We start from the raw sequence: 144,179 nt of genomic DNA on the forward strand, positions 1-144,179 counted from the left end.
TTCCGACTGAAATGTATTTCCCTAACACAGACTTCAAATCCACTTAGCGTATGGAAATCGTGATTGCGAATTAATACAAGTCGGGAGTATTTTTGTTCCGATTGTAATGTGTTTCCCTAACACAGACTTAAAATCCATTGAGCTTGGGGAAATTGGTATTGCAGATACATGTAAGTCAGGGGTAATTTTGTTCCGACTGAAATGTGTTTCCCTAACACAGACTTCAAATCTACGGAGCGCTGGAAATCGGCATTGCGAATTTATTCAAGTCGGAGATATTTTTGTTCCGATTGAAATGTGTTTCCCTAACAAAGACTTCAAAACCAAGATTTCTGGGGAAATCGGCTCTGCAAATGAATGCAAATTGCGAGTACTTTTGTCCTCGCTTGCCTTTGTGCAGACTGGAATATGTCTGTCCCAACACGATCTTCTAAACTTAGGAACCTGGGGAAATCGTGCAGACACTACAAGCGAATGAACTTTCCAGTTTCAAGCAAATTTGCGGTTCGAGAAGTACGTACACTTGAGAGATGTAAACTTGAGAGGGAAATGTAAAATAAAATAATCGTTTGATAATTTTTTTTTGTCTTTGTTAGAGAGATTTTCACCCTTAGGCTGGTTCATCAAACGTTTGATAATTCTTCCGTACATATATTTTGTTCTAAGCATCATACCAAACGTAAAAGGTCTGTCATTAAATTTACTTGTAACGAAGAACAATCTATCACAATGCATGAATTGACTTTACATGGCATTTGTTCAATCTTTCTACTCAGAAAGCAAATATATTGAATTCAATTGAATTTGGAAACTGTTTCATTCAATCAAGAATTTAATCAATACAAACGAATGATTGCTAAGCTGAAGTAGTCTCACGTTAACCTTGCGGATATATCATAGATATAACCCACCCATTTTTTTCAGATGGGGCATAAAAAGATGATATAAAAGGATTTCTAGGAACTTCTTTTTCTTTTTCTTGTTTTCTTGTCGGTATTGTTCATTATAAAAAAAAATGTCCCCGAAACTGTCACTGTAAAAAATAACAATAAGCCATCGATTAGTTTATAGTTTACTGTTTACAATTTTTCCAGAAGAGCAATTCTTTCACAAGTATATATATGTGTGACCATTGTATTCAGTAAATAACTATACGAAAGTCAATCATTTGTGTTTTGCTTTTGCACGTATGAACCAGCGACGAATAATATATGAATCTGGTGACAAATAGGACTTAAATTCGAATAAGAATAGTCCGGTAATGATCTTATACATTGTATTCAATAGATATTTCACGTCACTAACATTAATTTATACATTTCATTGAACAATATTCTAAAATAGGAAAAAAGCCACTTGTCCAAAAAAGTTACTCCTGTACTCGCGTCGATGTCTCAGACCGAAGGTGGTGAAAAAGTGATACACGTCCCTTTCCTACCAACTCATACGATACGCTGAACGATGACGAACGACGAATAACGAAACTAGAGAGAATCGCAAGGTCGTAGGGTTGATATTTTCTGAGAAAAGAACGAATTATTGATTTTTCGGTCTAACAGACCTATGCGCGAGTATAGGAGTGTTAATGAACGGTGCCCCGTCGCGTCTAAAACGGACATCGTTCAGCACTTTGTAGACGCCGGAAACGGCTGTTCCGGCATCTACAACATTTTGGCACTATTGGACAACAATCAGAGCATCGAAAGAAAGCCCGGTTCCGGACGACCGATGATCCTGAGCGACAAGAAGATCCAAGCTCTGAAGAGGAAGATCGAGAGAAAAATGGCTACATCGCTGCGGGCGCTTGGCCGGGTGATGGACGACGAGACCCATCTCACCCTGGCAACGACTGGCAGGGCACTTCGTATTTTACTTCCCCCACGAAGGAAGTGAGCTCCGAAGTGAAGTTTATTTCACACACCTAGTTCCTCAAGAAGGTGCTGCTGTGACTGACAATCAGCGAGAAGGGGATGTCAAAGCCGCTCTTCTTTAGCTCCGGACTGGTCGTAAACGGGGAAATTTATAATACAAAGTGCCTGTCGGAAGTTGCGTCGTTCATCAAGAAATACCATAAGAGCGAAGACGCGTTGTTCCGGCCGGATCTGGCGTCGGCCCAATACTCGAATCGACGTTAGAGGAGATGGAATGGCTGAATATCGATGTGGTACCCAAGTCGGTGAACGCGCCCAACGTTCCCCAGCTGCGTCCCATCGAGAATTTCTGGGAAAATCTGAAGCGTAAGATCTACTCCAACAATTTTGTCGCGAAAACTGAGAGAGGATTGATAAATAAAACGAAGAAAGAACTCAAAAACATGCCTACACGCATGTTTTCGTCCGCCATGACGAATGTTCCGGTTAACTGCCGGAAGGCCACTCGCAAGTGCGTAGAATTTTTGACGTAGAACTACGTCTTTCATTAAGGGTGCCAAATCAGAAAACAGGTCACGTTTTTATGAAATAAAGTTAACGTTAATAACTATTTTTTGCCGCGAACGGATTTTGGTGATTTACATACCAAATGAATCAGGAATTCCCTAAGATTTGTTTGATATGCTATAAATTACAATCCCATGGTGTATAAATAGTTAAAATTCATGAAAACTATAAGCGTTTCCATTTTCCCATACATTTGTTCTATCCTTTTTTGTGCATTCCCGAACAGAGCTGTCAATAACGAGCAACGAAGGGGAAATCGTAAGACTTAAAGTATCCGTGAACAAAGGAAAAGAAGAAGAACGAAGGGGAATATTTGCCTAGAGTATAAACAGTGGATCCGCTGAGGCAAATTTTCATTCTCCGTGAGACACCGACTGAACAACATCGTTGCTGGGCGAGCTGGACGGTGAAGAGTTTTCCTAGGACCTTTTTGAAGGTTAGAAACGAATGAACTAAAGAACTTTAAAGTCTCACATGTCTTAGTTTCGGATTGAGCTGTGGACGCGACCAAATTACTGACTCGCTGATATCTCTAGCACTGCAATAATTGCATCATACTGACGCCATTGCATTATGGTTCTGAGCTACACAATTGTGTGGGGAATCATCAAGCTAGGCTATTGTCAGCTCATCAAGAAAATAAATGTTATGGAATTTTGTCAGTGATTTGTTTTCGCATGGCGGTAGGAAAACTCTCTCCACAAAGGATGACAGCTAAGCTGATCTAGACTGACAATATTAACAAAAAGGACTGCTGTTGAGAAGAGGGCAAAACGAAGATAAGTGTGTGCATATTTAATTGCTTCAAACCATCGATATATGGATATTTTTGTGTGTGTACGTGCGTGTGTTTTAAGGTATTGCGCTGTTGCGGGTGAACATGTCGATCCGAACGTGGCGACAAGGAGGGGAGATATCGGGAGGGAAGTATTTGCGCTAGGGTATTAGTAATGAATCTCTGCTTAGGCAAATATTCAGCCTTTTTCCAAGCAGTTGACGTTGTTTGTTTTCCGTCATCTTAAAGGCTTCGTTGGTGCCATTGACATTGTATCAATGCATTGAACTGACGCTATGGTAAAGCAGGTGTTAAGGTTGTGTACCAAAAAAATATTTGAGAATACCAAGTTATTCATTAAGTTATAATAAGTTATAAATTTATTCAATTCGTTATAATAAGTTATAAATTTATTTGGGTTGGCGTGCCAGTTGAAAAACTCCCTCCAACTAGGATTGCATTTGCGCTAATCTTGATCATGATGAAGCAGTGCTACTCTTCCCGAAGTTGTTGAGATTAACAGGAAGAGTTTATTTCGTTTATTTAGTCACCAGGAAAGTAAATGTCGTTCTGGAATTTTGTATGTGATTTGGTTTCGCTTACCAGTAGCAAAACTTTCTCCACTAAGGATGATAACTGCGCTTATCTCGAGCATGTATTGTTCTAAGAGGACAAGAATGAATCATCAAACAATAATCGTCAAATGATTCTACAAGAAAAAAAAAATTCAGGGCGAACAAACTGGTAGAATGGTTATTTCTAAAATTTCGTAGCATTATAAAATAATATTCGCAGTTAGCGACAAGCGACTTGAATTAAACTTCAGCGTAGTTCTACGTCAACAATGCGGTCGTGTCTTGGACACAACCTCTTATAATTTTTTTGCAAGTAAGTTAATATAATTACCTTCCATGGGCAATTTATCAAACTCAAGTTTTATTTATCACCATCCGACGAAAGTCAATTTTTTTATGTAAACGTTATTCCAAAATTGCTTGCATATTTTTAGTGTTTTAAGTGATGATTCAACTCTCTGAGAGCAGAAGGCAGAAGGCAGAATTTTCGAATTTACGAATTTAGAAATATTCTATGGTGATTCATCAGGCAGCCTTATAGCAGTAGCTATTATTAAGATGAATAGTTGTCGGCACAGCAAAACTTCAATCCAATGGTTTTAGTTTGTGAATATTTCTTAATTTTAGAAGTCGAGATTGGAGAATTTACTTAAGTCTTGTGCTAAACCGAACATTTCACATTCCGAAATGCTCATGTCTAAGACTCAGCCATTTCATGCCAAACCGATATAGTGGTTCTCAGAAGTTCGTCAAAACTGGTAATTTTGTTCTTTGTCGCAAAACATTAGACCCTTCTTCTCTTGAATGGCGTTAACGTTCCCTGTGGAACTTTTGCCGTCTCAACGTATGCATTAATTAGCGTCATTACTTAGTTGAGATTTCTTAAGCCAAATAACACGCCTTGAATGTATTCCGAGGGGCAAGCTCTTGAATACGCGTGACCACAGTGCAAGTCGAAGGAAATTTCTTTGACGAAAAATCCTCCGGCCAGAACGGGAATCGAACCCGAACACCCGGCATGACAATGTGAGACGCTAACCACTCGGCCACGGGTGCACATTAGACCCGTATTTTTCAAATTTTTTTATCAAGGTGCCCATTTCCATTTGAACCACCGTTTTTTCCATTTTTTCCCAATAATTACTTTTTTAAAAATTCATAACTTTTGAACCACTGAACCGATTTAGATGATCGACATATCAAATTAAAACCAATGAGCTAGTCTTTTATTGAATTTTGCGAAAAAATGAGTTTTGTTTTCGTAATTTTCGATTATATTCGTTTTTTATTGTTGCCATGGCTTCGAACTAGAGGGCGTTTTTATATTTTTCATGGAAGCTGAGGATTTTTTACTTAACATATCGCGATTTCAGCGATACTTTTTTTCGTTTTTGTGATATGATTTTTCAAAATTAACCGATGGTCCGAAACAAAAATTTCCCCGTTTTTACCACTACAAAAATTCATAACTTTTGAACTACTGGATCGATTTAGATGATCGACATATGACATTAAAGCTTGTGAGTTTTAAAAAATATTATTTTTGCAAAAAATTTGGATTTTCGTTTTTGTAATTATTGATTGAGTTTGTTTTTCATTGTTTTCTCGATTAAAGATAGAGGGCGCTATATTTTTTATATTTTTCTGGAAAGTTATAAACCTCAACCTTTACATAATGTATCCGAAAATTGGAGAGGTGATTTTTTTTTCATTTTTGGGTTAATATTTTGCAAATTTAACATGTTTGAAGTGTCTCTGATATCAAGATATGTTATGTTAAAATCAGATTTCCAGAAAAAAGCCATGGAAACAATAAAAGAAAAACTACAATCGCTAATTACGAAAACCAGGTCCATTTGTTTTCGCAAGTGAAATATTTTTCAATTGAAGGCTTACTCATTGGCTTCAATTTGATATGTCGATCATCTTAATCGGTGAATCACTCAAAAGTTCTGAATTTAAAAAAAATCGTTTTTGGGAAAAAGTGGAAAAAATTGATATTCGGACCACTCTAAAATGGAAATGAGCACTCTAATAAAAAATAAAAAATGCAAGTCAAATTACCACTTTTGACGAAAATTTGAGAACCACTATATCGGTTTGGCATGGAATGGCTGAGACTGCTAATCGATATTGGTTTGAACAAAAGGCCAATGAAAAAATAAGAGACGACTATTCATAACCATTAGTGAATTTCTATTTATTTTGTTTTATTCGTTTTGGTATCACTTTCTTTCACTATAGTGTATGATGCATATGAAAATTTGAGTATTCATTGAAACTACTCTGGCTTAAATCGGAGCTCTTCTAAACAAGTCTGGATCCAGCATCTCCAGGATTCCTCCATGTCTGGAAGAAGTGTTTGAACGGGGCTGTTTCGCCATTTTGGATAATCCGTTCGACCGGTGTCCAGGCTGGGTACTTCTTAGTCTTGATAAATTCCTGTGCCTTCATCAGGGATTCTGTTTTCTCCTGCTTGGTAGCACCCTTACCAATCCAGACGTACAGTCCAGAGCCGGTGTCTAGGATGAAGGAATCATCCTGCTTAAGCATATCTTGCTTCAGTGGCTTTGTGCCGATTTGCTCAACCGTCAACTTTCCTCCCTTGGAATCGGACACTTTGTACAAAGCAACACGGTCGGCATCGGCTCTCTCAAAGGCAGCATCCTCCTTCGCTGCGGAAGGCTCTGGAACCAGGCTCGGTGATCCCGATCCAAGCTTCTTGAAGAATTCCTCCTGATCGGTCAGCGAAGAAAATTCATCGACGATGTGAACCGTGGCCCGCCCGTTGTGATCCTGATCACGAATTTCGTTGGCAACGTTGATCGCCTTCAGTTTCTCCACCCGATTTGCCTTTGGTCCGACGTAAACGAAAACATCCCGATCGGCGTCCAGAATATAGCAATCGCCCTTGTTCATAGCCGAAACTGACAGTTCAACCTGACGAAGGCGAATATTCTTGGCTCCCTTGACCTGGAACAGTCGGGTTGGTTTGGCGGCGTTGGTTTCAACGTGTTTAAATCCACTGGCGACTCCACCCTCCAGATAGCGGACGCCACCCTTGAAGTACTTCAGGAATAGATCCGATTCGGAGCCTTCGACTTCGCGATGCTGCACGGGCAGTCCGTTCAGCAGGTCGTCCAGCTGCACGCTGAGAATAGCTGCGGATCCCGCCTCGTCCTGGGTTGTTTTCAGTCCCAGCCAGAAGTGGACATCGTGGGATTTCTTCTTGTTTTTGTCTTCGTTGGTCTGGAATGGAACGCGTTTTGTTAGGTTTTTGAATAGACACGAAAGGTGATGGATGTAACATACATTGAGGATGATGTACGAGTCGCCGGTGTAGAACTTTCCGTACTCGGCCTTCGGTACTGCAACAGGCTGGAAGTTCTCCACGCGCCATATCTCCAGTCCTTTGGTTTGACCAGCGTTGTTGAATGCTGGAATGTTAAGTTTGCGACCGGATCCGCTGGGGACAGTAGCGGCTAGAGCGATGCCAACGATGGTGGCGAACGCCGTTAGGCGAATCATGCTTGGTTGCATTTTCTTCTGCTGAAAATAATCAGACCTGTAACTTGTTTTTCCTAAAAATAGTAAAGCAGTATAGAATAGCAAAATGCAGAATGAACACTAATATGATAAAAATGTGGAAAAAGGGAAAACATACTAATATATCTAATGCGATATATTCTAAATAAACTTATAACTATTCTAAATAAACAGCAGCAAAACAAATTGACGTTTCTATGAAGCGAATTCTGTATAAGCAATAGTAATGCTTGTCAAAAACAGGATCTATAGCAGCTATACTCATCCATGTGGCTCAACAAGTTTTTTCTCGTTAGTCCATCTGGCGTTACTTTATTTGAGACTATTTTGTATGTGTTACATATAATGAAAACCTCAGAAATCATTACCTGTTTTTGATACAGGACTATGTCTGTCAGTAATGGTGCTATGTCAGAAAACAGGGCATGTTTTTTTTTTAAATAGAAATAGCTAATACAGCGTATGTTCTACGAGAAAATAACGGATAACGGATATCCGGTCAGCTTCGAGGCCGGGTAGCCGGATATTTGGCTCTTCATTAGTGAATACAAAATCTAGAGAAATGACAGGTGTACATGAAGCAAATAAAGTGTTATATTCTAGAAAAAAATGAACACATTACGTATATGATTTTTTTGTGCAGTATAAATAGCCTTTTTAATAGTGTATCAAGTTTTCTCCAAGGAATTTAGAACAGTTTTTTTCTGATAAGGGTTTTATTTTATTTTAATAGATTTTTGAAATTGTATCGAAATAATTCTTATACTGGGTAAGAATAAGAATTGCATGTTTCAAAAACAGTGATCAATTATTTTCATTGAGATCAAAAAAATTTAGAACTGTCTACAGGGATAGTAATCTGAGAGGGGGTGCACTTACCTCCTTACAAATAGCAATTATTACGACTGGTTTCACTACTTTGACGACATAACTGTTAGGCTTCTTGGAGAAGTGTGTTGGGCTTTTATATGTTCGAGGTTATTGCGCATGTTCTTGCACCAAAGAAGTATTTGGACAAAAACAAGACTGCACAAAGAACACCGAACTTCATTTTCATTTTAGGGTGCTCCGAAATATCGACTTTTTCCCCTTTTTTCCAAAAATGACTTTTTTTACAACTAACATGTGAACTACTGAAACGATTTTGATAGTCGTTATATAAAATAAGCTTTCTGAAAAAATAACGTCTCTCTGATTTTTGGACAAGTTATGGATTTTTGAAAAAAAGTCATTTTTGGAAAAAGGGGAAAAATTTCATTTTTTGGACCACCCTAAAACGGAAATGGTCACCCTAATATAAAAATAGAAAAATACGGGTCTAATGTTTTGCGGTAAAGAACAAAATTACCACTTTTCACGAAAATTTGAGAACCAGTATATCGATTTGCGTGGAACGGCTGTATAGATATCTCAAACAGTAGTAGGGGAGGTGGGGGTAAAACGGACATGATAAGAAGAACTTCAATTATATCTTTGGAAACTCATGTTTCCCGAAACTTTGATGCAGTTTCTTGCAATTCAATATACTGTTTTTCTACCTGATTGGCCAAATATTTTACAAAAGATTGTTTTTCAATGTTTTTTACTGAAATGAAAACAGACCGAAAAGAGCAATTTTTTTTATCGATGCGGTTAATATGGACAGGTTTGTAATAAATGAAGTGTAGAGGTTTATCGATCGCGAGAGGAATGATTTTATTCAACCAAGGTAAACTCATCCCGAAAGTACGTTAAATGATGGAAAAATCCTAGAAGTGATATCGTGCTTTTCAGCAGTATAAACGGAGAGACCCTCAACTATTTTGCTTTTGGTTCTAGTCAGCTTATAAATAGTCCACATTTGGCGATTTGGTTTCCATTTATAGACGCAGGGCATTTGTTAGGAATAGATTGAACAGACTTTTTACAGTCCATCTCACTCTAACTGGCAACTGTCTGTTTTACCTCACCAGTACAATTATTTCAATAATTTAAATTTTTCACTGAAAAATGAATTTACTTTTCCGTATATACCTAATATCGCTTCTCTGTTAACTCACGATGGGCGAACAAGGCGAATTGAATTTTGATATTAATCCAATTAAAATGCTCAATATCGGAGCAGCTGAAATTACATCCACAAGCGGAATCATGCATGATTTTCGGTTTTTGTTGCCCTTTTCCACTTTTGATCAGTATTCATTGCCATAGGGTGGCTTAAATATTATAGAATAACATGTAGAAGGTATTCTCATTAACAGAAATCTGAAATTCAAAATGTAACTATACAAATCAACCACCTGTCCATATTACCCCCACTGTCTGTATTACCCGAGGTTCCCCTATAATTCGCGTCGATTTTCATGTCGTATTTTTGTACCTGCATCTGTACAGGGGTGTAAATTTGAAATTTTGAGAATGAGTCCGTTATGTTTGGGGAGATGTTTGACCCTAAAACTGACCCTAAAACGTTTTTCATCGCTCAAAAATTGCTTTGAAGGAATACTAATTGAAAGAGTCAAAAGCGAATATACTTTTATATTTTTTTGCTAGAAGAGTAATGTGTAATGATAATGATGTTATTAATTATGGAGGCTTTCTCAGAATTTCCTCAGTTCATTCATCACTAACCTTAAAAAAAGGCTAATTTGGAAAACGAATATATTACGCGGTTTTGAGAAAGACAATTCGGAAAGTCTCGCTATCGATGCCATCTGGTCGCTAGCAGGATGACTGATAAATCGTGAACGACCTATTGGTGATTTTTTCCGATCGTTCAACTAATTTTCGTGAATTCGAGCATTGTTTTCGACATAAAAGTGTCGTCAAAATGCAGAGCATTTCGAGACGAATGTAAAGAAGGATATTTTTGTTGCCGTTTTCTGTTGCCGTTGCTGAGTGTTCTTTTGAGCGTTGTTTTTGGGAGCATCAGAAATGTAATTTCGCTAAGAGATACTGAAAAACTACTACTATTATCGCTCTGGACAGCGAGCAATCAACAGTCCATGTTAATTCTGTGTTAATTTGAAAAAGTGTTAATTTGAAAATCTGATCAGAATGTCATTTTATTGTGGAAGCATTCATTCATCTATTGTCAGTGCTTACAATTGGTTATGCTAAAGAGTTTCATTCTTGAAATTTTATAATGTTTGTTCCTCACCGGTTAGGATTTTATAGTCCTACGTTAAAAATACGGGCGAGTCTTGGACATCGCCATTCTCTATTAATTTTGGCGGTCCGCGATTCCATGATAAAAACGTGTTTGTGGCCCCTCCGGGAAAACAGGTTGAGTACCGCTGTTCTATAGCCCTATATTTTGCCTTTATAGCAATATATCTGCCCTAAAGAAGCATATGAAGTACAAACGATGAGTCCGGCGATTCAAAAATTTGCGTTCGAAAAAAAAATACATAACGGAGATGAGGAATCGCAAGCATTGCGTGACGAAAATGTTTTACAAATGAGGGGCTGGGAATGAAAGGTGTGTAAGTGACATCATCGATTTCTCTACATCGACTCTCTATTTTGGTCATAACTTAGCTGCAAACATATGCCCAGCTGTATTTGAGAATGTAGAAGATATATTAGATCAGAGCCTCATCTATCGGATTCTATAACAAACTCAAATTGGAACGTTTGTGCAGTTGAGTTATTAAACAAAGAAAAAGTTGATGATGAGAAATCGATCAAGTCACTTACACCCCTTGCATTCTAAGCCCCTCAAATACAAAACAACTCTCATAACCATTAGTCCTTAATTTCGAGAACATGATTTGAAAGAAAGGCAGATTAAGTGGTAGCAATATAATCCGGTTTTTTTTGCATCGTGCCTCTACCGGGGATGATAAGTGAATAAATTTTGTAAATTAGAAGCACAAAAATTATGGGTAGACCCCGGTGTACCATGAGTCTTGAATCCATATTAAAGCCATGTGAAACGAGTCATTATGGACTCTACCAACAACAACAGACTGATTCATCGTTGCGATCGCAAATGATTAGAAACCAAAATATTTAGATAACACAAAAACATTTTTCTTCATGACAATGCTTTATCGAATACGGACTAATTGGTGCTCGACACCTTGTAAGTATTCAGTTAGGAAATTCTACCAGACTTGGCTACTTCCAATCATCACTTGTTTGCATCGAATGATTTACAGAGCGTTTTTCTGAAAGAATTTCGTTTTATACTTGTACACCTGGTACTTGTAGATCCCTGGTTCCTAAATAATATTTAATATTTAATGTTGAAGGATACTCGATCGGGTATTGAACTCAAAGGGTCCAATGCCAATTCGTATGATTAGCCCTGACGCAGTCAACCACCCGCTCAATAAACAGTGTTCAGACTGATAAATTGCAACAATGTTATGATGACAACCATCCTTGGGCTGTTCCTTGTTTTGTTAATAAAACACGTAGTCATTCTTTCATTTCAGACTATTCACGATGTTGATTTATATTGTCACACTGAATAAAAAAAATCAATACTGAAGCTCTACGATATAAAATACGAATATGATACGTCTATAACGCGATCTCGTTATCACCATTTAGAATTATTTTTAAATTTGTGTTTATATATTTTACTAGCGACCTTCTTCACTCGACAGAAGAGGTCAGGAACTGCGCGATTAGCGGCTTCGTAAATTCCGGATCGTGTACGTATTTCTTAGTACGTCATTTTGTTTCAGTTACATAATCCACTTAGTATCACATAGCCACATTTCGGTGATATAATTTTCGTATATGTCGATCATCGCTGATCAAAAGGGGGTCTTTCCTAATTAGTCACCACACCCGACAAACGGTTTTTTTCGCACAACCTTGTTTACAAAATACCCAATGGATACAAACTCACCGTCGAATCTAGGTTTATGTGCTTCACTGAGTACAACCACACTACAACCGTTCCGATCAACTTCTCCTTCCAGACTGCGATCGGACGAAGTCAATTTATAGTAATTAACTGTCTGGTCTTGTTTTCAAAACAAAAGTAATATAAACGAAGGTGTTCAACACAAATGTAAGAGTAGCGACTCATACACGAGTGAAGAACGCGAGAAAAATAAATAAAATCAAGACAATGTGTGTTTCGATCGCCGGTCCGGTCGAACATGAATCATTTCGGATTGATACTGAGTAGTGCCGCTGTGCTGTTATTTCACTAAAACTCCGATCGATGTGAGATGAATGGGTCATTGATAACCTAGTGATCGTGAAGTGAAGCTGCTCCAATAGGGTATGCCACCTTGTCATTTTTACCCTATGATGTCAAATTACATATTCATTTGTATTCATAGTCAGGAATTTCGCGATTCATTATTGTTAGAACATTATATGCTATATTTTCAAATGTATGTTCAACGAATGAGTTGTTGGATCTATCGATAATAAGTGTCAGTTTTTATTGTGCTAATGAAACGTACACAAGCGCCGATTCATTCGACTTATAATTGATATACACTCCTCAAGCGAAAGTTCATAGAAAATGACGACTGTAGGAAATGTAGCCGCTTTTGTGTGTTCTCAAACATTAACCGCTGCACTATTTACCACTGTTGCATATTCGGTTCTTGACATTTCCCGAGAATTGAAAAGCAATACTTGCTGTTCTACAGATATTAGAGTTTTCCCGGTAATTGTCTGTAGGTGATAACCGATGGAGTGTTGTGAATATGTATTAAATATAGATGCTGTGCTTTTTCTGTGAAACCATTTTTTTTGTATTATACTCAGAAAAATGTCAGATAATGTTCTTGTTTTCTGATTAAATGATACCAGATACAAAACGAACAGAATGAGTTGATGAGTTCTGACGGAATGGCCATGACTATTTTTTGATCCGTTACGAAAAGAGCGCGAATATGAATGTAGCTCATCTCTTACCCATGCACTCAAGCTGTTTAACCGAATAACTGTAAGTTATCCTGGATTATTTTTTGTTGTCTGTATTACAGCTGGTTCGTCACTTTACTCCCACCTTTGGAAGAATGTCGGGAGTGAGAATTTAACTCGTGATATTTAGCGTGAGAGGTATGGATGTTACCACTACGCCAGATCGCCTCCACTATCCTAGTTTATCAATAAACATTTACACTCTGTCCAACTTCTAAAAGGCCACCCTGAGTATCTTCCAAAGTGACTCATGTAATTAGAGTTACGAGTCAATGTTTTGATACCTTATTTGGTACTTCAAGTAGCATTTATTGAACACCAACTAAGTTTGGAAGAATCGGACAGTGTATTGTAATTTGAATATACTTGTTTTTTGCTACCCAGTTGCTTTAAAACCATTTTGAATTTCACACTCTCCCAAAATCAACGATTTTCAGTTGCCAATAATCTGTTACCTTACAGGTTTGGTCTTTTTTTTTAAATACGGCTGTATATATAGTTTACAATGTTTTGCAGAAGAGATTCCTCAATATTATACATGCCTTAAAAATCGTAGTCTTGAGCTCATGTTTGTCATCACTCTCTCGACGTGATTCCTGGGAACCAAACCCCTCCCGAGGATTTTCATTGGGTTCAATTTCAGGAAATATACAACTTGGTTACCTTGTCGGTATGAATACTTTTTCCACGATATTTATCTAGAGAAATCAAAACTGAGCTCAGTACCCGTTTGCTTGTTGACAAAGCCATTTAGCCAGAAATGAACATAATCGCTGAAGATAACTTTGTAATGGAAATCATTTAATAATTATTAACCGTTGCTAGTTCATGTACTTGACCATGATGAAAATGTTGATTTTGACTAACGTTTCGACATTGACAGATCATTAAAATGGTAAAGGGTTCGTCCACACGAAACATCAAAATGTTAAGTCACTAATGGCTGAGTTGGGTTTGTAGAAATATAATTTATTCAATTGGTTTTTAGTGAGAATGAGTAATGGTGGGTAATGGTGGGTAATGGTGGATAATGGTGGTAATGGTTAAGAACTCCGAATGTTTAGACTATCGAGCAACAGTTGTCTCGCACGGGTATCTGTAATATAACTTTGGAGCAGTTAAAATTCGTACATATAAAACGAAAGAGATGCATTCGTGATTCCTGGTTGCAAATTTAAATTTTGCACCTCCCACAGCCTTCAGAATCCTTGCTCAGTGTATATTGCTGAATTGTCAGCAATTCCCAGGGCGCTGGACAGCGTCGCCTCAAGACCTGTTGAACACTATTACATTGTAACGGATAATCTTAGCTCTGTCGAAGCTATCCGTTCAGTGAGGCTGGAAAAGCACTCGCCGTACTTCCTTGAGAGAATACGAGAAATTTTGAGTGCTTTATACAGACGCTGTTATGTCATTACCTTTGTCTGGGTCCCTTCACATTGCTCAATTCCGGGTAATGAGAGGGCTGACTCATTAGCAAAGGTGGGTGCGATTGAAGGCGACATTTATCAGCGTCAAATCGCCTTCAATGAATTTTACTCTTTAGTCCGTAAAAATACCACTGTCCGTTGAGGAATGAAAAGGTAATTTTATTTTATAATTTTTACTTTCTGAGTGTTTATTCAACCCAATGCGAATTTTAACTGAACTGACAACACCTAATACTATAATAGCAATCACTTTTTCTAATATGTCTTCACTGTTCCAATTTTTCTCTTCGTATAAACTTTCCTTGGGTGAAAATGAACACAACAAAACAAACAGCTTAAAAAACAGCTCATTTATTAAGTCATTTTAACACAACTGCTACCATATACAATTTTACACTTACACTTGTGCTAAATTTTTCACATCGGTCATTGATACGAAATATCATGAAGCAACCAACATTGAAGTTCTAAATATAAATTTCATTTGTTGGAATTGCCCGTATCACTCACCTTACTTGCAATATAAAAATGCCCTCGACTTCCATATATTTGCAATGCCGATTTCCCCCGGGCACCTTGGTTTTGATGTTTTAGTTAGGTAACACATTTTGGTAGGATCTAAAGTTCCCCCTACTTTCATGTATTTGCAATGTCGATTTCTCCCAGGCAGCTTGGTTTCGATGTCTCTGTTAGGGAATACATTTCGGTAGGAACAAAATTTCCCCCTACTTTCATGAATTTGCAATGCCGATTTCAATCAGGCAGCTTGGTTTTGATGTCTCTGTTAAGGAACCGCCGTATGTATCGTCAATTTCGACCAATTAGAAGTGGGTATTTCCGTTAGGATAGGGGTTGAGATTTTTCAATTGTTCGATAGTTAGTTTCATGACATATATTATTTTCTTCAATATAAAAAATTGTTATCAAGTGCCGAAATCGATTGACGCAAAAATTCCATAAATCCATCATGAAATGACTGAGCTATAAGCGTTTGAAATTGGACAATTTTTATGATGTGCTCGATTTTAGATTTCCAATTTATACCCCAATATGTTCCCGAAAGACCATAAATACCATAAACCATAAACATACCATAAACCACCATAAACTTCCACCAAAATGCGATGACTTTCCGCTGGTTTTTTATTCATATTGAAGTAATGAAGTAACACTCCCCGCAAAAACAATCTAGTTGGTACGAAATACGACATATTCGAAGTAGCAAAAAACTATGTTGTTTACGCTTCAACTTTTTGACATATACTGACGCAATGACAGTAGCTTTCCAACGGCTGCCTGGAAGTTTAATTCACAGGAAAAATAATCAATGTACGCCATCTGTTGTAAAACCGAAGAAATTTACCGGTACACCTAATATAAAAAGGCAATAAATTAGAAACATTTTTTTAATATCTCGAGAATGGATGCATTTAGAAGGAGATTGATGAAGAGCTTTTTTGTTTTAAATCACATCAGAATTTAGAATTTGTGGCTAAAATGATTGTGACAATCAAAAAATCGAAGTTTAGAAAATTCATAAAAATTTGTTGTTCCACAAAGTTCGTCAAAAATAGTTTTACCATTTTGTATTCAATTTTAAAATTTTCTTTTAAAGTTCTTATTCATTGTCTTTTTTTAAATTTCTATTTTATCTTTTCATATAAAAAAGAAGTGCCATACAAATGCAACACAAATGTCTGCATTACTAGAGAATTAACTAAGCAAAAGTAACCAAATTTGGCATGTGGAGGTTTTAAGGTGCAATAAATGTTTTTACGGTGGTTAGACACTCCACTCACGTGGCCACACGCAAATTTCTGCATAACTCGAAAACTAATCAAGCAAATGTAACCGAATTTGGCATGTGAAGGTTCTAGGGGGCACGAAACGTTTCTATGGTAGATAGACACTTCTCCCTTCTCTCTGAAGGGAAGGGGGGCTGCCATACAAATGAAGCATACATTTCTGCATAACTCAAGAACTAATCAAGCAAACGGAACCAAATTTGGAATGTGGGGTTTTAGGGGCAAGAAACATTTCTTGGGGGGCATTTCTTAAGGGGGGCTGTCATAGAAATGAAACATTAATTTCTGCATAACTCGAGAATTAATCAAGCAAATGGAACCAAGTTTGGCATATGGAGGTTTTAGGGAGCAATAAATGTTTAATGGTGGTTTTGACACTATTTTCTCCTCTCTAAAGAGGAGGAGTGGAGGGTGCTGAACAACTTGAGAACTAATCAAACAAATGGAATTAAATTTAGCATATAGCGGCTTAGAGATCGATAAACGTTTCTATGGTGGCTCGACACTCCTCCCTCCTTTCTAAGGGAAGGCTACCATACATTTTTTTTTATTCTTTATTTATGAGACTTTCAGCCTCCTGGGCTGGTTCGTCTCAGAGGCTACCATACAAATGAAACACAAATTTCTACATAACTCGAAAGCTAATCAATCAAATGGAGCCAAATTTGGCATGTGAAGGTTTTTGAATATGAGAAACGTTTCTATGATGATATGACACCCCTCCCTCCTTTGAAATGGAGAGGAGGACCCGTAAAAATAATACACATATTTCAACCAAACATGACAATTGATTTTTTTAATGTGATAAAACGCACTCCTATAGCTTCTTCTATCTATATGAATAAAAATGGATCACCGAATGTGTTGATAAGAGCAAAACTCGAGAAAGGAATTGTCCGATTTAGGGCTGTCTTTATTCTATCATATTTTCTGTATCAAAAATTTATTCCATGTATTGGAGAAACATGTTATTTGTAAGTGGTTGAGAAATCTTGAACGAGAATTGGGTCTGAAAATAATAAATAATCTGATATTATCTTACATATAAAATTTTCGTGTCACGATGTTCGTGATCAAACTTCTCCGAAACGGCTCGACCGATTTTAAAGATATTTTACTCAAAAAACTTGATAGGCATGAGAATAGGTCGTAAACTATATATGATACCGCTAGGATACCTATTACTTTATATTTGATACCGATTAGGGTGGTCCCATGCAAATAAAATCTGAATAACTTTGTTTTCGTATTTTTTTTGCATAAATTTGGCTTGAAAAAAAACTTATAATCATATATAACCAATTTTCACCCTCATCTCCTTTTTTTATCGCGATATATGTATTTTTATATAAACAATACCAAATAATTGATTCGTCGTTCGTTTTTTGAACAGGACGAATTTATTTACGTTGTTTAATGCCAGATGGCACTTCGTCCTCTTCATTGAACTTCACCCTACACATACGCAAGTAATCTCAATTCGACTACAACTAGGAATATCGCCGGCGAGCTGGAAGCCTTTGAATGAGCACAATGAATTATTGAAATTATTCTAATCACACCCATGCTCGGAATGCAAAATAACAGTCACGCTATTGTCGTCAATCCTGATAAAAATCCGATTGAAGAGCACGTGTGTAGATCCAATGCGCCACAGTTACTTAAATTATTAGGAACATCATTACTAATTTTGAATTAATATTTTAATATTATGTGGTTGGAGGAGACGAAACAAACAAAAGAGTGCCCTCGATGGATTCTTATGTGTGTCGTTTGATGAATTGGCGCAGTCAGGACAACGTCATTCTAGGATGTTTTGAGCTGTGTCAATAATCTATGGTCAACATATTCGCAAAGGTAGAGAGCGAACGACTGCGATTCCTATGAGACAATCAACAGAAGCGGTTCGAGGAATGATAGCGAGACGCTATCATGAGTAACAGCTACACAGCCTTTGTTCAAACGACAGCACGTGTCTTCAAACAAAAGAAATGCGGTCTTTAATAGGCTCTATTACAAAATTACACGTATTTCGTCCAGCATGTTGCTGGATGTATACAAGATTTATAGAAGCATCGTTAAGTTCGGACTGTCTTCTAAGTATTTAAACAACATCGAGTAATGATTTCCATCCAAATTTAAGCAATTTAAAATTATTTTCGTGTCTGCTAATCTGATACAGATAAATTGCTCCACGAATACGGATTACTTATTTTGAAGTTTATTTTGCGCCGAGGCAAGGTTGCTACATTTCATAGCACGAATGATCAGATTTCTGAATGCAAAAGACGAATCCTGAGATCCGATCGATCCGGTTCATTTCTCTGTACATAATAGATCTCATCTCCATCTCCACATCACACTCAGGTTCGGGAAGTTCCCACGGTCCAATGCAATACACGGTCAAATCTTCACGTATCTGCTCGACATCCACGTGGAATCTATCCTTCATCGATCATAATCAATTAATTTTATAGATCGTTGAAACATTTGAACACACATGTATTGCAATACATGTATGTACATGTATTGCAATACATTAGTTATTTTTTATTCAACAGTCAAAATATTCACTAGAAGTAATTTATATGGCAGAACAACGTTTGCCGGGTCAGCTAGTTATATTATATTAGGCTGTCAAAAAAGTCCTGCGGTATTTTTTTTGAATTTTAATTTGTTCAAATTAGTAAATTAGTTACAATCATCTGTTTTGAGTCAAATATACGCCGTTTTGTTCGATGGCTTGTTCCCAACGAGATGCCAACTTCATAATACCCCTGTTATAGAAGCTCGCTTCCTTATTGGCAAAAAACTCGGATTTTCAATTTTCACAGGCCTCTTTTGTGGCTAACTTCTGACTACCTAGCTCGTGGACAAAAACAGGTGGTAGTCACTTGGTGCAAAGTCCGGACTATACGGCGGATGCAAAAGAACCTCCCATCCGAGCTCCCGGAGCTTCTGGCGCGTCACCAAAGAAGTGTGTGGCCTGGCGTTGTCCTGATAGAAGACAATGCGGCCTCTGTTTATCAAAGATGGCCTCTTCTTCATGAATGCTACCTTCAAGCGGTCCAGTTGTTGGCAGTACAGGTCCGAATTGAGCGTTTGGCCATAGGGAAGCAGCTCATAATAGATTATTCCTTGACAATCCCACCAAACACACAGCAGAACCTTCCTGGCCGTTAATGAGGGCTTCGACTACGACCGTTTGCGCTTCACGTTGTCGTAAGTGACCCACTTTTCATCGCCAGTCACCATCCGCTTCAGAAACGGGTCAATTTTGTTGCGATTCAGCAGCGATTCACATGCGTCGATAAGGTCAAAAATGTTTTTTTGCGTCAACGTGTGTGGCACCCATACATCGAGCTTCTTTGTGAATCCAAGCTTCTTCAAATGGTTAATAACGGTTTGATGACTTATCCCCAGCTCTTGGCCGATGCTACGGCTGCTACTATGCAGGTCTTTCTCGGCTAATTCAGCGATTTTGTCGCAATTTTCGACGACAGGCCTTCCGGAGCGTGGCGCATCTTCGACGACCTCTACACCAGAACGAAAACGTTGAAACCATCGTTGTGCGGTGGAAATGGAAACTGTATCGGGTCCATAAACTGCACAAATTTTATTGGCAGCTTGAGATGCATTTTTGCCTTTGTCATAGTAGTACTCCATATTTGCGACACTATAACTCACGAACGACTTAACCAAACAAAACACTGTCAAGGACTATATTATAGCGCGCAAAAATACCTTTCCAACAACCTATAGTATGACTCAATACAATGAATACAACTAGAACTACGCGCTTACAACGACACCTCGCGGAAATACCGCAGGACTTTTTTGACAGCCTAATATATACAGCCATTCCATGCCAAACCGATAAAGTGGTACTCAGGTTTTCGTCAAAAGTGGTAGTTTCGTTGTTTATTGCAAACTATTAGACCAGTTTTTTTTATTTTTTTGTTAGGGTGCACATTTTCATTTTAGGGTTATCCGAACCCTAATTTTTTTTTTCCAAAAATGACATTTTTCAAAAATTTATAACTTGTGAACTGCTGAACCGATTTAGACGGTCGATATATCAAATTAAAGCTCATAAGCTATTCATTCTTGGAAAAATGGTGCGCTCGCAATAAATTTAGGTTTTTGGATTTGTCATTATTGAATGTATTTGTTTTTTATGGTTTTCATGGTCTCGGGACTAAGGGCGCTATATTTTTTTATATTTTTTATGGAAATTTTTTATGGAATTTTTCACATAACACATCTCGAAACCAGGGAGGCTGTTTTTTTCGTTTTTGAGTTTAGATTTTTAAAAGTTACCCGATGGTTCAACAAATAATTTTTCCCTTTTTTCCCAAAAATGACTTTTTTCAAAAAAAAAATTGCTTTGGAACACCTGGACCGATTCAGATGATCGACATATCAAATTAAAGCCTACAGCGCTCTTGCAGCGAGCCGGATTGCGGCTGTTGAACTGATTCGACATAACGGGATCGCCATCGCGTGACTGTCGCAAACGGGATTCATCATCACGTGGCTCCGTAAGCTATTCTTGCGCTATTGTGTTGTCTCCGTAGCGCGTAGCCTCTGTCTCTCCCTGATTAGGGCAGTAGAGCGCATTATTGGAACAACTTTTATATTAAGGTACACATATTTATTATTAATATTACTATTCAATTATTTGTTCATTGTTTAATATTATTATCATAATTTTTTTTTTGCTATCTTTTTTTGAGATTATTGTTAAAATCAATAATAAATTAGAAATAAGACAGAAATTTTTGTAAAATGGAGAATAGTGGAGGATCTCCAGAGATGGAGATCTCCGATAATGAATCTTATACAAGATCTGGGAAAAAACATAAACGAGTCCCTCATAAGGAAGATAATTCTTCTGGGGACGAATCCGCTCATCCTACCAAGCCCCCCTCTAAGAAAATTGCAAGCCTCCCTTCTCAACCCACTGTTACTTCCACTCCCCATCTCCCATCATCGATTTCGCTTCCCCCTTCTGATGCTTCCGATCCAACCCAATCCTCGTCCTCGTCCCCATCCTCATCCTCGTCCTCGTCCTCGTCTTCCCCCTCTGTTGTCTCCGCTCCACGTGTCAGAGTTTATCCAGAAGATGCACCTGGAACTGGCCCGTGGGTTGTTTTCCTCCGGCCAAAACCGAAAGGAAAAAACCTTAACGTGATTCAGATCATGAAAGATCTGGCCAGATACACTTCTGTATCTGAAATTCGCAGGGTTAGACCGACCAAATTGCGAGTTGTCGTGAATGACCGGAAACCCGCAAACGAGATTGTTGCTGATCAACATTTCACTCTCGAATATCGAACATTTATACCCTCCCATAACGTAGAAATTGAGGGGGTGATAACTGAAACGGGTCTGACGAGCGAACAAATAAAAGCAGAAGGAAAAGGCAAGTTCAAGAAGCTCCCCTCAATGGAAGTGAAAATCTTGGACTGTCGTCAACTCGGGAAACTTTCCCATGATGGGGACCAAACTAAATTTACGCCGTCCGACTCGTTTCGAGTCACCTTTGCTGGTGCCGCCTTCCCTGACTACGTTATGGTGGACAAATTGGGACTACCTGTGCGACTCTTCGTGCCAAAGCCCATGACTTGCAACAAATGCAAGTCAGTTGGTCACACTTCGGATTATTGTGCCAACAAGGAGCGCTGTGCCACTTGCGGAGAGCAACATGAGGGGAAATCCTGCAGTGCGACTGAGCATAAATGTCCATATTGCGGGGGATCCCCACACGAGCTCTCAGTTTGTGAAACTTACAAGAGTCGCTGGGAGAAACAGAAGCGCTCTTTAAAGGAACGCTCGAAGCGCACATTTGCGGAAATTTTAAAGGGCGCTTCGCCACTGACCCAACAACAAGAACAACCAATCTCAACACACAATACCTTTTCCACGTTGCCAGTTGATGAAATGGAAGCGGACACAGCTAGCGGGGGCACACCGTTTATTTTCAAAGGGAATCCCCGGCGCAAAAATGTGACCACTCCCAAAGTTCAAGAACAAGTCCCCACGGTTATATCCTCTGTTAGCTTGCCTAAAAAATCGAGTGCAGCGGACAAATCAGGTTCCTCCTGGCTTCCGTGGGAATATTTCATCTTCGAACGACCCAGCATTCGAGGGGACATCAAAAACCCCAACTGTCCCTATTTTTCCGTCCAGTTCAACTTCCCAATCGGGATTTATAAAGTTGTCTGACCTTTTGGATCAAATCTTCAAGTGTTTTAATGTTTCCGACTCCATCAGAACCATTGTCATCTCAATGCTTCCAGTATTAAAGACAATTTTGCAACAATTGATGCAAACATGGCCCCTCCTTGCAATGATTATCTCTCTTGATGTCTAATTCAAATAGAGAGGTCGAAGATATCACTGTTTTACAGTGGAATTGTCGTAGTCTTATCCCTAAATTGGATACATTCAAATTTTTAATTCATAACTTCAATTGTGATGTTTTTGCTCTGTCCGAAACTTGGCTTTCTTCGCGAGATGATATCTCTTTCCACGATTTTAATATTATACGCTTGGACCGTGATGATAGATACGGAGGGGTGCTTTTGGGGATCAATAAGTGCCACTCATTTTTTAGAATTGACCTTCCACCTATTGGAGGGATCGAAGCTGTTGCTTGTCATGCAAACATCAGAGGCAAAGACCTCTGTATTTTCAGCTTGTATTGGCCTCCGAGAGCTGCGGTTAGCCGCAAGCAACTTGTTGACATGTGCTCACTCCTTCCTGAGCCACGATTGATCTTGGGAGATTTCAACTCTCACGGAACTGCCTGGGGGGAACAGTACGACGACAATCGTTCATTGTTGATATATGACCTTTGTAACAGCTTCAATATGACCGTTTTAAACACTGGGGAAACAACACGTGTACCTAAACCTCCTGCTAACCCAAGTGCTCTTGACCTCTCGCTTTGCTCGAATTCACTATCGTTAGATTGCAAGTGGAATGTAATCCAGTAGTGATCACTTGCCAATCAAAATTTCCATCACCATTGGGTCGAATTCTTCTGAATCTATAAACATGGCATATGACCTCACAAGACACATTGACTGGAAAAAATATGCGGACGCGATTGCTCTAGCCATCAATTCCAGAGATGGTTTACCTCCATTGGAGGAGTATAACTTCCTTTCTCGTTTGATCTATGACAGCGCGGTTCGCGCTCAAACGAAACCCATCCCAGGCTCCACTATTCGTCGAAGGCCTCCCAATCTATGGTGGGATAGCCAGTGTTCCAAGCTTTATGTAGAAAAATCGAATGCATTTAAAGTTTTTCGGAAACGTGGAACCATTGAGAATTTTCAAACGTATTTGGACCTTGAAAATCAATTTAAAAACTTGATCAAAGGGAAAAAACGTGCTTATTGGCGAAATTTCGTGGGAGGTTTATCACGAGAAACGTCAATGAAAAAATTATGGAAAGTGGCTCGAAACATGAGAAATCGCTCTTCATCCAATGAAAGCGAGGAATATTCACATCGATGGATTTTTAATTTTGCACGAAAGGTTTGTCCCGATTCCGCTCCCGTGCAAAGAATTATTCGAGATATACCACAAGATAGGTGCGATCTTGATTACGAGTTTTCGATGGTAGAATTCTCTCTTGCTCTCCTTTCATGTAACAATTCTGCTCCGGGATCGGATAGAATTAAGTTCAACTTGCTGAAAAATCTCCCTGATGTGGCGAAACATCGCTTGTTGAATTTATTCAATCGGTTTCTGGAGAATAATATTGTTCCAGATGATTGGAGACAAGTACGAGTTATAGCTATTCAAAAACCCGGAAAACCCGCGTCCGACTTCAATTCGTACCGCCCAATAGCAATGCTGTCTTGTATACGGAAATTGTTGGAGAAAATGATCTTGTTTCGCCTTGATCGATGGGTTGAAACGAATGGCCTACTCTCAGATACACAATATGGGTTCCGCAGGGGCAAGGGGACGAATGATTGTCTTGCGTTGCTTTCTTCAGAAATTCAAATGGCTTACGCCGAAAAAAAACAAATGGCTTCAGTATTCTTGGACATAAAGGGGGCCTTCGATTCTGTTTCAATAGAGGTTTTGTCGGACAAATTACACTCTCGGGGTCTGCCGCCTCTATTGAATAATATGTTATAGAACTTGTTTTGTGAGAAACATTTGAACTTTTCTCACGGAGATTCGGCAGTAAGTCGGGTCTCTTACATGGGCCTCCCCCAGGGCTCATGTTTAAGCCCCCTTTTGTACAACTTCTATGTAAGCGACATCGACAATTGCCTTACACAAAATTGCAGCCTAAGACAACTTGCAGATGATGGAGTGGTGTCTGTCGTAGGACCAAACGAATCCGACCTGCAAGGACCCTTACAAGATACTTTGAACAATTTTTCAACCTGGGCCATTGGGCTAGGGATCGAATTCTCCACGGAGAAAACAGGGATGGTGGTTTTTTCTAGGAAGCATAGACCAGCAAAACCAAAGCTTCAACTTTTGGGTAAACCGATCACTCATGCTATGTCATTCAAGTATCTTGGGGTCTGGTTCGACTCCAAATGTACTTGGGGGGCTCATATTAGGTATCTGAGTAAAAAATGCCAACAAAGAATAAACTTTCTCCGTACAATTACCGCCACCTGGTGGGGAGCCCATCCAGAAGATCTTATTATGTTGTATCGAACAACTATTCTCTCAGTGATGGAGTATGGCAGTTTCTGTTTTCAATCAGCTGCCAAAACACACCTCATTAAACTCGAGCGAATTCAGTATCTTTGTCTCCGTATCGCGTTGGGATGTATGCCCTTAACGCATACCATGAGTCTCGAGGTTTTGGCAGGCCTACTCCCACTGAAAGATCGCTTCAAATTATTATCTCTTCGGTTCTTCATCCGGTGTAAGGTCATGAAACCATTGGTGATCGGAAATTTTGAGCAGCTGATCGAGCTAAATTTTCACTCCGGATTCATGAGTTCATATCATGAATTCATCTCCATGCAGGTTGATCCTTCTTCGTATATTCCCAACCGTGTTTGTTTCCCTGACTACATCAATTCCTCTGTGCATTTTGATCTGTCCATGAAGCAAGATATCCATGGATATTCAGATTACCAACGATCGAGGATCGCTCCAACGATCTTCGATGAAAAGTATGGGGGTATCAATTGTGATAATATGTACTTTACTGATGGGTCCACTATAAACGAGTCCACAGGATTTGGAGTGTTCAACGAATTTTTTAGCACCTCACACAGTCTTCAGAATCCTTGTTCAGTGTATATTGCTGAATTGGCAGCAATTCATTGGGCGCTGGACAGCGTCGCCTCACGACCTGTTGAACACTATTACATTGTAACGGATAGTCTTAGCTCTGTCGAAGCTATCCGTTCAGTGAGGCCGGAAAAGCACTCGCCGTACTTCCTTGAGAGAATACGAGAAATTTTGAGTGCTTTATCCAGACGTTGTTATGTCATTACCTTTGTCTGGGTCCCTTCACATTGCTCCATTCCGGGTAATGAGAGGGCTGACTCATTAGCAAAGGTAGGTGCAATTGAAGGCGATATTTATCAGCGTCAAATCGCCTTCAATGAATTTTATTCTTTAGTCCGCAAAAATACCATAGTTAACTGGCAACGCAAATGGAACGAAGATGAGTTGGGCCGGTGGCTCCACTCGATTATCCCTAAGGTTAGCCTCAAACCGTGGTTCAAAAGTCTAGACTTGAGTCGAGACTTTATTCGCACCTTCTCCCGACTCATGTCCAATCACTGTTCGTTAGATGCACTACTCTTTCGTTTCAATCTTGCCAGCAGCAATCTCTGCGTTTGTGGCCAAGGTTATCACGACATCGAGCACATTGTTTGGTCGTGCGAGGTGTATCTGGTCGCCAGATCGAATTTAGAAAACTCCCTTCGGGCCCGAGGAAGACAGCCCAATGTGCCGGTGAGAGATGTGTTGGCTCGGTTAGACCTTGATTACATGTCCCATATATATGTTTTCCTTAAAGCTATAGATCTTCGTGTGTGATTGTCCCTACATCCTTATACCCTCCTTTCCTTCCTTTGCGGGTAATTCGTCCCCTTGCTATAAATAGTAGAATAAGTTGAAATGTAAATACACTATATATATACGAATAGATTTATGAAATGAGTGTTCATCAACATTGTTACAATTTCCTTATATCCCATCCTTCTCCTAAAAATATGTCACCCTCCTAAACTCGAGTACACCGCGAGTAATCGGTTTTCCACCTTACTAACCATAGATGTAAGAAAATTGTTTATATATATAGTTTCAAAATTATATTTACTTAAGTAACTGAGCCTGTAAAAATAAACGAATTGATAAAAAAATATAATCAATAATAACGAAAACATTATTAAAAATTACAAAAACGAATTTCTATTCAGAGTATAATTTCAACAAGACTAGCTTATTGGCTTTAATTTGATATGTCGATCATCTGAATCGGTGCAGTAGATCAAAAGTTATGATTTTTTGTAGTGGAAAAAATGGGAAATAAATGATTTTTTGGACCATCGGTTATTTTTGAAAAACAATAACTCAAAAACGAAAAAACGCCTCTCTGGTTTCGAGATATGTTATGTAAAAAATTCCTAGCTTTCCGAAAAAAATATAAAATAATATAGTGTATAAACTTGAATTAAAATTTTGTGCAACTCTGGTATTTTTTCAAAAAAATATCAGCTAATTGGCTTTAATTTGATATATCGATCATTCAAATCGGTTATGAATTTTTGAAAAGAGTCATTTTTTTGAAAAAAGTAGAAAAATTTGATTTTTCGGACCACCCTAAAATGGAAATGGTCACCCTAGCAAAAAAATAAAAAAATACGGGTCTAATGGTTTGCGACAAAGAACAAAATTTCCACTTCCCACGAAAATCTGAGAACCACTTGCTTGTTTTCAAGAAATTTACATGCTTTCTGAAAATAGTTTGTCGTATAGGATGCATTGTATCCCCCTGTTGCGCCCGTCCTTATGCGTCACACAAATTCAACAATGATACACAACATTTTAAGACTGCTCGAATTCTACCAAGGACACATCGAAGTTCCCTCCCCCAGTTTGAAATATTTCACCCCTCCGGAACTCCACCGAAACAGCTCGCATCTTATGTCCTTTCGTAGATTTGCACCCCTCACGCGAGAAAAATCGCCTGCTCTCTCGCATCACCACCGGACGGGGAAAATTTAACGAAAGAGAGTTTTCCAAACCCGGTGAGCGTCTCACCATGGTGAGATGCTCTACTCACACCAGGCGAGAGTTTTCGCCCGGTTTTCAACTGTCTCTCAACTCCGTCACTGCGAGTGTGTTTGGTCATGTGGGAAAATTTCAACCCCTTTCGGCTCGAACTTTTGATGTTGTTTCCAGCTGCCGCCGGAAGGGTGCGCTTGAATGTTGTATGAAGAAAGGCAAAGGGAGAGCCAAAAGAAGAGAGAGCGAGTCTCATTTTATGAGAGCGGGCGAAGTGATAGCTCATAGGTTTTTTTTTCTTCTGATGGGAAAGCATTGCGTGTGTTCTGTTTGTTGTGTGTATGGCGTGGCAGTGGGACGAAGAAAAAGGATGCTAGAAATTTATGCTGCCGCGCGAGAGAAGAGATTAGTCGGAGCTGGATGTTTCATAACATTGGGTCGTCCTGGAGGATCGTGTGAGCGAGCGTTCCAAGCAGTAAGCGCAGTAATCAGACAGCAGTGTGTGCTAGTGTTGAAAGGTGGTAGCACTGGGTAGAGTGTGTGTTCCGCGTAACAGATCCCGGTTTGGTGGGAAGGATTTCTGCGCTTTTTTTTTCCGAGGGTTGAATTAAAGGTGGAGGAAAGTGTCAGCAATATCATCGAATGATTTCGTTGGTTTTTTTTTGTGGTGGAAAGTTGCGTGTGAATTGGAGCGTGATTAGGAATTTTGTGAAAATTAATTAAACAGGGTTAATTGGAGGCTTACGCCCACCTTACTGTGGTTTTTGTGGTGACAGGACGATTTCCGTAGTCGCGACGAAAGGTGTGTCGTACTAAGTGTGAGTTGGAAGAGTTCTGCGGTTTGGGGGCCCATTGTGGGTCATAGGGCAATTCTTGTCCCGTTGCGAGCGATGAAATTTCTGGCTGTATGAATGGGCGTGATTTTTTCCGGAACTGAAGAGTAACCATAAACATGCAAATTTGAAATCGTGCCGTCGTAGATGAGAAAGGATTCGCCACGGAAACGGACGACGGCCAGCACCCTAAACGGTACGGCATTTCCCCCCTGCTTGAGGAAGAAGTGGGCAGAGCAGAATAAAATACCAACCAAACACAGGTTCGTAGTTATTACATTCTTTAAATACTCGTAGTGTTTTGCTTTCCCTTTTCCATTAAGTCATGAATTATTTATAACGTAACATTACGATTCCGCATTTTTTCCCGAGAGTTTCCCTGTTGGCTTCGGTCTCGGTGCGTGGTCACTTTTCTGCCCTCCCAAATGGTATGGGATGGATTGGTTTCGCCGATGAACCACAGAGAAGACACCTGTCGAGGAAGGGGGAATGGGAGGCAGCTGGGAGGTGTGAGACGGATGTCGGTTCCTACTCTCGAAAGTGTTTACTTAGGTCTGGATCTCAGGCTTACGACTCACGAAACAAGATTCAGCAAGGGCCTATTTGAATGGAAATGTTGAGTGAGGTTCCGAATAATGGTCCCAATGACTTCACTTTCGTAAGATTTGCCGCTTGTGGATCCCTCCGTTACCATCCTACCCACCCACTTCTCAACCCTCCGCCCAGCAAAAAAATGCTTCAGAAAAAAATGAATAAATAAAAAAAGCACACTCGAGAGGGCAATTCGTGGCGAAATTGAAGGCCACACCATGAACTCTCCAAATTGGTGAATATATCAGAGCCTGTCACCCGGGAAGAATTCAAAGCGACGTTAAATTGTCCACCTCCTCTATCTTCTCGGGCCCCAGCAGCGGTTCCCAAATTTTCGGGTGAGGATGGCCTCCTTTTTTTCCGGTCGAATGGCGCTGTGCGGAGTGCGGTGGAGCTAAAGTGAGGAAAATCGTTTTCCATGTCACGCCCTACAATTTGAATTCTCCCAGGCTTCACCGTCTGAGGCGTTTGGCAGTTTCGTCCGTCTTCTGTGTTCGGGAACAGTCTGAGGAGATACACGCAACATTGCTGATTTGTGGGGGGTTAAGGGATGAGGTGCTCTCTGGGTGTGTGTGTGGGTATGTGCGGTGGAGAAGAATGCTGTCGGATTTGGTCCGTGGGCTTCAAAGCGACGACATTGATATTGAGATTTGCGGAAATTTTATTGACTGATTTTGTCCTGGAAGATACTTTCCAGCTCTGTCTCTCCGTCCTCCGGTATCTCTCTTTCTCTCCTGCCGCGCTCCAAGTGGGGGGCTGGGTGGCAGCTTGGGAACCATGAGAGGCACGGGAGGAGGGGGTTTGATCTTTTGCGAGTGATGAATGAATGGGACGTGACTGCTGAAATCCGTAGGAAAACGAACGAACGCCTGGCATTGCTGGTTGGGTAGCTCGCGGCACCCGGCAGAGGATTCTTGGAAAATTTATCAGCGATGACGTCTGGAGGGGACGTAGGATCGAGGGTCTTCGTTGACGTTGTTGGTAAACATCTCCGGATTCCGGGGATGGGGAGCGGGTATAGAGGGATTGCAAAAAATACCGGAAACATGCCGCTTTGAATCAATATACATAGGAATAAATAAATTCGATTTATGGTTTCGGAATAAATTTTCAGTTACTGTGCTGAAATGAAGCCATCATGTGGGATTGGAAGAAGGCTCGAGACAAAGGGATCCGCTGCTGGCAGCAGAAGCGACAATCGGCACTTTGTGCCCTGACGGCGTGTCTGACAGGAGGAGTGAAAATTAAATTTTATATTGATAAATTGGCTGTCATGACACGGCATGTGGGAGTCGGCGGAGTTTTTTCGCCTTCTTCTTTTCTTGGATTGGCTGAGTGAGAGGGAGAGAGTGGGGTGGAAATTGAGGTGCCTGACTGACACGTGAGGGTGGGAAGAAGATCAAATTACAGCGTGCGATGGTGAATTGTTGAATGCAAGTGCCTACACGAAATGTTTTGTATCATCGAGATGTATTATGGGCCGTATAAAGATTCTATGACTGGGCACTTTTGTGTTGACATTGAATGGAAATTTTTGGAATATATAATATTGTGGATGAGATCGACTGTTTCTCTGTTGAATTTTATATCGTTAAGAATACTAACCCTGTAATAATAATGTTTGAGATATTCTTGCAACGGATTTGTTTTCATGAATTACGAGCAAAAGCGGTATTTTTTGTTCAGAAAATACATTAAAACGGATTTATAAGTTAGTTGCATTATTAGTTCGTTTTGATAAGTCAACCAAATGAAACATAAATGCATGTTATGGACAACATCAATCTGGCTTATTTAAATATTCCTATTTCAGTATTCCTATACACCAATTTATTTACCTGGTATAGCCATAAGTTTTGTCAATCGTTTGATAATGATAATTCGAGAACACAATGAACAGGATGAAAAGCTAATCTTTTTGTTGAAGCCTTAAAATATCTAAAATTAACATTTTTGGACTAATTGTTCGAAATTGTGCCCTCTTCTTCACGCAGAATCGTAAACACTTGGGTCAATCGTCAATTGTGGCAAATTATTTGCGGAGATGAAGTCTTGTAGGTTTGCCATGTTTTTAGGCCTTTTTAGGAGTTTTTTTTGTATCGTTCCAATCGTATTTGTTTCAATCCGGGCATCAATAAATGATGCACACAAATCATCTGTACGCAACAAGCTGTTTAGTTTTAGTTACCTCTCCATTTCGGTTCATCACTAGAAATAGAATCGGTTGGTTTTATTGTTTATCAAATTTTGCCGAACAGATTTCTCGACACTTTGTGATGGCTCCTAAATTGCTGCCTTGTGCTTATCTATAGTAACATACAGCTTCTTCTTGGCGTGAATCTTCCGATCCGCCAAATATGTTCTACAGGTTTCGAGTCCAGGGAAACGAGTTATTGTGGTCATTTTTGGTTGGTTTCATGACTGGTATGTACAGCTATATTGTTCTCCTGGAACGCAAATTGTTTCATGGCGTTGGAAAGGTACAGAAAAGTCCTCCAGAGGCCGAATGTAGTGGATGCGGAAATTATCTTTACATTTTCCAGTAGCACAAAATCCTGTCCGTATTATACATGAAACTCACCAAAGTTCCGAGTGGAGAAATATTGTTTCTTCTTCCGTGGAACATGCCAGTATCTGATGAATCCATTAGAACCATCGGGGTCGTCACTGAAGATAACCTAAAAAAGTTCAAAATAACAGAAATACTACATGGGCTGAAAAATCCCGGGATTTTTCAAAAGATGGCGCCACTAAAAATGAGCAACAGATTTCGAGAGATTCATCTGTCACTAGCTGATGTGTGACGTTTCATGACATATCGTTAACTATAGTTGTTTAAGTGTCACTACCTGAGCATTCGTATAAAAAAGGTAAAAAGAAGAATATCGTATTTTGATCGAACATTGTTTTTTTTTTGACGAAATGTTATTCCACTTCTGCTCGTTCGAGAACAACAGTTTATCGGTAGTTTAGTGAATTGAAAATGGTCCGTACAATCACCGCAGATGCACCTCGCTCTGGAAGGCCAAAGGAGGCTACGAAACGTAAAACAAGTGCATCGACTCGTTTTGAACGATCGTAAAGTGAAGTTATGTGAGCTAGCTGAGGCCATTAGCATTTCAAAAGAACGGAGTGGGATACATTTTGCACGACATTTTGGATATGAAAAAGCTATCCGCTCGATGGGTGCCGCGTTTGCTGACCGTCGACCAAAAATAGCGGCGCGTTGATGATTCAACAGCCCGTTTGGCGTAGTTGAAGCGTAATCGAGTGGACTTCTTTCGACGTTTTGTGACAAAGGATGAAACGTGGATCCGTTACTACACTCCTGAGTCCAATAGGCAGTCTGCAGAGTGGCACTGAGGCATATTTCGAAGTCTTAGATGTTTCTTACTACAGAAAGGGAATCGAAATGTTGGAAACTCGTTATTCCCAGTGTATTGCCCTCAAAGGAAACTATGTTGAGGGACAATTACAGCTTTGCCCAAAAAACGATTGGTTTCATTATAATTCCGGGACTTTTCAGCCCATGTAGTACTTCATGACTTGTAGAATTTGGAAAACAGATAAACAAATGAAACAGATAAATTGTGTTAAACAAAGTGGAGTTTAACCCATTTGTCGCCTCGTCACCAAATTAAATTGGATTTTTAACAGGAATTTGATTGAATAGGCACATAAGTATAACTTTAGGATATGTAGAAAAATCATAGAATCATAACCATATTAATGTATTATTGTACTATACTTTTTATCAATTTATACTAAGGAAGGTTTGTAGTGCAGTTTTTTCTTGCGAAATCCATATTATATGCCATTGGCATTTTTTATTGTTGTCAGCTTGTCTTAAAATTTGAAAAAAGTATTGTTGGATTATGTAAAAGTTGTCTACAAACTATGTTTGATCTTCATTAAATAATTCATCCACATATTGGGCCCCGCAAGAAACTCAGAATCGTCGCGTTGGGCGCTGAACGTGTTATGTCGCAAATATTCTCTCTTCGTTATTCCCCTTCGTTGTTTCCATTCTGCCGGCTGCATAAGTTGCTCGTTATTGACAGCACGGTTAGGTAAGCACACAGATGGACAGAAAAAATGTACACTACTGGACAAAATGAAGTACGCACACGTGAAATTTTCAAACGTTCTTAATTTTGGAAGAATATAAGGTAGATGGACATTCAAAGTGTTCTGACAAAAGTCAGTACTGGAGGTGTACTTTCAAAATATGTTGGATACAGCGACATGAGAATGATATATAAACCTAAAAAGAGCATTAATTGGGAAATTGTTATTTTTCTGGTGGACAAAACAAAGTACGCATTACAGTAATTCAACATAAAAATTGATTCTTCTTCCCATGGGTTTTTGTTTGGTCGCCTTGAGCTTCAATCACGGGTTGCACGCGTCGAGACATACTTTCAACGAAGTTTCTGATATGTTTTGAGTTGATATTCATCCAGGCTTTTTCCAATGATTTAAACAGTTTATCGCGGTTGGTGACATCTCGTTTGTCGACATTTTGATCCAAAAAGAAAACAAAATTTGTCCACCAATTCTGCACATAGTCGTTTTCTGTAACATCTATTTCCTTCCGGAGGAATCTCATTTCTACGATGCAACATGCGTTCTCTAGCTCTTGAAATTGCTTTCAATACTATTGTACATTAATTATTGTTAGATTGTAAAAGTTTGTGGGATCTGGACGTTTGGTTGTGTTTTCATTTATGCCAAGGAATGCATCTTCACTGATTTCAATAATAGCACTGAGCAAAATGAAAAAAAAAATGATGTAATGAATTCGATACTCAAAAGATCTTTAGCTTTCGGTACTTCATGACAAAAATCTGTACCATAGAGAACCGAAAAACTCTATATCAGATATCGAAAAGACTTAGTCTCAGAGTGTTCCAAATAAATCTGTACGAAAAACGATGATAAAATTTTCCATTTCGAATGAGTATTATTTAACTCTTTGCGGTCGTTTGTCTGTTCTCAGCTACCACAGCAAGGAATCATACTAATCTTATACTTTATTCAGCCATGTATCAATTTAGACTTTTTCTTAACGAATGTTAATGCCTGGTGAACCTGAACACGAGTTAATATGGTGCTTCTATGAATAATGGATAACGGTACTAAGTTTGATTAGCGAGGAAACATAAGAGGATAGTCACGATGCTGAATAGCTACGATACATCGGATACAACAGTTATAGTAAAAAGGATGAAACGAGGCGGCACCGTCTATGTTAGTAATCCAAATTTTATTTTAAACTATGATATGAAGAAGGGGATAGTTTTAAAAAGTGTGCGAAAGTTGGTGGAATGTCTTGTAGGTTCATTGCCTTTATTCGAGAGGCTTTCAGCCGTAGGCTGGTTCGTAAGACTTGAGTTTATTATTGTGTGATAAACACGAAGGAGAATTATGAAATATATTTGTTATATAAAAACACATTGTTCAGTAAAGATATTTTTCTGATGAGGATTTTCTATCACAATGATGAGATTTTTGTGGTGTGTTTCTTCAGGAATGATAATCTGAGAGACTTCAATACAAAACGTGCTCTATGGCTTGATGGAGAAATGTGTATGGCTTCTGATATCGTTTGATAAAATAACAAGAATTATAAGTTTTAAACTCTCCTGTGTATTTGAGGTAATTTATTATTTTGCTGGATAAGAAGCATTTGGACTAAGACGAGATTGCACATATAGTCAGCGACGGATTCAGGAAAAACAAAACAGCTAACGAAATCGATGGTTTAGTGAAAACACTTCGAATCGCACTCAAGATCCTTACATTTGGTGGCCACTCTAAGGAGTATCGCCAATTAACAAGATTTGCTAGAATTAATAATAATTGAATTCAAACAGTAATCAAACATTATTTTTAATTGTGTATGAATGATGTTAATGGGCTATTTTGTTATGGTTTCTCTTGTGTTAATGAGAAATTATTTATTTTTTCTAATATACGGTACCCGGCTGGATAGTAGGTCATTTCTATTGACATCCTCTGAAGCCGTGTGTTGAAATTTGTGATAAGGCTTATGATTTTTGAAATGATTTTGTTATTATCTCATAGTCAAAGTGTTTCGTTTCGCATCCGAAAGGACTCTCGCTTTCAGTATGAAGTTTTATATGTATTATTTCAACAAAGAGTATTGTCGCGGACCGTTTCCAAAAATAAAAATCTAGAAGAGTGGTGTCCAAAACACGACCGAATCGTTAATTATTGCCGGTGAGAACAAACACAAAAATTTGAAAATGAACTCTCAGTTTATATATTCTGTAGCACTGACAAGCGTCGATGGACGAATGCTTGCTCTGTGTAAGTGGCGATTATGATTCGCAAAGCAATGAGAAGTTAATTTGGTCAAATTGCATAAATATGTACTGTTGATTGCTCGCTGTCTAGAGCAACATTGAAATACTGAGCTTATTACAACATTACATCTCATACGCTCGCAAAAAAAAACCATTTCCCGAAGTAATAATCACAAAACTATGCTTTAACAGTACCTTACACAGAATGGCAACAGAAAATCTGCATTGAATCAATTGTTTGTCACCACCAGCAATTGGCGACAGCAATTGCTGCGGAACAAAATATCAACTTCAGTTTTCTACCGAAGAGCACAGCTCTTACCGCTGGAAAATACCTTTGTCACATTTGGCTTGAAATGTACTCCAGTTTAACACCTTTTTGGAGCAGAAGTCATGCAAATTCACTAAAATTGAATGATCGATCAGAAAAGTCACCAATAAGTGATTCACGATTCACTAGCCATCCAACTAGCGATCATATGGAAGCAAGGCTTTGCAGATGGCTTGTCTCAAGGACGAGAGTGTAGTTCCAAATTCCCCGTTTTCAAGGCTAGATACAAATAAATCAAGAAAGTTTTCAATAATTCAAATCATCATCATAATCCTTATAAGTCCGACGCATTCCTAAATTAACAAAAGCTTTCTTCCGATAAGAAAAAAATATGAAAATAAACTGGCATTTTGTTACTTAGGATATTATTTTAGAATGCATCGAAATTTAAAAAATGGTGACCCTTAAAAGGACCGATGGTTTGTGTGATTTTGTAGAAGCAACTAAACCAGCTAAAGATGGTTGATTCATGATTTATTCTTGTTCTCGTGAGAACAATACACAAGATTAGTGTCTATGCACGTAGCGCACTCTGTTCACATCTTTGTGATTTCTTTCATTCACAACACACTATCAACCATTTTACTCTTAGACTTTGCGTCGGGAAAAATACTCGTGTGTGAATGTTGGCTGCACGCTGGGTGTAGCAGGACTATAATCAAATTAGAGTTGAAATTAGTTTATGTGCACCCAGTCTATATTTCGCTTCTGCGCGTCAGGGCAAGCTCTGCTCTATGCTTGCTCCGTGGATACTCTGAAAATGCATTTTGAGTTGAACATGTTTGCACGATAGGAAAATAGAAAATGAATGAAATGATATGAAACAGAAAAACAATGAGCATGCTTCGAATACAATTACAAAATTTCCATTGTTTGCATATAAGCTGCTCGAATAAATTTAGGTGTCAGCTTCAGAGTGGAAGGAATGAATAAAGAATGGATACAAAATATATTGAATGAGAATAGATATTTTTTTCATTGATCGTAAAGAGAGCAGAAATATTTCAAGCCAGTGTGAGTAAGCTACGAAAGTGCTCCCGTGGCCGAGTGTTTCCCGTCACATATTATCATGCCGTTCGGGTTCGATGTCCGTTCAGACCGGAAGATTTGTCGTCAAACAAAGTTCTTCCAACCTGCTCTGTTACTGGTATTCTGGAACTTGTCTCTCAGAATATATTCAAGGCGTGTTATTTGGCATAGAAATCTCAACTAAGTTCGAATACTGCGTTGAGATGGCGAAGTTCCTCTAAAAACGTTAGTGCCATTGAAGAAGGAGAAGAAGATAAGAGAGATTTCGAGAGAAACATGTACATTGAGAAAGGATCGCTACTATCACGCGCCATTTTAGGTTGCAGTTTCACTGGTTCAGATTAATCCCGGAGAGTAATTGCGAGTCACAATTCTTTCAAAATGAGGATTCAGCCGTTTTTGTCAACCAAAACGTTCCAAAGCGTTTTATAATGTAACAGATGATCTAATGTCATCATTGAAATTTGTAATGTTTTTAAAAACGCAACTATTTTACTCTGAAAAACTTCACGTGCGAATAAAAAGACAACTGAGGGCCTGATTCTCGAATACACTTCACGGTGGAAACGAAATAAACGGCACGCCATTGAACTACGTTTTACGAGTTAGTGAAGTGTCGAAGATAATGATGAGTTTTCAGGCAGAATGAGCCCTTTTCAAATGAAAAATCATTAATGAAAATTAACTTCTTCGTATCAAACTGGTATTCAATGTGAGTGGAAAACTTTGTTTTCTTCATGTGATATAATAATCTCACACAAAAATTTCATCTGAAGATAATTTGATGTTATAATGATAAATTTAGTGGGAAACTAATCTCGCATCCAGATGTCGACACCGTACCGTTGTCATCGCGAATGCGTTTCATTCCGTTTCCACCGTGAAGTGTATTCGTAGTGTATTCGAGAATCAGGCCCTGAATTTATAATGCATTGTTTGCAGTAAACATGTTGCGATGATATATTATTTTCTCTATAACTTGATTATATATGAGCTTGAAGTGAAGCAAGATAGAATTATTATGAGCGTTCGTAACACAACAAGTAAGAACTAGCCGTCAGAATATGATGATCGGAGACATTGCTCGACATAAAGCACAATTATTGCCTGAGCTTCATCTGAAGATGAATCAATATTTTTTGCAACTGCTGCATTCGTACGACAAATGTGCCTTCACTCGGAATCATCGACTCTGAACGTCTCGATTTTTCCCAAAGATTTATGCAACGACAAGTTTATTTGCCCCCCGAGCAATATATAAACATCATCAAAATTTATGATCATACCGACCGTTTGTTAATTATTGTAATTGTTGCGTTCCCATCTCACCTCTCAGTACCCCTCGGATCCTAGAAACCTATCCTCAACTATCCGGACCGTATGTTCGATTTTAGAAATTGAAAAAAAAACACAGATGAAAAAGAGAAACGATAATCTCCGGTGGAAATTCTTCCACCAGAAGTTCTACTGCTGCTGACTGGAAGGGACCATAAAAAAAGTGTGTTTTGGTGATAAAAACGTGCTCTTCCGGACGATATTCCTTTCGTCGATTGCGAGTCTAAATAATGACTGCCACTACCGCCATTTGAATCTTCGGGAAGGAAGCAAACGGGCCAAGGGAAAAATGGCATAGGAAAATAAATTATAAATGAATGATTATTCTCACGAAGAGATAAAGCGAACTGAGTTCGCCGTAACTGCCCTCGCCCGGTTCGCCCATCCGACCCGACCGACCGTCCGTGTCCGTGTTGAATCGAATTTATGGACACAAAAGACAGCCCATAGATCTAAGGACCGTTGTTGCGTACGGAACATACGGTTCAGGCGAGCGGACCGGAGCGGGGCAAATTGATGAACTTTAATTACGATGATTGCTTTTCGAAGGATCTCCTGCATATTCCTGCCCGGGGCGGGGAGGGATTTTGACGAGCTTGTTGGTCCTTTTTTTCATTGGCAGACAACATTCGGAAGGTCCCCGGGATGCTGCTGCTGCTGCCGGGATATGTTTGCGCTGCTTCGTCCGTAAGTTTGATTTGGGAAAGAAGTTGCCAATTAGGATAGCGGAGTGGAAACTTCCTGCGCTTGATGAGGGGATTTTCACGAGCAATGAAATTAGTCATTGAAGTTTCTTCGTGAGTGCCTCCGAGAGCAATATAAACTCTGCGATTGAAGATTCAGGAGATCGTAAAAAGTCCGAAAGTGTCTCCAGTAATCTTCAGGTCTTTTTGGGGAAAGAAAGGTTTGTGAAATGAAAATGGACTTTATTCTAAGGAATTGCTCAAAGCGATTCAATCCTAAATAAGTACACCGGCAAATGGCAAATCTCCTCGAAAGACATCTGCGTTAATCCTCTTTACTGGCGATGAAAGTTGAGTTTGTAGTAAATGTTATGGAAATTCTGTCGAAGGAACGGTGCTCGGAGTTTTTAATTGTTTGTATTTAACCTTAACCATTTGATGGTGAGTTTCTGTTTCCTTTTGGACTTTGTTCAATTGTCCAAAAAGGTTCAAAAATAGTTCTTATTGTGCAGTCTCCCATAAAAGTAAACGCTTAAGCTGATGCTGCATCAAAGCCGGGAAACGTGAAATGATAAATCAAGTAATGCATTCCGACGGGAATCTCTGCCAGTCGCTGCTCAATCATCATCTACCTGGGCTCTCGAGAGCTGCCCTTGCATCATTCACCCCGGCTGGCATCCCATCTGGTAAAAAATCCCCTCCATTACTCATCGCAACCATTCCTCCTACAATTGCGCCGATCGATGGCGGCGGCTGAGGAAATAGAAAAAGCAAACTCCAACTCATCAAAGTTAAAGTCTTTAATGAGATTGCAACAACCGCACCACCTCTAATTTATTTTTCTTCCCTATTTTGCTTAACTTTAAGCAGAAAAAAGGATATCCATAAAACAAAGGAGATTTACGACCAAAAATAACAGGTGTTCCCGCACCCACACCGGCTAGCCTATTTACGCAGTCAAAAATCGAACAGCGAATGAATTTTTAAGCGCTAGAACACAAGGCCAGGCGAAAACTCTCCGATGAAAGGAGGAAAAAATAAGTAATTAGCTTAGTCCTGCCGAGCGCGGTGTACCTGAGCTCGGGTGCGAAAAGCAAAAACAAAGAAAGTGGAGAAACACAGCGAGGATCTAGTTTTTTTTGTTTCTTGATCATTTTTCATTTTGCTTTCTTGAAACTCTTACGTTCTCTCCAGGACCAGGGCTGGAACGAGCACGCAAGCAGTTAATATACACGTTTCCCGGCAGGATAACACATCTGACTTATCGCACCTGATAGTCGAAGTGAACGAACGATCAGAAGAAGAAGAATAAGAATGTGAACTCCTGGCGTGTGACCTGTGAACGCTGAAGAAGGCGATGGAGTCAAATTGCGATGGTTAAAAAATTCCGAGAAATGCTGTAAAACTTCTTGGTGAAAGATTGCTCTCCGTTGATAGTTGGACGAGTAGGAGAAGAATTTGTTTCCGATACTGTGTGCTACTCGGGTTCGTAATGGGATTGTATTTACTGTTCGAGGTGATCGGGAGATTTCGATAGTGACGGAAGATTAGCTCTAATAACACTTAGCTGTTGAAATGAAATATGATTCTAGGGTCAGTGTCAATTGTTTCCCGACATTTTGAGATTTGAAGGTCATACTATTGAAGGTGAAGCAATTTTTTGATCTGTGACAAGGAAACTAGAAATAATTTACTTTCATTCAATGTGGCAAATTCCCCCTGAAACTGGGAGGATGTTTGAAGTGCTGTAATTTGTATGCTTGATGAATATATTAAATCACAGAGATAATACAAAAAAATAAAAATAAATAAAAATACACAATGATATCTTGGCTATGGTGATTTTCAACGCAACTGGTAAAATTGAATGAAAAGAAAAACTATTGAAAAACAGGTGCTGAACCAATATGTTGGAAATTTTACGGGTAGTTTCATTTTTTGTTACCAGTAAAATTTTTCTGTCAAAAAGTTGCACCAAAAACGTCACTATGTAAGATTGTGTATATAACAAATAATTCCCCATCATTACGATAGAGGGCTTCCATCGGTATCAGTTGTATTTTGTGCGAGAAAATGGAAGCCTTCGAGTGAACATGCCGTCATTTGTGGTTATTTTTTATTTTCGTGTTTAATTTAAAAAAAATCTGGGGCTGAAGCGCATCGAATGGTTAATGATACCACTATCGGTGGAACAACGTGTTGCGAATGGTGTCTACGCTCCAAAAGTGGAAATTCACGCATCATCCCTATCCGTATTCGTAACAGTATCATTACAAGTACTGTCCGCTACGGACCTTCCGTTGTCCGATCACGGATCCTCGTCTTGACGCGACGGTATCGGGGGAGAATTCCCGGCGGTGGGACAGCGACTGATGCTGTATCAACTAGTTGGTGAGGCGGGGAATTCCCAACGGTGGGGCAGCCACTCAGACTGCAACGGTGAGCGGTGAAACGGTAGAAAACTTTACTTAAACTCTTTGAGCCTTGACAAAGGCTTTTGTTCGGGGTCGGCTCAACACTGCAGAGAAAGACTCGTGACACTATAACAATTCACTATTTATTTCGACTGGTTTATACAGAGTTTGGAATGGGAATGAATGTTTTGCGGCAAGTGTACCCGTATTTATATCACTCGTTGGGTAGCGGTTGCTACTGTCAAACTGATGTGATGTGATGCTGCTGATCTCGGCTTGTTGACTCCACCCATATTGCGTTGGACGCAACATACCGGCCACCAATGGGATCTTGATTCCATTCAGGAACCTTAGCTGGAGGAACGTGTGGGGAGCTGTCGGTCGGTGTCTTCTTCCATGGTATGGGTTTGGTTAGCTGTAGCTGGCTCGTTGCAGGGGAGAATGCAGACCTTCACAACAGGCCTGTCGAATACTGCACCAGATGATGTCTTGACTTTCACGACGCGTACTATACCATCGGTGCCAGGATGCGTCGAGATGATGCGTCCCACAATCCATTTTAGTGGGGGCAAATTGTCGTCTTTCAACAGAACTAGCTGACCAGCTAAGACATTCGGTTGACGAATGAAATGCTTTGTACGCTGCTGGAGTTGCTGGAGATAATCAGTGGACCAGAGCTTCCAGAATAGTTGTAACTTTCTCTGCATCGCTTGCCATAAGGATAATCGGTTTACTGGAACTTCGGCCAGGTCGGGCTCCGGGATTGATTGGAGTGCTGATCCGACCAGAAAGTGTCCAGGAGTGAGGACTGCCAAGTCATTGGGGTCTTCAGACAGGGCAGTCAGAGGTCGGGAATTGAGACAACTCTCAATTTGGGTCAAAACCGTTTGCATTGCTTCGGCGGTAAGAGCTTCTAAGCCGACAACTCTTCGTAGATGGTGCTTCAATGATTTTACCGCCGCCTCCCACAGACCTCCAAACGTGGGAGCGCGAGCCGGGATGAAATTAAATTGTATACCGATTTCGACGCATAGTGAAGTTACTGTGTGCTGATGTTGTTGATCGTTGAACTGCCTGAGAAGAGTTTTCAACTCCTTCTCGGCTCCGGTGAAGTTGGTAGCGTTGTCACAGAATATGGTTCGTGGTCTTCCACGTCGAGCCACGAACCGCTTCAACGCTGCGATGAATCCTTCGGTGGTGAGGTCGCTGACCATCTCGATGTGGATTGCTTTTGTTGTCATGCAAACGAACAGTGCAATGTACGATTTAATCAAGGGACCTGCTCTGCTTCTTCTGCCTTGGGGCTTCAAATGGATTGGACCACAAAAATCGACGCCGGTGTTGAGAAATGCACGGGATTGTGTCACCCGTACACTCGGAAGCTGACCCATCAGCTGTTGTTGTAGTTCAGGTTTGGTGCGGAAGCATTGTATGCACGTTCGTACAACCTTCTTCGTACAACCTTCCAGGTTACGGAGATTGAGCGGCCAAAAACGCTCTCGGATGTGTGCCATCATCAATCGAGGGCCAGCGTGGAGTAACTGCTTGTGTGCGGATGCGATCAAGAGCGCGGTGAAAGGATGGTCAGCTGGTAGGACGACTGGATGTTTCTTCTCGAAGGTGTGAAGTGAGTGGCTCAACCGGCCACCGACGCGGAGTATTCCATCCTGAAAAAACGGGTTCAATCTTCGGAGGGATGACCGCTTGAGATCAGCGCTTCTGCCAGCGCAAATTGAGCTTATTTCACTACTGAATTTTTCTCTTTTGGACAACTTGAACGAGGCCCATGAGAGCTTGGTGAAATTCTTCAGCAGTTATGTAACGTGTTGAGTTCAGTGGCTTCCCCTGATTCTTCGATTTGCATTGCTGTACGAATCGGCGACACCATGCTGCGATTCGCACCAGCTTGGTGAGAGATGAGTACCGTTGGAATAACGATTGATTGTCGATTATTTGGTGGGCAATCGCTGCTGTCTTCTTGACGGGTTTTTCCTCGAGGATGTCAGTTGACACTGTATGGCGAGGAATGTGCATGCTCGGCCACTCATCTGCTTCGGATGTTAGCCAAGGTGGACCTTTCCACCACAAGGCTGTGTGGATCAAATCGCTGGAACTGATGCCTCTGGAGATTATGTCTGCTGGGTTCTCCAGTCCGGGAACGTGATTCCAGGGATGACCTTCGGTGAGACGCTGTACCTCTGCGATGCGGTTGGATACAAACGTCTGGTACTTGGATGGGGAACTTTTTTACCAGTGGAGTGTGATCATAGAATCAGACCAAAAGAAAGCATTAGCGTTTATGTTTAGAGCGAGAACTGTCTGATAATAAAGTTGACTGAGAAGGACTGCTGAACAGAGTTCCAGTCGTGGAATTGTTAACGATTTCACTGGAGCGACTCGAGATTTCGCTATGAGCAAGCGGACGGTAACTCTGCCATCCACTCCTATACTTCTTACAAAAATGCATGCACCGTATGCATATTCCGATGCGTCACAAAATCCGTGTAACTGGATGTTAATCCGTGAACCTGGAGCCTTGACCAGACGAGGCACGGAAAAGTCATTCAAGTTTGTTAAATCGAGACGATATGCTTCCCATGTCGATATCAAATTATCAGGGAGCGTTTCGTCCCAGGAGAGGTTGTCTTTCCATAATTTCTGGACGAATATTTTTGCCTTCACAACAATTGGACCCAGAATCCCGAGTGGATCGAAAAGTCTGGCCATCTCCGATACTACAATTCGTTTTGTGATTGGGCGGTTGTGGGTGAATTCAGGAACTTTAAAACGAAATGTATCAGAGGCAGGATGCCACAGTAAACCAAGTGTACTAATAGAGTCGTTGAGTGTGTCATCAATTTCCAAAATTGATCGCTCATCTTTCATATCAGGGGGGATGCGTGATAAGATTTCAGAGGAATTTGATGCCCATTTCCGGAGCTCAAACCCTGCACTACTACAAATCTTTTGTAGTTGTGTGTAAATTTCAAACGCTTCCTCAAAGGTGTCTGCGCCGCTATGCAGATCATCTACGTAAAAATCCTTGCCTAATTTCGCAGCAGGATCGTTACACTCTTTGGAGTGTAAAACAGATAGCTGTTTGAGACAGCGGGTTGCCAAATACGGGGCACTAGCAGTGCCATATGTAACCGTCGTGAGTTCGAACTGTCGAATATCGGGTTCAGATTCATTCTGCCAATATATACGTTGGAGTGGTCTGTCATCAGGGTGTATCCAAATTTGCCGGTACATCTTGGCGATGTCCGCAACCAGGGCAATTTCATGTAATCGGATGCGTGTAATAATAGCGACTAGTGAATCTTGAATCGTTGGACCAACCATCAGACAATCGTTCAATGAAATTCCCGTTGATGACTTGCTTGATCCGTCGAAAACAACCCGACATTTAGTGGTAGTGCTAGTCGGTTTTATTACTGCGTGGTGTGGAAGGTAAAACGTGGGAGAACAAAGTATGTTTTCGGTGTTGTTGATTGGAATCATGTGCCCCAGCTCCATGTATTCCCGCATGAAAATGGAGTATTGCTCTTGTAGCGTGGGATTTTTAGCCAAACGTCGCTTCATCCAACAGAAACGGCGAATGGCGGTTGATGAAGAGTCGCCAAGTTGACTTATCATCGGTTCTTTCTTCGGCAATCGGACAATGAATCGACCTGATTCATCCCTAGTGGTGGTTTCACTAAATAGTTTCTCGCAAGCTAATTCTTCTTTGGACAGATTTCGAAATTCAGTACAGCTCTCTGTCTCCCAAAATTTTGTTAGCTGTTTATCCAGCGATTCGGTAACACAAAGTAGGGCAATATTGCATGGTTCGGTGGATGAAACTTGATCTGCAACAGCACCACTCACAATCCAGCCGAATACTGTACGCTGTAGAACGGGTTGAGTACCGATGGTAAGATCGCTGCTGGAAATTCGTCCATCACATAATAGATGGAAGAAGAGTTGAGCACCGATAACCATGTCAACTTTCTGAGGTGAAGCAAAACCTGGATCCGCAAGAACCAGATCCGAAGGAATATTCAACTGTGAGATATCGATTGGTCTAACAGGAAGATCATTCGTAATTTTCGGTAGTATGCTGAACGTTAATGTGTGGGAGTATGTAGAGTCGACTGAGCTGAATGTGGCTTCTGTGCAGTGAACACTTTTCACTGTAGAACCACCCATGCCTACGATGGTGGACGATTTCCGATTGCGTTTCAATCCGAGTAGTTGCACAATGTTTTCCGTGATGAAATTCGCTTCGGAACAAGAATCCAACAATGTACGAACAAATGCTGCTTTTCCTGAAGGCCCATAAACCTTCACGATTGCGGTGGAGAGAAGTACGGTGGAACAGGTGTTATCAATTGATTGGGCGGCAGTGAGAGCGTTGGTAGCTACGTGTGGTGGGGCAGTGGACTTGGGGTGCATCGAGGATGTTCCGTGTGAATTATTCTGAATTGGTGAGGACAGTTTCGTGAATGTAAGCGTCGGAGAGCGAGTTGGAGTATCATTCCCGTTAGATTTAGTCGTGGTCTGATGTCTTGTCGAGGTCGTGTTCATAGTCGTTTGAGGGTACTGATCGTTTGGTGGGGGAGAGTGTAAAAGAGTGTGGTGTCGGCCATTACATTTTCGGCAACATTTCGATGAGCAGTCGCGGCTCATGTGACTGGAACCGAGACAATTCCAGCAGAGATTGTTCCTACGAACGATGTCTTGTTTCTGTCCTAGAGTCATATGTCTGAAGTTGTCACAGTCATATATTCGATGTACATTGTTGCATACCATACAATTAGTCGTCATAATAGTCGTGGGGGGTGTTGAATGTGATACAGATGCGGTGTGGGCGAGTGAATATCGTGCTGTTTCTTTCGGATTGGAGTTAGTGATTCCATTATTTAATGATAATAATATTCGAGCTTGTTCTTGTAGAAAATTTATAATTTCGTGGTAGGTTGGAATCTTACCTTTCTCTTTGCTTGTCAACCTTTCCCATTCTCTTAAAGTGTTTTTATCCAGGCGACTACATATCATATGTACTAAAAGAGAACTCCACGATTCAGTTGGTTCACCTAAAGTCGTGAGAATCTTTACATGTCGTTCAAATTGATCGACTAATTTTAATATTGCGTTAGATGTCTCCTTCCTTATAGCTTCGATAGAGAAAAGAGAAGCGATATGATTGCTGATTAATAAGCGTTTGTTATCAAATCGACTTATCAACAGCTCCCAAGCAATGGTGTAATTATCATCACTAATACTGATCGTATCGAGTAATTTCTTTACAGGATCTTTAAGCGCAGCTAGTAAATAGTGGAATTTATCGATTCGTTTTAGAAATTTATTATCATGGATGAGACTATCGTATGCATCACGGAACGGAATCCAATTATTAATATTTCCATCGAACGTTGGCAAATCGATCTTCGGTAATCGAACAATAGTTGAAGTAGTATGTGTAGATTCTAATGGGGCAGATATACGATTATCTATTCCTTGTGCTAACAAAAAGGCACGCAGCTTATAGTATTTCTCTTCCATTTCCTCTCGTTCTTCGTTGTAATCAATTTCGGCGTTATCATCCAGTGATACTTCCACTGAGATTGATGTATTCACATAGCGTTCATACAATTGGTCAAGTTTCATTAGACGGGATTCGATTTGGTCACGATCAGTTTCTGCATCGTACCCGTTTTTAAACTTTTCAATCGCCAAAATTGAAGTTTTAGTAACACTCAACAATTTTATGTTTTCTCTAAGTTGAGACATGGTGTACCCTCAGGGACGCTATATGCCTTTACCAAAAAATAATTCACTTCTAAATTCGATGAATTTACAATCTGTCCAATTCCTCACTCCTGCTCCCAACAAATTCCAAAAAAACTCCTTACGTTAAAATATAATTGGAAAGGACTCACCAAATATCTATGCTGGCACACCCAAGCCACGCCACTTGTTTCGGAACGATGAATCTGCGGTGTAGAAGTGTTGAATTATTCTGCGGGCGCTGCTGCGGCTATTTCACTGATTTTATTTTCTTTTGATTTTTTTGTAATTTGTCAATTGGGATACGTTTTATTGTTCGTCACTGTATATTTTATATCACTTTCTTTGTTAACTATTGTTTTAACAATGTATTGTTCGTGTCACTTATTGTCCTTTTGTTCACTATTCTTTGTTATATTGTTCTTTGTCGTATTGTTCATTTTTCCTATTGTTCACTACACAATTGCCAAGCGAGTCTCTCTACTGCAGGTGAGCGTCATCCGGTTCGAAGGACCATAAGATGTCCGCTACGGACCTTCCGTTGTCCGATCACGGATCCTCGTCTTGACGCGACGGTATCGGGGGAGAATTCCCGGCGGTGGGACAGCGACTGATGCTGTATCAACTAGTTGGTGAGGCGGGGAATTCCCAACGGTGGGGCAGCCACTCAGACTGCAACGGTGAGCGGTGAAACGGTAGAAAACTTTACTTAAACTCTTTGAGCCTTGACAAAGGCTTTTGTTCGGGGTCGGCTCAACACTGCAGAGAAAGACTCGTGACACTATAACAATTCACTATTTATTTCGACTGGTTTATACAGAGTTTGGAATGGGAATGAATGTTTTGCGGCAAGTGTACCCGTATTTATATCACTCGTTGGGTAGCGGTTGCTACTGTCAAACTGATGTGATGTGATGCTGCTGATCTCGGCTTGTTGACTCCACCCATATTGCGTTGGACGCAACAAGTACCATCCCGGAAATGTGAAAAGGTTTGGAGATGTATAATTAGAGTCACTACTTCCCAAAGATCCAAGTCAAACGCAACACGAACTAGAGAATCATTAGGCGTAACTTGACAACTCATTTCGAATCGGTTTCGATCTTTGGGAGTAATCTGAAGACACTACAACTGGGTACCATACGAATTGAGGCCGAACGGGGTTTATTTGGTCGCGAATAACTGCTCCAACATCTACAACAGAAGTAATTCCAGCATCGGATTGTTACTGGAGATGGATTCATTCTGACGACCCGAAGCGTGGGTCATCAACCAAAATCAAGCTCATGTTGTGTTTTTAGTGTGGTCAACTTAGCGTTGTAACCATCAACTATTGAAACCAGATACAACCGTCAAAGGAGCTCGCTACCGAACACTTCTTACTTTCGACATAAACTGGCGCACTAAAACGACCGCGATATTCGCAAGGACACGATAAGGTGATTTTTCTGCCCGACAACGCTCGGCAAATGTTGCCCGAGTCGTTAAAACTGTCCTGAAAACACCCTCAATGAGACGTTCTACATCATCCTGCCATTACAATGTTGGTGATTGACGAGAGAATCGACGAAAGCATCCAACTTTTTTCAGCATGTGAAAAAAGCTTCTTCAATCAATGTTTTAGTCTCGCATCATACGATACCACTCAGTGAGTGAACGAATCCGAACATGTGGTAGACAAGTTCATTCGGTCTCGTAAGTAGAAAGAACAGCAGCTCTGTCGACCAATGATTCGCTCTCCATCGATCGGATTTGTGTGAGGATGAGACAGAGAAGGATCGCCAAGCGATAATTTTCCGTGATTGCACTCATTTGAACAATTATCATACCGACAGCAAGAGTTTTAGGGGCCAATGCAGCAATTGTCTGCATACCGTACAAATATTTATAAGCAGGGGACAAAGCGGCGTTTTTTATTCGATCAGTTGTTTTGAATGTCTCCTACTTATTCTTAAAATTTATCAGATGTAATACATATTTTAGATTAATGTGGGTTAATTGTATATGCGATAAAAGATGTTATGTTTTGTAAATGCTTGTGGTACAGTAGTTTGTTTTCGAAGAATAGCAGCATTAAAGGAAATTGGAAAACCGCCAGCAGGTAACTTTTAACGACAAAAACAAACAGGACCGCACTGCTAACGTAAAGAAGAAAACATAGAAAAAAGGAGGTCTGGTGCATGTGATCTGATATGAAATTGATAGCAAGATTTTTTTCTGTTATTCGGATGGTCAATATTTACCAGTTTTCGCATGGAGTATAGCGTTTCACCAATCGATGGAAAATGAATACGATACAGTAATCTTCCGAATATACATATTTCAGTTTTTGTGGAATGTTTTTATTTAAAAATACAGTTATTCGAGAAAAGAAATGAAGTTCTAATGTAAATCCGAAAGAACATTTCACGCAATCAAATAACATTACGTTTCAGATTGTGTTCATTACTTCTCCCAACAAAACGTTTTTGACCTGTTTTTAACCCTAATATACTCGCGCAAATGGTCTCCCAGACCAACAATCAATAATTTGGTTTTGAGGAGGGTGAATTAAACGATTTTAAAAACTGAGAGAAGGCGAAGAACACATATTAATAGAGTATCACGTTTTCTGCAAGGAATATTGAACAGATTTTCTTCTGTTAAGAACTTAATAACAACAAAGGTTACAATGATTTATTTTTGAGGAGGATGAATTAAATGACTTTAAAAACTGAGTGAAGGTGAAGAACACATGTTTTCTGGAGTTTCTTCATTCAATTATATCTTTTTCTTTAAATAAATACCAATATCGCCTTAAAATACACGATAGCAATATAACAGGGACACGTACAGTCTGTGATGAGTTGTGTTCATAGTACACGCGGATTGCTGGACAGGGTTGTTGGCATTGTTTTACATTTTAACTAGTTTTATTTTGTTTCGATTTTCGAGCTTTATCAGATTCTTTTGATGAATTCTGAGTTGAACTGAATGCAAAGGCGTCTTGGCTTCCTTCATTAAAAAGTCCTCCACGAAGCCGCTGTTGTTTACCGATGCTGCATTGTACATTGATTCAATGCGATGAGATATTCCTAAAAGTCGTCCAACGTTAATTTCTTCAATAGAACAGTGAGGGGCAAAAGATCGCATTGTACTTTTTGGAACACATCAGCATAAAAATCTTGCAATACGGTGTAACTTTAACATATTATTACACCAGCAGCTCGCACGTATAAACAAGATACATTTCATGACAATTGCGGATATAAGTGACATAAGGATAATAAGTGATAAATCTTTGAATCCGCTTGGATAGTCATTTGATTTATTGGATGCTCAAAAGATGTCTATTTAGCATCTTCATATGTTACGATATTATCGCAGAATATATTTAATAATTTTTTTTCTTGCAAAATAATAATTTCGGTTTAAAAACAAATTCATGAGTAACGATGTGCATTAGAGTGCCAGTGAGAATGGTCATCTCAAATTTACGAATGGGACTTCCTGAAAAATATTGATTACTTCGAAAAAATACACTATACAACATTTTAGCTCATTCAGACTTCACTTACTATTCTCGTAAAGACGCCAAAGTTTGAGTCTACCGAAAACCATAAAATCACCGTTCAAGCGTTCATGCGTTCTTTTACAGCCGACAACGGGATATCAACATTTTCCATGACTTCACAATGGAATCAGTCGGTATCTCGTCCCAAGCCTCGGCCACCCAAAATATAGCATCCCTAATGTTGATTCGCTTAACCATCTCATCGAACTCTCCTTGGCTCCTGGATGCCAAGCTTGAACTTGATCATTTGAATAATACTTTGGTTCATGAGCTGTAACAAGGCAATGAATTTTTTTTCGAATTTCAAAACATTACTCCTCCCCCATGGGGAGCTAGTCAGTTTGTGGCTAAGATACTGCATTATACAAATAAGTCAGTAAAGATCATAGTTATTTTACGTTTACCGAGAGATTTTCTTTTATTTTTTATAATTCGATTATTCGGAAAATTCGATCATCCGGGGTGAAAAAAAAACAACATTCCGTTTCATCTCTAGTCGAGAGTTAGCAGTCTGAGAAACTGATCATCCATTGTAGACCATTGGACGAAACGATTTCTTCAAAGATTTGGTGTTTTTGCGAAAGCCATCAATGTCCAGCGTGGATACAACCAGGTTACAAAACTAGAGGACGAGATCTAGCTTCATGAGGATGCATCGTATGCCTTTTCGAAATTCACAACAAATCAGTCTAGCCAGCAAGTGATCAACTACCCATCCCATTTTAGATGATACCTACACATGCTACTAATGATAAATCATTGATTTTTGATACAAGTTATCTCAAAAGTTTATTCCAATAAGTGCGATCTTTTGCCCCATAGGCTGCGAACTTCTGCCTCCACTATTGGACAAAAGACCGCATTTGACAATTTGTATTATAATAAATATTGGACAAGCAAAACTCGAAGTAATTATAGGTTGCGTTTCAAAGGTTATATATACAGTAGAGCCTCGATTATCCGCGAGCGGATGAACCGCGGTGCGGATTATCCGCGGAAGCGAGTTCTATAGTAATTCTATAGAACATCTCGAAATTTGTTAGTGAGAGGTAAGCACTTGCACTTTTGTTTTGGTCATGGCTTTCACATTCTCTGACCACTGGTGTGCACGACCTTACAGATGAGTAGTTGAATAATTTCTGTATTGATAAAACATACTTTTTATGCTGAATTATCTTTATTTCGTGTTTGCACCTCATTTTTAGTCCTTCATCGCGTTATCCGGCGATTTTCGTTAGGCGCGTTGGCTTAGCAAGACTATTTCGCGGATAATCGGGGTTCTACTGTAGTTACTATTTGGTAAGCAAACTGAACCCTATTGGATTTTCTTTTAAAAGTTATTAGACGACAACTGTTAGGTGCGCACCTGCGAGCATTAGCACATCGAAAAGTTATATTTTCATCGCATCTCATTTTTGCCTTGCGATTCAATTCTTTGCTGAGAGCGACACCACTCTATCACAAAGCGATTCGATCCAAAACTCCGAGGCTAAGCACCCAATCGGATCAGGAAACGAAAATATAGAGGCGAATGAACTGCAAAGTTTAAAGCCTCTTAAAAACAAAGAAAGAAGAAAGAACGAAAGTAAAACGACGGCAGAAACTACCGAACAAATCATAAAATGATACAAGCGTGCATCGATGAACACGCGCACAGATACCAAGCGATGACTCTCACGCTGTGTTTATTCAGTGTTTTCGTTAACACGTCAGTTTTCTGTTTCATGAGTGATTTAAAACATACAGGTAAACTTCGATATAACGTACATTTCACTTTCAAAATTGTACGTTGTATCGAATATCGAAGCATAATAAAGTACTCACAAACGTAGTCTATAATACATTAGTGTGTTGCCGTTTTAGTAAAGTTAATGAATAACTTCAATCTGAAGACGAAGACAGCCTTTCTCATGATGTTTACCTTCGTACTGTTGATTAAAGCTTGATTCATCCATTTTCTTCGTCTCAATTGTTGAAAAATCCAGAAATTTAACTATTTCAGTACTCTAAATGGTGTCCTTGAAAAGGACCTTTGTTTTATTCACGTTGTCTTTCAAACGTGTTGTAAAAGTTGAAGTGGTAGAAAGAATCCGGAATCATCAAACATGATTGTTGTCTAGTTTTCTGTATTCAACTATTGATGATGTCGGCAGCGATAGTAATCGCAGCAGAATAATTTTTTACCTTCAGTTTTCAACAGAAGAACATAGCTCTCACCGCAGTAAAATACCTTCTTCATCTCTGACTTGAAATGGGCTGCAGTTTGATGCTAATTTTCTCCCGCAAACAATGCTCGAATTTGCGAAAATTGGTGATTGATTTATTGATGAGCCAGACGAGCAATATCAGTGGGAGTAGCGAGTGAGATATTTGCTCGTGACGCAGCACATTGGTATATGTACAGGTCGGACTCGATTATATACTTACTGATTTTTTTTATAAATGTTTAAAATATGACTTATTTCAAGCGAAAATGAAATATTCCAATGTTAAAGTGAAAGTTAATTGGCTATTATGCATACAATGAAGTAAAAATCTTGATTTTGATAGAATCTAGTTGAAGATTCACCTGGGATTGTTTAAAATGATATTGCAACGAAATTAAAAAAGATAGAAGTTGAGTGTAGAAGTAGAGCGGTCAAAGAGCTTTAATTTGGTTGATAGAAACATTCAAGTTTACTATGTACTTTTTGGATAACATTAAAAACCAATAATTTTTATGTTTTTTCACTTCTGAAATGATACTTAAATCCACTAATTTGGAAGTTTGTAACAACAAAATATATCCTGTATGAAAATCTCTCATCTTTCAAATGGAGGCAATAGAATTTTCCTAGTTAGCGTAATTTTTATATTAGATACAGTAAAAGGCAAACAGAGCCCCAAACAGAGAAAAAGTTCAATAACTCTTTCATTGTTGGAATTCGAACATATGCGTAGAATGATTTTTTCATCGAACATGATTCTCTATCACGAATCCGGATTTGTTATAGGATAAAGATATTTTAGGACTTTAAGGTGAAGGTGTAAGGAAGCTATTGTAGTAGTATAGGTAAAACCACGTGTAAAAATGGGGTAATAGTGTTTGTGAAAGAAGAGCAAAGCACACGTAAATAGATCAATTCACTTATCAGACTGTGAGCGCCTCATTGACACGAGTCTTTCAATACATTTGAAAAAAATTACAATTCAATACTAAAATAAAATGTATGAACGATGTGTTCCGATGAACAATTGCAAATATAAATATATATAGAAGGTACATTTGGTATTAACAAGTTCTTCCGCATTGTAACTCGATGTTGATAATTCCTTAATATTTTCCTTCGTTGATCGTATTGTTTTCACATATTCACGTTGGAGAGCCCTCACCTTTCTTTTCGTTGGCCGAGGCATTTTGATTGAATGTAATACTTTTCCGTTTACTATTTAGGCATTATAGGCAGCTGTGGCAGTGTTCCGAGCTCTGCAATACAATTTGCTTAACCAATGTTAAAGTTGCTAAAACTTACATTATAGACCCATTAAACGTAAAAATAATAATTGTATTGATATTTTATCACAATTCTATTCTATTGATTTTCATGACATGAAACGCTATGACTCAGGAATAACAGTTTATTGAGTGGTTTTTATAGCTGTTTCGATTATGTTGTCTGGCATCAGTGTTGAAAAAATAACGATGCTTTCGCCAATACAAACAAAACCATTGCCGAAGATTGAAAAATGAAAATTGAGCTTTCAGAGCACTTGCTCGAGTTTTCCAACGTTTTTCACTATACAGTGCGACAGCAGATGAAAATTTAATATCTTGTGAGTAAACGATTAGAGTTTGGTTTATATTACTTGATGGGAAGTGTGCGAAAACGATCATTTTCTTCAAACTGTTTCGCAAAATTATTGATTTTCGAACGAGGGGTGAGGGAAGGAGATGAAAGAAATGAGCGCCATTGTGGCAGCCATTTGTGGCTAGCTTCCACCATTACCTTAAGGTAATGTATGAAGATGTCGAAAAATGTGTTTAATAATTATTTTGGGTTTATAAAGACTCCTCAGTTGGTCAATTGGACAGCCAAACTAGCGTTGGCAGAAAACATTCCATCTTTGGCAGAAATTATGCCATTTAGTGTGCTGGAGAGTTAAATGCGCAAAAAATTAGCTGTTTTAAAAGCTTAAAAATGGTTTGTATGTATGCGTGCAGACAACTCTTTCTGTTTTCTTTTCTCATTTCATTTGGGATTGTACCATATGATTTGAGTGGAATCATTGAATTTCCGTGACGAATTTATGACAATTTTTACGAAAAGACCAGTCTTTTTAGGGACTTTATAGTATATGTACTTTCTGGTGTGCTCGTAAGATGGGGTAGCATCAAGCTTCACTCTACATTCTTCTAGATTGTAGGATTTTGGATCAATATCACACATAATACCCGTAAATTGTAAACTCGGGGCTTGAATTTATTTCATTTTTAATCATCGAGCAAGGAGAGATGTGGTCAAAATATCGTAATGGCCGATATGGTTATCACTCATACCACTTCGCATGCATCTGCGAATGCATTCGTGGCAACGATACGTTCCATTATCCACTATTGATCCGAAATCATAACGATATGGAAAATTAAACCACGCGCTCCCTATATCTACGTTGAGCAAATGAGTTCCGATTGATTTCCTGACAGCAGAAGCACCGCTGATTCGTTACATTACGATCCAAGCGACAGCTGTTAATTGTCTGCAGCTATTCATTGCATCAATTATGAGTCATTACTTTTTTTATTTGAACCGAAATCCGAATATTCCACTTAGAATCAGTGAACAATTCGTACACAGTTTAGAATATGATTGGACTTTTGAGCCAACATCATGGATTCATCGATCCTGTGTATTATTCATTGTTAGATATGCAAATGTATAAATTTTCGAAGAAAATGACCACAAACTGCATTCGGGGATCACATGGATTCAATACGATTGTACAATTAATCCACATCATATGTCAACTATTTCCAGAATTATTATTTCGACTTCCTTTCTCCCTTTACGATTTGTATTCATCCAATTTCGGATAATCGATCCTACCCGGGAGCGCAGCTGTTGAATAAAGTAAATCGTTCCAATGGCCTTTTGTACATCCTCATGGACTGTGTGGTCTCGGAGAAAAATTAAAACTCTCCTTGAAACAGATTCTCGTACTTTCTCCTGCTTTTTTATTGTTTACAACATAATATCGACGTGCTGTGAGCGTCTCCGTTGAAGCATTGTTTTCGGTTACCGTTGGCTGTTATTTTTTTTGTCGCCCGGGTGTGCTTTTTTCGCGCGTTTTCGAATTGTTCGAGATATCGTGGAACGCAGTGTGAACTCGGAATTGGTGAGAAAGGCTGAATCGTCAAAGCCTGGCAAGGCCAGCCGGCTTTCAGTTATCGCCGATTTGTCGCCATCGCAGTCGAAGTCGGACATCGGTGGTCAGTTGCACGCACACAATACCAGCGCGATTCGCTGCTAACTTACAGCAGTGTGAAGGAGAGCATCACTTCTTAGTGGTGTGTGATAGTGCCGAGCGCTCAAGCGCTCCGATTGAGAAGCAAGCAGCGGTTGCCAGTTCATCACTGTAAGTACCAATTACAGAATGGCAGAAGGAGGGGGAGGATCTCCAGATATGGAGATCTCTGATGATGACTTCCCTCTGGTTGAAAAAAGTTCTAATAAAGGAACAGCGAAGACACTTAAACGCGTTCCTACATCAGAGGATGTTTCGTCCGGGGACGAGTCTGCTAACTCTAGCAAGCCCCCCTCTAAAAAACCTGCAAATACCTCCTCTCCAACCCCCCTCGCTCCTACAAAAGCTCAGATTTCGCCTCCCCATCCTGTTGTCCCCGATCCCCTTCAATCCTCGTCATCTCCTTCTCCTCCTGTAGTCTTCTCTCCACGTGTCAAGGTCTATCCTGTAGATGCACCTGGAACTGGTCCGTGGGTTGTTTTCTTCAGGCCTAAGCCAAACGGAAAAGCACTTAATGTTATTCAGATCATGAAAGATCTGGCAAGATACTCCTCCGTGACAGAAATTTCGAAGGTTAGACCGACCAAACTGCGTGTTGTCGTAGCTGATCGGAAAGACGCAAACGGTATTGTCGTCGACCAGAGGTTTACCCTGGAATATCGTGTCTACGTGCCTTCCCATGACGTAGAAATCTCGGGGGTGATAACCGAAACGGGTCTGACGTGCAAATCAATTATGGAAGGAGATGGCAGATTTAAAAAGCTGCCTTTGATTAAGGTTAAAATCTTAGAATGCCGACAACTCGGCAAAGTCTCCCAGGAAGGGAAAGAATCGAAATTTACGCCGTCCGACTCGTTTAGAGTCACTTTTGCTGGCTCCGCCCTCCCTGACTACGTTATGGTGGACAAATTGAGGCTACCGCTGCGACTCTTCGTGCCAAAGCCCATGACTTGCCTGAAATGCAAGTCAGTTGGTCACACAGCAGCTTACTGCGCCAACAAGGAGCGCTGTGCCACTTGCGGAGAGCAACATGTGGACAAATCCTGCAGTGCGATTGAGCAAAAGTGTCCATATTGCGGAGGGACTCCGCACGTGCTCTCGGCTTGTGAAACTTACAAGAGTCGCTGGGAGAAGCAGAAGCGCTCTTTAAAGGAACGCTCGAAGCGTACTTTTGCGGAAATTTTAAAGGGCGCTTCTCCATTGGCCCAACAGCAACAACCTTTAACCACAAACAATGTCTTCGCTTCGCTGCCAGTTGACGAAATGGAAGCGGATACAGCTAACGAGGGCACACCGTACATCTTCCAAGGGAATCCCCGGCGCAAAAATGTGACCACTCCCAAAGTTCAAGGACAAGCCCCTCCGGTTATACCCTCTGTTAGCATGCCTAAAAAATCGAGTGCAGCGGACAAGCAAAATCAGGTTCCTCCTGGCTTCCGTGGGAATAATTCACCTTCGAACGACCCAGCACTCGAAGGAACATCAAAAACCCCAACTGTCCCTATTTTACCGTCAAGTTCAACTTCCCAATCGGGATTTATAAAGTTGACTGACCTTGTGGCTCAAATCTTCACATGCTTTAATGTTTCCGACTCCATCAGAACCATTGTCATATCAATGCTTCCAGTATTAAAGACAATTTTGCAATAATTGATGCAAACATGGCCCCTCCTTGCAATGATTATCTCTCTTGATGTCTAATTCAAATAGAGAGGTCGGAGATATCACTGTTTTACAGTGGAATTGTCGTAGTCTTATCCCTAAATTGGATACATTCAAATTTTTAATTCATAAGTTCAATTGTGATGTTTTTGCTCTGTCCGAAACTTGGCTTTCTTCGCGAGATGATCTCTCTTTCCACGATTTTAATATTATACGCTTGGACCGTGATGACAGATACGGAGGGGTGCTATTGGGGATCAATAAGTGTCACTCATTTTTTCGAATTGACCCTCCACCTATTGGAGGGATTGAAGCTGTTGCTTGTCATGCAAACATCAGAGGAAAAGACCTCTGTATTGTCAGCTTGTATTGGCCTCCGAGAGCTGCGGTTAGCCGCAAGCAACTTGTTGACATGTGCTCACTCCTTTCTGAGCCACGATTGATCTTGGGAGACTTCAACTCTCACGGAACTGCCTGGGGGGAACAGTACGACGACAATCGTTCACTGTTGATATATGATCTTCATAACAGCTTCAATATGACACTTTTGAACACTGGGGGCTTGATTGGGGGCTTTTCGGAAACGTGGAACCATTGAAAATTTTCAATCGTATTTGGACCTTGAAAATCAATTTAAAAACTTGATCAAAGGGAAAAAACGTGCTTATTGGCGAAATTTCGTGGGAGATTTGTCACGAGAAACGTCAATGAAAAAATTATGGAAAGTGGCTCGAAACATGAGAAATCGCTCGTCAACAAATGAAAGCGAAGAATATTCACATCGATGGATTTTTAATTTTGCACGGAAGGTTTGTCCTGATTCCGCTCCTGTGCAAAAAATTGTTCGAGATATACCACAAGATAGGTGCGATCTTGATTCCGAGTTTTCGATGGTAGAATTCTCTCTTGCTCTCCTTTCATGTAACAATTCTGCTCCGGGATCGGATAGAATTAAGTTCAACTTGCTGAAAAACCTCCCTGATGTGGCGAAACATCGCTTGTTGAACTTATTCAATCGGTTTCTGGAGCATAATATTGTTCCAGATGATTGGAGACAAGTACGAGTTATAGCTATTCAAAAACCCGGAAAACCCGCGTCCGACTTCAATTCGTACCGCCCAATAGCAATGCTGTCTTGTATACGGAAATTGTTGGAGAAAATGATCTTGTTTCGCCTCGATCGATGGGTTGAAACGAATGGCCTACTCTTAGATACACAATATGGGTTCCGCAGGGGCAAGGGGACGAATGATTGTCTTGCGTTGCTTTTTTCAGAAATTCAAATGGCTTACGCCGGAAAAAAACAAATGGCTTCAGTATTCTTGGACATAAAGGGGGCCTTTGATTCTGTTTCAATAGAGGTTTTGTCAGACAAATTACACTCTCGGGGTCTGCCGCCTCTATTGAATAATATGTTATATAACTTGCTTTGTGAGAAGCATTTGAACTTTTCTCACGGAGATTCGGCAGTAAGTCGGGTCTCTTACATGGGCCTCCCCCAGGGCTCATGTTTAAGCCCCCTTTTGTACAACTTCTATGTAAGCGACATCGACAATTGCCTTACACAAAATTGCAGCCTAAGACAACTTGCAGATGATGGAGTGGTGTCTGTCGTAGGATCTAACGAATCCGACCTGCAAGAACCCTTACAAGATACTTTGAACAATTTTTCAACCTGGGCCGTTGGGCTAGGGATCGAATTCTCCGCGGAGAAAACAGAGATGGTGTTTTTTTCTAGGAAGCATAGACCAGCAAAACCAAAGCTTCAACTTTTGGGTAAACCGATCACTCATGCTATGTCATTCAAGTATCTTGGGGTCTGGTTCGACTCCAAATGTACTTGGGGGGCCCATATTAGGTATCTGAGTAAAAAATGCCAACAAATAATAAACTTTCTCCGTACAATTACCGGCACCTGGTGGGGAGCCCATCCCGAAGATCTTATAATGTTGTATCGAACAACTATTCTCTCAGTGATGGAGTATGGCAGTTTCTGTTTTCAATCAGCTGCCAAAACACACCTCATTAAACTCGAGCGAATTCAGTATCTTTGTCTCCGTATTGCGTTGGGATGTATGCACTCAACGCATACCATGAGCCTCGAGGTTTTGGCAGGCGTACTCCCACTAAAAGATCGATTCAATTTATTATCTCTTCGGTTCCTCATCCGGTGTAAGGTTATGAACCCATTGGTGATCGGAAATTTTGAGCAGCTTATCGAGCTAAATTCTCACTCTGGATTCATGAGCCCATATCATGAATTCATCTCCATGCAGGTTGATCCTTCTTCGTATATTCCCAACCGTGTTTGTTTTCCTGACTACATCAATTCCTCTGTGCATTTTGATCTGTCCATGAAGCAAGATATCCATGAATATTCAGATTATCAACGATCGAGGATCGCTCCAACGATCTTCGATGCAAAGTATGGGGGTATCAATTGTGATAATATGTACTTTACTGATGGGTCCACTATAAACGAGTTCACAGGATTTGGAGTGTTCAACAAAATTTTCAGCACCTCCCACAGTCTTCAGTTTCCTTGCTCAGTGTATATTGCTGAATTGGCAGCGATACACTGGGCGCTGGACAGCGTCGCCTCACGACCTGTTGAACACTATTACATTGTAACGGATAGTCTTAGCTCCGTCGAAGCTATCCGTTCAGTGAGGCCGGAAAAGCACTCGCCGTACTTCCTTGAGAGAATACGAGAAAATTTGAGTGCTTTATCCAGACGCTGTTATGTCATTACCTTTGTGTGGGTCCCTTCACATTGCTCAATTCCGGGTAATGAGAGGGCTGACTCATTAGCAAAGGTAGGTGCGATTGAAGGCGATATTTATCAGCGTCAAATCGCCTTCAATGAATTTTACTCTTTAGTCCGTAAAAATACCATCGCTAACTGGCAACGAAAATGGAACGAAGGTGAATTGGGCCGGTGGCTCCACTCGATTATCCCTAAGGTTAGCCTCAAACCATGGTTCAAAAGTCTGGACTTGAGTCGGGACTTTATTCGCACCTTCTCCCGACTCATGTCCAATCACTGTTCGTTAGACGCGCTACTCTTTCGTTTCAATCTGGCCGGCAGCAATATCTGCGTTTGTGGCCGAGGTTACCACGACATCGAACACGTTGTTTGGTCGTGTGAGGTGTATCTTGTTGCCAGATCGAATTTAGAGAACTCCCTTCGGGCTAGAGGAAGGCAGCTCAATGTGCCGGTGAGAGATGTGTTGGCTCGGTTAGACCTTGATTACATGTCCCAAATATATGTTTTCCTTAAATCTATCGATGTTCGTGTGTGATTATCCTTATATCCTTATACCCTCCATTTCTTCCTTTATGAGTAATTGGTCCGCTTGCTATAAACAGGAGAATGAAATGTAAATTCACAATAGATGTACGAATAGATTTAAGAATCGAGTGTGTGTGATTATCAACATTGTAATAATTTCCTTATACCCCATCCTTTTCCTGAGAAAAATATGTCACCCTTCTAATCTCGAGTTCACCGCGAGTAATCGGTTTCCCACATTACTAACCATAGATTTAAGAAAATTGTTCATATATATAGTTTTAAAAATATATTTAAGATTTCGGCTCCTTTAAACTTATGCAACTGAGCCTGTCAAAATAAACGAATTTATAAAAAAAAAAACATAATATCGACTGCAAAAACGTAGCCAAAGCAAATAAAAAAATGCCAAACATCTCAACCGATTCAGGTAAACTCCAGCAACGACCCGATTGTTCCACGACTAGGAGTTAATTTCGGCAAAGGGAATAATCTAATTTTCCCCTAACAAAGCCGGGGTACACCCTCCGGTCGTAACAATCGCGCTGCATTATATAATGCAACAAAACCGAACCAAAAAGGATACGGTAAGAGCTGAAAGCAAAAAAAAAAAAAAACCGAGAGAACCAAATCACAATCGATTTTAGTAGAATCGATTCGATGGCCAGGAAATTCGTTCCCAGAAAAAAAATCCCTTTTCCCTTGCGCATATGTGAACTGCTTGGACGCGTCATTTCGACTGGTGCTTTTCTGTGGAGAAGATGATGATGATGACAATGCGATGCAGATGCGGACAAAGATAGTACACCTGAATGGAGAGTTTTGTGGGATTACGGGCGGTGGAAGAGGACCAAAGAATTAGATTTCTCGTGAGAGTGTGTCCCTTTTGCCTTTGAGAGAGTAGCCCATCTTTCCGTGGCCTGAAGATTCTTTATTGGGGACGATTCGATTCGATTCGATTCCACCGTTTGAAGTCGTAATCTTCACAACTAACAGTAATGCTTAGCCGGGCCAATATCCGTGCAGTCCGAATTCCATGATTTAGGAACATTTTTTTCCGGTGATTCTCAAGCCTTCGCCCCGACAGTGGCGGTCAGAAATGTCCGGAATCTCGAAACCCTCGTTCCTATCTAGTGGTATTCCAAAACTTTCAATCCACTGCCGACTTGTACTGGCTGGAACCAACTCGGTAAGTCTTCAGGAAGGAAACGGTTCAGATTTCTCCTGGGAGCCATTAGATGCGAAAGCAGAAATCGAAAAACCGAGGCTCTATTTTTGGACGATTAGTTCTGCCTCGAGTCCCTCGAGCCGGCTGGTCTGACCTGCATGATGGGGTAAATTATGTGCCTTTTTGGTAATAATGGCCCGTGGCTTATTGCTGGTCGCCACCGTCATAAAGAAGCATCCAGCATCCAAAACGGGTGGCAGGGGTAGAGAGAGCGAGGAGGTCAGTAACAAACGAGGCTTTTGGCTACAATAGCCAATCGATTTGGTCGTTCTTCGGCATGACTGAGTGAACTTCAGGAGGATTTCTCCTACATTTTCCGTGTCACATTTTTCACAGATTTTCCCAAATGTACGAGGGAACGAGCGGAGACCTGAAAGAACGCAGCTATCGATGAAAAATGCAGGCTCCATTGTTCGCGAACAACTCGGGCTTAATTTCAGGCAGTTTTTCCCACAGAAAGCTAGCAAATCGAAAAACGATTTTTGTTTCCTCTGCAGTAGCAGAACCACACAAATATAACGGAGAGAAAAAAAAAATATCAGTGCAATTCCGTACCTTCCCTTCGTATCCAATAAATCCAGTTTTCTGTTTCGGCCCTCCTCTGTTCTGTTCCATTGCTTTGAAACGTTTGGAACTTTCCGTGGCGGGTCGATCGAGCGTGTCCTGCTTTAAGAATTGAAACGGGTCCGGGGAATCGAAAACAAATAAAAAAAATAGCTCGCTTCCTTCTCAGTTCCGATACGCCATAAGGTAATTATAGCTCTTGCGTATCCCGGTGTGCATTGAGCTCAGCTTTAGGCGGATTAATCGCTGGGGTGCGTTTACGCGTGACTTGCTCATTGCATCGTGTAAGAAAAACAAATAATCCAGAAGCGCTAGAATCGTACCCAAGTTTATAACCGTCTGCAAATGTTCCGTCCCAACCAAAACCGCTTCCTACAGAATTGACCCAAAATGCCGAGAATTAGGGACCACCCGGCAACCCGCCGTAATGCTCCGCAAGTGTAAAGTACCACCCGAAACAACAACAGGTGTATTTTATTGCATCAAGTATTCATGAAGCATTTCGAAGGTAATAAAAGACTATTTGCATAAAAATTGCTTCCGTCAGGAGATCACCTTCAATTTACTCCCACGTTTTCTGCTGTCCCTGCAATACTTCCCCGGTGATGGAGCAGCCACCGTGCCACCGATTGTTGGTAAGCCGATTCTCTTGTCTGTATGTCCTTCCGTTGATTCTGGTTTTTGTTGTTGTTGCTGTTGCGCGCGCTTTTTCCATCCCCAGGAGAATACTCCGTAGCAGAAAGATGGAGAGAGAAATGTTTTTACGATTATTTCCCTTATTTCGAAGGTTGTAAAAATAAAAAATACAAACATTCGACCGCGCGCTTGATGTCCCTTGTCCTTGTCTAGCCGAGGATGAGCATGCTGTTTACTGTTCGCTTCCCACACTTGCCTTATGTTTTTTGAGATCTTTCACTCACTCACTCACTTTTTTATTGATATTAAGCTTACTTTTGTCGGATTCAAACCGGCTTAGGGCTGAGCTCATTATGTGAAGTTCATTTTATCGGCCCTGTTTTACGCTGTATTGCGGAACAAGCGATTTTTTGAATCTTGTTTCGAGAATTGAAAGCATCGGATCGGAGTCATCGTAAATTAGGTCCAAATATCGATGAAAACGCTTTGTTTCGTTATCTTTTTCTGTAGGTGCGAGGAGTCAAAATGAAATGGTTCCTCTGTAGGAGCCTTGAACCCAGGTTCCGAAATCTTTGATGGTGAAAAATGAACCGACTCTACTCTCAGTAGCTTCGCTTCGACTAGAACTGCTTCGGCAGTCGCCCACAACAAAAAGTGACTTGACTAGAAAATGAATCTACTAGCGTTGACTAGCGAGGATGACTGATGAACTAGTCCAGTCAGTGGTTGTTTTAACTGACTCGACTAATGAATACAAATTTGCCTCTTCATTCAACTTCGAACCACACTTCCATTTCCCCCTGACACTAATTTTATACCCGCGTACGCAATCTTATTTTTACGTCAATATAAAGAGGAACGAAAACATGATTTCTGATGCACAAAAGAAGTTACCCCATCAATGGACGGTTTATTGTCTACCCATCGTGAACTCAATCCAACGAACTTAGACATTTATCAAGTATGCTATAAAGGTCCTCGCGATAGTATTAGTGAATAGCATGCAAAATAGCGCACACACACTGCACGCTATTTTATACGTGTGAGTAATTTTCGTGTACGATACAAAATAATCTAGCTCATCTGTTGCGTATGTCAAACCACGTTGAAGTCAAACATCGATTCATGCACACGTACATGGGAGAGAGAAAGAGAGGAAGGAATTCGTTCTGGGGGAAGTCACTTCAAAATGCAATAAGGACAATTTGAAGGGAAGGTGGGAAGGTATTGAATTAGAGAGACTTTAAACTCTGAGAGTTCATTCGTCTCTTGCCCTTGAGGGCGGGAAATTTAACTAAAGGAAAACTAAGAAAAACTATTGCAAAATTCGTTATTCTCGCTCGACTCAGTCTTAGTAACCGCTATGGACGTATGTCGTATCGCCGCACCCTACACGGCTCTGGGGCCAAAAACACAACCAAACAATTGGAGCAGGGAAAAAGCAGGAAAAGCAGGAAAAGCGATATTATATTATTAAATTCTGTCGAATAAACCTGTATCCTTTAAGAATTTTATGGTCCGGTCCTCTTCGATGTCGTCTCTTGCTAATGCAGTTCTGATGCTGTCTCCAACCTGAAATTTTGTTCTAGAGATGTTAAATACTGGGCAATTGATTAACAAATGCTCTACTGTGAGCCTTACATTGCACCATGTGCAGCGCGGTTGATTTGCGATCAAGTAATTGTGTGTTAAGAGAGTATGCCCGATACGCAAGCGTGTCAGGCATACTTGAATGGGGCGCTTAGTACTGTCCATCCAAGGATGGGTGGTATTCTTTATCTTTCTTAGAAAGAAGTCATTAGAGGTGTTCCAATTTATATCCCAACACGATCGTAGGTTGTTATCAACCCATCTGATGATGTCTTCGGACGGGGGGATATCAGTCCATAGTTCAGAATTTCTTCCCTCTTTGGCAAGACGATCAGCTAATTCATTTCCTTGAATTCCGCAGTGTCCCGGGATCCAACAGAAAATGATGTCCTTTCCCTTGATTCCAGCTTCAATGCTTTGGGTCCAGGGGTGCTTATTTTCGCCACTCTGGAGTGCAAGCAGGGAGCTGTAGGAATCGGAGAAAATCACCGTTTTCGTGTTATCATCACATAGTGATATCGCAACGAGGAGGGCAGCTGTTTCTGCTGAGAAAATTGAACAAATGGATGGTAATTGGAATTTTATCTGAGCATTGTCGGAAAATATGCCAAATCCTACTTTATCACCATCAACAGATCCATCTGTGAAGATTTTGCGATGGAAGGGGAACTGTTTATGTATGTGATTGTTGAAGATAGCTGTGACTATACTGTTGGCTTCACCAGCTCTAACAGAGTTTTTAATAGTCCAGTCAAATTTTGGTCCTTGGTCGTACCATGGTCGAGGGACTTCTCTAGTTAGAGGAGCGGCTCCCGGGAGAGTGATATTGCAAATGTCTTGAAGCCATTTGCTAGCTCTCGTGGTGGTTGATGTGAGATTTGGATATTTCTGTGAGATTCGGATGGCTCGATTGGCCAAGGCTCTGGTGATGAACATTTCGAAGGGAACTTGGCCAGCCTCCACAAGCAAAGCTTTTATTGGGCTGGACTTACAGGCTCCTGAGGCATATCTGATTACGCTATGGTAGCAAGGTTTTAAATGATCAATTGATTTCCAGGATGCACTGCTGAAGAGTTCAATCCCGTATAGCATTTTTGTGAAGACGATACTTCTACCGATTTTATAAATGGTTTTACGCGCGCTTAAGCGGCTGCGACCACTTATTACCATCGTTAACCGGATACGGCTTTTGATATCTGCTTTTGTCTTTTTGATGTGGTCTGTGAATGAAAGATTTTTATCTATTGTAACACCTAGAATTCGAGCTGATTTAACTCGTTTCACAAGTGCACCATTAATTTTGCATGGTTTGAATTTTTTCTTGTGACCTTTTAGACTGCAGCAATGAAGTATATTGGATTTTTGTGCTGAAATTTTGAAACCAATTGAATCTGCCCAGCTGCTGATAGCAGAGATTCCTATCTGGAGTCTTCTGCGTGCAAGTTCAGTGAATGATGCTCGGGCCATAAGCAGTATATCGTCAGCATATGCCAGTATTTCGATGTTTGGTGGAATAACATCGAAAACTGATTGCATTGCTATTAAGAAGAGAGTTGCCGAAAGAACAGAGCCCTGTGGTACTCCGTTTTCTTGAACTCGGCTTTCAGATATTGACCCTCCGAAGAAAACTTGAAAACTTCGGTTAAGGAGGAAACTTTGAATGATTTCGAAGAGGTAACCTTCGAATCCCCATTGGTGGAGTTGATCTATGATATTATGCTTCCAGGTGGTATCGAATGCTTTGGAAAGATCAAGCAAAGCAAGTTCATTGTGTTGTCTCTTCTGTGTGGAGTCATGAAGAAATTGGTTGAGATGGCAGAAATATGTACTTGTGCCTTTTCCTCGACGGTAAGCATGTTGTCTGGGGTCTAGTAGTTGTTGTTCTTCGAGGGTTGTTATCAGTCTTCGGTTAATCATCCTTTCAAAAAGTTTCCCTAAGCAGCTGAGGAGCGTGATAGGGCGATAGCTATTCACATCACGTTTGTCCTCCTTTGCTTTGGGGATCGGGATTACCATGCCAGCTTTCCATGAATCTGGAAAGTATCTGTTTGTCCAGCACTCGTTGAAAATCTGCAAAAGCAGGGTTTTCGCATGGTGGGGCAGGTGTCTTATCATCGGGTATTCGATATTATCCGGGCCGGCTGACTTACCTTTGGACCTTTTAAGGGCCCAGAGCAGCTCGTCCATGGAGAAAGGTTTGTTGTATTCGTGCTGTTGACCTGTAGCAGAGGGAAACACTTCTAGTTCTGCTTTGGCTTTGATATTCTTGACAATTTGAATGGGAAGAATGAAATTATATAGTCGAGTCGGTAGAGGGAAATAGCGACTTAACGCCCGACTGACTGTTCAGTCGTTTTGGTGGAGAAACTGCGTGGAGAAGCCAAAAGTCATTACTAACTGAATACGGATATAGTCAATCAGATGGTCAGCTGACTATCCTCAGTTGACTACGACTATGCAGAGCCCTGCTTGAACCACTGCGACCGTAAGTTTGATCTATTGTAGTGCGAATGGAATGGTTATTTGAAGTCAATGCTATTGATTTCTTCCTGTTTGTGACTGTATTACGATGGAAATTATGTCAAAATCTTTGAAATCAACATTCCCAACATGGTTGTATCGATAATACTGTTGGTAATTTTTGGTTTTGAGGAACGACTGTTTGCTAAAATATATTTGCTGTTTTCCTTTTGGGAAAAATACTTTCTTGTGAATGAATTCTTTATGGCAGAAATTGAAGGGTTTTCGTCTTTTGAGGCTATTCACGAATTAAGCAATTTTTTTTATGTCCTCGTGTGAGCGGCATTACTTATCAGCCACATCATATGCCATCAAACAGAACAAGTTATAATCGGCTGGCGCAATATCTGAAGAAAATGACGGTTAGGGTAGGACTCGACCATTTGAATGGAGCCAATTTGCTTCAAAGAGTTTAACAACATGAGACCGGGCGTTATCATATTGTAGAATCACCTTTTCATGCTCTTTGGTCATATTCGCGTCGTTTTTTCGTGCAGCCCTCGGCCAAATCGCATCAATTGAATTATATACCGTTCCTCAATCATGGTTTCGTTTCGTTTCAATAGCTCATTATATAGTAACCGACCTGGCCCCATCAAATATACATCATAATTTCCGGATCGTGAATATTTGGCCGAGCTGGCGACATAGAAACACAACCGTAAACCTGGACAACCTGGACTTTCTCTTTTTTTTGGTGCTGTAAAAAAACCATTTTCAATCACCCATCACGATGCGGTCAAGGCAAAACTTACCTTATGTTGCTGGAGTGTATGTTTACAATCGAAAAACGACGCTCAACGTCCCATAGCTTTAAATTATAAGATACCCAAGTGTGTTACTACTAATGCTTGGTTTGGCGCGGATCTTTATCGAGCAATGCCTTCAATTCATCGGTTTCGAAGGTTTTTGGACTTCTTTCAGACGAACGGTTTTGAATATCGAAACACTTGTATTGAAAGCAACGAAAATAATTACGGCAGGTTAATTTTTTTTGGAGTTCTAGATGTGCTTTAGCTGTTGAAGAAAGTCAATGGTTGGAATGACATGACGATTATTTCTTAAGAAATCCGACTTTTGACGTAGGACTACGTCTTACATTAAGGGTGTCAAATCAGAAAACAGGTCACGTTTTTATGAAATAAAGTTAACGTCAATAACTATTTTTGTTGCGAACAAATTTTAACAATTTGCATACCAATCGAATCAGAAACTTTCTAAGTTTGTTTTCCTGTATATGGTTTAAATTGATGAAAATTGGAAGCATTCCCATTTCCCCATACATTTCTTCTGTTGATTTGCGTGCTTTCCCGTACAGAGCTGTCAATAACGGGCAACTCATGCAGCCGCTAGAATAGAAACAACGAAGGGAGATAGCGACAGAGAATATTTGCGGAGTTAACTCCTCCCTTGCATAGTAATTAAGCTGTCGCTAGCGTATAAGTATTGCATCTCCTCTGAGGAAAATTCTTAGAATCAGTCTTCCGAAAAACACTTACACATGTCCACGCGATGTGAAAATTCCATGTTTTTGTTTGAATTCGAACATGATTCTCGCTAGTGTTGAGTGTCTATCCCCAACACGAACAATGATACACAAACATAGACATGTGAAAACAAACACGATGCTTATAATTCAAGAACATCATGTACAAACATATCACCCATATGTCGCAGTATTCATTGCTTTCGTTTCGTTTCTTTTCATACACGGAAAGAAATTATTCCTCCCAAAACATTTCTTCGTAGAATACTTTTTCACAGTGTTCTCATAATTGAGATGTTGCAGTCTTCGGTGCTCTGTACGTGTGCCCGACATGGGATACTTCCTATTGGGATGCAGCTGACCGTTAATCTGCAACGCCCCCTAGTCTGCACCCCATATCTAGCGTGGTGCGTCTTTTTCGACTCGAGGAATCCAGGATAGAATGATCACTAGCCGGCGCAATCATCAGCTCGTGTAGAGTTATCATGAGCGGTACAACCTTTGGCTCTTGTTGAATCATCAGTGGACTGCACAACCTTCGGCCCGTGTATCTGTAAAGAGTGTGAAAGTAAAAGTTTATAGATCGTTCATGCACATTTTGCAAGTCTGATTAAATAATCCTTGGTTTCGTTCAAAGAAAACATTCTCTGAATAGAAAGAAGCTTTCTATTTTTTTTTGCGTGCATGTTGGCAATTAAAGTCTGGGGAGCCGACTGCATAGCGGGCGACGTCGTACAAATGCTGACCAAAAAAATAAATACCCAAAAATTAGTTTTAGATGCAACCTTCAGCGGCACACAGCAGAACCAGCAGAGAAATTTCAGCGGCTAAAACACACCATTAATTTCTCGATGTTATCACAAACTGAATGAAGGAAAAAACTAAAAGCTACACTTACACTGCACTACATATGCTGTGTGTGCATGCGATTGCATCATCCTTTCTTCTCCTCTTCTCCGCTCGTTTTATAGCTCGGGTCGCGATCGTCGCGAACAAGCAGTATTGGCCATTTGTATTCAAAGATCCAGCCAAAATTGTTGCTACCGTGGTCGAGTGGTTAGCGTTACGCCTAACATGTCATTGCTGAATAATTCAATTTTAGTACTTGTTCAAATAGCTAATAATAGCGAATGTTAAAGTCTGCTTCATTTAATATTGGAACACAATTGGAATTGCGTGTAGTTCAGTCATTTATTAACGAATTCATAATTTGTTTTTCATACAAATGTAGCATTTTCTTTACTCTTTCATAAAAAAAATTAAAAAAATTATTCATTGCTGTTTCGAAGAAATTCTCGTACTTTTCCCGTAATACGGCACATTAGGCGGCGCACACCCTTTTCGTCCACCGTTTTGGCGATTTGAATCCACCAGTTCTTCATTTGAGTCATGTTCCTAACAAGTTTTCCCTTTGCCTTACGCCTCCGCTTCGTGATTGCCCAGTATTTCTCTATCGGCCGGAACTGGGGGCAGTTTGGGGGGTTGAGGTCCTTCGGTATTACGCTGACCCCGTTCGTTGCGTACCATTCCATAACCGTTTTGCTGTAATGGCAGCTTGCGAGGTCCGGCCAAAACATTACTGGACGGTCCTGGGCACGAATAAACGGCAGAATCCGTTTCTGTAGGCACTCTTTTTTGTAGACTTCTGATGTCATTGTCTTGTCAGTGAGAAAGACTTTGGTTTTCTTTCCACAACTGCATATCCCCTGCCAAATCATGTACTTGCGGGCGAATTTATCCGCAAACACGAACTTAAATTTTGCAGGTACATCCCCCCGAGCCGTCGCCAAATAAAATTTTTGACCTGGGATTTGCCCAAAGTCCGCCTTCACGTAGGTCTCATCGTCCATCAGAATACATCCGTCGAACTTGGTCAGCACTTGGTCGTACAGCTTTCGAGCACGGATTCTGGCCACATTGTTCTGCTTCAGCGTCCGATTTGGCTGTTTGCTGGCTCGGAATGACCTTATTCCTTCCCGGAGACGAATTCGTCGCATCGTACTGTGAGCGGGCTGGAACTTATTGGCCAAATCGCGGTCTGAAAGATTGGAATTCCTCTTTACGGCCTTGATGACTTTCCCACGCAGTTTCCGGTCGACAGTTCCACTCCGACGCTTCGAATGCGGCTTCCGAGCCGTCGTCAATGTTTCCTTGTACTGCTTGATAACACGCCATACGGTATTTCTGGGCATTTTAAGCTGTTTAGCTAGCTTAGATGCCGACAACAATGGATTTTCAAGAAAACTGTGCACAATTTTATCTCTCCGTTCGGCTTCCATGGCGGTTGTTTACAAAATGCTATCGTTTGGTGTTATGACATAAATACATGGTGAAAGGTAATGAATTTCCCGACACGTGGGTGAAAAAAGTTTCCAAATCCCTCTACTAGGAGCGCCACAATGAGCAAAAGAATTTGTTCCAATATTAAATGAAGCAGACTTTACATGAATTCAATATATAAATTGATGCGTGCACTAAATAATGATATCAAATGTGAAAAACTCTCATATCAATCGATGTTTATTTTGTTCAGAACAGAAAAAGAGGTTTATTTTATTTGCCCAATATTTTTGATGAAGCACCCATTGTCATGAAAGGAAAGCATTTTTTCCATGTCAACATACCAACACACCATGAGTGGTGGTGGTGTGGTGTCCGATTCGCTTCTTCTACTCTACGCACTGCCGGTGCTTGGGGTGAAAATGCAAGAGAAACTGTACACCATGTTTGAACATCATGTGAAAAATTGGGATTAAACATTGTATGTCCAAACATACCACGAATACAAACATGTCACATTTTCTAACATAGGTACGAAAAAATCATGTTTGTACTCAAACACAAAACTGTGAACAGCAGCGTGGACATGTTTATTCCGGACGCAGTGTTTTTTTGTGAAACATGGAAGACTGCTTAGAATCTTTCTGTGCCCGAAACAACAGAGGTCACTTATTCTGCTCGTTTTTAGTTTTATGTTTCCCCTCGAGCTGTGAACGCTAGCGAATATTTCACTTGAAGTTTATCGCTGCAACTGTGTGTATCTGTTAGACGCGTGTTTGATGCTTGTTGAATGGCGATGCACGGAAGATGCCTCTCGTTAAATACTCAGGGCGATGCGTGCATTGATGAAATGATTGTACAAAACCACGCAAGCCATTAAACCTTTTAAGGACCCCCGAAACTTTTTACTAAAGAGTTATTTATGAACTTTCGACGTATTCACAAATAATATCTGAAATGATATACCAACAAATTAAAAGCCGGTTACACCGACTTCCCGGCCAAGCGCACGCAGCGCTTTAGCCACTTTTCCCTCGATCTTCCTCTTCAGCATCCTTTGGAGCTTCTTGTCGCTCAGGGCGGTCGGTCGTCCGGAACCGGACTTTCGTTCGATGCTCTGATTGTTGTCCAATAGTGCCAAGATGTTGTAGATGCCGGAACGGGCGTATCCGGCGTCCACAAAGTTTTGGACGCGGCGGAGTACCGTTCTTTGAACGCGCGCACTTCTGAACGGAGTAGCTTCACTTTTTTTCGCCATCACGGTTAGAGTTCAATTGATTGATGCTGCATGGGTTTAGTTTCATCAGTGAGTGTGAAGATAAAACCCATGAAAAATCGGCATTTTTGTCCATTTTTTTAATGCAAACGGTAAGCTGTTTATAATTCTCGGATTGAACACACGAACGTTCGCTTAGTAAGAAAACGTAAATGTTCGAGAGTATCCATACAAGAAATCAACATTAGGTGGAACGAAGATCGGCGGAAGATTGCTTGATTTGTGCAATGGAAGCAGCTCTATCCCAACCAAATTCGACGGGCGATATTCCTAATTACAACTATATATTTTATGGTATAATGTTTCAATGCTTCAAAGGACAGAGCACTCATTTCTTGGGAAATTTTCAACCCTTAGCGAACGAATGCCGTTCTACTCGCGACATTGCAAATATTCTAAAAAATCGAATGCCGCCAAACATGCGGCGTTCCGTTATATTTCAGGAATTCTGTTAGGTTATAAATGTGTACAAATAAATACATTACATACACACAACTATTCCTTTATTTCAACTCCCATTATTTTTCTGAAATTTTCATTTCATTATCCTTTTGTATGGACATACCTGTTTATATGTTTATATGTTAATTTGCTCATCATCAGCTTTCATTGGTAAACCTGAATGTCGCTCATCTTCGAGCGAAAAATCTCCTGAACGAAACTTATCAAACCATTTTTGGCACTGTTATTCTTCAGAGGCGTCCTCACCATACACATCACGTAACTTTTTAGCAGCCTGCGCTGCGTTTTTTTCCTTTAAGGAAATGAAAAAGCAAAATATGACGAAAATGCACATTTTTGGACTTTATACTAAAAGTGACGCGAAACTAACACCAACAAAAAACGTGAAATTTGCTTTTGAAGTAAATTAAATATAACAATGACATAAGACATTCACAAACACTATTAATGTCATCTATGTGTGAAATAGGCAATTACTTTTCGGGCAACCTAATACATCAGACAGATGCTGTGATATATCCGATGGAGAGCGTGCCGATTCTAAATTGATAGGGTTTATGTTGACAAAAAAAATCATATTCGTCTAACGTCACCAGAGATGCTAATCAAATTTTTAAAAAAGCTGGAAAATTTAAAAAAAAACTGGAAAAAACTGGAAAAAATTTGAAAAAACTGGAAAAACTGGAAGAATTTATTTTTTATTTTTTCTCAGCTTTTTATATTAGCAATACAAATAAGGGTATACAGTGACAGTGCCATTATGTAGCATTGGTACTTACGTATTACTGCCACCGGAGCGTTATTTTCAGTATGAATTTATTTTTTTCTTAGTGAAATTTATTGTTTACAATTTGGGGTAACAGGTTTGCTTGCGAGAGGCCGCCGCTTCTGACAGCGAGTAGGTGGTCGACTCGGATTGTGTCACCTCGATGAATTGGGACCGTCTATGCTCTTTATCCTCGTCAAATGGGAGCTTCGCCACCCTATTACATTACCCTCAAAATAAATTTTATAGCAAAACAATAAACCCATAAAAAATTGCGCTTCGTTGGCGTTAATACGTAAGTACTGTAGCATTTTTAAATTTCCTCAATCTGTTTGATCATTATTACCACCATTATCATTATACTTTTGTTTTACATTCTGTGTGATTCTTACTAACCTTGTTCTTTATGCATGTCTACATAATTTTTGGAAGCTAGAATTCCGCGTACAGTTTTTATTCCTGTTCTATTTCTTAGTTTTGTTTTGTTCAAATTGTATTCTGAAAACAATCGTTCAACGATTGCTGAGTAATGCGGCAAAATCAGAAATATTGGAGTAATATTTTTCAACTTAGGATAAGCAAAATGATTGTCATTCCTTCTTAGTGACAAAATTTTACCCCAAAAGAAAGAAGCATCCTTGCGTTCGTTTACAGTGAAGTCAGTAAAATCCAGGTTTCGGATCTCCTCATACTCGTTATCAATATCCTGAATTTTTCGATTTCGATCGCAAATATTCGGAAGACTTTGTAGAAGGAGAACAATTGACATATGCTTCCTTTTAATGACATTAGTTGGATCTATATTCGTCATGTTGATAATCAAAGGATCATTGAAACTAAATGCAAGATTTTACATGCGACCAAATATTCATTGATCACAATTCAATCGCGGCAGCTACATAGGCGTTATCTAAACTGACATAATTTTCCTGATCAAACTGCCCGTTGTTCAGATTGATTATATGTTTCATATCTTTCTCAAAAAAGTTATCCAAAAGTGTCCTGGACAATTTTGAAATGCTCGAATGCAAAGTAAATAGCTCCGAACTTCCGCTTTGAAATATTCTGGTAATATTGTTCACCAGGCTTAGGGTATGAGATGAGAAGGTTGAATAAATGATCGTCGTTGGATTAATTAAACCGTCATAGATCGATCTTACTCGGATCTTCTCTACTTTATCACCATTCAAAATAAATCCAAAATAAATTCGGAGCAGCGGTTCGTAACGTTCCAATATACGTATAATAAAACATTTTCTAATGAAATCCACCGCGTGGCTGACGGATGCAGCATTTTCAACGGTTTCAGCTCTAAGAGAGTTTGAATTTCAGCAAACTTACTGTATCGTAAAGGACTACAGCTAAGATAGGAGTAGTTGTCCTTACACAGCTGCTCAATTCTCTCAGGCATGTGTTTACATGCATATATTGCACACAGAACCATACTATGGCAAACACATTTTAGTGTGAACGAACTTGGGCAGTACTTTCCTAGATACGCTCTTTATGACTTCTCGGTACCGGTCATGCTATTAGCCCCTTCAGCAGAATATTCTACGAGAATATCCTGCTTGTATGGTATTCCGTCTCTATTAAAACAGGCAACCACAGTCTCGTAAAACGTTTCTGAGTCAGTTTCGATAACCTCAAGCAAATCGTGGATGCAGTCCTAACAATAGGGAGTAAAAAACTTGAAAATGCCGAAAAAATAAAAAAATAAAAATTAGTGGGTTATATCTATGATATAACCGCAAGGTTCACGTGGAACTACCTTAGCTTAGCAATCATTCGTTTGTATTGATTAAATTCTTGATTGAATGAAACAGTTTCCAAATTCAATTGAGTTCAATATATTTGCTCTGTGAGTGAAAAAAATGAACAAATTCCGTGTAAAGTCAATTCATTTATTGTGATTGATTGTTCTTCGTTACAAGTAAATTTAATGACGGACCTTTTACGTTTGGTATGATGACTAGAACAAAATATATGTACGGAAGAATTATCAAACGTTTGATGAACCAGCCTAAGGCTGAAAATCTTTCCAATAAAGACAAAAAAAATTATCAAACGATTATTTTATTTTACATTTCCCTCTGAAGTTTACATCCCAAAAGTGTACATACTTCTCGAATCTCGAATTTGCTTGAAACTGGGAAGTTCATTCGCTTCTAGTGTCTGCACGATTTTCCCAGGTTCCTAGGTTTAGAAGATCATGTTAGGACAGACATATTCCACTCTGCACAAAGGCAAGTGAGGACAAAAGTACTCGCAGTTTGCATTTATTTGCAGAGCCGATTTCCCCAGAAACCTCGGTTTTGAAGTCTGTGTTAGGGAAACACATTTCAATCGGAACAAAAATACCCCCGATTTGTATGAATTTGCAATGCCGATTTCCCCAAGGCTGCTTGGTTTTGATGGCTGTGTTAGGGAAACCGTAAATCGGGCCAATCAAAACGATGCAGTGGCGTTTAGATAACGCCTAATATTTTACAGTTATTCAATTGTTTATCTAATGAAAAACAACATTTTGTTAGTTGCGATAGATGCGTAGAAATATTCCCTATCAAGTGATGCAAACATCTCTCCTATCCAGTACGAAATGTTCGAGCTATAAGCATTCGAAATCTTTCATTTTTTCCTGCATGTTCTGTGTTTAGGTTTTCATTTTACCCTCCATATATTACGGTTAGACGTAGTCCCACGTCAAAAAAGCTGAATAAAACTGTGAAAGTTAAAAAAAAAAACTGGTAATTTTTGGCCTTTGGCTGTTTCGCTGGCATGCTCAAAAAAAACTGGCAATATACAGGAAAAACTGGAAGGTTGGCAACTCTGCACGTCACAGATAGAAGGCAAAATTCATCTCATAAAAACGTACACAATCATTATGCATGAATCAGTCAATATCTTGTTGGTATTAAAATGAGTCACATAAGTGAAATTACTGTTCCAAACTTCCAGGATGATGCGAATTCCAAATATACTACCAGTCTACACATGCCACCATTGACAGTTCGCCTCGCTTTAAATCATCCTCTCCTCGGCGCCGCCGATCGAGCACCAGCAACAGCAAGACAAATAGCTGTTAATCACCGCTCGAATCACGTCCCGTTCGTTATCTATTCTCGACGACGACGCGAGCAAACATGCGCATAGTTAGTATGACGCGCGCGTTCGCACGTATGTGACAAACGATTTTTCCCGGCGCAGGTGATGCGAAGCGAGCTTTCCTTAAAATGAATCCACCGCATCCCACGCAGCTGAGCCAGAGTTTCATCCTCGGAACAACTCGCCATATGGGAGGCGGTGGTGCGGTGATACGCCGGCTAGAGTTCAGTCGGGAGAAAAACTTTTCCACCAACGTCGTCTGGGGGATGCGATGGGGGCTCCATATGGTTTCGTTTGAAGTTTCGCTCCTATCGAGCGGGTTGTGAGCGGAAAACGAAAATGTCTTCAAGTGTTTAGTTTCGCCACGGAATGCGTTCCAGCGAAAGTGTTGACGGTGCTTCAAAAGAGTGGAAACACGGTGGCTGTGAGTAATGAGAAACTGTCGTCGCCAAAGCGTCGATGAAAAACACGTTCACTGAGGAATATAGCAACTTTTCCCAGCGAGCATTATCGATAAGTTCGGCTTCGCTTGGGATACAACACATGTGTCACACACTTCATGCGTTTGGTTATTTCTCCACCCCCGGGAGGGAAAACATCCCATCAGCAGCCCAGCGGGATACGTGCATACACAACATGTCGATATTAATTAGCAAATCGGTGGGAACTTCCGCCATCCCTGCTTTGACGGAGAATCGATCGAGTCGCCGAGCAATGAATCTGTATTCCATTTGCGTGTTTCTTGTTGCTTACACGTGTCGTTTGGAATTGTCCCTGCCATGGGCTGTCAGGACCGATTTGCGAACGCACGAACGCACCGAGACTAACCTGGACCGGGGAACCCTGATTAGGTTGGAAAAATCTGCCAAATTATTTAGATCAGCTGATTTGTATTGTGAACCCTAATTTTCGTTTAAATTAATCAACGAAATAGGCTTCTTTCTTGTTTCTGCTACAAATAAACTGATAAAGTAATCAAACGACACACGGCTGGAGTCGGTGGAAGCTTTCGGGACGCACCGTGCGGCGCGGCGGAAACAGGCCTCATGTCCTCGCCTTGAACCCTGGCAGGAAACGTTCTTTTTGACATTACCGACACCGCCATCAGTTGCCGCTGTTTGCTTCTTGGAAAGCGATACAATTTGGACTAATTTTAATTAAATATGAGCGGCATACGCCACGCCGATAGCGGCCTGGAGGAACAACAGTGTGTATATTAGTAATTAGGTGAAATCCTTTAATCAGTGCTGCAAACGATGCTTCTCCCTTGGTCGGAACGGATCACTAGTGTCGGCCGCTTTGCAGGCTTCCAGCGGACGGAGTGACGGAGAAACAGCTCTTTCGCAGTGTATTTTCTTTAAACCATTGGGTTGTGTTTATTTTTCGCACCTGAAGCTGCGAGAAGAGGGCTGAGCCAAAGCAAAATGGGATGCGGTAAAATTTGCCTTCACGATAAGGCTGCTGCCGTTGCTGCTCGCTCAGGAGGTTTCATCGTGCTTTTCGTGTTTTGTTTTGCTTCCCGGATGATTTGGGCGGGGATTATCAAGGCGTATAATTAGTAACAGGCTGCTAAATGTGTCAGTTTATTTCTTGACACGTTTAAAACGCTGAGGGATGTGTCGATTTTCCAATATTTTACCCCAGTTTATGTTTGGGTTTATTCCGCTCACGTCCCTTGGGTATAATTTTGAAATATGGTTCCAATTGCAGAATAAGAAGCTAATACCAGCTTCCGCTTTCTTGTGATAATAGCAGTAAAACAGGCATTAAAATTGCGCCGTTGATCCATTCGTGCCGCATTACCATAAGCGAGGTTATGAATAAATAAATTCCTCCTCCCAAAAATACAAATATTTTCCCCGGAAAAACCTGAACAGCATAAAGACAATTGCTCAATCCCCCCTAAGTTCAAACAAGGTATGCAAATCGCATCATTGTACCCTCCCCCACTGCTTAGCACTGGAACCCTGCAATTACCGTCGCGTGCTGGCAACAGGAAACCGAATACCTTTATTTTACCAACGTTCAAACATGAATATTTATCTATTTGTTGGTATTGCACACACACACACACACATAGATACACACGAGAGCGTACGAGGGGTACAACCCTTATGAATGCGGGAGGAAACCCAACCCCTACTTAACCTGACTACGGGCTACGAACCTGACTCATCCATCCTCATCCCATCCTCGATACGGGAGCATTTGTTGTTTTCATTGCTGATTGGAAGCAAACAAAACAAGCTCCGGTGAATCTCTATGCAAGGCCCCCAGCTCACAGGATACGGAAGGGTTTGCAGTGAGGGTTATGGTGGTGGTCGAGCCACAAATTTAACGAACATCACTGATTTGATTTGTGTTTAGTTTTTCTTGGATCTGTTTTTTTTTGCGGAACTAGATCGATTCGGTTGATTCCTGTTGTACTTTTAGAAAATGTGCACACATGCTAACAATATTTGAAATACGGAGATAAAAATATTTCATATAAACTCGTTTCCGAAAAAAACTCCCGCTCATACTTGTTTTGAAGCGTATTTTTTAGACCTATTTCTCAAAAGTATACGCTTTTCCGAATAGCATTTCCGTCACGATGGCACATTCTTTTTAAGACGCATAACTATAATTCGTCTCAATATTATGTTTCTCTCGAACTAGCGAGATGAAGCTCAATCCGTGCGCCCTAAATCGGAACAAGAAGAGTTCGAGTCGGCTCAAGAGAGGTATAAGTTCAAAAGAAAAAAAAACGCAAGGTATATAGAGGTTTTTTTCAAGCAAATGTTTGAATGTTTTTGCTCATGCTAAGTCGTATAATTGAACTCCCGGCCCCGTGAGGCTAACGCCATATGAGCCTTTATAAAAATATATATTTTGGGAAAAAAAAAGTCGTATAATTCGATATGCGATTTGCGACCAAGCAAAAGCAAAGACGTTCGATCTCATATTTGCTGAAAAACAAATAAAGAACTCGTATAATTAACAGATTTGCACGACCGCATTATTGGTATAGGACTACGAATCTTGATCTTGAAACTTCAGAATTAACTATTTAGTAGAATGTTTTAATGGTTCTAAAAAGAACAAATGTTTGTGTGGTTTCGAAGAATCAGCAGAAAATGGTTGGTTCATAATTCATTCTTTACCTCGCGAGAATAATACACAAGTTGGCCATACGAGGTAGTTTTTTTTCTCATGTGAATGCCAGCACTGCACTGTCGGTACTCACTTCTACTTTGTTCTTTTTTTGTATTATAGCTATCGTAACGGTTTTTCCTTAGTTGTCACATACTCGATCACAGGCGTTTACCTAACATTTTTTCATATTTCTAATTGCGGTCCCCATGGCCTAGTGGTAAGCATTGCGCTTGCCAAGAAGGGGGCTTCAATTGGATTCGTCCAACGTTTCGCTCGAATGTTGGACTCAAACATTTGACTCGATGAATCGACAAATGTTGTGACGAATGTGCTGCTACACGATGAAGTGAATGTTCGATTCAATGCAATCGGTCCAAAAAAAATGGCGAGTATTTGGATCGAATGTTTATTATTTTTATTTACCATTAAAAACGTTAGGAAACTGGATGACAATGCGAGTATTGAAATTGCTGCCGTAGCAATTGTACTGATATCGGGCTGTAAATTGAAAATGGTTGAAATCAACATTATTAAACTGCAATATTTTGCCGAATATTTTGAATTTTATGAATCAATTTCATAGTTCCTTCGTCTAAAATTTGTAAATAAACCAATCTGTCAAAGATAGATTCGGACGAATCGTGTAGCGGTGTATCGAATGTCATCGAGTGTCGAATCAACGAATGACAAAAATTCTTTGACTCGTGCCACTCGCGTTGGAAGGTAATCCACAACGAACGGATTACATTCCAACGCGAATATTCGACACTCGACATTGGAGGTTCGTAGCTCGTCAGTCGACTACACGATGCGTCGAATCATCGAGCGTCCAGCATTCGAGGGTGTTCGTAGCATCGTGTAGCGCTGGCAACACTCACGAGCTAGGTACAGCTTTCATCGTGTTGGGCAATATGCAGAAGCGGGTGATTGGTTGGTGGCCAATCAACCCAAGAATGTGTAGATTGAGGATTAAGGGCCGATTCTTCAACATCAGCATCATTAACGTGCACAGCCCTCACCTTGCATGTCCCGATGGTGACATAGACGAATTCTCACGCAGCTGGAACGCGAATACGAATGCTGCCCAAAACATGACATCAAGATCATCATCGGAGATTTTAATGCCCAGATCGGTAAAGAGCAGGAGTTCAAACCTGTAATTGGTATGTACAGTGCACACCAGTTAACAAATGAAAACGGCCTAAGACTAATCGATTTCGCCACCTCTAAGAATATGGCCGTACGCAGTACCTTCTTCCAACACAAATTCCTCTACCAATACACCTGGAGGTCACCAAATCAAACAGAATCTCAGATCGACCATGTTCTGATAGACAGCCTACATTTCTCGGACATAACTGACGTCAGAAACTATCGAGGCGCTAACATCGACTCGGACCACTACCTAGTGATGGTTAAGATGCGCCCAAAACTCTCCGTTGTGAACAACATTCGGTACCGATGCCCGCGACGGCACAATCTTACGCGACTGAAACAAGCAGGTGTCGCCGAAAACTACGCACATTCGCTTGAAGCTGCGCTGCCGGAAGAGGAACAAATTAACGAAGCTACTCTTGAGGACTGTTGGAGCATGATTAAAACAGCCATAAACAGCGTAGCGGAGAACATCCTAGGACAAGTGGAACGAAGACGACGGTACGAGTGGTTCGATGATGAGTGTCAGCAAGTGTTACAGGAGAAGAACACTGCACGGGAGCTCATGCTGCGTCAAGCTACCCGTCAGAACGTGGAACGATATAGACAGAAGCGGAGACAGCAAACCCAACTCTTCCGGGGAAAGAAGCGCCGCCAGGAAGTGGAGGAGTGTGAAGAACTCGAACAGCTGCACCGTTCTCATGAGACGCGAAAATTCTACCAAAAACTCAATGCATCCTGAAAAGGCTTCGTGCCGCGAGCAGAAATGTGTCGGAATAAGGATGGGAGTATACTGACGAACGAACGTGATGTGACCGAAAGGTGAGGACCAAAATGACGATGGAAACGATTACGTTGGTGCAGTAAATAATGAAGATGTACCACCCCCAACGATATGTGAAGTAAGGAATGCTATTAAACAGTTGAAGAACAACAAATCAACTGGCAAAGATGGCATCGGAGCGGAACTTATCAAGATGGGTCCGGAAAAACTGGTTAGTTATCTGCATCGGCTGATTATCAGAATTTGGGAAACAGAACATCTACCGCAGGAGTGGAAAGATGGGGTTATTTGCCCTATCTTCAAGAAAGGGGACAAACTAGACTGTGAAAACTTTCGTGCAATCACCGTCCTGAATGCCGCCTACAAAGTGCTTTCCCAAATCATCTTCCGTCGTCTATCGCCACTGACAAATAGATTCGTGGGAGGTTATCATGCCGACTTCATCGAAGGTCGGTCTACTACTGACCAAATCTTCACCTTGCGGCAGATTCTCCAGAAATGCCGTGAGTACAGAGTCCCCACGCACCACCTATTCATCGACTTTAAAGCTGCATACGATTCAATAACAAGAAAAGAGCTATGGAGAATCATGGACGAAAACGGCTTCCCCGTGAAGCTGACTAGACTGATTAAGGCTACGATGGATGGAATACAGTGCTGTGTGCGAATGGTGGATTATCTGATCCATTTGAGTTCCGCAGGGGGCTTCGACAAGGTGATGGTCTCTCTTGCCTACTGTTCAACATCGCGCTAGAGGGTGTTATGAGACTAGCGGCGTTTAACTTGCGTGGTACGATTTTCAATAGATCCAGTCAATTCATCTGCTTCGCTGATGACGTAGACATTGTCGGCAGAACATTTGAGACGGTAGCTGAACATTACACCAGACTTAAGCACGAAGCAGAGAGAATTGGACTGAATATCAATGCGTCTAAAACCAAATACATGCTGGCTTTCGGATCCGAGCACGACAGGACCCGACTAGGTAGTAGTGTAATGATCGACGGCGATGAGTTCGAGGTAGTGGACCAATTTGTCTACCTTGGCTCAATGGTAACGTCTGACAATGATACCAGCCGCGAGATCCGGAGACGCACAAAACGGTCATAAGACCGGTTGTCCTCTACGGGCACGAGACGTGGACAATACTCGAAGAGGACCTGCGAGCACTCGGAGTCTTTGAACGGCGGGTGTTAAGAACCATCTTCGGCGGTGTACAGGAGGACGGCGTATGGAGGCGAAGGATGAACCACGAGCTCACGCGACTTACCGGCGAACCCAGTATCCAGAAAGTGACCAAAGATGGAAGGATACGCTGAGCAGGACATGTTACAAGAATGTCGGGCAGCTATCCTGCAAAAATGGTGTTCATCGGGAATCCGGCTGGTACGAGACGACGAGGAGCACAACAAGCAAGGTGGTTAGACCAAGTGGAGCACGACATGGTGAGCACGGGGTGCCCGCGGAATTGGAGGGAGATAGCCACGAACCGAGTTAATTGGAGAAAAATTGTGAATCAGGCCATGTTGTAAAGACGTTAAGCTAAAATAAATAAATCAATCAACGGAACACAAAACTGTTAGTTGCGAACAAACTACAAACAAATCTTATTGTAATGGTCCTGGATCGTGAGTCATTATATTTTTTATTTCATTTTTTTACTTTAATTAATGTGCGCTCTTCTCATTTGCGGTTTTTATACGCTTCAATAAGCTCCTACTTACGCGTTGAAACAAACAAAGCATGACACTCGTAATTAGCTGACACAGTACCTATATAGTAAGGGTGACCATCTGTTCTGATTTGGCAGGACATGTCCTGATTTTGAGATCTATAAGGGGCGCCCTGATTTATTTTTCACAATATAGCCTTTGTTTGAAGAATCAGAATTATTTTCAGTGTATTATGTTTATTTTTTTTTATTAATTCGTTTATTTTTGCAGGCTCAGTAACTTAAGTTTAAAGAAGCCGAATTCTTAAATATAATTTTAAAACTATATATATAAACAATTTTCTTACATCTATGGTTAGTAAGGTGGAAAACCGATTACTCGCGGTGTACTCGAGTTTAGAAGGGTGACATATTTTTAGGAGAAGGATGGGGTATAAGGAAATTGTAACAATGTTGATGAACACTCAATTCTTAAATCTGTTCGTATGTCTATAGTGTTTTTACATTTCAACTTATTCTACTATTTATAGCAAGGGGACGAATTACCCGCAAAGGAAGAAAAGGAGGGTATAAGGACATAGGGACAATTACACACCAAGATCGATAGCTTTAAGGAAAACATATATATGGGACATGTAATCAAGGTCTAACCGAGCCAACACATCTCTCACCGGCACATTGGGCTGTCTTCCTCGGGCCCGAAGGGAGTTTTCTAAATTCGATCTGGCGACCAGATACACCTCGCACGACCAAACAACGTGCTCGATGTCGCGATAACCTTGGCCACAAACACAGAGATTGCTGCTGGCAAGATTGAAACGAAAGAGTAGTGCATCTAAAGAACAGTGATTGGACATGAGTCGGGAGAAGGTGCGAATAAAGTCCCGATTCAATTCCAGACTTATGAACCACGGATTGAGGCTAACCTTAGGGATAATCGAGTGAAACCAACGGCCCAATTCATCTTCATTCCACTTGCGTTGCCAGTTAGCGATGTTATTTTTGCGGACTAAAGAATAAAATTCATTGAAGGCGATTTGACGCTGATAAATATCGCCTTCAATTGCACCTACCTTTGCTAATGAGTCAGCCCTCTCATTACCCGGAATGGAGCAATGAGAAGGGACCCAGACAAAGGTAATGACATAACAGCGTCTGGATAAAGCACTCAAAATTTTTCGTATTCTCTCAAGGAAGTACGGCGAGTGCTTTTCCGGCCTCACTGAACGGATAGCTTCAACAGAACTAAGACTATCCGTTACAATGTAATAGTGTTCAACAGGTCGTGAGGCGACGCTGTCCAGCGCCCAATGAATTGCTGCCAACTCAGCAATATACACTGAGCAAGGATTCTGAAGACTGTGTGTGTGCTACAAAATTCGTTGAACACTCCAAATTCTGTGGACATTTATAGTGGACCCATCAGTAAAGTACATATTATCACAATTGATACCCCTATATTTTTCATCGAAGATCGTTGGAGCGATCCTCGATCGTTGGTAATCTGAATATCCATGGATATCTTGCTTCATGGACAGATCAAAATGCACAGAGGAATTGATGTAGTCAGGGAAACAAACACGGTTGGGAATATACGAAGAAGGATCAACCTGCATGGAGATGAATTCATGATATGAACTCATGAATCCGGAGTGAAAATTTAGCTCGATCAGCTGCTCAAAATTTCTGATCACCAATGGGTTCATGACCTTACACCGGATGAAGAACCGAAGAGATAATAAATTGAAGCGATCTTTTAGTGGGAGTAGGCCTGCCAAAACCTAAATATTATTATTATGTTTATGAGTAGAAACTTTTTTATTGAAGACCAAAGTTTTGTGAGCATATCCAGAGTAGCAGTTGGATCTTCCACGAGATCTTTCAACTGTTTTCATTTAGAGATTTTGTTTCACTGGTTACGGTGATGTTTTTGTGTTTTGGCTCGATATTCTAACTTAATTTTTTCCAAATGTCTCAACGAAAGTGTCATTTTACCAACGAATTGCGCCAAAAGTACCTTTTTCCGAAAAAAAGAACTTAAGGATTATGAGACCAACGCTGCATATGTGATGTATAAGTGTCGAGGTCCATAGCGGTATTCGGATTTAGCAATTTTCTTGAAACAGAATCTTCAAATTACCAATGAAACATTACAGATAGATCTGATTAGGAAAAGCATATCCCAAAACCGAAACATTGCTAGAATACTCGATTGACATCCACTTCCAAATCCATGCTGAACTATGTGGTGCAGAAATCCAGCCGCCCAGAAAATTTGGGTTGCAGAAGGAGTTCTTACGTTTCATACCCAAAGCTTGTACTTTGGTACCGTCATCCGCAGTTTGATCACCCGGGTTTAAAAAAAATTGAAAGTATTATTTAATTAAATTTCAACCTTTTTTTTATACGACATGTTCAATAATCATCTGTGGGTGCTATTCGTCAATGATTCTCATCAAATCGCTTATAGAAAAAGATCAATTTATGCTTAAAAAATATCTTTTCCTGAAGAGCATTTTCGTTTCCATGGGAAAGAAACATATGTAACTTCTAAACATATGAAACTTCATGGTTTTCCAAAACTAGCTTATTTTTAATGGTGATGAATTCAAGACTACATTACATCATTGACGTGACCCATATGTTCCGGATCAGGTCTCCATGAATGTGACCTCTTTATGGCTAGAACCAAATCCCATAATTATTTTCAATACATAACCATAGGTAAAGAAACCAGTGATTTTCCAAACTAACGTTTAAGAGAATTTGTGAACAAAACATTGCATAACGTTTTATAACCTTGGCACCAGTACTGATTTTAAAAATAATTGAGCTTGAGCTTGAGCTTGGGTAGATTGTACAATTCGTAGTTGCTCTCCGTGATTGACCTGAACCAACCAAATTGCACAAAGAACACACAGAATGACGCTTGGGACTAGCAAATCATTCTATACATTCTTATCTCACGAAATTCCGAAAATTCTACTTATCACAAAACGCGGTAGAGATTATCTTTAGGTATCCTGATAAGGAAAACCTGTGTTGTTATTTTTTATCGCACGTACTTAGTAATCGCGACAGCGATGAGTGACCTGTGAGAAACCTGAGAAGGTTATCGAGAAAACCCATATAAAACCAATCGCACTGGCGATATGTTCCAGAATTACATTAGGGAAACCTTAGAAGGTAACGAAGAGAATTTCTCTAAAATCAATCGCCCCGGCGACATATCCGACATATATTCATCGTGCGTACGCTTTATAAACCTCCATCGTGACAACGTGCCTTCAACTTCCGAACCACAAATTACCAGATATGTTACAAATATTTTTATTTAGCAATGTTGGCAACACAGCTGAACTACCTCACTTTACTATACGAGTGTCAAGATACACAAGATCGTATCACGCTATGTGAAAACACGCGCCTGAAATACAACTACTCCTCTAACCAATCTGATGTTATTGTTGTGATAACAACACTACCAGTACTGATTTTAAAAATAATTGGGTACTAATTAAACAAAACATTTCGGAAATATTTACAATGTTCTGAAAATCATGATCAATTTGTCCCCGATTTACGGTACATTTGCATTGCATTCGATATTTGATTACTCTGAAACCACCAAAAAACCTCCAGTGCTTGCAAAAAGACAGAATCCATAATCTCCGAACTATTTTCACCGCATGGATCGCCCAAGAAATATGTTAAATAAATAAATTTAACGTGTTTTTCGGTGGGACCCATCGTATGTTCTTTGTATATTTTGTTCAGATATTTTTAATTCTTTTTAGAATATTTAAGAGTGTTTGGGGCAGTAGTATTTAGCTGGAATAATTCTCTGTCGATTGAATGAATTTGCACCACACAGAGAGATGAGAGTGCATTTTTCTCTGTTCAAATATTGATTTTTTTACCTCCCAGACATAATCCATCGCCAATGCTTGAAGCACTCGTTAAAGTGCAAATCCTTTAAATCACTTTCCCTATTAATGGAAGGGGTCGCCGGGAGGCTGCAATCAATCTTCCACCGTCAGAGGCAGCCTCAACACTAGACACGGTTAAGTGTTCCGTTCAGGCACCTGTACTGGAACCGTTTAAGAGCTTCAAACCAACTGACGACGACAAGTCTCACATGTGGAGTTTGAAAATCGTCGGAGGAACGACGTGATCGAGTGACTGCCGGCTCGGGATGGTGGGATAAAACGGCATCCATATATGCAAGCTTAAATAAATGTGGGCCTGGTGGGAGGAGGAATTTCCTCGGTAAATTGATGCCGTTGTAGTACCATGGATTGCATGGACGTGTTCTGGGCGTTTTGAACACGATCGAAATGGATGAAAAAAAGGAGGAGGAAACCAGGCAGAGAACCCGTTAGGCATTTAAAATTAGCTTCAAACATGGCGCGTATTACTTTTCATTGCTCACACTCTGCAAACACAGGGAGACATCGTTTGCCTCATTGCTTGTTTTGCAAATGTTTGGCGTTTAGCGGTAGCTCATTTGAAGTGGGAGGTTGAAGTCCTAGACGCACAGGGATGGTATGGCAGGGTAGGGATATTTGTACAAAATTTTCATTTCGCAAAAAAGGTGGCGATGGGGTGAAAATATCATACATTTACGTACAAATGAAATTTGCTGATAATGGCGGGTTCAATTTGTTCGGTACAAATTGTCTGTATGAGGTTTTTTTTTTGTATATGGTCGAGTAACAGAGATAAACTCTGTAAGGGTTCGATTCCTATTGAAGCAACTGATTACGAACAGAAATATTGTAAAGCCCTTTCTTTCTCTCAAGCTCTGAAATCACACTCCTCCCCCAAAAACATTTTTGTGCTCCATAAAAAACTATCGAACGAGAACCGCGTGACTTTCAAAGAAAACACGCTCGAGTGACCGAAGAGTGAAAGGGGCCCTGCTATTCGAGCGAACCCAATTTGCAAACCGTTACCCCCTAATAAGTATGGCAAATACGTCGAACTCTATGTGAAAACCTCCGGACTCTCCCTCTAGAGGAACACATGTTTCTGCCGGCTTTATTTCACGATGCATTTGGGAAAACGTCAATCTTAAAGCAGCAAAACGGTGCTTTCATCCCCCGCCGAAATGCCGGAACGAAAGTTCCATTACCCGGCCATGAGTGGTGGGTGGGGGTTTATTAAAAATCCTACCCTGTTCGAGGGGCTTTCAAACCGCTGGCGAAGACAAGAGAGGGAAAAAAACCGGATGGTATGGGGCAAACCGGTAGCATTCATCATCATGACAGGGATTTTTCCGGCACGTGATTAGAATGCCCGAGTGTGTAGCGCAGCGGCTTTCCATGTGAGAATAAGTCCAACTCAATTCGCTCGTAGTTTGACTGCTTCCGGGCAGGATATCTGGGGGGAGTGCTCGCGATGGAAAAGTTGAATTGGTTGATTGTAGACCATGAAGTGTGTTCATTTGTCTTACCATATGTATAGTCTACAATATTCGGTCGAAGTTATTCCCAGCAGGGTATCGGTTCCGTCTTCCCCCAATCCAATCAGTGGCGCGGGAGTAAAGCATTCCGAAACGTCCTCCCATACCCAACAACAAGTCGTGGATATGGCGCGTTTTGAAGTTTCCAAAAGAAGCGTGACTCCACTCGGCTGATTAAAAAAAAAAAGGGGGAATCGCAGAAGTAGAACCGTTTTCGTGCTGTCTGGCCCTGCCGTAGCTTATAGCCAGAAGCTACCGGCTGGTTAGTATCGGAGAAGGTTTTTAGGAAAATTTAATTTATGTTTATTTGCTCACGAACGCGCGGTAGCAGTCGGTTGTCGGTCGGTCGGTTCACAGCCAGGAACATTGTTTCCTTTCCTCGGCAGCGGCAACTGAATAAAAAGTGCCACCGCGTGCTCGTGGGTGGTGCTTCTGGGCGGATTATTTAACCTCTCTTCCTCCCCCGAGAAATCGCTGCCGGGACGATTCGAGCGCTTGTGGGAAAAGTTCCTGATCCGAAGGAGGGTGTGAGGCCAGAACTGAAATTGCCCAACTCGATAATGCAATTAGCTGCTTTGTACATTTCTGTGCAATTGCTGTCTACCGACCGTCCGTCTGAGAAATTTTTATAGTTTATTTTATTTAGCGCAATTTTGGCGTGAAAAGCGCTCGAGGACAGACGAGCGACAGCAGCAGTTTTCACCAGGGGGGAAAGGATAAATAAATGACTTAGCAGACGTGAAAATTGGCATGCTCTTGATTCATTGTTTCGGGGGCAGGAGGGGGGCTGACAGTCTCCTGACACGAATGAATGATATGGTTTGGTTTTGTTTTTTCCCTGTTTCTATTCTGGAACTTTTATCAGGCAATTGAACTCGTTTAATAACCGAGCTGTCAAGATAAGCAGTTTTGGAATGGAACAATTTAGTCTATCGGAAAAAAAAGTTTTAGTAACTTCTGTACACTTAAGAAGAGGATGAAAAATGTATCGTAGATTATTTCTGAATGATGTTGACTCCGAACAAATTCGATTCGCATTTGAGCTGGCTGTCAAATTAAAGACTGTTAGCATTAACATGTACTGTTGATAACTCGCTGTTTAAAGCAACACCGAAACACTGAACTGAATTAAATATCGGAGTAGTTTTTCAGTATCTCTTAGTAATCTTATATTTCCATCTCTCCCAAAAACGCTTGATAGTGTGATGGTGGCGGCAGCGGCATCAACCGATGAAGAACAAATTTTCACCAAAACTGGAAGAAGAAACTCTCTGCGCTAGGAAATACTTTCTTCACATCCGGCTTGAAATGCGCTGCATTTTGATGTCACTTTCAACCCGGAAACAATTCGCGAAAATTTAACGATCGATCGGAAAAAAATTACCAATAAGTCATTAGCGATTCATCTAGATAACGACCAGATGGCAGGACAGAGAGCCTTTAGAAATGGCCTTTCTCAAGACCGAATAGTTAGTTTTCCCAATGGATCTTTTTCAGATCCGTATCCTTTTCCTAGTGATGATCTACTCTAGTTTTCAAAACAGACACCCACATTTCAGAAAAAAATGAGTTTTTTTATAAACGGGATTCTCCGTAGCTGAGCTGGTTACTTGTCCGCTTACCAAGCAAAAGATCGTGAGTGATCATGACCTCACACTACTTTTTTTCGATTGCACAGTTTTTTTTCAATGATGAAAAATATACTATTTTAAATAAAAAACGTTTGATATATTGTACAATAATTATTTAAGCTACAGTATTTTTTAAAAAACGAAGATTGTAGCGATATGTTGTTCACGTAGGACTACAAGATTATCGCCGGCAAAAATAAACATACGAATTTTAGAATTCACGTTTTAGTATAAATATTTGAAAGCATAGTTCCATGTCGTATATCAATAAATGCAGTGTATGTTCATATTCTGAAATTCTGGATATTCCTCCATATTTCGTGCACTGGCACGAAACCCTGCCATATGTAAAAGATTTGTCCGGTTTGGTAACCGGAAAATAAACAAGATTCTTACAGGGCAACTGAAATTCAAATGATTGAGAAAGATCATCAAATTCTCTCCCATTACGTAATATTCACTGATTGGCATTTGGATTGGGCGATCTTTACAAAAAAGATCGATCTTGACGAATCGATTTTTCAAACGGCGTAAGGATCGATTCACTTATTTAATCGGTACCAAAGAATTAATCTTACACCAGAGATATCGCATTGAGCAATATTATTCCAAAAAATAAACCTCTACATTACTTTCCCTAGATTTTCTCACATTCTTTGAGTGAGAAGACGTTCCAATTTGGTGATCGTATGAGCCAATATGTGTTCCAGTAGATCGTGCCCCTCAGTAGCTGCCGTTTATTCCGATTCTGCGGCATTTATACGGAAATAAATCGTAGAAGAATCAGACTGACGTTGTCGATAGGGTTACCATAATAAAATCTGTGTTTTTGGTCTCCAAAAATTTTTTTATCTGTGTTTTTTCTCAGAAAATCTGTATCGAAATCTGTATTAATCCTTTGCGGTCGTTTGTCTGCTCCCAGCCACCACAGCAAAGAAGTATACTAACGTTAAAAATTATGCAACAATGTATCAGTTCACACTTTTTCTATACAAATTTTTATGTCTTGTGAACTTTTTCACGAACCAAAACGGTGCTACTATGAATAATATAAAACAATACTCAGTATGAACAAAAGTTATCATCCGTGCTCGGGGAAAGGATTAATGGAAAACTCCATATATTGCGGCACTGTATATATGTAAAGTACATTGTTTTGTATGTTCAAACAGAAAGATAAAAGGCGAAAAGCGACAAACTCATTATTTCGGTGCGACAGATATCACGCAACAAAAGAATTATCGCAAATATTTTTTAATCATAAACATAAAAACATTGTTTAGTAAATACTTATTAGAAATTTACAAAAATGAAGGAATATTGTTCATCTTACAAAGTTATACATCACTGCTTCCTCAAGTAAAAATAATTGCGATCAGTACGACATACATGTCGAAATTTAAGAGCACCGCAAAGGGTTAAATTTATAAGTTCATTTTGCTGACCCGGCTAACCTTGTCCTGCCCGAAATAGATTTTGTGATATGAATATTTCTGAAGATTCACGTTCACGTTCGAACGCTCGTAACTTGAATTCCTTGAAAATTAATTGATCAATCTTTTAATTGGCATTTGTCACTGCTAGACACGAAAGAATTTTAAAGTCTAAAATTCAACAATAGAAAATAAATATATATTATTTACAATTAACTCTATCAGATTACCAAGCTCGAGAGCAGTTTCAAATTGCTCAGTTTTTTTCCGATTTTTTTTCCTTTTTCTTTCAAAATTTTCCAAAAAAAAACCATTTTTCTCACCGTTACATTAATCTACGAAGGGATCTTAGCTAAATCGGACTATCTTTACTCGAATTTGATAACCACATTTCGGCGATTCATTTTCATTTGCCACTTGAAAATCCATTAATATTTACAATTTAACATAAACAATATAACATAACATAAATATCAATGTTGTCAAAATCAATTCCAATTGATTAAATTAACTCCAATCGGATAAACTTATCATTGTAGAACAATTTTTTTTTCGATTTTACTTTTCACTGCAGTACATATGCGCAGCCCATTTTTTTGAATTTTCCTTTTTTAAAATATTCTTCAAAGCATTCTAATTTGGGTGGAGACAGAATAACAATGTATAGACGACTCAAATCTGATCAGCCCTTCTCTTGTGATGATGAGTTATACGGACGTTTCGTTTTGAAGCATAATCTTAGCTTTAGTATCATTGGTTGACATTGTTATTATGAATTTGACAATGTTGATGGTATCCACGTAAAAATTCGCAATCGTTTTGGGGCAAACTTGAACGCTTCATTTGTTCGGATTCCACGAATGAGATCGTTTCCTTCGATGTGGATGAGACGAAGGCGAGCCATCGGTAGACCTTGTTAGATTCTTGGCAAACCAAGAATTCAACCTTCAAGTGTAGAAAACACGGGTTATTTCGTAATCCATCCGTAACAGACGGGACGCGAAACACGAGAAATCTCGTGAGCGGTCCGCAATGTGTTAATGAAGCGCTCCAAAGAAATCCAAATGTTGACATTTATAAGAAGATCTTTGATGAGATTTGAAATTTTGATTTGAAAAAAAAATGGGGGTTGTATCCAAGACTCGACAGCTTAGGACGTAAGTTTTGTTTAGTTTGTCTATTTATCATTTCTAATATTATTTATAAATTAGCTGACCTGGCAAACTTCGTCCCGCCCACAACTGATTTTCTGATTTAAATAATTTCGAACACTCACGTTCCCCGAAAATCATTTTTCTGTGCGCGATCTATATTCGCAGTATATTATTTCATTCTTGACATATACACCTGACGCAGACTGAGACACTTCAATCCTGATATTGACTGTTCAAATCCGTTGCTCAGTTCTTGAATTAAATCGTGAGGAACGGACACCAAATCATTTTTATTTATATAGATGCAACGAAATTTCCCAAATAAGTTCCATTTGTATCGCGACTGAAATGCTAAACTATATCATACATGGCATTCCAGCAGAAGAATAATTTTCCTTGTGAGCCGGCGATGATGGCCCATAATTTTAATAATTTTTCCCTACATAATGTAGCAAAAAACATTATGATTACGCCTGCTTTGTTATGGCTCGGCTCGATGTGTTGATTGTAAAGTCAGATCCACAGCGAGTGGAATACTCACTCACGTCCACAGCTCGAGGGGAAACAAAGATGACAGAAAAGGAGCAGAATGAGAAACACAATTTATTCTCTCTCGACGCTCGCCGGCAACGATGTTGTTTCGATGACCACTAAAGGGGAAGTAAACATTTTCCTCAGAGCAGATGTAATATTTATAAGATAGCAACAGTGTACTTACTGTGCAAGGGTAGAAAAAAAAGAAAGAAAAGAACAACCAGAAGTCTATGTAAACCGTGCTCTATCTATTTCAGCCTGTGGATACTGGTTTAGACGGTTCAAGAGAGGAGATTTCGTCACAAGCGACTAAGAGCGAGGAGGAAACCCAGCAAAGGTTGAAGACACGAATTGCAGACGATGGTGGACCAATATCCGTCTCTGTTTTAAGAACAACTTGCGAAATCTTTGGGAGCGACTCAACTAGCCATGTTAAAAAAAAAATTCTAAATAAAGTGTTGATTTTAATACAAAGTTTCTCATACTTTTCTTTGTACACCCAATTTCCAAAAATTTCCTAATCATTTCAGAAGAAATTAGTAATTTCTCATAAGTATGGTTTGTCATTGTGTGGCATGGCCAGTTCTGGCAAAACCGACATCGTCTGTTTAGCGATTAAGTGGGCTGGGCACTCGGCACATCTTCCGCTATTTTATCAGCAGGAAGTCACCGTTAGGCTTCGGGCGGTCTCCGATTATACAGCGGGCGCTAATGGGCACACATTTTGGCGATCCTGCCAGGAGCGAGGATTAAACGGGATAATCGGAAACCGACTTGAATCGAAATATATATTTTTTTAATTGAATGTATCTTCCAGGGCTTCTGCGTGAGAATTAAGTGATAATAAAGTTGCACGTTTCCGAAGTGCATTTGGAGTGATTCCCCCCGTGTGTGGAATATTTCTGCTTAGACAGATTAGACAAAATCTGTTTGTTTTTTTCCATTGTGTGTTTCATTATGTGTTTTTATGTGTGCAAAAGGGCAGAAGAAGATTATCAGATTATCGGTAAATGGTGCGTTTGAAAGATATAAATTAACAGCATGGTTGACAGAAACTCTAATGCTACATGTAAAACTGCAAGATGAATTGAATGATAGCAAAATAGGAACTTGTTGCCAGAAACAACGATTTATTTTTCAATTAATACAGCTCAATTGTCTGGTTGCTATAGGGTAACAAAACAAAGTGTTTCTACGTAGGATTAAGTCTTTCGGGAACATATTGGGATACAAATTAAAAATCGAAGATCGAGCACATCGTGAAAATTGTCCAATTTCAAACGCTTATTGTTCAGTCATTTCATGATGGATTGATGAAATTTTGGCGTCAATCGATTTCGGCGCTCCATAACAATTTTCTACATTGAATAAAATAATATATGTCATGAAACTAACATCGAACAATTGAAAAATTTCAACTGCTATCCTCACGGAAATACTCACTTCTGATTGGTTGAAATTGACGACACATGCGGCAGTTCCCTAACAGAGACAACAAAACCAAGGCGCCCGGGGAAATCGGCATTGCAAATATATGCATGTCGGGGCTATTTTTATATTGCAAGTTAGGTGAGTGACACGATTAATTCTAGCAAATTAAATTTAAATTTGGAACCTTAATATTGGTTGCTTCGTCAGATTTCATATTAATAACCGATAGTGTATTGTGAAATATTTAGCACAAGTGTAAGTGTAAAATTGTATATGGTAGCAGTTGTGTTGAAAATGACTTGAAATTAGAAACGATTCATTTAAATTTTCATCAATAAAAACTAAGGTGTGTTCCCACTCGAGAACGGGTCGTTCGTTTTAAGCTGTCTGTGTTGTTGTGTTCATTTTCACCCAAGGAATATTCATACGATGGGAAAAATTGGAAAAGTGAAGAAATATTCGAAAAAGCGATTTTCCATATGCTCTACAATTAAAATTCGCATTGGGTTAAATGAAAGGTTGAATAAACACTCAGAAAGTAAAAATTATAAAAGAAAATTACCTTTTCCATTTCAATTATGTTTCCTCTATACAGTAGAGCCTCGATTATCCGCGGAATAGTAGGGCTAGCTCACCGCGGATTACGAAAATCGTGGATAATGCAATAAAGGGCTAAAAATTAGGTGACACAAAAGACACAGACACAAAAAAAAATTTGAGCATGAAAACTATGTTTCATTAATACATAAATCATTAAACTACCATCTGGAGGGTCGTTTACACCAGTGATAAAATAATATGAAAAACTCACTGGCAAATTCCGGGAAGTTCTATAGAACTGCAAGTGAACCGCTTTCGCGAATAATCCGCACAGTGGATCATCTGCTCGAGGATAATCGAGGTTCTACTGTATTAAAGTAACATGTTTTTACTGATGGCAAAAATTGATAATTGTGTTCGGTATTGATAATTATCTTATATTATATTGGTGAGTTTTTTTTTTATTTATTTCTTCCATACAAGACACAGGAGGCATCTCGTCTAGGGTTACAGAGGGCAGTTTTTATTATATCTTTTTCGGCATCTTTTTCAGGGTTATTATATCATTATCAAAAAGTTTAACGATGTAATTCCTCAAGCATATCCAAAATCAACAGATAGCCTGACGGAATCCTACGTCAACTATGCGGTCGTGTCTCGGACACAACCCTCCTGTGATTTTTTTTTCAAAATTATGTTTCTATGTTTAGTAGGCGATATTAAAAAAATAGGTGGGTTATATCTATGATATAACCGCAAGGTTGACGTGGGACTACCTTAGCTTAGCAATCACTTGTTTGTATTGATTAAATTCTTGATTGAATGAAACAATTTCCGAATTCAATTGAATTCAATATATTTGCTTTGTAAGTAAAAAGTAAGGTCAATTCATGCATTGTGATAGATGTGTTCCGATTTGTGTGTCAACCCTACCCGCATTTCGAATGCTTATAACTCGAACATTTCTTAACAGATCTGAAAGATGTTTGCATGAATAAATAGGAAATATTTCTACGCGTCTATCACAATGAATAAAATATTATTTTTCATGAGATGAACAATTGAATAACTGTAAAATGTCAAGCGTTATTTAAACGTCCTAACTGCCAAGTTTTGATTGTCACGATTAACGGTTTACCCAACACACTTCAAAATCGATGTACCTGTATATATCCGCTTTGCAAATATACATGCAAGTCGGGAATATTTTTGTTCCCAATGAGCTGTGTTTCCCTAACACGGACTTCAAAATTAATGTACCTGAGGGAATCCGCTTTGCAAATACATGCAAGTCGGGGGTATTTTTTGGTGTTGAGTACTTTTGTACTCGCTTGTCGTTGTGCAGACTGGAAAATGTTTCCCTAAAACGTACCTTTAAACTAAGAAGCCTGGGAAAATCGTCATTTCAGATACTAGAAGTGAATGAACTTTCGCGGTTTGAAAACTACAGAAACATGAGATGTGCAATATTTTCAGAGGGAAATGTAAAATACAATGATCGTTTGAAAATTCTTCCGTTCACATATTTTGGTAGTCCTAGGCATCATATCAAACATAAAAGGATTTTCATCAAATTTATTTGTAACGAAGAACATAATCTGTTACAAAAATTTCGATGCATTCTAAAATAATATTCGAAGTGGTAAACAAGTGGATTGCATAATATAATTGCGTAGTTCTACGTCGAAAATATGCGGTCGTGTCCTAGATACAACCCTTCACAATTTTTTTTCTTGCATGTTCTGTGTTTGGATTTTCATTTTACCTCCCATATATTCCGGTTAGATGTAGTCCCACGTCAGGAATGAGTACTGATGCACATCAGTCTTGTGGCTCCATTGCCTTAATACATATTACTTCGCAGTAACGCATTGAAACTCAAGATTACGGGTCATATATTAAAAATAAGTATTACTCTATAGATGCACAAGCAAAACGAACAAATCATTAACACCGATATGTTCCTTGTTTTTTTTTTAATATAGCAAGGTAAAAATAGATAAACCTTTTATAATAAGTACGGATCGGGACGAGCTTACAATGAAACGGTAGATCAAAAGTGGATATGCGCGGATCGGGACGACCGCACAAACAAGTACGGCTCGGGACGACCGTATAAAAAAAGATAATGATAAGAGTGCGGATCGGGAAGACAGTGCTGTGCAAAAATGGAAGTAAAATTATATGCGGATCGGGATGACCGCACAAACAAGAACGGCTCGGGACGACCGTATGAAAAATCATAATGATAATACATCCCAAAGGTGATTCCAATGTTTTCTGCGGAGGAAAATACACTTAAACGAAATCTACATGTACATGTACTTTTCGTTTTTTTTTCATGAAATAATTTTTTTTTCGGAGAAGAGAGAAGATTTGTAGCATGCCCAGTTCTGGCAATACGGACATCGCCAGCTTAGCGATTAAGTGGGCTAGGCACTTGGTACATTTTTCGCCATCTTATCAGCAGGCAGTCACCGCTCGGCTTCGGGCTGTCAATGATTATCCTGCGGACGCTAATGGACACACAGTCAGAAGTGCTCGTGCGAAATGAATTGAAACACAATAGTTTTTAACAATCCGTTTAAAGAACCAATATTTTTGAAGGTAGCAAAATAAGGCTGATATTTAGTTGGCTATTTGATTTATGAAATAAGATATCATTCAGTTTCTGTTATAGGGCTATCTTGAAATATTAGAACACGGTTATTCTGGGGGTGAGTCAACCTGTTTCAACCCATTTCAAATAAGTTGAGTTTAGATAATTTACGATTCGTTTTATATATGCGATTACCCTTTAGTTGTATCAAGTTTCCATGACCCGCGATCGATTTTCTTGTCAACACACAGGTAAAGACGTTTAGGTTCTCTATTGTTATTGGAAAACCCACCCAAAATATCTGTCAACTGGAAGCAAGAGGGGGCAAACTTGTGCCGCACTTGAATCCACCCACAAATGCCACCATTATCGACCTGGGCAAATGTCCTGTTTAATGTTCCGTAACACAACCGGTGAGCAGGTAATTCTGGTTTCGAAGAATTCGTTGGAGCAGTTCAATTTAAAATCACTCGAACACAGCCGCTCCAGAGGCTAAACAAAAAAAAAAATGGAGAGAAAGCTCTTATCAAACTCAATTTAATTCCAATGAAACATTGACTAAGGTGAGCTTTCGAGACACCCACCCACCCACACATGAACATTTCATCAATGTGACAAAGGTTGAACCAAAAGTTTTCCCAGCAGTTTGTCGCCTTTCCCGTACGAACTCATGTGTTCGTAAGGCTACGAGTGTGCGTGTGTGAGCAAGTACAGGATTTGTTGGGAAGCGTTTTTCGTTCGATTTAAATGGCTTAACTTTATCATCTCCACTTTAGGTTGTCAGAAAGAGTAAATAAAGGAATTATTGGAAAAGTTGTGTTTCCCTGGCAGAAAACATCCCTCCCGATGTCCCCGAATTATTGGTTGTTGGTTGGGGAAGTCTTTAAGTAAGCTCGTCGTTCTCCAGGACACACACACACGAAAAAAGTTAATCGTCTTCCTGTTCCGCGAGCAAGACTCACTGGCAGCCTTCGGTGACTGTGGCGGCTGTGTACAAGTCGCTTTCCGTTTCTTCCGTGTGCCAGTAGTGGGAGTGGAATGGGGAATCGTGTTTGAAAATTGAATTTTGATATGATACGACACGTGGTGTGAACGTTGAACTTTTAAATTGCCTGCAGGAGAGCGACATTTGGGTGGGAATTTATCGATAAGCTGCGCGAAATGACTTTCTAGCTGTAGACAAATTTGAAAGTGCCATATGTTATTTAACTTTTTTTCTTTTCTGTTTCTGCTTCCAGATAAACCGTCGCAAAGAAAATGACACTCATTCTGTCCTGGTTGTTCATCCTGGCGCTCATTGTGCCGGATCTGTCCTCCAGCCTGCTGCACTGTCCCTCGCGGTGTCACTGCGACGACGAGAAGCTGGATGTGAACTGTGAGGAGGGCCATCTGGATGTGGTGCCGATCGCGCTGAATCCATCCATTCAGCGGTTGGTGATAAGGAACAACAAAATTCGCATCATTGATTCGTCGGTACATTTCTACTCCGAGCTGACGCTGCTCGATCTGAGCTACAACTATCTCTTCAGCATCCCGGATCGGACCTTCGTGCGGCAAAGTAAGCTGCAGCAGCTGAATTTGAACCACAACAAAATCAGTGTCATCTCCAATAGGACCTTTGTGGGGCTGGCCGAACTGTTGGTGCTGAATCTGAGGGGAAATCTGATTGACCAGATCGAACCGATGACCTTCGCACCGCTGGTGAAGCTTGAGGAGCTCAATTTGGGTCAGAACCGGATCGAAAATTTGGGCCTCTCGGTGGACGGCTTTCTGGGATTGATTGATTTGAAGATTTTGTACTTGGATGACAACCGATTGGAGGTCGTTCCCGCGGATGATACATTCAGACCAGTGGACAAGCTGGCTGAGTTGTACATCGGCACAAACTCGCTAAGTACGATAAGAAACGGTGCGTTTGCTGTCTTCTCCGAGTTAACTCTGCTGGACCTGAGAAGCTCACTGCTGAGAAATGTGAGCGCGGAAACGTTCGCCGGAATCGAAAACATCAAGAGTCTTAATCTGGCGGACAATCGATTCGAGAAAGTTCCGTCGCAAGCACTAGCTGTGCTAAGACGCCTGGAGGAACTTTCGATTGGACAGAACTATTTCGCGGCCGTTCCGGGGAATTCATTCCGGGGGCTGTCGAATTTGAAACGATTCGAGCTGAGAGGTTCGTTGTATCTGAAGCGAATCGAGCGGGCGGCATTCCAAACCAACACCAATCTGGAGAGTGTGGCAATTGAATCCAACAAAGCGCTGACCGAGATCGAAGAGGGCACCTTCTCGGGGCTGCTGTATCTGAAGCATTTGAGCCTGCGGAACAACGGATTCCAGCGGCTGGATGAGGGCATGTTTTCCTGGAACAACCTGCGAACGCTGGATATTTCGGATAATCCGATAAATTGTGATTGCTACTATTCGAAGCTGCTGCACCGGCTGCAAACGGCCAGCAGGATTAGCTATAATGCCACCGGTTGCCCGCATCACCTGCCGGATCAGTGGGAGTGCGAGTACATATTGGACAAAAACAAGAATCTGATCTCGGTGCTGGTGCTGGCGGTGGCTATCGTGACGGCGATTGCACTCACCTTCTACCGCTTCCGGGGCCTGCTGCGGGAGTACGTGCACAATGGGTGCAAAAACAAGACCCATGGGGGCGGTGCGGGCCCGGGGGTCGACATCAACAGTGTGGATTACGAGAAGGCCATCACCGAGGATGATTACGTGATTCGACAGAGCAATTTGTACAACAACCAGGTGCAACCGATCCTGAACGGCTATCCGGCTTATATGCAGCAGAACAGCGTCTACTACAACAAGCCACTACCGATTACCGAGTTATAGTATTGAAAGCTAGTCGAGTGTGATGTCAGTGTGTAAATTAATTTGAATGCTAAACTCTGTATTTACGTATATTTTTGCGAATATTGCCAACTTGCCGCGCAGCAGTGATGATGATAGTTCGCAACATCTCTCGACGAACGGACGAAGCGCATTACCCCCTTTTCTTTTATAATAGCTGCTGGATAATCCTATAACTATCTTTCCTTTTAAAATTATTCAATTGAACCCGACGAGATATGGTGAAAATTAAACCGTATAACCACGTGCTGCACGTGTGCGGGGAAAATGGCACCGGGGCGCAAGTGAAAAAGTTTCCCGTTACACGCACCCTTTCCCCCGGATTCGGTATTCCTGGAAGCCCTTCAGTAGACGATTGCTGGATAAACTCACCTGCCGGAAGGATGCACACAAACTACAGCTTGAACAGCACAGCAGCCTTTTCCGGAAAAATAGCGCAAGGTGGTGCACACACACATACCTACATGCATACATACACACACAGAGAATGAAAGCGATAATAATTCCATGGAAATTATAGCAATACTATTTAAGTTTTAACTGTAATTGTTAAAGGTTAGTGAAAATAAGCGGTGAACGCTTCCGACTGCTCGCGTGCTTCTCTCCCGCGCCCGGACAGACTCCCCCTTCCCGTCCGTTCGTTCGTTCGTTCGTTCGGCCGCAGACTTTTCCCAGGTAATCCCACCACGGATGCTCGAGGCGGGCGGACGTTTATTAATCGGCTGGCGCACGTGTGGACGGGTGTGTTTTTTTACCGCCAACCTTTTTATGTGGAAAATCGCGTCCGTTCGTACCTATGTTTCATGTGAGAGGTTTTTCCGTCGAGTCTGGGGCCCCGGTTTGCGGTTTGGACTTTCCGTGTTTACCTTTACAGAATCCTTTTGGCAGGAAGAAGAGCCTCAGCTCGAGGGGTGATCGTGAGGGGGCGGAGGAAAGCTTGTGTTTTTGACGCGCTTGGAGCAATTCAGGGTATTGTGGTGTTGTGTGTTTGGTGAGAATGAGCATTTTCCGGCTGCGGAATAACTTTTGCACGGTGGTGAAGCGCCAAAAGTTGATTCAACCATTTTCACAGCCCCGGAATCGGAATTGCTGTTTGGATTGTTGCTGTGATAATGTTTCACGCGTGAAATGCGCACCGCATGTAATTTTGCAGGTCAGAGTATCATCAGGTTTGATGGGATGTAAAATGGGATGCGTAATTTCGGTGTGTTGTCATATTCTAAGGACGAAACTTTTCGTTGGAAAATGTTCGCATGTCATTTTAATTTCAATTTTGGCTACCAAGGTCGATTTCAGTCTGTTGCTCCGTTTGGTTTCATCAGAGTTATCCACATCATATGTGGTGATTTATTTTTCAAAATAAAACAAAAGCAAATTATAATCAGCTAGTAGTCTTCTGCACCTCGGTCACAGTTTACTCGACAACCTCAACGTCGCTAAAATGGGTTCGCTCGTGTAGAGATTTCATTTTTGGTAACAAAAAAAGTCACAGTAGACGACTGGGTGGGGGGGGGGGTAGTGGGGAGGGGAGTATGGACTATACAATGGGTACGATAGCATTGGGATACAGTTTATTTTACCAAATAGTTGCTCTGAATGAGGGAGGAGTGGACCGGCACCAAAATTATGGAATAAAAAGCGCTTCAGGACATCAGCATGAATTTTTTCAGGAACTGTTTGGAAGATGAAGAATAGAAGGTGGGAAGATTCACGGGTTTTGGTTGTACAAATGAAGAAAAAAATCGGCATAACTCAATAACTAATGAAGCAAACGGAACCAAATTTGGCATTTGGAGAATTTAGGGGGCAATTATTGTTTCTATGTTTCTATTCTCATCTTTAAAGGGGAGGGGTGGCTTAATAAATCGAGAACTAATCAAGCAAATGGAATCAAACTTGGCATGTAGAGGTTTTAGGGATCGATAAACGTTTCTATGGTGGTTCGACAGTCCTCCTCCCTTTCTAAGGTAGGGGTAGCCATACAAATGAAACAAAAATTTCTGTATAAATCGAGAACTAATCAAGTAAATTGAACCAAATTTGGCATACGGAGGTTTTAGGGAGCAATAAATGTTTCTATGGTGGTTCGAAACACCTAACCCCTTTCTGAGAGGAAGAGGGCTGTCATACAAATAAAACACAAACTGCAAAACTTGAGCCTAATTTGGGATGTGAGATGTTTTTGATGTGAGATGTTTTTGGGTACGAAAAATGTTTGTATGATGGTATAACACCCTCTCCTCCTCTGGAATGGAGAGAGAGTCCCATAAAAATATTACACATATTTCAACCAAACATATTCCAACCAAATATAACAATTGAAAATTTCGGAAAACTCTGAAGCAAATTCGGAAAATTCGGAAAATTCAATTCCCATATGTTCTACAATTATGTAGTGACAAGAGTTGTTAGTCCATTTGATGTTTGCGCTAACGAAATTGATCTTTGTTCGAAAGTGGAAATGGATTTCAATCTGGTAAAACGCACACTTATATCTTCTTCAACTTCTTCTATATAAATAAAAATGGATCGCCGAATGTGTTGATGAGAGCAAAACTCGAGGAAAGAATTGTCCGATTTAGGGCTCGGTCTCTATTCTATCATATTTATTGCATCAAACATTTATTTCATTTAACGGAGAAACATGTTATTTGCAAGTGGCTGAAAAAACTTGAACGAGAATAATCTTATATTATAATGATGAGCTTTGATAGAAGTACTGGAATGTTTATGGTGAAAGGTAAATTTTAATAGTTCATTAGAAGATTATTCAATGAACAGATCTGCGATTGGACCCATGAACGTGCGATTAGTAAGAAAACGTGAATGTTTGAAGGTATTGAAAACAAAAAAAAAATGGACGGGACGAAGTTTGCCGGATCAGCTAGTGAGCTTATAAAACAATTGCAGCAAATGCTCATTTCAGTAATCTATAATGTGTTGTACAAAAGCTGATTTGCAGTTGAAAAAACGTTTTCAATATGTTTCTCTGGCATATTATTCAGGAAAATATCAATGGTTGAACAAAAGCCTCAATTTGGTCTAAATAAGCTTCAATACACGATATAGTTCAGCATATCGTCTTATTGAGCACTCAATACTATTGTTCGACTATTATTTAACTGACTAGTTTAACAACAGCTAATAATTGTTTGTTGTGAATGGTTTGTGTGTGAGAACGAAGTCTCCTAGTTCGAGTTATTTCTTATAATGATACTTTAGATTATATCTTTACCATAACACAATTTCGCTAATAAATTAGGTCGATTGCCGCAGTTTCGGTGCAGTTGTGTAAATTGAACTTCACTGATCTTTTGTTAAGATTTGAGATTTTATTACAAAACAATAGTATTATTCGTCGCTAACCACAAACTTTTCCCACTTTTCGGGTAGCATTCATTCGTAGCAATGGAAGTGCTGCCACCAGGCCACGCATCATTGGACGGAAAAAAAAGGTTGTTGGAACGTGTGATAAACGGGGAATATGACAAGTGAGATGAAACGTCCCAGGAAAGCGTTTTAACGACTTGAGCAACATGTGGTCGGATGTTGGCATGCAACAAAAACAACTTATCGTGTCTTTGTTCATACAACGGCCGTTTGTCTTCAATTCTGTAATTGTTTCATCTGGTTCTAACAGTCTGATTTGGTCCCATCACATACACAGCTTCGAACCATAGATGTGTGGTTTGTACTTCGTACGGGGTCGTAGTTTATCTCAGGGATTTGTAGAACCCATAGTACACTAAACTAACAACAATGACTAAACGTGTTCTAACTCTACGGATGCTGTTGCTTGAGTTTATACATATTTTTTTCTGTCGCACTCACAGCCTTGAAACATTCATAAATCGCTTGTTGTGTCTCTCCCAAAGTGTCTCCTATTTTACTCTCTTGTATTGCTATGGCATATAATTTTTACACAAACTTGCCTCATACTAGAGTAAATGTTGTACCAGCATGAGTGGATAGCACCTTTAGTGAAACTTTTTAGCTAAAGTAATACATGAAAATGTCAAAAAATATGCAATTTTTTTTTGTGTTTTGTGTTTTTTGTGTTAAATTGGAAAAGCTTCCAACCTTTCAGTTCATTCAGCTCTAAACAGTATCGCAAGCCATAGATGGGAGGGTGAAGCTGTTGAGTTTTCGGTGACCCGGTGATTTGTGAATGAATAACGTACTTTATTTAACTTGTTTGAATTGAAGAGACCTTAAGCTTTGCAGTTCGTTCGCCTCTAGATATGGACAACGAAGTCACATTACGTTCCTTATGATTGATGTGCGTCCGGTCCCGCTAGTAGCGGATAAAAGGGTGCAGTTTTGTTGTAGTAGCGTTAAATTATATAGCTTTAAAACTATCCAACTCAGTTATTTCTGGCCTTGAAAACGACTAGACATTGAAAGTCTATCTGAAGGCCTTGAGAGAAGTCATTCGAAAATCTTTGAGAAAAGTTGATCACTGGTCTGGGGACTAGTGAATGTCTTCCTTATTTGAATTAAAAAGGCTCTAAATTTGAAAGTTCATTTGACTTTAAAATCACATAAATTTATTGATGGATATGATGCTTCAGACTATAAAGTTCATTAGCATCCATGAGCATCTATAGCTTGTATATCGATGTCTTCCTTTCTTCATCGTTTGTACTGAAGCGACTTTAAACTTTGAAGTCCTCTCGCCTCTATTCGGTGTATTTTCTAATCCGTGCTTAGGGAAACGCTGTTCGTGTTTGGAAAATTAAAAGTTCTAATTTCAACACTATTTTCATATTTCTATATTGCGGAATATTTCTATATTTCGAATTTCTTTATTGCAAATAAATCGATTGGTGCAACAATTTATAGGGGGTTGTATCCAAGACACAACCGTTTAGGACGTAGGACTACCCATTCATTTTATTTGATTTGCTTGTTTATCATTTAGGATATTATTTATAAATCCAAAGAAAAATCATAAATCCATCAAGTTTCGGTGATTCTGAAAAGGGTAAACAGGTGAGAAGCAGCGATTCTTTCCTGCCTTTACGTGAACAGTACATGAACTGGTCATATGCCGCAATTCGTTTCTTTATTTCTGTGCACGAATTGCCCTGTGTATTCATCGCGTTCCCTGCGGTATCTTTTGCATTTGACACAAAAATTCGGCCATATAAGATTAAATGGGCCTTATTCCTATATACACTTTACGGTGAAAACGAAATGAAGTGTATCCGCGATGACTACGGTACGTTGTCGATATCGGGATACGAAATTATTTTTCCACTGAAACTTATCATTATTATACAAGATAACCAAAAAAAAAAACAATTTTGACGTAGGACTACGTCTAACCGGAATATACGGAGGGTAAAATGAAAACCTAAACACAGAACATGCAGGAAAAAATGCAAGATTTCGAATGCTTATAACTCGAACATTTCTTACTGGATCGGAGAGATGTTTGAATCAATTGATAGGGAATATTTCTAGGCATATTTAATTTAATAAAATGTTATTTTTCATTAGATAAACAATTGAATACCTGTGAAATGTTGAGCCCTAACTACCTCGTTTTGATTGGTCCGATTTAGGGTTTCCCCAACACGACCATCAAAACCAAGCAGTCTTGTGGAAATCGGCATTGCAAATACATGAAAGTATGGGGGCTTTTGTTCTCACTGAAATATGTTCCCTAACACGGACTTCAAAACCAAGCAGCGTCGGAGAAATCGGCATTGAAAATACATGAAAGTAGGGGGAGCTTTTGTTCCCACCGAAATGTGTTCCCTAACAGAGATTTCAAAACTAATGTGCCTGGGGAAATTGGCATTGCAAATTCATGCAGGTCGGGGGTATTTTTGTTCTATAGAAGTTGAAGTTGTTGATTCATGCAAGCCGGGGGTACTTCTGCACCCGCATTTTTGCTTTGCATAGCGAGTACGAACACAACGTTTTTGCTCGGTTATTCAAGATTGCGATGAAGGATATGCCTTCATATGTTCTGCTCACAGAATTTCTACGCACACCATTTGATGATTAGGCAAAATGTTGATAACCATTTGCTTCAATAACATTAACAATCAACATTAAACAATATGCTTTTAAGGTACATGTCCGAAACTGAGTGCCTGAAGTTCATCAAATCAAGCAAATTCGCAGTTCGAGAAGTACATGCTAACTTTAGGGGTAAAAGTAAAATAAATAATCGTTTGATAATCGTTCACATATTTTGTCCTAGGCATCATACCAAATGTAAAAGGACTGTCATTAAATTTACTTGAAACGAAGAACATAATCTATCACAATGCACAAATCGACCTTACATAGCCTTCTTTCAATCGTTTTACTCACATTTAATTGAATTGGGAAATTGTTTCATTCAATCAAAAATTTAATCAATACAAACAAATGATTGCTAAGCTAAGATAGTCCCACGTCAGCCTTGCGGTTATATCATAGATATAACCCACCCATTTTTTTTGTAAGAGATTATTTACCACATGAAGAAAACAAAGTTTTGCATCCACATTGAACACTAATTAAATACGGAGAAATAAATTTTTGTTCATAATTTCTATTCAAAAAGTTTTCATTCTGCCTGAAAACCCATTATTTTCTTTGACGCTCCACTATTTCTTAAAACGTAGTTCTCTGGCGTGCCGTTCATTCCGTTTTCACCGTGATGTGTATACGGGAATAAATACCAATATTTGTTCCACCAGCACCCACCGTTATTCCACATTCCCTAACCACTTCATTATATTTTTGGCAACCCATATTGCAATATTCAGTATCAAGTGTCGTGCTTCATGGTGTTTTGTGTTGCCCCAGTGGTATCGCACCTATGGCCATCTTCGGTGCATCGTAATTCAACCAGCACCAAACAAGCGTTCCACAGAGGAGGCAAACGGTAGCACTAAAAAAAATCGCTCGCATCCACAGCTCGAAGGGGAACGAAACGGGCAGAATAAGCTATTTTCGCTATTTTGAGTATAGGAAGAGACTGAAAATGTTCCTCAAATAAGACACAATATTTATACGCTAGCGACAGCGTACTTACTCTGCAAGGGTGGAGCTTACGTCGCATATATTCCTTTTCCGTTATCCTTCGGTGTTTCTAGAATTGTATTCTCACGGACCTATTCAGTTTCGGGAACAAGAAAAAAACTCAGAGGCTCAGATATAGGAAATACCATGAAAAATAGCCATGATTCGTCACCAGTTATGAACCTCTGGAGCGAATTTGAGTCGTCCCGGACAGGGTCCAACAGGTTCCTAGCCATGTTAAAATGTTGCTGTTTTTGGTTGAAATCGAGCAATTTTGGTAAGAATTTCGCAGCGACTCGTCTCATGACACGAGTTAATTGATATGTTCCGGTCCACAGCAACTTCTCTAACGATGATTCGACGACTTCACTTCAAAAATGTTTTCGTCTGTTGTAGACGTACTCGGGCGTCCGGCACGCTCTTCGTCGTTCACATCTTCTCGGTCCTCTGAGGTACGTTTTGTACCACCGAGAAACGTTGCCTCGGTCCAAGGTAGCTTTACACATGCGATAGACAACATTCGAGATACGTCCACGCACTTAATTATGATTTTCACACAAAATTTGATACAGAGTTATTGATTAATTTTTTTGAATAGGTAAATATTGAAATCGTGCCAAAACACGTGCAAGCAAAACCGATGTCATAATTAAATGCACTTTCAAAATGGTCGAACTTCTCATGAGTGATATGAGAGTTAAATAGTTAAGCAAATTTCGGATTAATAAATGCACTGAACGAATTGGAGTGTCGATCAAGACTGAATTTTCTTTATTGCATATTTTTACAGAGATCTCATTATTATTATTTCCTAACTGCTTGTTGAACTGTTTATTATTGCGTGCACTCTGGGTGTTAGAATGTGTGTCAACGCTCGTTCGTTCGATGATTGTTTCAATAAGTATTGGGGATGGTTCTTTTGTAACTTGAGTGTCAACATGAAGTCTCAAGAAAAATCGAAAAACGAATATACCGTAACCCGCAGAAAATTCAAAATTTGTGATACCTTTTGTACGGACCTCATATGCTGTCTCGTGTTGAACAAAAAATGAAATTTGTTGGCTCAATGCTCCGAGAAACACATTCAAATTGGATTAGATAAATTGTCTATGAATCGTATCCGATTTTATACAGGTGTGAATATATATTCACCTAATACTTGCATTGTTGAAAAACAGAGAGTTTAGGGAAAATCATTTTCGAATACCATTCCCTCTGAAGTGAAAACGGTCAAACATGCGGTGCGAAACGATGAACTTCCCTCCAGAACTATTTCCAACATCACCTTTGAAAATTCCATTTCTCGTATGCTTATTTTGCAAACAACAGAGCAAACACAACAAAACACTTTGTGTTGCTGGAAAAGTTTGCCGTTTTCCCATCACTGCTCACCGGTATCATTCCGAGTGACCGTTTTGCAGCGGTTTCTTTCCCCCCTGCCCCCCTTATTTTTCTCTCTTCCACTCGTTTTATGGAAACAGATATTTGTCTGCCGGCAATGTAGACTCTTTGCCGGCCTCTGTGGTGGCTATCCGGAGAATTCCGTCAAACCAGAAACAGACCAGCGGGTTGGCCGCGCGCTCATCACAGTCCCATAATTGCATGCGATTTTTCCGCCCTAAAGCTGTTCTTTTATTAAACACATAACACCGCGCAATTCGTTTACGCGGTTAAGGTGGTAAACATTTTTCGGTTCGGCTGTGCGTGGTTGGGTGTGTGTTTGTGTGTTGATACATGTATGTGTAATTACATATTTGCACAGGGAAAAGCGCCTTTACGGTTTGTATACCCGCGAGCTGGCACTGGCTTTGGATCCGCTTGCCCCGTTGGGATGCTGGGACGAGATGTTTAGCTTGATGGAAGGATAAACATTAACAGTACATTTAGCAGCGAGCGTGAAATCGTGAATTTTTAAGCACAATTATGATATGCTTTCCGTTATGGTTTTGCGAGAAAAAATGCGACGTTCAGTCTTTTTGACAGGTACCAGGCCACTCATCTTGCACGGGATTGGACCCCTTCAGTCCGCTTGGGAAACAAAGATTAACCTCTCTTCATATCCACCCAGCTACTCCCGAACAAAGCATGCCACAAAGTTTGCTAAACTTCGCCGCAATAGTTAGCCACAACTTTTTTCCAAATTGCTACCAGTCATCAAGACGATGATGAAACTGTCAATTTGTTCCGGTATCTCCTGCTGCTTCGAGTTTTCTTCCCATCAAAACCGAGAGAGGCAGCTAGAGAAGGTAAACAAATTTGTAAATTTCGGATTAGATTAGTCGCTCATAATAGACCGGAACTTGACGGGCGTTGTCTCCTGTCGGCATCGGCTTCCCATCGCCGACACGGCGAGGATAAACTTTCCGCTCGGGTCTAATTTTGAAATCTCCCTGCAGCAGCTTGTCGGCCCACTACCTAAGTTGACATTTTTCCAGTGTTGCCGGACGGATTGCTGCTCAATCTTCAGTCCGGTTTTAATTACCCATCCTTCAGCCACGCCTAATCCTTTCGTGTGTCAATTTGCTTGCTCAGTCCATCCCCCGTCGCCCCCGTCCACCTGGCGTGGGTCGGTGAAACTTTTCCTCGATCCCCCAAAGGTCCACGCTCGCGCCCCCGATTAGTTGGTTATTTCCAACTTACAGCGTAATCCTTGGAAAGCCAGCGCCAAGTTATTTCAGCCGCAACGCGGCTACCTACCTGTGTTTCCGTGTTGTTGGGGCAAAAAGTTTGGGACAAACGCGGGGGAGTCACCGTCGAGAGGAGCATAAAAATTGAAGAAATTGAAGATTATGATAATCGGAGCTACTTATGGTGGAAGGGTCTGAGAGAGAGAAAAAATACCCCGGAAAAAACGAATGAAAAAGATGAAAAAGGAAGCAAATATATACGAACGTAATAGAATAATCCAAAAAGAAGGCTGTTTCACACTTTTACGTTTTATGTACCAGTATTTAGGATAAATTATGTAAATGTGAATACATTTTTAACTTAAGTTATTATTTTATTGCTTTTATCTGGCTGCGCCCGGAAGAAAGACGCTTTTGTCTCTCTCTATCGCTCTCTGCTCCCGCAGGAAGTTGTTTCTTACCCCGGGTGGGGAGGCGGTAATTTTATCAGTGAAGGAAGTGATGAATATTTATAAGTTTTACCTTGAAGAGTGCGCACGACGTGATGCAGAGCAGCCAGCAGCCAGAATTAGAGCAGTTTTTTGTAGCCCATGTTGGCATCCATCAGAACATTCCAGATCTCAAGTCATTTGTATTACTACTGCTATAACTAATATTACTACTTATCACGGACAAGATAACACATAGTGAAGGAGGAAAAAGACGAGGGAAGGCAAATATCAAATGTTAGTCTGGTAAGAACTTGTTACGATGACGTATGTAAGTGTACAGAATGTAACTAGCCTTAAGGGAAGACACTTAGATAATAATAATACAAAACCACTTAAAATGCATTTTATGAAATCATACAAAAGACATTACTGAAAACAGCATATTCTGTATATACCCGACTTTTTTGTTGTTGTTGAAATACAACTCTGAACTAAACATACGCGTGTGTGATCATAATTGAGTTATGAATCGTTTGGACTCTAGGAGTAGAAAGTAAACAGGCTTTTATTTGAATAGCATCCACAAACTCATCGATATTAGTGTGTATAAAATACTACCAACAGACAAATTTCTACTCCATACATTGTGTGAAGTTTAAAACTAATGCTAGGAAAAGTGAATCCATATGATAACCGGTAAAACCTATTTCTAAGAATAACACCATGCGAGCGAAGAAAAATTGTACATATAAACTTTTTTTTAAATAAAAATGTAATACAATAAGTTTGTTTCGAACGATTGACTTGCTTTTAATAATCCGAACGATATGCCAAATTGCCTAAGTGTTCATGCAGATAATTCTTTTCGGTGTTGTTCTAATTTTGAGCTCGGGTAGACTGTATACACTTCTTGTTGCTCTCCGTGATTGACCTGAACCAGCGAAATTGCACAAAGAACATACTGAATAACGCTTGGGAGTAGCAAACCATTTTCATTGCGCAAGCTTCGGTGATTTGAGCTTTAAATTGTCAACAATGCTCCAGCAACGTCCTTACAGTCACCAGAGGAACGAAAAGAATGTTAGTATGATATTCGCGGCCAGATGAGTCACCTTTATAGCGTGGTTCCATTGCGATTATCATGGTAAGGGATAGTTGTAAGTAGGGAGAGGTAAGAATCAGAATTCATTTAGGTGAGTGATGGAATCATGTAAAGGCGAACTATCGAAAATCCGAAAATATCATGTGTCATGAACATTCCTTAATTCCAATTAAAATATTTGGGACGGATCGTGGTTTAAATTGTGAAATGTAGATGTAAAATTGCGTGGTGTGTTTCGACGCCCTGTCGGACGGCCTTACGCTAATTGGCCAGGAACTTAGACATGGACGATGAAAAGATGGCATGTTTCTAAGCTCATTCGTGCCCTTGGAGATCAGCTACTTCTCTGTTTTGGCCACAACATTGTTGGGATACCGTATACGTGATAATGTTAGCACCATAAGGTTCCCGTTTCACCTGAGCATACAATGCTTTGGTTTGCGAGTAAAAGAGGCCGATTTCCTTAGTTTGAAAGTTGCACTATGACGAAGTGGAAGCGTATTCATGATTTGTCCCATGTGCAAATATCGCAAAAAGACATTTCAATCGCCGTTGTACTGTCCCGGTGGCCCGTGAAAAGGGTCTTATACCGTGAAAAAAAAGGACAACTGTCCGCGAAGGTGGCCACAGGTCGTCCTTGGTCAGCTCGGATTCCGAAAGTTAGAGGGTTAAATCGCTGCCATCAATAGGAAGATTCGAGTGAATCCAGCGTGTTCAATGAGGAAAACGGCGAAGGAACACGGGACCAGCGATTTTGCGGTATGGAACATCGTAAAGGAAGATTTTGGGGCGAAGCCTTCAATTGAATGTACATGAATTGAATTTCTTGCATAGCCAGATAGGGTCATGCTACCAACGTTATGAAAACGATCTAAATTAACACATGAATCATTTGGCTGAAACTTTAGTGTGTTTCAGAAGTCCATAGAATACAAACGTACAACAAACAAACGGTTCCTTTTTTCAATCCGAAATATTTGAAGTGTTGAAGATTTAATAATCTTGCGCGTTCCAAATAACCCGTTCTCGTAAGTGAGAATCGTGACCAGGCTTCCCAGCCCGTTCCTTCGTGAAAAAGAGAGCGAGAAGAGATCACAGTTCATTTTGGGAATAGTTCCCAGCATCGCGTGAATGCAAATTGAACAATCCGGTTCAATTGCACCAGTGGAAAGAAACAGTGTTTGACTGAATTAAGTGGCATCCACGTTCTTGGGCCCAGGGGCCAGTAGTGCCGTTAAGCAAGCCTTCGCGTCGGACATTCCGGGTGATCAGCTGAAACATTTTTTATTCTGATGTTTTACAATATGTGACTACTTTCTAATCGAATTTCTGACACTATTTTCTTTTTATACAATAAATATCTGTTTTACATATTTATGATTTCGAGAAAAACAAACTTGAAGTGTAGTGTTATAATAAGTTTTCGTTGATAATTCAAAACAATTTCGATCCGTTATTCCTGCTGTACGCTTGATTTTCCAAATCTGATAAATGAGGTATATAGCTCACAAGATGCCTTACCAAATGCAATCAATAACACGAAATTTTTAATGTAGCGACTTGGTCCTCTCAGACTTTCTCTGACTTAACACCGACCATATAGAAGTCACGACAAATCGGTTTGAAGACCAACTTCTTAGCTGGATCCTTTTTTAGCTTCTTCTGTATCGATACCAACGCAAACATCCTCAGAATACTTCAAAAAGTCTTCAAAATCTTTCACATCAAGGTCAGCATCTGCGAATCGTTGCACATAGCTCTCCAAACATAAGTTACCCACCATCTTGTCTCGTTATAAAGTTTGCAAAATTGAGAATCTTCTGATTGAAAAGTGCGTTTGACGTTATTGCGCGGTAGAACGAAGTTAAGGAATAGAATAATCGGTTTAGTCATAGGATCGTTTAAATGAGTCAATATACGTTTGGCGGATTGATTATGATCATACTTAACTTGGAACGAAAATAATAGTTTAAGCTCTTCAAATCACTCAAGATTTCTCTCAACAACTGCCTCCAACGAAAGTCATCTCGTTGCGTTGCGTTCAACATTTTTATTAATCAAGGTATTTCTGTGTGCACTGTAATAAATTCAATATTTAAAGTTGAATTTGAAAAAAAAATGTAAATTCTGTATCTTCGCTGAAAATCTGTAATTTTATATATACATATTCTGTATCTGAAATTTGGCGAAAAATCTGTAGAATACAGAATATTCTGTATATGTGGCAACGCTCGACATAAATGAAAATTGTTTTTGGGGTCGAAGAGATCTAGAGATTACCTCTATTAATAAACACAGGTTCTTATCTGAATCTTTCAAAATACGGTATAAGTTGTGTTACGTGAACCAATTTGTAATAAGTATGACTAATATTTTAGTAGAAAGTATTCTGCCGTTCTATGCATAGTTGTCCCATGTTCCAAAATCAGCAACTGAGATAAACGCAATCAAAGTTTTCCAGCATATTTGTCTAATAGAAGCTTTAGGCATTTCAGTTTAGCAATACACCGGGTTTTTTTATAAGCAGTTAACTATTTTTTTAATGAAATGTGAAGAGTTTCCCTCACTTGAATCAATCAAGCTAGATTACGGTTTAAAAATACAGGGTGGGACAGTTATGCCTAGAATAACAACATGGGACAATTGAACTTGATGTTATTTTTTGAAATTCTGGAAACAAACGATAAGTTTTTTGATGCTTTTTTTCGAAAGATTATGCGTACAAATATCGTTTTATGAAGAAAGGAGTGATCTGCAACACCTTTACAGAATATAAATCTCATTGTTATCAGGCATACGTTAACAAGATGTACGCTTGTACTGTTAAGTTATTTTTATTTGTTTGAGAATTAGTTTGTTTTTCCAAACTAGAAACGAGTGCACTACCGATTCATTCATTATGGATTTACAATAATACATGGTGGGACAGTTATGCCTAGAATATCAACATGGGACAATTGAGCTTGAAGTTGTTTTTTGAAAACAATAAGTTTTTTTGTGGTTTTCTGGGAGATTATACATAAAAACATCGTTTCATAAAGAGAAGTGAAAATTGTCAAAAAGTAACATGGGACAACTATGCGTAGAACGGCAGTATTATTGTTGTAATTTGTATTAATAACTATTAATTGCACTTGACATTTACTAAATTCTATGTCTATTTATTGATGGGAAAAAGATGTCAACTTTACTCACTCAATTAACCGCAAAGTTTTTGAATTGGTAAGTATTTTGTATGAATATGATAAAGATATTTGAGGGGCTTAGAATGAAAGGGGTGTAAGTGATTTAATCGATTTCTCTACATACTCTCTCTTTTGGTCATAACTTAGCTGCAAACTCATTCCCAGCTGTATTTGACAATGTGGAAGGTAGGTCAGAACCTCATCTATCAGATTCTATAGCAAACTCAAATTGGAACGTTTTTGCAGTTGAGTTATTAATCAAAGAAAAAGTTGACGAAGAGAAATCGATCAAGTCACTTACACCCCTTGCATTCCGAGCCCCTCATTTGTTTTTGAGAATCTGACTGTAGGAGTCGATGGTATCATCTCATTCTGGAAAAGGGGTCTCTTGCCTAAAATATTTTGAGAATCCTTGATCTAAACCTTCCCATCGTTTCTATAAAATAACACACTTCTACAATATAAATAATAAATGAAAATAAACTTTCGCGTTCTAAAAAATATACCAGGCAAAACAGTATAATTTTTTGTTGTTGTAAGTGATGAAGAAATCTTGAACAGAAAGTATTCAGATAATGATTTTTTAAAATTGAAATTGCAATAAAAAAGCGCAAAAAAGTTGTTGTCATTTTGTCAAAAAAAATGTTTTTGCTTGTCCGAGGTTCATGCGATAACGGCATCTGTACTGATTCAGAATCTGTTCGATTAATAACCAGAATAACCAGAAGGACTGGGTTCGTGTATGCCATGCCATATTCTTTGTTTTATTCGCTCAGAGCTCGTAAAAACGCCCGAAATTCGAGCCTCTACACATGAAACTCCCTTAATGGTAAGTAATACGTGTTAAAATTTCCAACGGCCATCAATCGATTAATGTAATTAAACATTTAAACATATCGAATAATCAACTATTTAGATTTCGGACGAATTGGTCGTGCTGACTAAAAGGGAGAGACCTACGACAATATACGTTTTTTGAGGCATTCGTTGATGTATAGCTGCGCTTTCAAATTGTGAGTTGTGCTGAAAATCGTAGTCAACTTTTCAGCAAAAACAAAATTATATTTCTAGGGAACATCTCCGCGATAGCTAATAAAAACTTCTGTCCCGAAAGCTGTCCGAAGTTCAATGTAACATTCGTATTATCTATCTATCTATCTATCTATCTATCTATATATATAAAAATGGAGTGATGTCTGTCTGTCTGTCTGATTCTTATAGACTCGGAAACTACTGAACCGATCGACATGAAAATTGGTATGTAGGGGTTTTTGGGGCCGGGGAAGGTTTTCGTGATATTTTGAGACCCCTCCCCCCTCTCTAAGGGGGGGCTGCCATGCAAATGAAACACAAATTTCTGCATTACTCGGAAATTAACCAAGCAAACGAAACCAAAGTTGGCATGTGAAAGTTTTAGGGTGCAATAAATGTTTCTATGATGGTTAGACAGTCCTTCCCCCACTCAAAGGGGGGGCTGCCATACAAATGAAACACAAATTTATCATTTTTTTAATCACTCCAATCGAGATAATCTTTCGCAAATTTTATTCTTATTGGAATATGCTTCATATTCACATTCCAAGCAAATTCTAAAGACCAAAATGGTCTTTCTGAAGGCCGTTTCAAGTCAAGTTTTCCCAATTGGTCTTTTTTAAAGCTAAAAGCAAATTAATTAAAGATGTCTTCTTCTTATTCTTCTTCTTTTTCAATGGCACTTGCGTTCCTGAGGAACTAAACTACGTTGTCTTAACGAAGACTATTACCTGTGTAAATTTTAATAGTAATAAATAGAGATGAAACGGATATCCGGTAACTATCGGGTATCCGGCCAATCCGGCCAATGTTTGCTATCCGGCCGGATACCGGATGTTTGAAAATAAAATTCCTATTAACATAAGATAAATTATAACACAATAGCATATAAACATCATTCACACGTGATTGAAAATAAGGTATGATTACTGACACGTCAGAACGTTATTGAAATTAAATTATTATGAACTCATATCATAAAAGTTTTAATCAGCTCCATCGCATCCGTTTCGTTTAACGTTCCGTTGAAGACAGCAATGAGCTGGTACTCTCAGAAGATTCGTCTCAAGATATTTTTGTAAGATGATTTTGATTTTAATGATTTTTTGTCTGTCAGTTTACGTTCCGAGAACACCTAATTGGTCTGACCTGAACCTCGGGTCTAAAAAGGATGGAATCAGGTAATTTTGATCTTCTTCCAAGTAGTTAAAACGACCTCTCCAGCGTTTAAATATGTTCTCACACGAAGTAAGTTCGGTGTACTTTGTGCAGTCTCGTCTTTATCCAAATACTTTTTTGATGCAGGAACATGTGAAATTACCACGAATATATAATATAAAAGCCCAACGCTCTTTTCCACCTAGCCTAACAGTTGTTGAGTCTTCAAATTCGAGAGTTAGTCGCCTATCTCAGGCTACCATCCCTAAAGACAGTTCTAAGTTCGTTCTCAATCTCAATGAAAATAATTGATTGCTGATTGCATGTAACTCTTACTCTTACTCGTCCAGTATTCGAATTATCTGAGTGCAGATGCAGCATAAATCATAGTAACCTATGAGTCAGCAGAAAAAAATTACAGCTCTATCAGTCGAACTCTAACCGTGATGGCTAAAAAAGCGAAGCTACTCCGTTCAGAAGTGTGCGCGTTGAAAGAACGGTACCCCGACGCGTCGAAAATGGACATCGTGCGGCACTTTGTGGACGCCGGATAGGCCCGTTCCGGCATCTACAACATCTCGGCACTATTAGAACCAGAGCATTGAAGGAAATCCCGGTTCCGGACGGCCGAAGACCCTGAGCGACAAGAAGCTCCAAAGGATGCTGAAGAGGGAGATCGAGAGAAAAGTGGCTACATCGTCGCGTGCGTTTGGCCGGGAGGTCGATGCAACCGGCCAAACAGTACCTGTCGAACATGGACATACATGTCAGGAAGCGGAAGTCCCGTCCACCGGTGTCGGAGCTGCAGGCAATGACGCAGCGGCAGCGGCTGAATAAGATGGTCAAGTCGATTTTCCCGGCGAATCGCGACGTGGCGGTGATGATGGACGACGAGACCTATCTCACCCCACAATCACCGAGATGGGGATGTCAAAGCCTATTTTCTTTAGCTCTGGACTGGCCGTGAACGAGGAAATTTATAGTAAGAATTCCTGTCGGCAGTTGCGTCGTTCATCAAGAAATACCGTAAGGGTGAAGACGCGTTGTTCTGGCCGGATCTGGCGTCGGCCCACTACTCGAAGCGGTGGTTAGAGGAGATGGAGCGGCTGAATATCGATGTGGTACCCAAGTCGGCGAACTCGCCCAAAGTCCCCTAGCTGCGTCCCATCGAGAATTTCTGGGCAAACCTGAAGCGTAAGATCTACTCCTACAATTTTGTCGTGAAAACTGAGAAGGAATGGATAAATAAAACGAAGAAAGAACTCAAAATCATGCCTACACGCATGTTTTCGTCCGCCATGGCGAATGTTCCGGTTAACTGCCGAAATGCCGCTCGTAAGGGCGTAGCACTTTTTTGCAAGTAAGCTAATATAATTGAATCGTTTGTTTAAGAAATCCCATAAGTCCATATGACGCAATTGCGAGAAAACGATAAAAACTGTTTTTCTCAAAATTTTGTTGGGATGAGGTTCGATTGTTAGACCCAAAACATATTATTTGGCACCATAACTTCATCAATATAACAGATTAAGCTCAATACGCTTATTGCTCCAGGACTGTCGAACGAATTTTCAACCCGAAAAGGACGTTAAGACAGTGGCGAGATTCGAACCATTTCCTTCCTATTTTTGTATGCCGTTTTGTTTATTCTTGCCTTTTTTATGACTTCCGCTTTGTATTCTGCTGTCCGTCGAACAGCACGCTTACATTTCGGGGTCGTGTCCGGATCGCAATCTGAATCAGATAACTTACCGATTAAGTTGAGTGGTGCATGCTTCTTACGACATCGGTGAACAATGAATAAAATTGTATATCTATCGCAGTGCCGCCCGTGGTGATAATTGGAAACGATTAGACTTATGGGGTGTCTCAAACAAACGAATGTTTGAAACCCCGATTTAAGGTGGTTCGTAGAACTAACTTTTTCTGAAATTTTGATGGTCAAGGACTCAAAAAGGACTCAAAAACTACTAAAAAGTCAATTTTGACAAAAATGGCGTTTATGGTTGAGAAAACCATGGGGTTTCTCAAACAAACGATTTAATTAACTTCCATGGGAAGTTTATCAAACTCAATTATCTGTCTTATTTTTTTTATCACCATCCCCAAAAAAGTCCTTTTTTAATGCAAACCTTAAGCCCACGAAAATCTATTTATAATAATATAAAACCATTATCAGAATAAAACTGTTCTAGATTCCTTGTAGGAAGCATGATACACTATTGAATATGATCTTTTTTTTAATTAGCAATAATCGCACCTCATTGGTTACGATATCGCCACTGCGCAAAGTTAATTGGATACTTATTCTAAACAAAAAAACAATATTCGTTCAAAATGTTTATTTAAAAATGTGTTCATTTCTTTCATACATTTAACCCTTAGCGAACGAATGCCGCCATACTCGCGGCATTGCAAATATTATAAAAAAAAATCGAATGCCGCCACACAAGCGGCATTCCGTTATATTTGAGGAATTCTGTTAGGTTATGCCTTTTTTATGCATGCAGCATGATCTGAACCTTCCTTTCCGAGCATTCAGTGCAGATACATATAGTGAATTCGTTTTTGTTCAGTTTCTGTTGGGTTCGCGCTGAGATGTTTCACGGGTTCGCACTCAGGTTCACCAATATAACTATACTGAACTGTCAAGTTCCGATCGTTCTAGAAAAATGTGCTCGTTCGTTAAAGGTTAACACTTTATTTGTACCATGTCACATGCCGTTTCTCTCAATATTGTATTTGTTGTATTTGCTAATGAAGAGCCGAATATCTGGACGCCGGATACCCGGCTAAACCACTATTCGTTTGATCACTAATTGTTGGGAGACTGAGCCGCGACTTCCTGTGAGTTCCGGTTTCAGGCATGTTCCTCCGATGTCCTCTTATCGTCGATCCAGCAGGTCAACACTTCGGGAAATACAGGGCCAATCCAAACAGTAATTCAAACACGAGAGTAGCGAATGAATGAACTCTCACCGTATTCCTGCTCTCAAACCTACGTGACGATTGTCACATGAACTGCGATTTCTAGGTGACTAGGTGACATCACTGTCACAAACGCTTTCACGTTACTTACACTTCACTTAATCATTTTGTGTCTATCATCTTTGTCACGGACAGTTGCGTGTAAAAATAAACTCCGTGAAGTGAAAGAGTTCATTCCCGTTTATAAGAGACATGAAATTTGCATAATTTCGGGCGTTTGAACGTTATGTTGGTAACATTAATAAGTGTATGAGATAATATTCCATTTAATTGAATGTATGTTTTAGAATGACAAGTTTGCGATTATACCTCGATGATTCGGTATTTTAATGCCAACTATTCGGATTTCATGAATCATTTGCTTGGTGCGTTAGTTTTCTGAATCAAACGCTGGTTCAAAGATGAGGAGGAATACTTGGTTGCTCTTGAAAGATGTAATTGTTGAACATATGGGAATGTATTTTTATTTCCTTTTTCTATAAATTACTCTAGAGATAAAGCATGACTATCATGAGTTTAATAATCGATATCTCGCATACGTTTTGTACTCAGCTCTGTCTTACTCGTTTGAATAGTGAGAAGTATTTAGTATAGGTCAACGTTACAACATTTTTAAACAACCGTTTCTACAATTTTGATGAATAATAATATCTTCTATATTCCAGAATAAACCCGAATTTATCCATATCATGATCAGTATAATCTGAGCTACTCCCATATAGAATTTTGAAGTTCAATCGTCTTATCCTTCCCATTCTCGTGTAAATTGATATACGGGACATGAGGTTTAATATAATTATTTGAACAGAAACTGGTCAGTACCGTCGGTCAGAAGCATAATTTTCATATGAAACACCTGATGAGTGTTTCTGCCAAACGCAAACATGATTCAGATTTTCTTTAGACGGATATCAAAATTATGAAAAAAGAACTAGAGAATAATTTAAAAATTATTAACTTAAAAGCATTGCAATAATAGATTCATTTTTTCCTTATTTTAAACTTAAATAGTCTCTCACTCAAAGTATGTCTTCAAAATATCGTTGAAAATATCTATTACGTAAAAACAAAAGATCAATGGCCTTATTCGATGTAACTATCGTCCTGATTCGGGTCTTGTCCACCAATTGCGAAAACCAGCTCTGCAATGTTGGAAAACATTACAGTTATTATTTTATATTCAAACTATCAGCAAATCAATATTATACATAATCAACAATAATGATCGTCAGTGGCCAGTGGCCTCCATTGCCATTTTATTGGGTTGCAACTCTTTGTTAGTCTAATCCTTAAAATAGAAACAAAAAAAATCTATTCATTTAGGACAATCGAAATAAGACCTTTCGCCATGTTTCAATCGGTCTACGGGGGCTACATTTTTGGTCCTCAATTACATCCCATAGCGCATTTATCGAATCCAAATAAACAAATTTACGTCCCTTGAATACGTTAGGATTTCGTTCTAAAAATGCCACCAAGCAGGTGAATTGCTGTTTGTTTATCTTTTCTTTCTTAAAAAGCACGACACGACTCAAAATGTTAGCAAAAAAGTCACAGGAAGGTTGTGTCCGAGACACGACTGCATAGTTGACGTAGGATTCCGTTAGGCTATCTGTTGATTTTGGATATGTTTGAAGAATTACATCGTTGAACTCTTTGATAATGATTTGGTGACCCCGAAAAGGGCCGTTTTGTGTGGTTGTTGGGTATTGTTTGTTCACTCCACCAGTGTTTACAACCGAGTGATTATAACAGAAGGATAGTAATTAGTTGTTAGATGATGCGTATCAGATAAAAGATACTGAAGTGGAACGAGATATGATGAAAACCGCTCTTTGTCCTAGACGAGAAGCCTTCTGTGTTATGTATGGATGAAATGAAAAAAAAAACTCACCAATGTAATATAAGATAATTACCAATACCGAACACAATTATCAATTTTTCTCATCAGTAAAAACATGTACTTTAATATAGTGAAAACATTGGGAATGAAAAAGGTAATTTTCTTTTATAATTTTTACTTTCAACCCAATGATAATTTTAATTGGACTATCTACACCTAATACTATATGTAGAGCAATCACTTTTTCTAATATTTCTTCACCTTTCCAATTTTTCTCGCCGTTTAAACTTTGAAAACGTGAAAATGAACACAAAAAAAAACAGACAGCTTTAACCAAACGACCCGTTCTCGAGCGGGAACACACCTTGGATTTTATTTATGAAAATTGAATTATATCGTTTCATATATCAAGTCAAAACTTGTGCTAAATTTTTCACAATACACGATCGGTCATTGATGATAATAAATTTCACGAAGCAACCAACATTAAAGCTCCAAATTTAGATTTTATTTGCTAGAATTAATCGAATTAACCTGTCATGTATTTGCAACGTCGATTTCCCCCAGGTAGCTTGGTTTTGATGTCTCTGTTAGGGAACACATTTCGGTAGGATCAAAAGTTCCCCCTACTTTTATGTCTTTGAAATGTCCATTTTCCCCAGGCAGCTTGGTTTTGATGTCTCTGGGACCCGCCGCATGTGTCATCAATTTGGACCAATCAGAAGTGGGTATTTCCATTAGGATAGAGGTTGATATTTTTCAATTGTTCGATAGTTAGTTCTATGACATATATTATTTTCTTTAATATAAAAAATTGTTATGGAGTACCGAAATCGATTGACGTAAAAAATTCATCAATCCATTATGAAATGACTGAGCAATAAGCGTCTGAAATTGGACAATTTTCACGATGTGCTCGATTTTCGATTTTCAATTTGTACCCCTATATGTTCCCGAAAGACGTAATCCTACGTCAAAAGCTAAATAAATCCGAAATTAAACTTACTCCATTCCGCGTGACTAGCTTTCACCATCTAAAACACAAGTTACAAATATGCTTGTATTTCCCCACGACGTGACAATATCGTGATATTCATAATAACACCGAGTTCATCAAAGTTGTCACGACGGATGAACTCTTCCGGATACTACACACACGGTGGCAGCCGTAATAATGTTGTATACAACTCACTTCGTTTTCACCGTGAAGTGACGTTCGTGATCAGGCCCGTCTTTAGGTGTCGACAGCGCATAAAAACAAAGGAAAAATGGAAGAGAAATAATAAGTGTCGTTTTGGGTTGGTTTTTGGGTTTTGGGGTTTAGAATCGATAGTAATGGTATTGTATGTATCAATAAATTCAATTTATCTCCAGTTTTCACAGTGCGAGTGACGAATTCCAAGTAGTTTAAATTTCTTGTGACAGTGGTAGTGAATCTATTATCCCTCAATCGGACGAATAAGTACACCGGAATTATTTTCATTACATCAAATTTACTTATTTTATCTAAAATATATCTAATACATCGATTTTGTGTTGCATCTATCTAGCCGCGAGTCATCATAACCGAACTGCATATCCATTTCAGAAACCGTGGTATACGCCGGAGCCTGAGCAACAAGTTAACACTGAGCGCGCAGAGAGCAGCAGCAACTACGACCAAAACAAACGAAAATGTAAAACTAACAGGATACAATCAAACGTTTCACTAAATCTCAATCATATACCTGCAAATTCGGCAGAATGTCCCGATACACAATTAAAATGTTTATGATAACAACAGGCCAAATTAAATCAGATCTATAGATACGGTACTGTCTAGTAAAACTAAAATCTGACCTCTCTGAGTGAAACAAATAAAATTCAGGGATGCCAGATGTTTTTTCTCGAACATATGCGATAAAAATCTGAAATATTTGTGAATATGTGCTAATGTATGCAATACTGGCCAGCTTCGTTTATCATTACGAACTAATAATATGTTGTCACTATTTTAGGAAGCCTGCAGCGGGAACAAAAGTTTGTGACAAAAGTAAAATGTCTGCAAATTCGTGAACATATGTGCGACTGTGGCAGCTCTGATCTGATTTGGCATCTAGCAGAATGAACACCTTGTCACATGCAGTTCATCCTCTCACCTACATAAAATAAACCTTTCACGGCATCCGATACGACTGTAGGAATAGAGTGAGGAGAGTTGCGTGATGGTGATGTGACAATTGTCATCTCACCTCACACGTCGCGTAGAATCAGGCCGAATACTTTTGAATACAAATTTAAATTCTATGCCCCTCTTTAGCGATTATTCTGTGCTCCACTGACAATTGTACAATATTGTTGTTTGAATTCTATGTGCTACCAATACATTCATACATTAGTACTACCTCTGCCATCATCGATGATTATGGATGTTGATCGTGTTGCCAAACACCTTAATTATTTGCCATAATTCAAAAAGAGTTGGCAACTGTCCTACACTAATGATAACACATTATGACACAATTTCTTAAAAAGTTGTGACTTTTTGTAAAACTTATCAATAAACGTAATAATAGTATTAATAATCAATAAACGTAATCATAAGTTGTACAAAAAGACACAACATTTTAAGGAATTGTGTCATAATGTGTCACCATAACTTTTCTAATTGAAATTGAAAAGCAGTCAAAATGACTTGCTTGGGCACTCTAATGTTAGTTGAGATTTCTTTTGCCAAATAACTAGCCACGAATGTATTCTGAGTGGCAAGCTCTAAAACATGCGTAACCAGAGTGCAAGTCGGAAAAATCAGAACCAGAATCGAATCCGAGTCTCCGGCATGATAAGTGAGACGCTAATTTTGTGCCAGAACGGTGCCAGAAAATTGTATAGACAACGTTGCCAAAATCATGCCATTTTGCAACAATTTAATCCAGTATTTTTCAAATGGTACTTCGAGGGATATTGATGATAAATGGATTATTTGTTTGCGGTACTTGATGGGGCTATAGTTTAACCCATTAACGACCAAGCCGTGGAAATCATTTTTTTTTAACGGAAGCCGTTGGCGTATTTTTGATTATTGAGTCTATTTGCCATACTTAGTTTCTCTGTCGATTATTTTTCAGAATTTCTTTTTGACTCTTGTAACTCTTAAAATCCCAAACGATCGATCGATGAACTAGCATTGCAAAAATGATAATAAAATTCTTCAAAAGTTCATTGAATCACTACGAGGAATAAGGCAACTAATATAAGTATTCTGATAACGTACAGGGTTTTCCAACTTTAAATTCCGAAAGTAAATTGAAATAAAACACACTTAGAATTCGAATTTCGATGAAACTTTTATTTCAAATTAAAGTTTGGTTTATGCCATTATGTGTGAAGTACAACATCATTCAAATGTCCACATAGGGCTTCCTCGCACACCTTGATCCGGAACAGGTAATTTTCGAAGACTTTTCGGCACATATGGGGCGGTATCTCGGTCATAACTTTACGAATGTTGTCTTTCAAATGTTCAAGTGTTTGCGGAGAGTTGGCATAGACACGGTCTTTCGCATAACCCCACAAAAAAAAGTCTAGCGGGTTCAAATCGCATGATCTGGACGGCCAATTGGCATCACCAAAACGCGAAATTATGCGTCCCTCAAATTTCGTTCGCAATATGGCCATGTTCGGTCGTGTTGTGTGGCACGTGGCGCCGTCCTGCTGAAACCACATGTCATCCGTATCCATATCTTCGATTTGTGGCAAAAAAAATCGGTTAACATGGGGCCATAGCGTTCACCTTTCACAGTTACCGTTTCACCGTCCTCATTTTCAAATAAATACGGCCCGATGACTCCACCAGACCATAATGCGCACCAAACAGTGACTTTTGGCGGATGCAATGGCCTCTCAACAATCACGTGTGGATTTTCTGAGCCCCATATACGGAAATTTTGGGTGTTCACATAGCCACCGAGCTCGAAATGTGCCTCATCGCTGAAGAAAATTTGATGCGAAAATTCAGCATTTTGCTGCTGTTGTTTGTTCACCCAATCGACGTATGCCCGACGCATTCCATGGTCACCACGCTCTAATTTTTGTACCAGTTGGACTTTATATGGATGTAGGCAAGTCCAAATGCAAAATTCGCCACAATGATTTGTTTGACAAGCCCAATTGCTGACCACGCCGTGGAATCGAAACATTCGGGTCATCCTCCACACTGGCAGCAACAGCAGCAATATTTTCGGCCGAACGCACATTACGATGATGCACAGGTTTCACAATATCCGTTACGGATCCAGTTTGCTCGAATTTACGCACAACATTAGCGATTGTGTGCTCTGTAGGCCGTCCATGACAACCAAAATCCGTCCGTAATGCTTGCCGGTTTTTCATCTTTTTTATAGTATAATTTAACAAAATTAACACGTTGTGTGATGCTAAAACGATTCATATTGTAAAATGGCAGACATTCAACTAACGATATGACGCTTTGGTTGACAGCTATGTCAAACGGTTGTCAGCGCAGGGCTGTATACTTTCGGAAGCCCGAAATGGAAAACCCTGTATTACTTATGGCAGATCTGTAGTCGTTTGAACTATTTCAGAATTTCCATTTCAGCACTGTTTGATCGTAACATCGATTTTCGATTGAACGCATTTGGAACGAGATACGATTGAACAATGATGAGACAATTATTCAGAAAAACATACACAGTGCTATGCATTGTTATCTATTTCCATCACTTCGTGTAGAAAACAGTAGCACATTTCACGTGCATAATAAGTTCCGATTCAACGCTGCCATTGTTTATACCCTTACAGTTGGCTCACCTTTTCCACGCTCACGCAATCGAATGACGAACACTTTCTGTATTCGATAACGAAGTAATCGTTTCCACCAGAAAGATCACTCATTCCATTCCACATCGCGCTGAGACGCTTTCGCGCGTCGCTTGCAAGCTTCCGTCTTCCGTTCGAGAGAACGATGATGCTCTGGGGAGGGCAAATGAACAGCTGCCGTCTCGGTTGGCGTTGGCGGAATGAGTTCATTCCAAAAACCAATAAAATTTAAATAGCCCTGCTGAAACAGCGAAGCGAGGTGGAGTCAACTCTGCCGCTGGCAGAAGAACAGGAAAAAAAGCCGGCGAAAATTAATCAATGTCAAGAGATTTCTCGCTGTTCTTCGATGTTCGTCCTGGCGGCACGAACAGAGGAGACGTGAGGGCGCGAGGTGTTGGAAGCTTTTTCTGCGTTGAAAATTCCGTCGTACCGTCGACACCGTGTCGGGATCAAATGACGCACGTTTCTCCTCTGCTGGGTGGTGTTTCCGGTTTTTGTTGATCCTTTTTCTGTTATATCTTTTCTTCGGTGGTGAGGTTGATAGTGCTCAGGTGAAGTCGCGGATGAAGAGCACAGCATCATTGATTGTCTCATCGAGGAGGAACTGCAACAGCGGATATCGGAAATTCGAGCGCGTCAGTAGCTAATGACCGAGGATATAGTATGTCTTCTCGTATATAGTATGTGACTCGATTGTTGTGGCGACATCTTTATTTTAGATGACATTTGCTTCTAGTGTTTTTCAATGGGAACGAATAAAAACATGGAATACCCATTCGTTTCTCTCGCAAAAACCAATAAGTTTGTAACCTACATATAATGCTATCATTACTCATGAATCGTTTCGAAAAACATCATGCCGCTCCATCGATGCGAATTTGTACCATCGTGTGTCAGCGTTGTTGAGTGCCTTCTCTCATCTATGTGCACTGTCATTATATGGTCAGGATAAGTGGCGTCTGACTAATCAGAGATAACATCTTGCAATGTTGTCACATACAATGTGCATCCTAGCTGACACACTGCGAAGTGGAGCAGCGTAATACCAGCTACATAATGATGCAAGTGTTGTGGAAACCTTTCACAGGGCTCCGTCGTTCGAGAGCATAAATTGTTTATAAGGCTGAAACGAAATTGCTTACATTTTGCTTCCTGGTGATATTAGATAAGTGAGCACTATTTTTCCGAGCCACGTGATTGACACAGGAGATGTGTGAGATTTAAGTTAAATTGAAACTATGGATTAGAATGGAAAAAAGTGATAGAAATTTCCGGTTTATTTAACCCATATTGGGGATCATTCTTATTATGGTACATAACATTTACGCGACTCGTGAACACATTGCCAAAGAAGTGGCAACGAAATTCTAAAGCAAGAAAGATCTTAGACCAATCGGTAACTTAAGCCAAGGTCTATATTCATATGAGCTGCGAATTCATAAGGGAAATTTCGTATTAAGCCTAGCGAGTCCAATTTTAATTCAGAAAAAAATGAAAATTCATCAAATTACAGCTTATCAATCTAAATATAGATCTAAATCATTTTCCTTGCAAATATTACTGAGTATTCGAAAGCTCAATGATATATTGCAACGTTGAGTAGAGTTTTGTCCAATTCATAGGTTTTATGTAACATAGAGCTCTGGGATCTCCAAATGTTGCTGGATCTTGGATAATTTTCTACAGCGTTATTTTCGTGATGTAATTTGATTTGGGGCACTCTTTAGTGATATGTTGGAATAAACTTGGAATATTGGGCAGAACATGGTAGTCATTAAATTCTAGCCATTTTTTTTAAGCATTATTACAATTATATTTTTGTGTATCATCGTCGTTGTCCTACAAAAAATTGCGGATTTGAATTTGAAATAAAGTACAGAAATTTTGACCAAAAATAGCGTGGAACTACACCAGTGACTGTAATTTGCTTTATGGCATAGTAATCAGACGAAAATGCTACTCATCCTAAAACATTATTTTCTTTTAGCTGATTCGGGATCGATCATCATTTTTTTCCAGTCACAAAAATCATAAAAATGAAAAGTCGACGAAATCGACGTTTGTTTGGATCACACCGTAACCACCAGACAATTTTCTGCTTTTGGTTTTGTATCTACGAAAACATTGAGAGTTAGACTCTGTTACTTTGTAGGAATATACTCCAATCTATCTGGAATCGATTCAAACAAAAAAGTCACAGGAGGGTTGTGTCCGAGCCACAACCGCATAGTTGACGCAGGATTCCGTTAGGCTATCTGTTGATTTTAGGTATGTTTGAAGAATTACATCGTTAAACTTTTTGATAATGATATGGTGGCCAGTCAAGTCGTTGGGTGGTGTGTATCAGATAGAAGATGCCGAAGTGGAATGAGGTATGATGAAAACCGCCCTCTGTAATCCTAGATGTATGGATGAAATAAAGAAAAAAAACTCCAATGTAATATAAGATAATTACCAATACCGAACACAATTATCAATTTCTCTCATCAGTGAAAACATGTTACTTTAATATAGAGAAAACATATTTGAAAAGAAAAAAGTAATTTTGTTTTCTAATTTTTACTTTCTGAGTGTTTATTCAACCCAATGCGAATTTTAATTGGACTTGCTCTACCTAATACTATATGTAGAGCATATGAGAAATCACTTTTGCGAATATTTCTTCACTTTTTCAATTTTTTATCGCCGCATAAACTTTCCTTGGGTGAAAATTAACACATCAAAACAGACAGCTTAAACCGAATGACCCGTTCTCAAGCGAGGACATGCCTTGGTTTTTATTTATGAAAATTTAAACAAATCGTTTCATAAATCAAATCTTTTTTAACACAACTGCTACCATATATAATTTTACAATTACACTTGTGCTAAATTTTTCACAATACACGTTCGGTCATTGATATAAAATTTCACGAAGCAACCAACATTAAAGTTCCAAATTTAAATTTTATTTGCTAGAACTAATCATATCACTCACCCTACTTGCAATATAAAAATGCCCCCGACTTGCATATATTTGCAATGCCGATTTCCCTCGGGCACCTTGGTTTTGATGTCTCTGTTAGGGAACCGCCGCATGTGTCGTCAATTTCGACCAATTGGAAGTGGATGTTTCCGTTAGGATAGGGGTTGAGATTTTTCAATTGTTCGATAGTTAGTTTCATGACATATATTATTTTATTCAATATAAAAAATTGTTATGGAGTGCCGAAATCGATTTACGCAAAAATTACATCAATCCATCGTGAAATGACTGAGCAGTAAGCGTTTGAAATTGGACAATTTTCACGATGTGTTCGATTTTCGATTTTCAATTTGTACCCCAATATGTTCCCGAAAGACGTAATCTTACGTCAAAAACAATTTTAATACTCATTCTGTTTACTACTCATTTGTAATTCTGATGCATGCCCTGAGTGTATATTGATTGGTAAGTTCAAAGATGAAATGTAATTGTGTTAAATAAAAACGTGTTCAGTTCAGAGTTTAATTTTTATCAGCGCGCGTTCATAACGAACACGTATTCTCTCTTGGTACGAAGTGTAAAAAAAATCATAAACACGAGAGCGCCGAATGAAAACAGCGCGGAATTCAGAAACTAATCAGCACTTCTCACTTGTTGTGATACACGTCTCTTTTGTACACACACATAAACTTCTAGCGCCCATTTTGTCTTTGCTCGTTCTAAGCAAAGCATAAAAACAACAACGCGCCTCCATACCAACCGTATGCACTTGTGTGAAGAAAAATAACGCAACAGAGAAAGCAAAGATTCAAAAACGAGACTGACACAAAACATTTGATCTGTGTTTCGGAGCGTGCTCATTCGCCAGAGCGCATGTGTATACAAGGAGTGAGAGCTCAACTGAATACGAAAAACTTGTTACACATCAGCACCGCGTCGCATTATGAAGACTGCTTGGCACCTATGCACAAAATTTATTATTACTACTGACGAATTTCATGCCAAGTCGACTGGCCGTTGGCAGCACCTTCTCAGATAGCAGTGAAACGTTGTGGGTGTAAAGACATGGGTCATTTAAGCAACTTTGCATACTTGAAATATTCGAAAAATAATTACACTAATTTTTGGAAAAAGCCAAATTTTTTTTCTTAATTTTTTTTACAAAAAATTATAACTTAAAAACTATGATACCCATAAAATTATTGTTAAAGGATAAAATGTAGGAAATGTTTTAAATTTTCACAAAAAAATATCAAACATTTTTTGGAAAAAATTTTTGCTGAAAAAAAAGTTATTTTGAAAATTAAAATTCATTTTTCTCAAAAACGTATCTTTTTAAAATTCCCAAAAATATATATATGAATAGCCCTTAAAATTCTCAACAAGTCGTTCATACATCGGAAGATGGACACTTTTACAGGAAAAAAGTTTTTCTAACAACAACTTTTTTATGTTTTCTTTGAAAAAAATAAAAACTAAACGTAATTTTGTTTATAATCAAGATAGCGATATAGTGTATTCGACAAAGTTTTAGATCTTATTAAAATATGAACTTTTGTCAAAAAAGTCAACTTTTTATCTGTTATATCTTTTGAAATACAAGTCATTTTTGTATGAAGACTCCTGAAAAAAATAATGTTTTGCTCATAACATTTTGTGTGTAAACTCACGTTTGACATGTATTTGACATGTTTCTAAATAGAGAAAAGTTAGCAGAGCATGTAAATTGCGATAATTTATACACAAAAATGTTACGAACTAAACATTAATAATATTTTTTCAAAGAAAAAAATGAAAAAGTTGTTGTTCGAAAAACATTTCCCATGTAAATGTGCCCATCTTCCGATGTATGAGTGACTTGTTGGAAATTTAAAGGGCTATCTATATCTATTTTTTTTACGATTTTTTAAAACACATGGTTTCGAGAAAAATGATTTTTAATTCTCAAAATATTTTTTCATGCTTTTTCATGCTTTCTTTGAAAAAATGCTATTAATGTTTAATTTGTTACATTTTTATGTATAAATTATAACATTTTAAATGCTCTGTTAACTTTTCTCTATTTAGAAACATGTCAAGAACATTTCAAACGTGGGAATTTACATACAAAAATGTTACGAGCAAAACACATTTTTTTTTAGGAGTCTTCATACAAAAATGTCTTATACTCCAACAATTATGATAGATAGATGAAAGATAGAAAATTGATGTATTCGACAAAAGTTCATATTTTAAGTTGTTGTTAGAAAATCTTTTGCCCTGTAAAAGTGCCCATCTTCCGATGTATGGACGACTTATTGCAAATTGTAAGAGTTATTCATATATATATTTTTGAGAATTTAAAATTTTTTTTTTTCAGCGAAATTTTTTTCCAGAAAATTTTTGGTATTTTTTGGAAATTCCTACATTTTATCCTTTGACAAGAATTTTGTAGGTATCACAGTTTTTAAGTTATTAATTTTTGTAAAAAAATATGAAAATATTTTTGACTTTTTCCAAAAAGTGGTGTAATTATATTTCGAATATTTCAAGTACGCAAAGTTGCTTAAATGATCCATGACTTTACACCCACAACGTTTCCTACTATCTGAGATGGTGCTGTTAATTCCTAAGACGAGTTGGCATGAAATTCGTCTACTGTGGGATTTGTTCATCATTCAATTTTGTAATGAACTGACTTCTGGTTTCCGTATTGGTTGTCCTAAACCGACCATGTAAAATATTAAAGTTCACAAGTCCCTACTAAATGTTAAATGTTAAATTCTATTATTGAATCGAATTGGCAATATCCTTTTAATATTTTTCTACTAGATGGTGTGGTTCATGTGTGTAATGAAACAGAAGTACATCCTCCCACTCCGTGGACAAGCGTGGACATCGACATCGTTGACCGTTGTCCACGTGTACAGTTTTTCACATTATTTACCACTGCGGAATATAATCATCGCTTCACTCTCGGGGTAACATTGATCTAGTTTTATCCTGATTATAACCATAATATAAAACTCATAATATGAACTGAATTGAATCTCTCTATCAAAAATAAATCAATTTGATTTTGTTAGAAGTCGCGTTTGTTTTCTATTATTTGATTCATTTTCACTAACATTGCCCGAATAATTGTCGGTATCACTCCTCAGTATTTTTCAAATTACAATTATGTTGTCTTCAATTTTTACAGTTTAAAATACGTATCAAAACATCGTTTATATGCTTCGCACAGTTGACTAGCAATTCTTCTTCAAATTAACCGGTTGCTGGCCAAACCCCCTCCGAGTTAAAAAAAATGTGTATACGAGGGTCACTATTTATATTTCGGGAATAGGAACAAAAACAAATAGTTAAGCTGCGAATATATTTTTATTGTTTTTCAAAGTACTCGCCATGATGATCGATACACTTTTGCATGCACTTAAACCAATTTTCAAAGCATTTATTCCAATCGACACGAGCCATTTTTTGAGAGATTGTCAAATTATGTGGGATCCAACGTGAACATAATTTTCGCACAACTAAGTGTTCATGTAAAATCGCATATATGCTGGTGGAACTAATGCTTAGGGATGCCTCAATCTCACAATAGTTTACATGACGATCTTACTTAATCATTTCGTGCACAGCATCGATGTTTTCTGGCACTACAGTCGATTTTGGACGACCTTCACGAAACTCGTCGGACAGCGAACTACGACCACGATTGAATTCACTGTACCAGCGATACACAGTGGTTTTTGATGTAGCTTCATCGCCAAAAGTCAAATTAAGTTGATTGACGCACTCTTGTTGTGATAATCCACGTCGAAAGTCGTAAAAAATCATCGCACGAAAATGTTCACGATTCAGTTCCATTTTTGCCGAGACCAAACTTTCAACTAAATATAAAATAAACAAATAGCGTCCGTATGACAAAATGTTCTGAGTACGTATATCGTCAAAAATGTCAAAATTTACGATGGAACCGTCAGATGGACTCACATGACATCAGTGTTGCCAATTCCCGAAATATTAATAGTGACCCTCGTACGCTAAATGCTATTCAAATTACGATTTTCACTGCAATACATTGCATGCATTTTCATAGAAGCGTATCAAACAATCACTGACTTTTTTCTTTAAAAAGGTTATAACTCGATAGGAAGCTTCCTGACCAAAAAACGATCTTGCACAACAATTAGCTATCCAGGAAAAAATACTTTCATAAACATATTAAAAAAAATAATTTAATCAATTTTTTTATATCTCAGAGCATCCTAGATATGTTTTATATTATTTTAGTTTGAAAATCGGTTTTCTGTTATCAATACCTTTAAACATTCACGTTTTCTTGCTAAGCGAACGTTCATGGGTCCAAATTTTCAAATTTTCAATTGTCATGTTTGGTTGGAACATGTGCAACATTTTTATGGGACCCCCTCTCCATTCCAGCGGAGGGAGGGGTGTCATACCATCATAGAAATATTTCTCGTACCCAAAAATCCTCACATCCCTAATTTGGCTCCATGAGCTTGGTTAGCTCTCGAGTTATGCAACCCCCTGTAGCGTGCAGAACTCACAGCTACAGTTCCGCCACTATTCTTAGGATTTTTGAAGGCGTGTGGCTTAAGCGCCACCTCTAAGAGGACCACTCGCGCGAGATTTGCCCGGCAAAGGACCAGTCTTGATACTGGCCTCTGAAAATAATCGCTCGAACAGTGAATCTTTCCAGAAAGTTTCCTAAACGCGTTCCTATGACTTGCTCGGCTACTCGCTCAAAGGATCGGAGGAAATTTGCAGCTAAACACTTATTAACTAGCTAAATTACAATTCATTTTCCCTAATGTCCCTAACAATTCCGTGTCACGTGCGTCTCCATTTTCATAAGCGTAAACTTTATTTCAGTGGTCCCTGTCTCATCAGTTCCAAGTTTAAAAATACCCACCCACATGCGCATGATATTAAGGGATGGGTACTCACGTTTTGACTTCATCACTCTGCTTGCTCTGTCCGGAGTGCTGTAGTGACGTAGTACTCCCTTCCGACGGAAATAGCCTTGTCGGGAAACTTTGACTCCAGATCATGGGGTCAGCAGTGCATCCAATTCGATCCTGCGATGTGCCGAGCCAGAAGGTTGTGTGAACCGGGGAATTCGCCTGAGAATTAATGACCAATAAAAAGCCACGAACGGCTGTTCCACGAAATAAGCTTATTTGCTTAATAGTGGGATAATATATGAAGTTACCTTTTTATGAGTTTTATCGCACAAGCACACATACACACACACACACTAAACGATCAACTATCTAACTCGAGCTTTGAATTTCCCTAGCAAAATACAGAACGATTAATATATTTGGAAAACCCGTTTAATACAGGAAGTACTTCAAAAAACACACCGCGACGCGATTTTAAAAATCGCACTACTGCCTCTTCTACAGATCGGATCAAAGTGAACGAGCAAAGGTGTTCCAGTTCCATGAATCAATTAGCATATTGCTCCAGGAGAACAATATTTGCCGAAGCAAGTAATGTTCTTTTTGAACCGCGAATTTCCTCAAATCCTCAGTCATGCGGCCAAACAAGTCATCATTGTTCGCTCTTTTTTGTCAAGGTTGAGTCAGCTAATTCTCGCGATTCTTCCACGAAACCTGGCTTCTTCATACCCTCGCGCATGAGTGACCCACTTAGAGCGTCGCTTAAACTACACGTTCTTGACAAGTTTTAGTGTGACGAAACATGAGCTTCACTCGCGCTCTTCGATGTTGTATTGCATACAGCAACCCAACGATGTCATACAAGTTATGAACATCGTTGTGGGCAATAATCGACGGAAAATAGTCTGTATCATTTCTACGGGATCTTTATGTTTCAGCAGAAGTTTGGCAAGTGTGAATGAGAAAATTTAATCATGTGCGGAACAACAATTGAATATTAATAATTCCACTAATAAATAAATAAATAAATAAATAAATAAATAAATAAATAAATAAATAAATAAATCTACCAAAGTGAGTGAATAAATATATAAATAAATTAACTAGAAAGCAAGTGTATGTACAATATTGAAAATAATTACATAACAAATAACAGGACATTTACAAGAAATGTTAAACACTACAATACACAAATGTATACCTGTTACATCCCCTTCCCTCCTCTAGAGAGGGTGAGAAGTGTCGAGCCCCCATAACAACATTCCGTGCCTTCTAAAACCTCCACATGCCAAATTTGGTTCCGTTTGCTTTCATGGCAACCTAGCAATTGTAGACAACGCTGTCATTTTAGAAAACTAAACCGTGGTGTAACAAAACGTTGGGTTACAATATTGAATTTGGTGGAAAGGCCAACCGTTGTTTTGGACCTTAGCAATATTGTACGAAAAAATTGTAAAATATTTGTTTGTGTTGTATTGTCATATAAGAAACCAACAGTCGATGTCCACAATTTGTGTTTGATCTTTCCGTAGTTTCGCACATGACAAAAAATGAAATGTAGTATTGGGAGTCTGTGATTAACTGTCGTAGAAAAGAAGACGTATGGGCCCAATTTTTGTAATAAACCAAATAAAAAGTTAATCGCAGACCCCCAGGTTGGTGTTTCACAAATAATTATTTTTTTGTTAGTTAGTTTTGTTGTATTTATTTAGTAGTAGGAAAAGAAATATATTTATTTACATATTTATTCAACTCAAATTTTATTTACAATTGCTTGTTTGTTTGTTCAAAGAATTCTTATTTATTTATTCGTTTACTTGTTTTCGCGGAAAGCAAGTGTTAGGTTTAATTGTCCAAGTATAGCATGCTACCTTGAATGTTTAGTTGTTAGCCGTGTTAGCCGAAGTCGTCCCATGCCCGTCATCGCCCGTTTCCAGCCATCCTCCGGAAGTCGACCAACGCAGCGATCGGCCGCAACGTAACCGGTGAGCTCGAGCCATAAAACCAAAAATTTATAATAAAAAAAATACATGCACAGAGAAAAGATTTATTTATTAAGTGTTCGTTGTGGGGCCATCCGAACTGCGGTTTTCTTCGTTTTTCTGTTAGATTTTGTAGTGTAAATCCTGTTTTCTGCTATCCACAAAAATCATTGTAATCGTGCTTTTCCACCATTGTTTCAACCATTTTGTTCCGTGTTCCGCGTCGTGAGAGCTCGCTTGAAGTTTTCCCCGAGATCCCTCAGCAAACGACCCAAGCTGCATCGAAAGAACCAGCTAAATCAAGTAATCACTATCAGTGGAACGCGGCTTATATACTTATTGCAGTGCAAAATTAATCGCCGAGCACAGAATTCATTGCACAAGCCCATATTCGTATTGAACGAGCAACTGGGAGAGCAGAGATCACTTGTACCAATCGACCATTCAGATAGCGGGATTTTTTTATTTCGATAATGGTTGACGTTTATGGTTTTTTGTTCGAATAGTTAGTTCTATAAAATATGTAATTTTCTTCGTTGAAATAAATCGTTATGGAGTGCCCAAATCGATTGATGCAAAAATCTTGTAAATCCAACTGTGCAACTGTTCGTTTTTCAATTTATACCCTAACATATTTCTGAAACATGTACCGTTATGAATCATATTTCGGACACTTTGTTCTAATATCTTGAAATGCTTAATGCGCTAATGAAATAACTATAGAATTAATATCACAATTGCTTCTTTAGAGTAATCCCTTGGTTTCACTATCACTTCATTTGAGAATTACATTTGAATTATTACATAGTAGGAAAAAACTCATCCAAAATCCAAAATCCACTCATTATCGTTTGTGTTTGACGTTTGCTTAGCGTGGGCACGTAGAATTATTCCCTTCATAAATATTTAGATTTCTCTCGGGTTTCATCAGATCTCATCATCATTATCAGTTTACTGTGATTGCTTGGTAAGTGTTTCGCAGTTGACTATGCAATATAATCAAGTGTAATGTAATTTTAGTTTAAAAAATTACAAAATAAAGTGTCCGAAATTTGAAATCAATCTGTCCGAAATTTGATTTTTTTATAAATGGTGTCCGAAGTTTGATTCTTATTCGCTTGATTTGAAAAGCATTTTTTCGATGATTTTTTCATGTTTTCAATCAAATAGGTACCAAAGTAGAAAGCTTAAAAGCATATTGAACTAATTTATTAAAAATATCAACCAAATAATACCTGTGCATAAAGTTGAGATCTTTTTTCTGCATCATATGCCTTAAGCGTCCGAAATATGATTCAGAACGGTAATCCTACATCAAAAGTACGATGGAATCTACGTGAGACTGTGCGCGATTAGTAACGAGATATCGTGACCAGTGCTTGGAAATATTTGTAGGGGAAAGTAGGTAAAGACGGACACTGCGGGTAAGATGGACACTTTTAATATTTCATTAACTAAATTTTTTTTAAATATTTTAGTTATGCAAATACTTTCAATAAAGTGTATCAATACTTTCGAGACACACTGTTGATTTCCAGCGAGCGAACTGTCAAGCTTGTAAACAAAACAAAAATTATCTTCGCGGGTGCACCATTCGATGTAATTTTTACTCCGTAGAAAATAGCGAAAAGTTCGTGATTTTTTGTTTTTTACGTGTTCCTCCAACAGGTAAGTGTTTATTTAGTCCATCATTAACTATCCTGTGATAAATCAGAGGTTTTTCAACGCTTATAGGAAGAGCTACGGTCATTCGAAAAAAAATGGGTGGGTTATATCTATGATATAACCGCAAGGTTGACGTGGGACTACCTTAGCTTATCAATCATTTGTTTGTATTGATTAAATTTTTGATAGAATGAAACAATTCCCGAATTCAATTGAATTCAATATATTTGATTTGTGGGTAAAAAGATTGTGAAATGTCATGTAAGGTCAATTCATGCATTGTGATAGTAAATTTAATGACAGTCCTTTTACGGTTGGTATGATGCCTAGAACAAAATTTGTGAACGGGAGAATTTTCAAACGATTATTTTATTTTACATTTGCTTCTGAAGTTTGCATTTCTCAAGTGTACGTACTTATCGAACCGCGAATTCGTTTGATTATATGAACTTCAGGCACTCAGTTCCGATTTTGACATGTATGTTGAACGCATATTGTTTAATGAATAGGCGTTATCGCAGAAAATGGTTAACAACATTTTGCCTAATCATCAAATGGTATGCGTAGAAAATCAATGAGCGGAAAATATGAAGGTATATCCTTCAATACAATAATGAATAACCGAGCCAAAGCGTTGTGTTCGTACCCGCTTTTGTAATCCGTGCTAGGAAAACACTTTGCGGAGTGCAAAAAAAATGCGGGTGCAGAGATAGGGGGTCGGGGGGACTTGCATGAATCAAAAACTTCAACTTCTACTTTTTATACTATAAAGAATTTAAACTTGAAAGTTCATTCGTCTCTAGTGTCTGCACGATTTTCCCAGGTGTCTAAGTTTAGGAGACCGTGTTAAGGAAACATATTCTAGTTTGCACAAAGGTAATCGAAGCTTGCATTTATTTGCAGAGCCGATTTCCCCAGACAATTTGGTTTTGAAGTTTGTGTTAAGCAAACACATTTCAGTCGGAACAAAAATGCCACTGACTTGCATGAATTTACAATGCCAATTTCCTCAGACACTTTGGTTCTGAAGTCTGTGTTGGGGAAACACATTTCAGTCGGAACAAAAATTCCCCCGACTTTCATACATTTGCAATGTTGATTTCCCCACGCTACATGGATTTGAACTCTGTGTTAGGGAAACACATTTCAGTCGGACCAAAAATGCCCCCGACTTACATGTATTTGGAATGCCAATTTCCCCACACACTCCTTGGATTTAAAGTCTGTTTTAGGGAAACACATTTCAGTCGGAACAAAAATACCTCCGACTTTCATGTATTTGCAATGCTGATTTACCCAAGGCTGCTTGGGTTTGATGGCTGTGTTAGGGAAATCGTAGATCGGGCCAATCAAAATGAGGCAGTTATGCCGTTTAGATAACGCTTAACATTTTACAGTTATTCAATTGTTTATCTAATGAAAAATAACATTTTATTAATTGCGATAGAAGCGTAGAAATATTCCCTTTCAATTGATGCAAATATCTTTCCGATCCAGTAAGAAATGTTCGAGTTATAAGCATTCGGAATCTTTCATTTTTTCCTGCATGTTCTGTGTTTAGGTTTTCATTTTACCCTGCATATACTCCGGTTAGACGTAGTTCCACGTCAAAAAGCTGCCAGTTCGGGCAAGACGGACACATTAAGGTAAGGAAAGACGGACACTAGTATTTTCCTAGGGTATTTAACAATACTTTTTGGTTTTACTATAAAGATGCCTACAAATTACAAGCGCAAGAGTAACCGGCAGTCATGGACCGCTATGCAGTTGGAACAAGCCATTAAGGCTGTAAAAAGTGGATCGCCGGTGAAGACAGCAGCAAGAAGTTACGCAATTCCAAGATCCACACTGATTCGCCACCTCACAACTGTATCAACTCGGCTAGGACCTCTTGATTCCGTATTCAATTCTCAACAAGAAGAGGAGCTGGTACAACATCTGTTGGATTTGGAAAAGAGGTTCTATGGAATAACGATGACTAATATTCGAAAGCTTGCTTTTAATCTGGCCGAAAAAAATGGATTGCCACACCCGTTCAACAAGTCTACCAAGATGGCTGGAAAAGCTTGGCTAAGCAATTTTCTGAAACGAAATCCCAAATTGTCGTCCCGTAAACCTGAAGCTACCTCTGCCGCCCGAGCCAGAGGCTTCAATAAGCCAGCAGTATCTGCGTTTTACGATTTGCTGGAAGAAGCGCTGAAAGATCCCAAATTGACGCCAGATCGTGTTTTGAACGCCGATGAGACTAGTGTTTGTACCGTTAGTATTTGTTTTGGCATTGTAGTTAGTTTAAAAATCAGTTTAATTTTTTATTCATACTTTCTTACAGGTTCCTAGGAAGAAGTCTAAGGTAGCGGCATTGAAAGGCACAAAACAGGCCGTTCTTCATTTTTCTTCGCATGCGGATGCACGAAGCTTTGAAGAAAGCGGCATCACGTGGAAGCAAATTTGCCTGTAATGCATCGGGTTACATGACGGTCGATATATTCAATGAGTGGTTCGATCACTTTTTGGAGCATGTAAAACCTCCTGAAGACAGTCCTGCCTTGCTCATAATTGATGGCCACTCGTCGAACACGAAGAACCTAGCTTTTACCGAGAAAGCTAGAGCTAACTTTGTTAAGGTTCTAGTTTTACCACCTCACACTAGCAACAAACTTCAACCGCTTGATGTATCCTTTATTATACGTACTACGCACAGGAAGTAGAGCGTTTCCTACAACAGAATCCAGGTAAAGTCGTCAGCCAATATGACGTTGCCGAGCTCATGAAACCTGCATTCATCTAGGCGGCTACTACGGAAATTGCTGAAAATGGGTTCGAAAAAACAGGAATTTGGCCATTTGATAGCAATATTTTTTCCTATGATGACTTTGCCCCGGCCACGGTGACTGATCAACCCGATCCTGAGATTCTTCGTGAAGAAGAGACGTTTCGATTGCATCTTGAAGGTGCGCCTAGTCAATCGACCGTAAATCGCATTTCCTGTGAGGATAAAGAAGTTCAAGTGCTTCCCGAAGACATCATGGCTGATTTCGCAGAACCGGACAGCATCTCAACGGCCAATAACCCGGTGTTTGAAATATCTCCGTCGATTATACTTCCGTTACCGAAAATGGTCACCCCGAGAGTCACGAAGAGAAAACGCCAAGCAGAAAAGGCAGCTGACATAACGTCTGCTCAATACGCTGACACTTTGAAGAAGGCGAAAGCATTAAATCCATCAAAAAAGAACAAAAACAACGCTCTTCGAAGAAGCCTAAGCAAAATAAGGGCAAAGGGGACACCTCATCTGATAATCTATGCGAGAAATGCGGAAGCCAGTTTTCTGATTCAGATTTCGGGACAGGTTGGACAATATGCTTACAATGCCTTTCATGGTTCCACGCTGAATGCTTTACTTCTGTTGCAACTATTTGTCAGAACTGCTCTTGATTCTTCTTTTTTTCTTGTTTTTTTATTCCCACTGAAAATTGAATTAATTTAAATACTCAAATGAACTAAAACCATCGATTAATTGTTTTTAATGCTTTATAAATAAACTTTCGTTTTGAAATATTTTTAAGTGTATCATTAAACTTTACAAATTAATTATCGTCTTCCTATGAGGTCACTTAAAATATGCGTGGACAGGTTGTTGGCTATTTCAGATCCTTTTCCTTCCTTTGCGAGGACAATGGCCCGCAAAAATCCAGAAATTTTGCATGGAGTGTATGTATTTGACCTCTTCTGTCGTTCCCTTCCAAGGATGAAACTGTCCACGAACAACATGACTAGCCTTTCGAATCGTAGCGTAATTCAAGAACACTCCCCAATGCTGAAAACACTAAAATACGTACAAAAACTACAACTTTTACGTAAGTGTCCATCTTTCCCACCTTAGTATCCGTCTTACCCATTCCAGATGTCCGTCTTTCCCGACCATGTGAAGAAATAGTATTTCGATGCATTTTTTTTCAATGACCCAGAATACATCAATCCAGAATATATATAGAATATTCACAGGCCTCTTTTGTGGCTAACTTCTGACTACCTAGCTCGTTCGCCATGGACAAAAACAGGTGGTAGTCACTTGGTGCAAGGTCCGGACTATACGGCGGATGCAAAAGAACCTTCCATCCGAGCTCCCGGAGCTTCTGGCGCGTCACCAAAGAAGTGTGTGTCCTGGCGTTGTCCTGATGGAAGACAATGCGGCCTCTGTTTATCAAAGATGGCCTCTTCTTCATGAGTGCTACCTTCAAGCGGTCCAGTTGTTGGCAGTACAGGTCCGAATTGAGCGTTTGGCCATAGGGAAGCAGCTCATAATAGATTATTCCTTGACAATCCCACCAAACACACAGCAGAACCTTCCTGGCCGTTAATGAGGGCTTGGCCACCGTCTGAGCGGCTTCAGCGGGCTTCGACCACGACCGTTTGCGCTTCACGTTGTCGTAAGTGACCCACTTTTCATCGCCAGTCACCATCCGCTTCAGAAACGGGTCGATTTTGTTGCGATTCAGCAGCGATTCACATGCGTCGATACGGTCAAAGATGTTTTTTTGCGTCAACGTGTGCACCCATACATCGAGCTTCTTTGTGAATCCAAGCTTCTTCAAATGGTTAATAACGGTTTGATGACTTATCCCCAGCTCTTGGCCGATGCTACGGCTGCTACTATGCCGGTCTTTCTCGGCTAATTCAGCGATTTTGTCGCAATTTTCGACGACAGGCCTTCCGGAGCGTGGCGAATCTTCGACGACCTCTACACCAGAACGAAAACGTTGAAACCATCGTTGTGTGGTGGAAATGGAAACTGTATCGGGTCCATAAACTGCACAAATTTTATTGGCAGCTTGAGATGCATTTTTGCCTTTGTCATAGTAGTACTGTAAAATATGTCGGATTTTCTCTTTATTTTGCTCCATATTTGCGACACTATAACTCACGAACGACTTAACCAAACAAAACACTGTCAATTATATTATAGCGCGCAAAAATACCTTTCCAACAAGCTATAGTATGACTCGATACAATGAATACAACTAGAACTACGCACTTACAACGACACCTCGCGGAAATACCGCAGGACTTTTTTGACAGCCTAATATTTTTATCAAGGCTCATATGGCGTTAGCCTCACGGGGCCGGGTGAATACATCA

At 39.6% G+C, this 144,179-nt stretch overlaps 3 protein-coding genes and 1 non-coding gene across 6 annotated transcripts; 1 reads left to right on the top strand and 3 right to left on the bottom strand.

Annotated features, from left to right (window-relative positions):
• Nucleotides 1-5,963: 5,963 nt before the first annotated feature.
• Nucleotides 5,964-12,336, bottom strand: LOC129767694 (gelsolin-like). Of its 3 annotated transcripts, none has more exons than XM_055768844.1 (3): nt 12,178-12,336; nt 7,101-7,334; nt 5,964-7,037 (listed from the first exon to the last, which is right to left on the bottom strand). In XM_055768844.1, the coding sequence occupies exons 2-3, from the start codon at nt 7,326-7,328 to the stop codon at nt 6,096-6,098; spliced, it is 1,170 nt and encodes a 389-aa protein (XP_055624819.1). In that variant the 5' UTR covers nt 7,329-7,334; nt 12,178-12,336; the 3' UTR covers nt 5,964-6,095. The 3 variants fall into 3 exon arrangements, with proteins under 3 accessions (XP_055624819.1, XP_055624820.1, XP_055624822.1); XM_055768845.1 differs by having other exon boundaries at nt 7,101-7,337; nt 12,178-12,332; XM_055768847.1 differs by having other exon boundaries at nt 7,101-7,369; nt 12,178-12,292.
• Nucleotides 12,337-28,074: 15,738 nt separating this feature from the next.
• On the top strand, nt 28,075-102,809 carry LOC129769753 (toll-like receptor 3). Its single transcript, XM_055772205.1, has 2 exons — nt 28,075-28,777; nt 99,688-102,809. The coding sequence occupies exon 2, from the start codon at nt 99,707-99,709 to the stop codon at nt 101,291-101,293; it is 1,587 nt and encodes a 528-aa protein (XP_055628180.1). The 5' UTR covers nt 28,075-28,777; nt 99,688-99,706; the 3' UTR covers nt 101,294-102,809.
• On the bottom strand, nt 41,577-45,792 carry LOC129765899 (uncharacterized). The gene is made up of 3 exons (XM_055766338.1): nt 44,174-45,792; nt 43,129-43,468; nt 41,577-42,893 (listed from the first exon to the last, which is right to left on the bottom strand). Exons 1-3 carry the CDS (start codon nt 45,790-45,792, stop codon nt 41,577-41,579), a joined length of 3,276 nt encoding a protein of 1,091 aa, XP_055622313.1.
• Nucleotides 102,810-120,023: 17,214 nt separating the features above from the next.
• LOC129772406 (U4 spliceosomal RNA) lies at nt 120,024-120,163 on the bottom strand. The gene has a single exon (XR_008742612.1). It is a non-coding gene; the product is annotated as a U4 spliceosomal RNA (small nuclear RNA).
• Between the last annotated feature and the right edge of the window lie 24,016 nt (nt 120,164-144,179).

The sequence above is a fragment of the Toxorhynchites rutilus genome, chromosome 2 (assembly GCF_029784135.1).
Source record: "Toxorhynchites rutilus septentrionalis strain SRP chromosome 2, ASM2978413v1, whole genome shotgun sequence".
NCBI classification, from domain to species: Eukaryota; Metazoa; Arthropoda; class Insecta; order Diptera; family Culicidae; genus Toxorhynchites; species Toxorhynchites rutilus.

Coding starts and splice junctions, on each gene's coding strand:
- LOC129767694 (XM_055768844.1), bottom strand. CDS start 7,328: ATGCAACCAAGCATGATTCGCCTAACGGCGTTCGCCACCATCGTTGGC. Junction 7,038..7,100: donor ACTCGTACATCATCCTCAAT/GTATGTTACATC, acceptor GTTCCATTCCAG/ACCAACGAAGACAAAAACAA.
- LOC129765899 (XM_055766338.1), bottom strand. CDS start 45,792: ATGAACACGACCTCGACAAGACATCAGACCACGACTAAATCTAACGGG. Junction 43,469..44,173: donor AAGATTTGTAGTAGTGCAGG/GTTTGAGCTCCG, acceptor CTGGTAAAAAAG/TTCCCCATCCAAGTACCAGA. Junction 42,894..43,128: donor ACTCATCTCTCACCAAGCTG/GTGCGAATCGCA, acceptor CCGTTTTTTCAG/GATGGAATACTCCGCGTCGG.
- LOC129769753 (XM_055772205.1), top strand. CDS start 99,707: ATGACACTCATTCTGTCCTGGTTGTTCATCCTGGCGCTCATTGTGCCG.